This window comes from Meriones unguiculatus, chromosome 3 (genome assembly GCF_030254825.1).
Source record: "Meriones unguiculatus strain TT.TT164.6M chromosome 3, Bangor_MerUng_6.1, whole genome shotgun sequence".
NCBI classification, from domain to species: Eukaryota; Metazoa; Chordata; class Mammalia; order Rodentia; family Muridae; genus Meriones; species Meriones unguiculatus.
This window is the reverse complement of record NC_083351.1, coordinates 90,072,746-90,216,924: the sequence shown is the minus strand read 5'-3', so window position 1 is coordinate 90,216,924 and position 144,179 is coordinate 90,072,746. Positions and strand designations below refer to the sequence as shown.

At 40.8% G+C, this 144,179-nt stretch overlaps 1 protein-coding gene and 1 long non-coding RNA gene across 6 annotated transcripts; one reads left to right on the top strand and one right to left on the bottom strand.

Annotated features, from left to right (window-relative positions):
• Positions 1–24,409: 24,409 nt before the first annotated feature.
• On the bottom strand, positions 24,410–139,315 carry Ercc6l2 (ERCC excision repair 6 like 2). Of its 4 annotated transcripts, none has more exons than XM_060380336.1 (19): positions 139,043–139,311; positions 135,492–135,916; positions 130,401–130,520; positions 122,440–122,633; positions 114,657–114,818; positions 113,982–114,189; positions 111,456–111,596; positions 109,836–109,949; positions 108,446–108,565; positions 104,230–104,301; positions 103,357–103,502; positions 97,019–97,114; positions 88,387–88,486; positions 85,306–85,458; positions 83,929–84,009; positions 81,517–82,636; positions 76,940–77,094; positions 55,272–55,441; positions 24,419–24,831 (listed from the first exon to the last, which is right to left on the bottom strand). In XM_060380336.1, exons 1-19 carry the CDS (start codon positions 139,083–139,085, stop codon positions 24,828–24,830), a joined length of 3,624 nt encoding a protein of 1,207 aa, XP_060236319.1. In that variant the 5' UTR covers positions 139,086–139,311; the 3' UTR covers positions 24,419–24,827. The 4 variants fall into 4 exon arrangements, with proteins under 4 accessions (XP_060236320.1, XP_060236319.1, XP_021504774.1 ...); XM_021649099.2 differs by lacking the exon at positions 24,419–24,831 and adding an exon at positions 49,798–51,540 and having other exon boundaries at positions 139,043–139,306; XM_060380335.1 differs by lacking the exon at positions 24,419–24,831 and adding an exon at positions 52,157–52,368.
• LOC132653104 (uncharacterized) lies at positions 31,603–39,845 on the top strand. Of its 2 annotated transcripts, XR_009590810.1 has the most exons (4): positions 31,603–31,702; positions 32,329–32,864; positions 37,124–37,248; positions 39,657–39,845. It is a non-coding gene; the product is annotated as an uncharacterized LOC132653104 (long non-coding RNA). The 2 variants fall into 2 exon arrangements; XR_009590809.1 differs by having other exon boundaries at positions 31,619–32,864.
• Positions 139,316–144,179: the final 4,864 nt, after the last annotated feature.

The window sequence follows — 144,179 nt, the reverse complement described above, 5'->3', positions numbered from 1 at the left end:
CCCCCCCCCACCTTTTTTATGTGTTCCACTGTGGATGCCATAATGGTGGGGTTAGGAAAAGGGGAGAGAAGCTGCTCAGTGTGAAGAGGTAACAGGATGGGAAATGAAATGGAGACTGGATCTGGAAATGGGGAAGTGGGGGGAGAGGAAGCCATGGGATATGGGGAGGAAGAACTCCCACAGCAGAATAGTAGTAGTAGGGTAGTAGGGTTCATTCCTGGGGCCTATGAACTCCCAAACTGTGGGGTTTTGGCCAGCTCTATAGTCCCAGTATGTGCTTCTTCCTGTGTAGCCACCATTGCACTCATGGCCATTACTGTATTCACAGTGTTCACAGATGTGCAAGGCAGCAGATGGTGGCTGCTACCTCACGCCCAACTGCTTACCCAGTACCTCCCATACTACGAAAACTAGCCAGCATGCAGGAAGCTTTCCGGCCGGCACCGATCTGATTTCTCCATGTCCTGTAACCAATGTTTGTGGTCTATAGCACACTATCAGCAACAGGCTCTTACCATCAAGTTCTGGTGAACAAGGAAGAGCAGTGTCAACAGTTAGCATTGTTCTAGGGGTCTCCAGGATACCCTGACCAACAACTCAATGTGGAGGTGTCCTGTGCCTGCCATTGGGATTTGTGTTTGGCAACCTATGGCTCCTTCGAGAGGCCTTATTCCCTGTGTAGGTAACTCCAATTAAACTCACATATATATGAAGCTCATAAAATAGTAGATTTTCATGTGGCTCTTCAAACATCCTTACTGCTCGCTCTTTGCCACCTCATTCATGGAGGCAAGGTCTCTCAGCAAATCTGGACTCACTGACCAGCTTGAAGCTGCACGCCCAGCTAGCATTTGCATGGGCTCTTACACGTCCAAACTTGGTTGTCATGCTTGCACAGTAAACGCTTGAACCACTGAGCCCAGTCTCCAGCCCCCACCCTACTACATGCTGCGTGAAGAGCTGAAAAGATCCAAACACGAAGCACTAAGAGGCGGAAGCTAGCTAATCTGATGGGACTGAATACACCTTACATCTATGTACTGAAACTCCATGCCGCACTCCATAAATACGCATGCTCATTACAATGCATTACAATAAAAATACAATAAAAAAGAAAAAGAAAACCTGTCACCCAATGCTTGTGGGAGCCTGTGATACAGGGATCCATGTATTTGTCAAACTGGAGGAACAGAAATTTCGGCCTCCGAAGGTTCCAAGGCACGACCTTGCTATTGTTCCTAGGGAAGCTATTCTAATACTTCTCAGTATGTCAGCGCTGAGTGCTTTCTTCTAATCCCACGTGTAAAATCTATCTGAAAAGGCCGCCTAGAAACCCAAAGAGCCCAGTGACAAAAGGACTCAGCGACAAGGGGACATTTACACAGTCTCTTGAATAGCGGGGTTCCAGGGGGCCACAGCAGTGAATGCAACAATTCATGTGCAACCAGTCCTGAAATGCTCCTTGCAGGAGGTGAGTTTTGAGTCACACTTTAAAGGCAGGGAGAGCTGTTCACTGAAGCCGGGCCAGGAAACTGGCAGTGGGGAGTGACAGAGAAAATGATCTACTCAAAAACACAAATCTTAAAGCAAGATGGATCCAAATTGTTCCTTCTGCCTTGGAGAAATAAATTATCTCTGAGATGGATGAGGGGCCGGGACGAGGGCAAGAGATCAGGTAGGGAGAAGTGGGTGCAGAGTTGCTCAAGGGAGCAGCCTCTTTTCTGGGCCATGTTCAGAAGTATGGTTGGTGGGCAAAGTTAGTTCCTTGGCAGCCTTGAGGAGCCAGGGCCATAGTCACCGGAGGCTGACAGGTGGCAGAAATTTGGAGTCTTTTAGATGAGCAGAGACAATGGCTGGATTGCTGAGGGAGAGGGCAGGGCGATTGGCAGAGACAATGAAAATGTGTGTAAGACACATTGGAAGCAGTGCTAAGGGATCCTTCCAGACTAAGGTGACAGGGAAAACAGTGTGATTCCAGCAAGATAGCCCAGGGAGTGAAGAAAGCGCCTGCTGCCAAGCCTGATGATCTGAGTTCTATTCCCTGAACCCACGTGGTAGAAAGAGTACTGACCCCTTTAAGTTGCCCATTGACTTCCACATGTGTGCCTCGGCTCACGCACACACACACAAAGTTGGCCTGCGGTATTCAGTTATATACTAACAAAAATAAAACTATTTCCATCCCCAGCTCATTGGCTAGAACAAATCAAATAACTGTGCCCACCTTGAGATGTGCCAAGGGAGGAGACTAGCTACTTAGTGAACATACCAGTGTGCGTCACAGCCAGGAGCGCTGCGCACACAGCCCCGTGGGGTCTTGTGTGGAGCCCTGGTATTTGCCGGCTGCAGACCCTACATGATGCTGTGTGTAGTCACAAGCTTCATGCTTCTATAACACTTCCTGACCATCTCTTTTTACTTCTATTTCTTAAGACACACTCAAAATCTGAGCTTAATACTTGTGATGATCAGTTTAATGGTCAACTTGGCACAACCTAGAACTGTCTGAGAAGAGAGTCTCAGTGAGGGGTTATCTATGTTGGCCATTGGATTAGCTGTGGAAGATTGTCTTGATAAGGTTGTCTGATGTGGGAAGACTCAGTCAGCTGTGACAGGCACTGTTCCCTAGGCAGGGGTACCAAAGTGTAAGTGAAGAACTTGGTGCAGATTACTGAGTGAGCATGAGCGCTTTAATTGCTCTCTGCTCTTGACTGTGGATGTGATATGACTAGCTGATTAAGGTTTCTGCCTCCATTTGCCCACAGTTAAGGAACTGTAAGCAGAAATATTTCTCCTCTTAAGTTGCCTTTTGTCTGGGTATTTTATCATGCAACAGAAATAAAACTAGAACAACACTGGATTTTGTTTAGCGTAAAGTGGATTGCCATCTGACTTGAGTGTTAACATCTGTGTAAAAAGTACAAATAACTGAAGAGAACTTGGGCTGCATTCTGAGGAGTCACCTGTGTGGAATGAAGAGCCTAGTTACAGCGGATCACTCCCTGCAAGGCAGAGATGTCGAACTGAAGACCCGCCAAGGGCCTTCCCTGAACAGAAGCACATTTGCTTTGCACTCTGCTTGGGCAGGCCCATAGCCAAGGACATAACAGATACCAGGGAGAGGATGACTGCAGAAGGCTCCCTTTGTTGGCAAATAGTGTCCCTGGGCAGTACAGGGCTCTCCTGATATTTGATGGTAGGTCATTTGGGGCATTGAATATCTTTTTTCTTTCTGATTATGTGTTCCAAGATCACTGAAGATAGCATGTCCTTTGTAGGTTGAAAAATAAGATTGAAACCATGTTATGCACTGTAAGAGGGGTTGGGGAGCTGAGTCATTCAGCAGAGTGCTTGCTGTACAAGTGTTGGATCTGAGTTGAAATCCCTTGAGCCCACTGAAAGCCACACTAGTATAGATCTATAATTCCAGGGCTTCTAAGGAGAAGTGGGAAGTAGAGCTAGGGAGTTCCTGGCAGCCTTTTGGCCAGCTAGCCTTGTGAATGTGATGACAAACAGCAAGAGACCATGCCTCAAAACACAGTGGAAGGCAATGATAGACACTCAAGGCTCTTTCTCTGACTATGGCATGTATATGGTGGCACGTATTCTCACATGGAAATACCCACACACATATATAAAGATTTTAAAAACAAGAACAAGGTGGATGGCTTCCAAAGACAATAACCAAGGTTGACTTCCAGCCTTCATGCACGCCCCCTCCCCCCCATATGTCCTACATGAATTGTGGTAGTTTGAATGAAAATGGCCCCATAGGCTCCTATATTTGGATGCCTGGTCCTTAGTCAGTAGAACTATTTGGGAAGGATTAGGAGGTGTGGGCTGGTTGGAGTAGGTGTGCTGCTGGGGGTAGGCTTTGAGATTTGAAAAGTCCACAGTGAGGGGCTGGAGAGATGGCTCAGAGTAAGGTATTCTTCCAAAGATCCTGAGTTCAAGTCTAAGCAACAACATGGTGGCTCATAACCATCTATAATGAGACCTGGTACCCTCTTCTTGCCTGCAAGCATAAATGCAGGCAGAATAGTGAATAAATAAAAAATAAATCTCAAAAAAGAAAAGAAACAAAAGTCCACAGTGTTGGTCTTTCTCTTGGCCTACAACCTGTGGATCGGATGTGAGTTCTCAGCTGCTTCTTCAAAGCCGTGCCTGCCTGTGTCCTGCCACACTTCCTGCTATGATGATGATCATCGACTAACCCTCTAAAACTGAGCCAGCCCCCAATCAAATGCTTTCTTCTCTAAGTTGTCTTGCTCAGGGTGTTTTATGACAGTATTAAAACAGGAACTAATGCGTGCACAGATACTCACATCAAGCCCTCCTTACTAGGCATGGTGGCAGGCATTTGAGACAGTGTGCTGGACAAGGAAGATGCTGAGATGTGCTACTTGCTCCCCATGATGAAAGCTACCAGGATGCTCCTGCCGGATGCCTTTCCTCTCTCTCCCCTTTGGGGATCACCTGAGCTGCTGTATCCTCTCTAGACAGCATCCCACCTCCAGCGGTACTTCAGTGAGGGATATAGAGACAGCTCATAAACATGGATATGGGATCATTACAGAGAGGTCCCATTTTAAGATGGCCCCAGAACACTGAAGCTCCTGATTTGCTTGCTTGCTTGAGTGGTTCCAGGATCAAACTTGGGGCCTTGCACACGTCAGATACCTTTGATAAGGAGGCCAAATAGGAATTTCTGAGGTTTGGAGAAAGGTGCTGCTTAATCAGGATTTTAAATCAAGCTCAGTGTGCTTGAACAACTGAAATCCACACACAGCTTCCCTGCTGGGGAAGGCCAGCTGCTCAGAAAGAGGGAGCGAACAAGGTATCAACCACCAGCAGCCAGCCTCGGCCCTGCAGACTGACTCTGTAATTCAAACTGCTGTTAAAATCCATGGCCAGACATTCCAATGCTAAGAGGGATCAGGCAAAGCCACTCGTGTGAACTCCGCCCCCCTTGAACTTTCCCGGCCACATAAACGTGTTCTCTCATCACCTCTCCACACGGGTGCTCAGACAGGCAGCAGAGTGCGCCACAGTCCACCCTGAGACACACGTACATGCACGCTGATCGCAAGCTGTCTAACACAGCTGGAGGAGCCCGCATTTCCACACTCAGCCTGTGGCTCCAAACAATTTGCTATATGTCTCGTATCAGAGAGAAACTGTATTCAGCTGCCAGTACAGAGACCCAGTAAAAATTACTCAAACAAGATAAAGATTTGTTTATCTCCTGAATAAGGGAAACCAGATGTAAGAACAGAAAGATAGAAGGAGCTTGGATCCAAACAATTACAAATCGACTATAAAAATCCTGGAGTCTTCACATCTGGCAAGGAGGAGGCACGAGAAAGGGAAGGGGTGGGAGATGCCTAGAGTGTTTTTAACCTTTTAAGGATCTTTCCCATAAACCTTAGCAACAACTAAGGCTCAGATTTCCCTGGCCCTAACTTGGTTAAATGTCTCCTCTCCACTCTGGTCCTATAGGCATACCATGATTTGTAGTGAAATTAATGATCAGCTTTTGTATTTTTGTGACTGAATAATTTTATGGTTTGGATAAAAACATCCCCAAAGGCTTATGTGTTAAAGGCCTGGTCACCCATTGGTGGCTCTCAGAGAGGAGCACTCCCTGAGAATGCTCCTGAATTAAGTAAGGCACTGATGAGCTTGTAGCTGACACTGGGCTCTTAGGAACTGGAGTCAAGGAGGAGGCGGGACAGTGAGGTAATGCCTTTGAAGGGTATATATTGTCCACATTGAAAAGATTTATTTGTATTATTTCAAGTTTTCTGTATGTGTGTTTGTGTGTGTTTGTGTGTTTTCTGTATGTGTGTTTGTGTGTTTGTGTGTGGTATGTGCACATATACGAATGTAGATACCCTTGTAGGCCAGAAGCCTAGGATCCCCTGTAGCTGGAGATACAAGATTGTGAGCTGTGCATGTGGATACTGGTAACTTGGTCATCTGCAAGAGCATGTCCTCAACAGCTGAGCCATCTCTCCAGCTTCTTCCCCGCCTTTTTCCTTCTATCACCCTGCTTCCTGGCCACCATGAGATGGGCAGCTTTCTTCTGCCACAATCATCTTGTCCTGATGTTTCTGCCTTGCCTCAGACCTCAAAGCAATAGAACAAGCCAGCCACACCCCTAAATCTCTGAAACCACAAGCCAAAATAAACCCTTTGTCCTTAGGTGATTCTTTCCAGATAAATTGCTCTCTTCTTAGAAAGTTGTTGGGTTTTCTTAGAGTTCTGACCAGTCTTTGCTTTTGCATTGTCTATAATTACTGTAGGCAGCTCCCTCCTTTCACTCCCATCCTCCCTTGCAGCAGGCATCCTTCTTCTTTTCTTCACTGGGACCTTTCTTCTAGTAGCTTCAGTCTGAGCTACACAGCTATCAGCCTTAGGCTTGGCCTACGGAGTTGGAGGTGTTGTTTTCTCTAGGGTCACTGCATTCTGCCCTTCTTTATTGGAATTTCATTTTACTGAAACTTTCCTACCTGATTATTCTGGATGATCAAGCAAAGTTAGATGCTGCTCTAGGCACCAGAGATGCTGAACTAATAAGGCATAAGCACTTCCTGAGGTGTTTCACAGAGTGATGGGACAGACGTGGAGAAAGATTTCTACAGTCCTCAGTGAGCTTCCATTCTGTAGGGCAGTGACTGAGCTTTTGAAGTGTGGGGCATTCATAAGAGCAGTGAAATCTATAGGGCCAAAAAAGAATGTCTTCCTGGAATGCTAACATCAACTTGAAATAAGACTGCTTTGGTGAAGGTGGGGAATTCCAGGCAGATTCAACGGTATAAACAAACTTACTGGGGTGGGGAAGAGGGACTCAGCAACCCTGAAGCACACAGGCAGATCACGGTGACTGGAGTTAACTTTGCCTGGGCAATGAGAGAGGCAGGGCTGCTGGGAACCATTCCCTTGATTGGTTCTCTTCTCTGTGGGCAAAGAGAACACCTGAAGGGCCAGCGTGTGGGCTCCTTACTGGCTTGGGGCGGCATGGGCTCAGAAGTAACCAGTTCCAATAAAGATGTCTTGGCCTCTAAACAGTTCCTACCATAAGGTCAGTAAAAGATCACTAGGCAGAGGAACACGGAGGTATTCCTCCCTAGAAATCCCTTCAACTCTTGGGGGCTCTTTCTTTTTCTTTCTATGTTCACTCCTTGACCTCCTTTTCTGGTTCTTGTTTGTTTGTTTGTTTTGTTGTTGTTGTTTTTCTAGACAGGTTTTCTCTGTGTAGCCTTGGCTGTCCTGGAACTCACTCTGTAGACCAGGCTGACCTTGAACTCAGAGATCTGGCTGCCTCTGCCTCCCAAGTGCTAAGATTAAAGGCGTGCACAACCAGGCCTGGCTCCTTTGCTTATTCTTCATGGGTTTGAGGCAATGATCATCTTGTACCTAGCTCCCCAAGAAATGAGAAAGGCTCATCACTGTAAAACAAAACAAAACAAAACAAAACAAAAAAAACACAAATCATTATGGTCTAAGGATAAAGGATGTTTTCTGCCCAGATAACTGTTATATAAGCTGAGGAGCATGTCTCATTGACAAGTTTGTGGCCTGAGCTATTCTATTTATGTGGATCCCATGCTTAATCCATCCCCCTCCCCAAGTTTTGTGCAGGAAATAGTGCCTCTTTCATTCTGGTTATAGAGGTTCAGTCCCAACCCAGAGAAGAGACTGGAATGTGGACAGGTGTCCACCCCACAACAACACAGGACTTGAGTTTTCTCATGACAGAAGGAACTTCATGAGAATGTGAAAAGAAACAATTGGTTGAGGTAAGGTAGATTGCAAACCCCTTGATATTCCCATGAGCTGCAAAATGTTAGCATGTAAAACAATTTAAGCCAGACATTGTAGCACACCTGTAATACCAGTCCTTGAGAGGTGTGGGCAGCGGTTCCAGGTTGTCCTTGGCTACACAGGAAGTTGTAGACCAACTTGGACTGTTTGAGATGATGTCTTAAGAAAGTGAAAAAGGAAACTATGTGAAAACAATCTCTCTAGCACTTCAAATCTCCCTCTCCTTAAAATGCTAAAGTATTTCTCACTTAAATGCAGTTTGTGCCCCTTTAAAGTAGCTAAGGGCAAGCACCTCCTTCCTTCCAGCTCCTCAGTTATTAGTTTATTTTATATTTGAGACATTTCTGCATGTGACACAGGGGACCAGGGCAGACATCACCTCACCTCATAGACTCTTTCTGGCTCCACATCACAGGGCTCCTGGGTATTTTTACATTATTATTGGTTGAAACATATTTAAAATATCTTTCCTCTATAAATACATGTGTGAATAGCTTCCTCGTCTCCCTACAATACCCGCTTTATAGGTAGGAAGTAGTCATTGGGCAAATATTTTATGGAGAAGCTCATTACCTCAAAAAGAAAAATGTTTCACCCTTAATACTAGGACCCAGATAAAACACCTCATGCTGCTCTCTTCTCGGGTTAGTTTTGCCCTTGTCAATCTAGGTCCATACCTGATATTATTATAACAGCCTATCAGGGAGAACGAATCAGAGGGGAAATAGCCAATTAAACTGGTTAGACAAACTACAGGAAGGTATGTGAGGCGCGGGAAGGAAAAACTGAGATAACCACAGTCACATCTGGAATCAGCATCTAAATCTAATTCATAACTTTTTATTAGGAAAAGTTGAAAGTTTGGGACTCATCGTTGTTTTTCCAACTACTACTGAGCAGGTATCTGGTTCAGTGCTGGACCCACAGGGACAAGAGGACTGGCGGAAGGAGGAGGGCTAGGATAAGAGCCCCTCTGTGTGAACTCCCTTGGCTGTACATAGTGATCAGCACCCAGGAACCAGCACCTTAACTATTCTTGCTCATTTCAGATGGAATTTCCACCACCACAGTCATGTCATCTTCAAGAAGGGAACTTCCACGGTAACAAAAGTTACAGCGTAGAAAGGGGAAAGAAGACTGAGATCCCCTCTCACCTTGGCCATTGCTAGGGTAGCTAAGGGGATTGGTTGGGTGGTGAATAAAACAAGATTTGAAAAACGCCCGGCCCTGGCTGCCAGGTTCATTCTACCTTGCTATAGTTTAGTATAGTCCCTCTAAAGACCTGTTGCTTTTCATGGAGCTGGGGGGATGGCTCAGCCATTACGATCACTTACTGTTCTTGCAGAGGATCTATGTTTGGCTCCTAGCCCAGACATGGTGGTCCATAACCATCTGTAACTCTAGTTCCAGAGTATCTGACACCCTGCTCTAGCTTCGGTGGGCACTGGACATATTTATTCAGTGCACACACACATGCAAACACTCCTCATACATGTAGCATAATAGCAAATACATCTTTAAAGGGAAAGGGCTGGGCACAGTGGCACACACCTTTAATCCCAACACTCAGGGGCAGAGGCAGAGGTAGGTAATCTCTGTGAGTTTGAGATTAGCCTTGTTTACATAAACAAAAACCAACCAACCAAACAAACAAAAAAAGGGGGGAAAGATATGCTGCTTCTGGATAGGAGTGTCAGCTTCTCTAGCTTCCTGTGGCTGGTTTCTTCTCAATCTAGTTATTCTAAAGTCATTTAAAGATGTGTGTGTGTGTGTGTTATGCATTCATAATTCATATGAACTTATATGAATGCAACTATGTAGAGTCTGGGTCTACATATACATTTACATACTTACTCCTATATATGTATTATGTACACACATGCATATACATATATGAATATGTTCACATTTCTTTTTATGTTTATTTTTTATACCAGGAAAACACCATGTTGATCAAGGAGTTAAAACAAAGTGCTGAGGGCTTTACTTGAACACGAAGTGTTTTGTGATGACTGTGGGGTCCGGGTCGGGGAAGCCTCACCACAACAGTCAAGTCACCAAGGCGAGGAAGGCCCACTCTTTGGAAATAATGTTATACACCTCTAGCCACCAGGCCCAAATCTCCATGTGGCAGACAGGATCCCCTTTGGGAGGAGACACCTACCCCAGAATCAGACTGCTATACTGGAGCCTGAACATTTAAACCCTGCACCCTTGGGTGATGAGATGATGCTGGGGTGTCCTCCAGGCCGAAATCTTAGTGGCACGTTGGAATCTCCTGAGGAGCTTCCAGAACATTCCCATGGAGTCCCAGCTGAGAGACTCATCTGATGGCATGAGCGGCCACAGCCCTGCCCTGGGACCGTGCTCAGCCCAGGTGCCATAGGACATTGTCCCTGCTCTTGGTATTTGAAGTGAAAACTATGAAGACAACCTGTCTTCTCATCTCCCCTTTTCCAAAGGTGGAGATCGGCAGAGAGGAGCAGGGCAGGAATGCACCCTGTACTTAGATCCTGTGCCTGGAGCCCACAGCCTCCGTGGCTGTGTGGACGATGTCATTGCCCATCTGGTCCTGAGCACTGGCCTGGTCATAATCCGGTACGATAAAGCTCTAAGGAATGATGAGAGTGCAGCTGAACTTTCTGGGGTCCCTTGCCACAGTGTGGGGGCTAGGATCATTTGTGGATACAAAAACCCAAGGACAAGAGGACTCTGTTTCAGCAGATTGATTTATAAGAAAAATATCAAAAGCAAAAGGCACACATGGGAATATTGTTATTGGAAAGGGCATTTGGGGAAAGAATTTTTATAAATGGAAAGAGCTTCGAGTTCAAGCCATATTTAAAAACAGCAGCATGGGTGGCAGGAAGGAGGGTAACAGCTGTGTTCAGATATTTCCCTGAAGTGATGAATACACAGTCCCATTTAGCTGTCTTCCAAGGGACCAAAGGAGTTCTGTGTGGTTCCTATTTCTTTTGGAAGTTCTGGAATAGCCCCACTGAGGTCTTAGTGAGCCAGCAAGCATGATCAAACATGGTAGCCATTGTCCATCTTCAAAGTCTGCCTGGGGTGATTCAAGGACTAGTCCTCTTAGAAATGGAGACAAAGTATAAATGAACTAGAGAATTTTGCTGGGATGCTAGTAAACACAGATGTAAGCCTATGGCATTGGGCTTCGGGCAGAGCTCGGGGGTAGAGCATCTGTTTAGCAAGGCCAAGGCCTTGGCTTTGAGCCCTAGCACTGCGCCCATGTGTACACACATTGGCAAATCTGGGGTCCTGGACCCAGGAGTCTCATAGCAGACTTTTCTCTCTGTTTTGTTTGTTTGTTTGTTTGTTTTGACCCACAGCCTAATAAAATGGATGAATCTGGGGTGTGCTTGGGAGATATTTATTGAGGAAGTGGAAGGATTTAGGAGTTGGAAGAAAGGAAGGATGGGTGGATGTGATTTAAATACGTTTCATTTATGTATGAGATACAATACATAAATGTATTTATGTATGAACAAAGAATAAATGCAAAGTCAGATAGAAATGTATTTTCCATAATTTAAAAACTGAAGGAAGCCAGGGAGATGGCTCAGCAGATAAAGGAACTATCATGTCTGACAGACAGAGTTTGGTTCTGAGGACTGTAGATGCCCACTCCTGCATCTGTAACCCCAGCACTCCTACAGATGTGGTAGCAGGAGGAGCAGCTGGAAGCTCAGTCAAGCTTAGTCAAGCTAGCAGAAACAAGAGACACCCTGTCTCAAAACAAGGAGGAAGGAGAGGGTCTGCCTCTGTAGAGTTGTCCTCTGATCTCCCTATAATGGCGCTTGAATCACCATGGTCACCGGAAGGCCTTTAAAGGGGATACTGGGTCCCCTCAACCTTTGCTTCCTGACACCATGATGTGAGCAGTCTTCTCTGCACACACTCCCCTCAAAATGAACCTTCTCTCCACAGCTGCAGAGCAATATGGCCAAGTAACCATGGTCCGAAGCCTCTGAAACTGAGGCAAAATAAACCTTCTGTCCATGAGTTGTTTGCCTTAGGCATTTTCTCACAGCAATGGGAAGCTAAAGCTAGCAGAGAACACAATGGAGGTTGATATGAGCATCAGTTTGATTTGCTTTAGAATCACCATGGAAACAAGTGAATGGCATGCTTATGAGGTAGTTTGTAAACTGGATCAAACCCACTCTAATGTAGGCAGTATCATTCCACAGGGTTGGCTCCTGGACTCTACAAAAAGGAAAAAGCAGCCTGACGCCTGTATTCACCTCTCTCTTTTCCTGCCTGGGGATGAAATGTGACCAGTTGTCTCCTGCTTCTGTCATCATGCTTACTCCATCATGATGAAGTGTAAGCTGAAGCTGTGAGCCAGAACAAACCCTTTCTCCCTTAAGGTGCCTGTGTCACAACAGTAAGACAGCATAAGGATGCAGGGCTCTGAAGGCAAGCTCCTTGGGATAGGACACAAGCCATTGCTCTGGCAGATTCAGACAAGTGCGGCATGTCCCTGGCTCCCAGTGCCCTGTCTGTTCCTCAGCCCGAGCATGCATGGGGCTTTGATGCTTCTTACAAATCAACACAGCAACTGCAATGAGCTACCACTTGCACATTGGTGGTGCCCAGACTGACTTTCCTTAGGGCAGGTCCCCTCTTCAGTTGGCTCAGAGGACAAAGGTAGTATTTGTGAGTGATCATACATAGAGACCCATGAGGCAAGGGGCCAAGGTGGCCTCTTCCCAACTCTCCCTGGGCCCTGAGGCTGTCACTTTAACACCATTGCAGGAATAGACATCTGCAGACAACCACGAATCCTTTCCTGCTCTGTCCCAGATGAAACGCTGGCCCTGGCTCAGCACTGAACTGCAGCCCACGAGAGACCCTGAGCTAGATCATCTAGGTCACAACCTCAGACCCCAGGACTAAGGATGGAGGGTTGCCTAAGACGCTAAGACCTGTAGCAATCTGGTAGGCAATGGATAGATAACTATCTATTCTCAGTACGACCTTGAGAAAGTCATTAAATCAATTTATGCCCTAGTTTCCTCATCCATGGTAATTAGGCTAACAATACTTTACCTACTTTACAGGTCTGGGTGAGCACGAAACAAGTCAACTAGAATATGCTTAAAGCCATCCCAGCCAGAGGTGACTTGTCACACATACATGCTGGCTAATAGTTTCAGAGAACCAGCAGGTTCAGTGCTCTTTCCAGGACACAGCAGTTATGACTGATCCTCTGCAGCTCCTTTCATTTGAATGTTTGGTGAGTCTTACTTGCAGTTAGCAGTTTTCTCAAAGCAGAGAGAACTTTACTTGGGAGCATGGCCTGGAACCTTCACCAACAGTTGGTCATCTTCTGTCACATTCTCTGTGGCTCTTCTACATGGGGATCTTTCAGTACCATAGAAAGCCAGCTAGAAGTTTGTCTAGGCTGGTATGTGGGAACCCGGGGGCAGAGCATGGCTCCATTCACATTTCTTATAGTGCATTCCTGTAGGGGCCAGCAGAGCCTCAAAGAACTCTGCCGTGAAGCAGCTGAGAGAATGCTTCCTGGTTCTGAAGGCCAGAGGGAGAAGCTTCCTGCCTCTGTTCTTCCACTGTTCTGCAACAAGCTCCCAACCTCGCCTTCATGCATTTGATCAACTTCTGTCCTTGCCTGGTCTCTTTTATGCACCCCTTTTGCGTAAGTACCTCACCTGCAGATACATCTTTTTCCAGGGCACAGCAGGGGTGTCTATGCAGGCTCCTTTTTCTTCACAGTCCCTGATGTGTGCGGCCATTTTTTTCTCATCCAGCAAGCCCTTTGGTTTGGTGGCAGGGGAATAAGGCAGGAAAAGAAAGGTATGAAGAATAACATATGGAAGAAAGCAATGGTAGAGAAAAGACAGACAATAGCCGACCAAGAGCAGGAAAAAACAAAACAAAACAACAACAACAAAACCTTGAGACCTGACAGTGAGCAAAACTGAGCCATAAAGGGTTGAGACTCTAGTGAACCAGAGCTTCTGGCTTCTAAACCTCTGGGCTGCGGCCTACATTCTAGGGAGTGCCTTTCCCTTCCTTATCAAACTGTCTGCTTCTGCCACTGTCCATGCATCCTTCATCCAACATTTTATTCCAGGACACAAGGACCTGGAAATTCCAGCATGTGCCTTTCAGACTGTGATCTATACCTCTGACGGTCTCACATTCACTTTTATCTCCTCTTCCCACCTCCCCTTGATCTGCTGGATGTTTCCCATTGTCCCCAAATCAGCCCCCTAATGAACTTACATCACCTCCCTGTGCAAAGATACCAAGGAAAGCTTTGCTGGCTGGCTGATTTACGCTCAAGGACGGGTGTCATTCCAGCTGAGCAACTAGGTCAGTGAGAGTGCTTGCCTAGCAAGTGGGGTGTGGGTTCCATACCCCATACACATACACACACAATATATATATATATATATATATATATACACACACACACACACACACACACACACATATATATATATATATATATATATATATATATATATATATATAAAGTTGACCCTCATCCATGCTGAGAACAAGAGGAAAATGCTCTAAGTTAGCCGGGATCAAGTTCTGATCCCAGGGAACAAGCACAGGGTTAAGATTCCCAATAGACACTGCTGATTACAGAACCATCTTGTTGGTGTCCAGTCAGCCATGCAAGACTATGCTCCTTCTCCAGTGAGAAAGAGGCAAACCCTCTCTCACACTCAAGACAGATTTGGACACAGTAAGCAATCAATTCTAATTATAGCTTCTTTCAAACCACTGGAAGAGTTGGGGGAGCATAGCTCCACATTTCTGCCGCAGCTGTGCAGCCTTTGTGGGAGGCTCTCCTGCCAGGGTGCTCTACGGCTTATTGCTGCTGCTCTGGAGGCTTCACAGTATGCAAGTTCTGTTTCAGCACAGGAAAGAATATTATTTTCACTAACATTGTAACTGTGGGCAAAAATCTTCATGGATCTAAATCTCCCTCCAGAGAAGGAGACTCACCATGGAAGGAAGGAAGAGATTTGCTCACAGTATTGTAATACCAGGAGCATGGGAGCTTGCTTTTATTCACTGTCTTCCTCTCCCCATATACCACTCCCTTCCCATTCTCCCTCTCCCTTCTGCCTTGAGAGACATAGCAGTTGTGTGGGTGGGTGGTCAGACAAGTGGGTGGATAGACAGACGGAAGTGGGAGTTTCCTTCTTGGGATTCTTGTAATTGGTATGTGGTTTACATTCCATTCATCTGGAAGATTGTGATATTAATCGGAAACAGCTTGAGCTCAGCTTGCCCACAGTGTCCCAGGGATGCTGAACTCAGGCAAAGGTCTCTGTTTCCTTTCCTGCAGGTCAACTCCCTCTTCAAGTGTCTGTCACCTTAAGTAATCAGCATAATGTGGTTCTCGTCTAGACAGAAAGCACCATTACACAGTTATAAACAACAACAACAAAAAACCCAAGTGGTACAAAGAAATGTTCAATGGGGCTGGAAAGATGTCTCAAAAGTTAGGACCATTGGCTGCTCTTCTGGAGGATGTGGATTTGATTCTCAGCTCCTGCACGGTGGTTCACAACTGTAACTTCAGTTCAAAGAGATCCAATGCCTTCTTCTAGCTTCCACTGGCATCAGGCATGTGTGTGGTGCACAGACACATGTGTAGACAAAATACCCATACATACACAGTTAAATTAAAGCTAAAAATAAATGTACAATAAAATTACTGGTGGTTCTCCTTCCCCCCAGAAAAATATTAATAGTTGTATACTCCTTAAAAAAAAAGTGTACTCTTCAACCAGTGAGGATTATGTACATTTTGTATACATAAAAGGAATTTTTCTATAACCACAGCTTGAGGCCCTTCTGATTTTATTTACTACATATTAAAAATCTAGTTCACTCTACTGCATTGCATTGTATGTTAAGTCCGCATATGCTGTCACTTTTCTACTGATGGCTACAGTTCAAGCTCTATAACAAATACCACAAACTGGGAAGCTTTGAAAACAGAAGTTCAGTTTTTACATTTCTGTAGGCTGAGATGTACTCGAACAAGGTCCTGGCAGACTGAGAATCCAGCAAGGACCCACTTCCTGGTTGTCTGCCTTGCTAACCCCTTGCTTGGCTCTTCCTGCCAAGGCTCTGATCCCTTCATGGCGTAATCATCTTCCCCAAATCTGTCCTCTTAAAACTATCACAAAACAAACAAACAAACAAACAAAAAAACAATAGGGAGTGAACTCGGATTAGGAACCAATCAGTCAATGCTGAAGTGTTTGGGAACTTTGCCCTCCTAGTACGATGTAACTGCTGCCATCTTGAAATCAGAGCGATGACCCTCATGACTCCTCCCTCCTGGAAAGGATGGCTGGCACATGGGCTCCTCATGTCCCCCCTGCTCAGGATACATAAATAGCTAACAAATGCTGATGGAGGAAGGGACTCTTCCTTGGGAGAATAGCTGCCTGTAAGTTACCCATAGTGCTGGAGGGAGCTCCTCACTTACGCTCTTGTAGGTTACCCCAATTAAATTCATTGGTTCACCAAGCTGAACTTGGATGGGATTACTTGTTTGGTATATTTTTGCCTGCTCTATCTGGAGTAAATAGACATAGACTTCCCAGGAAAAGTCACGCAACACTTGCTACCTGGACATGAATATGACAGCATCGAAGAAGACTGGGAAGAACAACTGTTACATGTAGCCAGACATGCAGCTGAGGCCGAAGGGCTGAGGGTGGCCTGCCTATGGACCGGTCCTGTTGCGGACTCCTCCTCATATAGTTATGGTGGTGTGCCTTGCTGTGGCCACAGTTTCGAGGCAACCATTACTGTTAGATAGTAAGACCCGTAACCAAGGCTGAGAGGTCTGAATGTAGAATATGTGGGGGAATCCCAGATGGTTGTCTCCTATAAGGTATGAGGTGACACTCCTCCTTGATAAATGGGGTCCTCTGTGTGAGAGGAGTGAATGCTACTACGTGTAAAGCAAAACCAATCAAGAGTTAGAGAAGACACTGTGATCTCTGGAAGCAGAACATGTTGGATAGGATTGTAAGGCCACAGCAGGGTTGTGGCCTTTGTTATGGGCAGTATGATGTACAGCTGAGGCTAAGCTGCCATCCAAAAGAAACCTGCCCAGGGAAGGGGAGGAAGTCCAGTGACGAAGACATACAGTTGACATCCTCTGCAATAGCCTCTGGTTTGGCAAGAAAGACATAGAGGGCATGGACAGCAAGGAGAGAGATAGTGATGCACAAGGAAGTAAGAATACTGCTAAAGTGAACAGAGATAGGGAGAATCCAAGGTTCAGCGTGCAGACAGGACCTCAGTCACAGTCCAGGAAACCGATAATTAGGGGATACTTTACCACTGAACTGCTTGAATTGGAAACAGCTTTTGCACAAAAATTGAAAGAGAATCTTAGAACCTGGCCTGGAGGTACAGATAGAATCAGCCAAGTACCATGAGAGCAGAGAAACCCAGTTATCTAATTCCTTATCCTTTGAGACAAGGGTGGTGAGTCCTGAAGCACTGTGAGGGAAATTAGCCCCCAATGGGCTGGCTCATACAGGCCATTTGGGATACTTTGTTTTCTCTAGCTGAGGTTCCCAAAATATTAGGAATTGGAAGACATTATTAAGGGAGCAGGGCATAAAAGAGACAGCATTTGGTTCCCAGTTCCTGGGACAAGATAGTACCATGATCACAGGACAGTTATAGAAGAAGTTAACTCAGCAGAGACATCAGGACACAAAGTCACCTACGGTGGTATGGGAGTTTAGTGGCTTTGCTAATCCTCATGGTAGGCCATAGTCTTTTTGAGGTAGAAATGGTTATGGAGGGTCTGAATAATAGTCCAGCAAGTTTGGCAAGGGATAGTGGCACATACCTTTAATCCCAGTACTCAAGAAGCAGGCAGATCTCTGTGACTTTAAGGCTAGCCTGGTCTACACAAGTCCCAGGACAACCAGTGCTCTGTAGAGATCCTATCTCAAAAACCCAAAAAAGTAGCTGGGTGTGATGGTGCATGCTTTTAATCCTGGAGAGGCAGAGGCAGGTGGATCTTGTGAGTTTGAGGCTAGCCTGGTCTTCAAAGAGAGTTCCAGGATAGCCAGTGCTACACAGAGAGACCCTATCTTGAAAAAACAAACAAACAAAAAATCAGTGGGTAAATTGAGTTTGTAAAGTGCTAAAGCAACCAAGAGGGAAAAGGAAAAGTTAAAAGCAGGAGTCTGAAGATGGAGCTTCCTTGGTACAGTGCTTGCCTAGAATGAATGACACAATAACAATAACAACCCTTGGGGGTGGAGGCAGGATAATAGAAAGTTCAAGGTCATCCTTGGCTACACAGACAGTTCCAGGCTGGTCTGTATGAGACAGTCTCAAAAATGGAAGGAAGGAAGGAAGGAAGGAAGGAAGGAAGGAAGGAAGGAAGGAAGGAAGCAAGGAAGCAAGGAAGCAAGGAAGGAAGGAAAATGAGCAGACAAGGGGTGTGCCCAGGTCACTGGAAAGAAAATGAAGACTGATGTTAAGTCAGAGTGCCTAGGAGAGAAATGACAAGGAACCAAACTGTCTTGCGAGATGTCAGTGTTATTGAGTCTCAAGGAGTCTTTAAAACCCAAGCAACAATTCCACAAAGGAATAAAAGAACAAACAGATGAGAATAACCCCGAAGAAAATGCTGAAGATTGTCCCAGGGGTTGGCAATTACCCCTCAGGAGTGTGCTGTGTACATTTCTCTTCTACAACAAAATGTAGTGTGTGTGAGTAGGGAGAGGGGTTGACTAACCTGGATAGGCAGTAGCCTCAGCCTTTGCCTGAAGGCTTTCAGAAAAGGGGAGCTGGATGATGAGCTGGGCCAGCATGGCAGACAAAACCAAAAGTACTACTCCCTCTTGTCTCAGGCTAGAGGAAGCAATAGAAGCCAGCCCACTGGGTCATGGTGCTGGGGAGACTCATAGAAGGCTTTGGCACTGCACTTGGTATGACTGTGTAGTTATAAAGTACTAAATATGATACTACCTCTTGCCCATAGTAATATACCCAATATTGCGTCTTTGAGGAAACAGTCTATATTTGCGATAGAATCTTTTCATGCTGTATTGAACCTTGACAATGTTTGTGTACTTGTGCTTATACCCTTAGCGGCACAATATCAAAACCACATGGCACAGCAGTGCCCATCCGTTGTACAAAGATCTTGCTATGTAGGTGGCATGCTACCTCTGATTCTTTTACAGATTCAGAAAGGCATCTGAGAGATGTACACATGCATCTAAAGAAGCAAGGAGGGAAAGCCGGTCCACTCAGGCCGCATAGGCCAGGCATAACTAGAAAACTCTTGGGTGTTTTTTGTTGGATCAAGAGTAGATGGTCCCCAACAAGGTGACTGAGAAAACTCCTATAACATCTTGGTACCTCTAAATGTAAGAATATCCATCAAAAGTTCAGAAGGCATCCTATATGGGTGGGGTAACAGCACATCTAGAAACCATACTGTTATTGAATATTATCCCAGTGCCAGGAGTAGGTTACCTTCCTATGAGTTGCTGGACTAGGAGCAGAAGGGTGGATGAGACCATATACATGATGCAGGCTATCGATATTGCAGTTGATTGCAGGCCAGAATGATTCCCGAGAGACTACACAGCATGAAGAAGCTGAAAAGTCCCCTCCTTCTGGCTAGCATTCATAGAGTTGGAAGGGCATTTGTAGACTGCGGGTAGATCCTGAATATTCATATTATCTGCATCTAGGCACTATAGGTCTGCTGACATGTTAGTGGCACATCTATTTTTTTTCTGTTGGATTTCAGGATCACTCCGCAGGAAGGAATCCATGTCTGTACTACAGCCCAGAAAAAAAACCCGTGTCTGGAGAAGTCATAGGCCCTAGTGAAGAAGCTACAGTGTGCCTGTAAAAATGCCTTCTAAACATTTATGTTCTTCCCCCTGGCCTGTCGTTACTGGTCAGGGAAGCACTTCTCTGTGAGAAGACGCTGTCCCAGAGCTTCATAACTAGTTATACTGTTGAAAACAACTGACTGTTGCTAAACCATGCTGCTGGTCTAATGCTTCCAGCCACAAATGAAAAAAAACAACAAAACAAGACATCACACCTTCACTCCAAAGCTCAGGAAACATCATGGAAAAGAGAGTGGAAACAATATAAAAGTCGCAGAAGTAGTGTGTTGTGGAACTGCCCATCAAGCATGGCATGGCTCCTGCCATCTTGAAATCTGAGCAGTTTTGATTACTTGTATGAGGCACTCAGACAAAACTGGGCCAGTCAGCATTCTCTTGTGGAAGGAAATAGCTCACTAGGTCCACAACCATTCCTCAAGGATACAAAAGCAGTTCGCAGAGGCAGGGAGCAAGGAAGATTACTTCAGGGTGTAGCTGCCGATAAGCTGTCCATACTCCTATAATAACCTTTCAGTCATGTGTCTACAGTAACCCTAATTAAAGTCACTGATTCATCAATCTGAGTGTGACTGGAATCACTTATTTGGACTGTTATTGCTCTCTCCATCTGAGCTAAATAGACATAGGCTCCCCAGGAAAGGCCATCATGCGTGGTCTTTTTATGGCTCATTAGTTCTTTGCTGAGACCAGTTTGACGGCAATTTCAGGATCAGAGAATTCTCCTAACTGGAATCTGGCCACCAGTGCTTAGAAGGGGAAATTGGCTTTGTGTGTTGGTCTGTCAGCCAGTGGCTGAGTCCATGGCCTCTGAGAAATGGCCCAACTAGCTTTGAAGCCTTTGAGGCAACAGGGTCTAAAAGACAAAAACAAATGATGCCAGCTGCAAGTCAGGATGACAAAGGTACTACCAAAGAGATTGGTGCGATGGGCTTCTTGGGGCTGAAGATGCGGGGTCCAGGCCTGGCTCTGTGAAAGGAGAGGTCTCCACTGCTGTGGTTGCTGGTACTTCACACAGTAGCAGCCTGTGCTCCAAACCTTAGTGCTCTGCACAGCTGAGCAAGCCGGCCTGCGCGCTTGCTGCAGTCCCTTCTCCAGCAAATCTGAGCTGGAAATTGCTCCTTTAGTTCTCTTTTGCTTTCTCCTCACTTGCCCTTTTCCAACTTTTCCTTACCTTCAGAATAAATAAAATGAAGTTTAAAAAAATTTCTTTTCCTCACCTTAAGGCATCAAAATTAGGATGTTTTGGAGAAACAAGTTGTTTAAGGGATTCTAAGGTCACAGACTCAAGAAGCCCACCGTCTCGTTGCCTCTTTGGGAAGCCCACAGTCTCTATACACAGCAGGGCAGCCACAAGACCCACTCTCCAGACATGCTAAACGACAAGTAGGTCTTCCTACCGCCTGCAAGCTGGTGAGTCCTGGAATGAAGCTGAGCACAAGCCCCTGCACCCTTCAGCCAGGTACACCTTAGGCATCACAGCCAATGGTGCTCTAAAGAATGAGACCTGAGACCTGCCTGTGGGTGGGGCCCAAGAGAGTAATGGCGGTCAGAGGATCGCACAGACCCACCTCCATAGCCACAGACATTTCCACATCTAATCCAACCAACTGTGGATGAAAAGTGGAGGAAATCTGCATCTGTGTACCGCATGTGCACTGATGTGTTTTCTGTCTACTCCCTGAACTATTTAGTTCAGCAGGTAATGTACACACATATACATTGTATGTAGATTACAGTTAGTCTAGAGAGGATGAACACAAGGTGCTTCATGTAAATACTGCGCTATTTTACATGAGTTTGAACACCCCTCTAGCACTCCAAATTTGGTCTCCTGAAAGGGGTGGAGCATCTCCCAAGGGCACTGGGAAACGGTTTTGATTCCAGGACAGGTGGGGGAGGCTGAATGATTGGAAGTTGTCAAGTGCCTTCCTCTGCCCCTTCCCACACTGCCCAGCATCCCTCCCATCAGTGGGAGCTCCCCTCACCTTCTGCTCCCAGCCAGCCCTAGGGCTGTCAGCAAAGTTAGAGACCCTGCAGACTGCTCTAGAAAACCGGGGACGGCCTCGGTCCATCACTAATCCCAGAGCAGCCCTTCAGGTCAGATCCACACTTACACTGTATAAACAGGAAACTGGAACTTTGTGCCAGGAAATGTATCTCAGAGCCCAGAGCAGCTGGGTGAGCTTGAGCCAGAGGAGGAAGCTTGGGTGGCAGCCTATGGTTGGCAAGAGGTGGCTCTGGCTGAGGAATGGGCAGGCATTGCACTAGAAAGGCCCTTTGGGCCTTGTCCTCTGTGAATGGAGCCATTTATTGGTGTATCCGTAATGGTGGGGCCGACTGAGCTCCTTGGCAGAGCCCTTGGCAGGCCTTCCCCAGTGGAATGTCCAGAGAGAAAACGTCCCCTGTCCTCCCCTGTGGCCTGCACAGCCTCCAGCCTGCTCTGCGCCAGGCTGTGCCCGGGGGTGGGGGGGGGGTGGGGGGGGGTGGGGAGGGGGATCGGGCCCGCCCAGGGGTCTTGTTTGCTCTGGCAGACAGGGAGCCCATTCAGCCCCTCGGGTGGCACCGGGGGTGTCTGGCCTGGGAGGCCTGGCTGAGCGGCAGGCTCAGTGGCCCGCGGGGTTTCCAGAAGCTTCCCCAGGCTCCGGTGGGGGCAGGGCGCTGACTTTCTTCTGGTCGCTGAGAATTACCGACTTTACAGGTCCGTCTTGCTCCATAAACCAGAAAGCCACTTCCAGCTGGGGGGAAGGAGTCTGGTGGGCGGGTGCCTGGTGCCATCCTGTCCAGGCTGGGAGGGGTCCCCAGCGCCGCGGAGGAGCTGTGGTTTGTCACAGCCCCTGGCCAGGCGGATTTTTCTGTCCGGGAGTGGGAAACGCAGGCTGCAGCCACAGGGATAATATTTGCTGTACCTGGCCCACAGCTTCCCGGTTCATGCGCCTTCGCTGCCACCCAGTTTCCTTTTCTCATTGGGGTCTGCTTAGACGTTTACTTTTCAAGAAGGGAAGCACTGAGTTAGGCTCAAGCCACATCGGATCATGCGAAGACTGAGTGACTCAGGTCTGGGCAGGGAAGCCTGGAGGTCCCGGCTGGCCCCTCCAAGGGACAGCAGAGCCACCTGAAGGAACACTTGGCAGCTCTAGGCCCCTCAGCCAGCTTCCTGGCTGCCTGCCACTGCTCCTGCATAGCTGAAGGTTATGATGTTTAAATATTAAAAATGCTTAGTTAAATACACTGGCTTGTTTTCTTTTGCCGATAGTACCAGTCTGCCCACAGAGCCCTTTCAAACCTCTTCAGTGTTTAGAAAACGGATAAGGGACTCATTCAGTGACGCTCAAGTTTACCAGAGCCAGGAATGAAGCCCGGGATTTCATGAAGGGAGGACCGGCCTGGGACCACACACAAAGGCAGCCCTGCTTTCTCCTCCCTGCTCTCTCTCTCTCTCTCTTCCCTCTCTCTCCTCTCCTCTTCTCTTCTTCCCTCTCTCTCCCTCCCCCTTCCTTTTTCTCTTCCCCCTCCCTCCCTCTATGCCCTCACTCTGACAAACTGGCCATGACTGGCAACCAGAAAAATCCATAATAGAAGTCAGAGGGGGGCTTCCAGGGCTTAGGGGGCCCTTTGGTATCCAGGAGATGAATAAAAAATGGATTACCAATGTGTGTGCCCCTATAACTAAAGAGCACGCACACACAAAAAGCTGGGGCCACCCCAAAACATCTTTTATGAGACACGGGAGCCAAACAGAATTATTGAAATCACCTTCATGTGGGGTGACAGAAAAAAAAAAAACAAACAAACACATGCACACTCTTTCCAAGAATAGGGTTGGCTTGGGCCCCGCCCACCAACAGCCCACTCCCACATTGCCCTGGGACATTAATTATCTCTCCAGCACAGTTGGAGGAGTCCTGTGGCCTGGCTGGATATAGTATTTGCCTTTATCAAATAAGGAATTGCTGGGCATAGGAGACCGGGCTGTGGGAGGAGGGGATTAGGTGTGAACTTCTTTTAGGAAATGCCTGCAAGACTATTTACTTTTTCCTCACTAGTGTCCATCCTTGACTGCATACTTCAAACAGGAGTAAGCTGGATCCAACCGGAGCCCTGTGGGAACTTGGAAAGATGCTGAGCTTCTTTTATTTCAGTGTGAGCTCCAGTGTGTGCAGGAAGAATGAAGCAGTTAAATTCAAGAAGTATTTATGGCGCTGCTGAGATAAATGAAGCAGGACTTGGCATGGGAGGCCAGCTCTGGGCAGCAGCGCCTGGAGCCCAGCCATTGCCGAGCAGCCCCGGCCGCCTTTGAGCTGTGGCAGGGCAGCTTCTGATTAAAGAAGTCGACTCTCGCACATTTTTGTTGTGTGAATCAGCTTTTCACCGCTGTAGCAAATACTTAGGATGATCAACTTATAAATGAGAAAGGTTTCTTTTGACTCACAGTTTTGAGGACTCTGGACACTGATGAACTTGGCTCAGTTCTTTGGGCCTGTGGGAGGCAAGTGTGCATCATGGTCGAAATGTTTGACATATTCCATTCATGTCACAGCCCCAGAGAGCAAAAGAAAGGAAGGAGAAGGGACAGAGGTCCCATCATTGCCTTCAGTAGGCATTCTCTCAGGGACCCAAAAACCTTCCCCAGGTCCCATTTTCCGATGCTGTCACCCTGAGATCTTGGCGTCAGGGGAAGAGACATTCAAGATCCGAATTACAGTGCTCTGCAAATCTGAAACTTAAGTGGGCATTAGCAGCATATACAGTGTTATGGTTTGGAACATTTTTGTTTGTTTTAATTTTTGTGTTTTGAGATAGGGTTTCTGCAGGCTTAGTTTTTTCACCTATTTTATTTAGGGTTCTTAGACACCTTTACTTCACTTCCAACTTGGGAGATTAGTAGGAAAAAGGGCTGTAGACCTCTTTTATCTACTTCTTGCTGATAAGGGTCAGTGTGTCTTTAGGGGATTACCAAACTCAGTTGTCAGGATACCAGCAGTCCAGTCCAAAGGCCAACACCAAGCAGCAACATGAAGTCAGGGGGAGATGCAGATTCAGTTGGATTGCCACGAGAAGTTCTCTGGAACGTTTCTAGCTGCAAAGTCAAGTGTCAAAGCACAAAGATCAGCACAGCAATGTCGATCCAAAAAGTGATGTCTCACTGTGCATGGGCCTCTATATATCTCCTGTCCTCAGAGTCCATCCACGGATGTTCTTAGCTGGCCAAAGTCATGCCCCTCACATGAGAGAGCTCACAGCAAAGCTTCACGTGCCCTCACAAGCCAGCCTCCAGTAAAATGTCACATGACAAAACTGAGTCTTCAAGGAAACCAGAAATTTCCACCTCAGTTTCTTTGTGTTAGCTTTTGGTGTCCTGGAACTTGCTCTGTAGACTAGGCTGGCCTCAAATGCACAGAGATCTGCCTCTTCCTCTAGAGAGTACTGAGACTAAAGTTGTATGCCAGCACCTCCTGGCTGGTTGGTACAACGGATACCGCGTTGGACTTCTAGTGATGAAAAAGTGGTTTGGAACTTAAACTACTCCCTCCTGCCCCGCCACAGAGCCATACGATAAATACTCCGTCAGGAGTCAGTGGTGCACTGAGAGGTGTTGGAGGCAGCTTTCGGGGCAGGACTTGGTAGGAGGACATTGGGGGTTAAGAGGCTAGTGCCTTCTCTTTCTTCTTGATTTTCTAGCTGCCAGGAAGTGGGCCGACCTCTCCCACTGTGTGCTGCTACCATGATGCACTATGCTGCTACAAAGCCTCAGGGCCCAGGAAATACAGACTAAGATCTCTGAAACCATGGAATGGCCACTGGAAGCTCATCTCATTGAGTAGTTGGACTTTTCTCAGCAAGCAGTTGTCACAGCAACCGGAAGCTGAGAAGCAATGCTGGGCAAATCTTGCATGGCAGCCTGTGGCCCTTCTTTGCCCTTGGTCATCGACTATCCCTGCTTATAGAGCTGGGACTGACATCACTTTCAAGGCTTCTAATTGCCTTAACTAAGGCTGTCACTAGGAGATCTACCTAGAGAGATGAAATACTGTGGACTTGCTTTATTCATTCATCTATTTTGAAATGAAAAATAATTTTCCTGAGAATAAATAGGAAATTTGGAGCTCAGACAACCAAGAGCCCACATGATTGATGTCTCAACAAAAAGCATACTCAACCAGGGCAGAATTGAGAGAATGAGTTTTCTATCGTGAGCTTCTTTGGGGTTTTCTGGGAGCCACCTTTTTGTCTGTGGCCATGCTACTGAGACTAGAACCTCAATTTCCTTCAATATGAATCACAGGAGAAAGCAAAGGCTAGCTCAGGGACCCTACTGTGTGGCCACTGCTTACCAGGATGCTTCTCCTTCCATCCTTGCCTCCTCTCATGACGGAGTCACCTCCCACAGTAAATGTGCCCACCCCTAACCCAATACCTTTTTTGGATTCCTCTGCCTCTCTCCTTGGCATTTCTCTTTCCCTTGTGAAATAGGTGTTTGCCCTCCTGCTTCCCTCTTCAGCAGGTGCCACTCCATCTCAGCCCCACCTGCTTCTGCTGCACACACTTCAGGGTACCAGATGAGCCAAGCCTATTATATCCTTGTGCCTCTGAGGTATGGTATCCTCATCAGTGAATTAGAGAGGAGGGCTGGATTGGTCTCTAAAAGTCTGTGATGCCTCCATGGGCTTGTGGCTTCTGGAATCTGCAGCACATGTGGCTGTTCCTTGGGTACAAGGAGCAGCTCCTTTGGTGGCTTGTTTTGACATGGCAGCTTTGGAAAGCTTTGTGTGAAAGCTCCCCTAGAACTGTTTTTCTTAGCCCTCTAATTCTCTAAGGTGTTTGTTTAAGCCCAGTACCCTGAAACCAGAGCAAGGGGGATTCTCTCCCCACAGCTCAGTCTGCCTGCTCATAACTGTTCTATCGATGACGCTGTATTTTGAACATCTACCAGTATACATTGCGGTAAGCAAGGCAGAGCCATTGAAGAAGTACAGTATATTTTGCATGTTGCCATGTGCAGGTCAGTGTAATCCTCAGTAGACTTATGAGCTAACTCTAGACATACGCTACACAATCACGTCTTATCAGGAGCAGACAGCATACATACCAGTGTTTCCCCAAGATTCCTGTCACCTTGGACCTTTGTAGACATGACATTTGTGTGTGTGTGTGTGTGTGTGTGTGCTCGTGCGCGCACACTCACGAGTGCACATGCAGGGAAGCCATGGCTTAGTGTCAGGTGTCTTTATCAGTCACATTCAACCTTATTTTTTTGAGACCTTATTTTTTTCCGAACTTAGCACTTTCTGACTCAACTATGGAGCCCTAGGAGTCCACCTGTCTTTGCCTCTCCAGTGCTGAAATCCCCAGCATACACCACGCTGACTGGCTCCTGACATGGGTGCCAGGAATTTAAATTCAGGCTTCCACAGTGAGCATCTTACCAGCTATGCCATCCCCTCAGTTTTAACAAGGCCATGGAGAGTGTATTACTCTCATGCTTATGGTGCTGCTGGCATGAACAAGTCTCCTTCATTCCCACGTGACAGCCTGGCACACACGAGAGCAGTGCCGAGTGACCACCTCATGCAGTCATTGTTGCCTATGTGACATCATTGAGAGTGTACTTTTTCTGCTTATATAAACATTACAACAAAATCATCAGCTCCCCCCATCCTGAGCCTCGTACATACTAGGCAAGGGCTCCATCATCAAGATACATTTTCCTTCCCCTTCCTCTCATTTTATGACAGGGTCTTTTATGTCATCTCCAGGCTGGCCCTGAATTTTGGACTTTCTGCGCCAGCTTCTTGGGTGCTGAATTACAGGTGTAAGCAGTCCTCTCTCTCCCTCTCTCTCTCTCTCTCCCCATCCCAGTCTCCCTTTCCCCTGCCTCTGGTGTGTGTGTCAAGAAGCCAAGTTTAGTGATTCTCTTGAAGCATTTAGTTTTGTGTAAGTACACTCTAGAAAGTTTACTTGTTAATAAAACTACCCAGCGGCCTGACTCTCAAATGCATCCCACTGTTAAGTGAATCACAAATTTTGTTCAGGAACTACACCTACTCCAGGAGAGAGAACAGAGTCATGTGTGGATTAAACTCTTGCCTGAGGTCACTGGGAGACTCACAAGCCTGTCCCCACACAGCCTGGTTCTAGAGTAGCACTCATCACCACCATGTGGATGGCACATACAGCCCTTGCCCAATCCAATAATTCATTTAATGACTTGATTATTTTACACAAAATTAATTCGAAATACCATAAACTGTGTATGATGTAGGTTGGGCTTTTTGTTTGTTTGGTTTTGGTTTTGTCTGTTAGTTGAGAAACTACTTTTTGCTCGTTTTAGTTTCAGACTTGAAAAAAATTCATAACTCTAGCAGTTTCAAACAGGGACTCCTTTCCTCATGGAACACTTGGGCACACTTTCTTGCCTGCCACCACCCTCTCCTCTGGGTGATAGTCTACAGGCAGCCTGTTTGGATCTCTTTAAGTTGGGAGTTAAAGGGCTCACTTGTAATCCTTGCCCTGGGGAGACTGGGTCATCTTTGGCTACACAGAGAGCTTGAGGCCAGCCTGGGCTACAAGAGACCCTGTATCAAAACTCTAAAATCAAGCAAGCAAGCAAACAAAAAAGGACATGAGTTTCTTAGCATCATTCACTAGAAGCTTGGACAGTTAACAGCACTACTGTTTACTACTCCAGAAGACATTTCAAACCAGGCAACCCCATCACTCAGGGACAAAGGCAGGTCCCAAAGCCAGCCTGGTTACCTGGCCACATGCTGTCAAGCCAACATTCCAGTCTGGTTGGAATAGAGGTGGGGGTGTGAACTTGACATTCAGCCTAGCTCGCTCTTACTTCCTTTGCAAGGAAGATAGGCCAGGAGAGAAAGAAAAAGGTTCTTTATTCTTCCACAGAAATCAGTTATCACTGTATGTAGGGTAGTTAGTGTCTCATGGCTCCTCTGTGGATTCAGAGTATCAAAGATACCCAGACTTCTGCAAAATTTTCTTTATTCTCCAACTGGAATTCAAGTCAGAGTACTGATTCTTTCCACAGAGCTGAGTCATGGCCTCATTAATAATATAAGCCTTGGAGACACTTTTACCTAGGGCCTGACCCTTAAAGGCATTCATAGTTCAACTTCAAGATTTGATTTCCTGTGTCTAATAAACACCCCCCCCACACACACAACTCTTGCCCCATTTCACCCAGCCCAAAAAGAGGTCATATTTAAGTGGAATTTTAAAATGCCAAAACCATGCAAAAGAATGCAGCCTTGGGTGTAGCACCCATATGGGCAAGTGTGAGGTCTCCCCAGCCCCCAGAGCTAGTCCTGTGCAAAACAAGGTCAGCCCGAAAGCTGACACTACCTTAGCCAGGAGAGGCCCATGGCGCCATTAACAGCTCTTGCCAGCGGTTACCTCAGACAATGTAAATACAAAACTGGTGCTTGTGTTTATTTAAAGTTATTGGCATCAGGCTCACCCCTGGTAGACAAAGATTATCTTGTTTACAGCAGTATCCAGATGATGGACAAGACTCTGTTTAATATAAATGGAACTATGCAGAGGGGGGACCCGTTAGCATAAACAACTTCCCTCAAGCAAAACAAATCCTGCCAAGACTCAAGCTGGAATTCATTTATTATCCAGCTTCAAGTTGATTTGCCTCAACATTAAACACTGAGGGGCAGAGGGCTGAAGCTGAGGTCTGAGGGCACGCCGGACCTGTCCTTGAATGTCTCATGTGCTTTGCAGAAGTGCTTGCTTCTGGCTTAGTGTCACAGTGTGCATATCTCAGCAAACGCTGTCACCTAGGTCAGTTCTTGGGAGATGAGGCTACAACCTTGCAAACGTATACATGTGAGAGACGAAAATGGAAAAGGGTGACCAGAGAGGCACTACCCTTTCAAAATTGTGTGACCCAATGAGTTTTATGATGTAGAGATGATCCAAAGACTTCAGGGTGAGTGTCCAGTTCTCCAGCAGGCTTGACACAAGGTCCTGAGCTCTGCCCCATCCTGCTTCAGGCATGACTGGAGGTAGGTGTTCAGGCCCCTGTGAGCACTGTGTCCATCTAGAAACCACATAGCCTCCTGGGATAGACTCATCTAAATATAGACTAAGTCTCTCTGGCCAGCCAGGCCCAGAGAGTAGTGGTTCCAGAAGATACACAGCAGTTGAGACTTTAGCAGAAACAGTTAAAAAAGAGAAATACCCAGAAAGGGGAAGATGGTGAGAGAATAGTTTGCCTGGCTGAAGTCAGAGTTAGGAGGTACCTGAGACATAAGGGGGGTTGGGCAAGCAGGACAGGAAGATGATAGGGACCCTGTCTCAGAGGAGAGAGCAGATGTTACTGAGAAGTCCCTGTGCTTTGGCCCAGCACAGGTTGTGGCCGGAACAGTAGAAGCTGGCAAGGGTGCTTGCTTCTGTGAATACACATAATGTTTTAAAGGCATTTGCTACAGTGCCTTACAGCATGCATGGGTACCCCACAACAGCTGTCTCACACTGGGGAGGCCAAGAATCCAGCTGTTCAGTCTATGAGCCTGGCTGTCTTGGGACTCACAGTCTGGTATGGGAGGGAGGCCTAGAGCATTCTTAGAGAGCTTCTGGTCTTTAGTGTATCTTTAAGTCCCAAAGAGGTAGGTTCCAATACCACTGAAGGAATGCCTCAGCATCAGGATACATGGACTTGGCCAGTGAGAGTGAGGGCAAGCAGGCAAAATCCAAAGATTTCTTCTCCCACATATAAAAGGTTATATGGGCAGCTACCAGAAAGTTTGGCTTAGATTTAGGTTGGGGTTTCTTGCTTCACACTAATCTGATTAAGAAAATCTCTCCCACCATTTAGGGAGGCAGAGGCAGGTGGAACTCTCTGAGTTTGAGGCCAGCCTGGTGTATACAGTGAGTCCAGGACAGCCAGAGCTACATAGAGAAACTCTGTCTCAAAAAACAAAAAGCAAAGCAAAACAAAACAACAAAAAAGGAGTGCCTAGCATCTAGTTGAATACATATGAAATCTGACAACCAAAATTAGCCATTATGGGTCCTCCCCTGTCATCTTGACACACAATCACATCTCCTTATGTAATTCTTAATTTCCAAATGACAACAATAACCAGGTCACAATTTTGCCTAATATACTATAACTTTCCCACATACAAATGAAAATGCATTCTGTATTTTAGAATGCGACAACACTTAGTCTTTCAGTGCCATATGCCTTAAATGTGACACCGACCACTGATGTTATCTCAGTGCTACATCACATGATGAAGAAAGAGTGAAGGACACTCTGTGCTTAATGTACATCTCTATATGCACAAACACGTCCTTAACCAAATATGACAGAAGCACTCATGTCAATTGTCCTCCCCATTTCTGTACCTGATCCGTGGCCTTAGTATTGATAACCACCTTCTGCTGCTGTGCACTCTGTATTTCCTTTACCTTCAGCAAGCACCTCAGCAGGTCTTGGTTTTTTTCCTCGAGGAGTGACCCATACCTTCATTCCTGAAGGCTCTGTGACCTTTGTCACCTTGTCTGGATTGGGTTGTTGTAATTTCTCATTGATTTTAATCACAGGATGTAGGAACACCAAGAGACACCCTAACGGATCTCCAGATATAATCAGAGGTAATATAATATTACCTCCGATATAGAGAAGCAGCCCAATGTCCCCTGGTAGTCTCAATCTGAGTTTCCAGCTCAAGGGAATGTTGTCTCCAGGCGGAAGTGCTCCTACCCCTGAGACCAAGTCTTCTAGGCAAGCAGAATTTGAGATCATGGAAACAGGAAGCAAAAATTCCCCTGAGGTGTCACTAGGGGCAGCAGTGAGTCGAACCATTCCTGTCCCACCCCTTAACTCCGGGATAACTGCAGGATAGAAGAGGAACAGAACCATATACTGGATACTGATTCAAAGCACGCGGCACCTTCTGCAGTACCCTGCTCTCACGGTAATGCTACTTAATTAGGTTTATACACGAGTATTAATGACTCAAAGGCGGCTGCATCACTGAAAAGCTCACTCAGTCTGAGAGACAGTTTATGAAAGCTGAGGTGGGCTTTTGGAGCTCTCAGCATGACTGCACAGGCAATCTCTCTGGCAGTCCTCACTGCTTATATAAGCTTGGGGAGGGGCTGCTGTCCCAGACCTTCCTGCCGCTCACGCTCACGTAGCATCCTCCCTGAGTCTTAAGCAGCCTTCCTTCAGGAATGCTTCAATTTGGAGGGAACTGGTACACAACAAAGAGATAACTGTAACTGGAGCTTTTATCAGAGTTTTTAGGACAAACGACTCAGCTAAACTGGGACCTTGTCGCCTGCCTTGACTCTGCAAGCAGCGCCTGGCTCATTAATCTCTCACCACCGCAATGAGCCTCAGCACTTTAACCAGCCTCCCACTTCTGCCTTCTCACATTCTCACAGCCATCTTTAACTGCCTGAACTCTGCCGTGGCCTCAGCCCTCTGTAGCCTTCTGTAAGCTAGATATTCATCTAGAGATGTGACACGCGTTGTGTAATGTGTGGTCTCGGAGCTAACGTCACCATCAGAATGGACGAGCTTTCTCTTTCCTTGCAGGCTCTCGGCCACTTGGAACTGTCCCGCGAACTGAAGCGGTGAGATAGCGCAGCTTGTGAACGCTGTGTTATTCAGCACAGCGTGCTATTTGGGGCACAGCTCCTAAGCACCTGTTTCAGTGTCTTCAAACCCACTTTTTTTTTTTAAACCATGCTCAAGGCAGAGGTGACCCCAGTGTCAGTCAACAGCTTGATGAATGGATAAAATGAGGAGTACTACTCAGTCCTCAGAAGAGAAAATTTCCAAGACATGCAACAAAACAGAAGAAAATGGGGGATGTTATGTCAGGTGGAACAAGCCAAAAAGATAACCTGAAAAACATTCTCTAATTCTCGTTCTACCAGACAACTAGAATCATGCCATTCTCACACACAGAAAGCAGAATGGTGGCTCCTGTGGGCTGGAGAGAAAGGGGCAAAAGAGTCCCTTAGCTGCTTTTGCCAAAGTACCGAGTCCTCAGTCCTCACAGTGTAAGTAGAAGCGAGCTGGAAGCCTCGGACCTCTGCTGTCATTTTCTATCTGCAGACTGGCCAAAGGTACAGAGAAATATCGCTGTCCTTAACATTTCCTCTTGGGTCAGGGAGAATCCTAGGAAGTGCAAAGCCTCATGGCATAGCGTCCTCCCCTCTGAGGATGGCTATCCACGAGGGGGCGGCTACACCCTCAGCAAGCAGCAGATGACAACCTACCAGGGCATTGGTTGGAGCACTTTGCAGGATGGGCCTGTAGCAGCAATGGGTTGATAAGTGGGACTGTGGCTGGCAGTGCGGCAGGAGACACAGCCTAGAGCTGCAGCCAGCTTTGATTCATCACACATGCTGGCACAGTATCGCCAGGATCACTTAACTCCCCTCATCCCCCTGCTCCACAGAAGGAATCCAGGTAGGGCCCACAGCAGAGTATAGAAGATGGAGTTTATTACAGAACATAGTGGAATACCATTAGTGAGAGAGTGTGAGCATACAGTGGCCAAGAGGGCCTAGAGTGTTGACCTGGAGTTAGGTAGGCAGTCTATGCTATTTCTGAAGTCGCCGGAACTAACAACTCTCCGTCAGGGACATTCCTGCCCCGGTGGTTGACAGGCCTGTCGGTCCTGACTCTTGTGGTTGGAGGCAACACTATGCCCATGTGATTTACTAGAAAGCCTCTGCCTAGATATTTAGGACCTTCTTGGAACTTGAGAATGCCATGTCTCTACCCAGAGATACTGAGGTAAGATAGAATTACAAGGATAATTTGGGGGACATGAAAAGTGAGAGGAGCCCCCCACCCTAAAATTCAGCTGAAGTCTCTCACCAGAAAAGAAGCAAGAGCTACAGCACAGTAGACAGATGCTTACAATCTTTCTGCCCTACTTGCTATAAACCTATGGTTCTTCTAGAAATCTCATCAGAAATGTTCCACATACAGAAAAGACAGGTAGGGAAGCCCCTGTGTGGCCCCAGTGGTTCCCAGTTTCAATTTATCAGACTATAACCACATCTAAGGCAGCTTTAGAGCTGCCTCACCTATCTCACCCACCAAGAGAAAGAGAAAAGTAGAAAAAGTTCCTTATCAGCTCATATATGAGAAAAACTATATGACAAAAGTTACCAAAAGGATGCATATAGCTAATGCTGAGACAGACTCTGCACTATCCTTTGAGGGGTCACTGCTTACATTTGAATATGTCTTACTTCCAGGACTTTCTGAGAAGCCTGTCTCCATGCATCAGACCTTCTTCCGCTGGGTGTCTCTCTCTCCTAACCCATGTACTTGAAGCCTAGATTGAAATGTCTCTAGTCAAACTTCCAAGTCTGGTTCTAACTGGCTAGGTCTGAAATTATTTTCTGCACCAAAGCTATAGATATGTGTTTGGCCTGAGTCTAGACCCCTAAGAGATGAAGGGCATGCCTCAGATATCTGAGTGTGGCAGTGTGGTGCTGTGTATCTGTACACATCCTGCTGACAGTGCAGAGCGGGCTCCCTTCTCCGACCCATGTCCTGCAGTACCAGTTCCTGGTTCCACTGGGTATGAGGAAGTTTGTTCCTGGGTATCCTCAATGCAGCTTGGCGTGTTCGCTGGTGTCCTCCTTATTCAGCTCACGTATGGAGTCTCATATTGGTGAGACTTTGTCGGTACAGCTTCTGGTGTTCCTAGGAGATACAACCTCACAGCAAACATCAAGGTCCTCTGGCCTTGACAGTTGCCCTCTCTTCTAAACTATTCTCTGGGCCCTAGATGTGGGGACATTTTGTAGATATATCCATTGGGGCTGAGCTCTACAACTTTGCATTTTAATTTATTGTAATTTTCTGTAGTGGTGTCTATTTGTTGCAAAGATAAGTTTGCTTGTTCAAGCGTGAAGACTCCATTTATCAGGCTAGACCCTGGAGAAGAACATGGGAAGTCTGGTATGGAATAGGATGGTAGAGGCAGTGCAAAGAGTCCTGTGCACGGATGAAGTTAGGGCAGGTCTTGGAGGGGCCCACATGCCTCTTGGGACATCTCAACCACGCTTCTGCAAGTAAGACTACTACGCTCATTGGGTCACTGAGGCAAAACCCTTTCTTTGGTCTATTGATGCCCTATTTGCCCAGCAATAAATTGGTGCTTGTTCTTTTTTCTTTTTAAAATATTTATTATTATATTATTATTATTTGTGTGATGGTGCCTGAGAAGACCAGAAGAGGGTGTTGGATCCCCTTGAGTTGGAATTACAGGCAGTCATGGTGTGCGTCAGGGAGCACAGCTCGGGCCTCTGAAAGAGCAGTAGGTGTTCTTAATCTCTAGCCACAGGTCATATTTCTTACATAGCTTTTAGAATTTGTTTTTTTCATTAAGATGTAATAGCACTTACACAACCATGTTTGCTGTTGCTCTATTCATAATAGCCAGAAACTGGAAACAACCTAGATGTCCCTCAACAGAAAAATGTATAAAGAAAATGTGGTCCATTTACATAATGAAACATTACTCAGTCATCAAAAATGTAAAATCAGCTGGGCAGTGGTGGCAAATGCCTTTAATCCTAGCACTTATGAGGCAAAGGGAAGTGGAATTCTATAAGTTCAAGTCCAGCCTGATCTAAAAAAGGTGAGTTCTAGGACAGCCATGGCTACACAGCAAAACCCTATCTCAAAACAAACAAACAAACAGAAAAACCAACCCAAAAAATAAAATAAAAACAAAAAGTTGTGAAAATCACAGGCAAATTAATGGAATTAGAAAAACATCATCCTGAGTAAGGTAAACCCAGACCCAGAAAGACAAATATAGTATATCTTATTTTAACTGTGGAAACTAGCTCTTAAACCTTTGATAAGTAGGCTATAGTCCATATAAACATAGAGGTTAGGTGTAGAGTAAGGGACTGGGGAAGGGGCACATAGATCTTATTAGCAAAAGAAAATAGAATAGATAGTTATGGATGGATGGAAAAGGGACTAGAGTGGGAGGATTTGGGGGGAGGAGGAAAGAAGAGGGGGACAAGGGAAGGAATATGAGGAGACACAGCTAAAATTAAGGGTCATTTATGTAGTACTATAGAATCCTAATACAGTTGAAGCTTCCCAAAACATATATATACATATGTGTGTGTGTCTGTGTGTGTGCGCACATGTGTGATTGCCAAATAATGGGAGACATAGAGGCCTAACTGGACATCTCTTGTCACCTTCCAGTACTGGGACTGGGCTGTATCTAATTGTGTTGTTGGTCAAAAGGTTCCATGAGAACCCCCAAACAACCCAGGCTGTTCCCAAGACTATTGGTTGCTTTCCACAAACTGACAGCAAGACCCCACTGCTGAAAGCAAAACCTACAGAACCCACTGAATGTAGAGAAACTGAACTGGTGCCTACATAGAGCCTTCACCCCTATGTGCTAGCATTTCTGTTAAAGGAAAGTACTCTGCAGGCATCCAAAGGAGAAAGATAAACACCAGCCCAACCACAAACCTTGTGATCTGTGGTGCCAGGTGTGGTGCCGTCTGCAAGATATGCTAGTGCAATGCTGGCACAAAGCTTGTGTGAGCAACAGACAAATATCTGATTTGGCTTAAGGCCTACTCCACAAGAATGAACCCATACCTGATACTGTTTAGGTGCCTAAGAACCTGAGACTAGGGAGCCCGGGGACCTATGGTAAAACCAAAGACTATTATTCTTAAACAAAACAAAAAAGCAGAAGTAAAATGACTCCTAGTGACATTCTGCTGTACACACCAAGATACTTTGTTATTTGTGGCTACTCTGAAGGATGTTGTTTCCCTATTTTTTTTCTCAGTCTGTATTTGGTATATAGAAGGACTACTGATTTTTTTTTTAGTTAATTTTGTATCCAGCCACTTTGCGGAAGGTGTTTATCAGCTGTAGGAGTTCCCTGGTAGGATTTTTGGGGTCACGTATGTATACTATTATATCATCTGCGAATAGTGAAACTTTGACTTCTTTTCCGATTTGTATCCCCTTGATGTCCTTTAGTTGTCTTATTGCTCTAGCTAGGACTTCAAGAACCATGTTGAAGAGATACAGAGAGAGTGGACAGCCTTGCCCTGTCTCTGACTTCAGTGGAATTGATTTAAGTTTCTCTCAATTTAGTTTGATGTTGGCTATAGGCTTGCTGTCTTTACTATATATTGTCTTTACTTTATTTATTTATTTATTTATTTATTTATTTATTGTCTTTACTATGTTTAGGTATGTGCCCTGTATCCTTGATCTCTCCAAGACTTTAAACATGAACAGGTGTTGGATTTTATCAAACTCTTTTTCAGCATTCAAGGAGATGATTTTGTGTTTTTTTTTCTTTCAGTTTGTTTATATGGTGGATTACATTGATAGATTTCCATATATTGAACCACCCCTGCATGCCTGAGATGAAGTCAACTTGGTCACAGTGGATGGTATCTTTGATGTGTTCTTGGATTCCATTTGCAAGTATTTTATTATTTTTTGTGTCAATGTTCATAAGAAATTGGTCTGAAACTCTCTTTCTTTGTTGGGTCTTTATGAGGTTTAGGTATCAAGGTGACTGTGGTCTCATAGAAGGATTCAATGCAATTCCCATCAAAATACCAACACAATTCTTTATAGACCTTGAAAGAAAAATTCTCATATGGAAAAACAAAAAACAAAAAACAAACAAACAAACAAAACAGAAATAGCTAAAACAATCCTGTATAAGAAAAGTTCCTCTGGAAGTATCTCCATCTCTGATCTCAAATTGTACTATAGGGCAACAGTAATAAAAACTGCATGGTAATGGCATAGAAACGAACTGGTGAATCAATGGAATTGACTCAAAGACCCAGAAATAGGCCCACACACCTACAGACACCCAATTTGTGACAAAGATGCCAAAACAATACAATGAAAAAAAAGATAATATCTTCAACAAATGGTGCTGGTCTAACTGGATGTCTACATGTAGAAAAATGCAAATAGATCCATATCTATCACCCTGCACAAAATTAAAGTCCAAGTGGATCAAAGACCTCAACATAAAACCAGACACACTAAATGTGTTGGAAGAAAAAGTGGGGAACAGCCTTGAACTCATTGGCACAGGCGACAACTTTCTGAACAAAACACTAACAGCTTAGGCTCTAAGATCAACAATTAATAAATGGAACCTCATGAAACTGAAAAGCTTCTGTAAAGCAAAGGACACTGTCAAAAGAACAAAATCACAGCCTACAGACTGGGAAAAGATCTTCACCAACCCTACATCCAACAGAGGGCTAATATCTAAAATATACAAAGAACTCAAGAAATTAGACATCAACAAACCAAACAACACGATTAAACAATGGGGTACAGAGCTAAACAGAGCATTCTCAACAGAGGAATATCAAATGACAGAGAAACACTTAAAGAAATGCTCAAAATCTTTAGTCATCAAGGAAATGCGAATCAAAAAGACTCTGAGATCCCATCTTACACTAATCAGAATAGCTAAGCTATATTGTGTGAGAGAACAGTCTATTTCCAATAAAAGAGGAAAAAGGCATGGTGGCTAATCTCCCTTGCCAACTTTGCTAGGTTTAATCATGCACTAGATCACCCCTCTGAAATGCCTGTAAGGTTGTTTGCAGAAAGTTAGCTGGGAAGGGAATGTAGCAGCACCATGTCACAGGTTAGAGCTCCAGACTGAATAAGAGGTCAAAATAGGGGACATAAGATGGGCATTAGCATTCACTTTTCTCTGCTTCTCACCATGCTTCAATGTGATCAGCTGCGCCATGCTCTTGCCTCCAGAATTTCCCACCAAAGGCCCTGGTGGGGTACATTCCTTCATAAACCATGAGCCAGCGTGAACCCTTGTCCTTGAGCAGACTGTATTTATATATTCAGGAATATATAACAATTAAAGAAAAAGTGGCCATGACTTTGAGGGAGAGCAAAGGGGGCACAAAGGAGGGGATGGAGGGAGGAAAGGGGAGAGGCTTATTGTATGGCAGTTTCCTCTAAGGTTAAAGCCCTCCCTCTTGGAGGGAAAAACTCTCAAGACATGGGATGCAAAGGGAAAATGAAGTAACAGGAGACTTTAGGCCAAGGCTCTCACATGGTGATGAAACAGCAGGATGTTTAGCAGGAGAACAGACACTCCCTCCTGCATGGATGCTCCATTAAGTAAAACCTCAAAAGAGCTTCAGGAAGTCCCTGAAACTGACCAGATTCTCTAGATCCCTGCCTCCCAAGAGTGTACACTGAGTCACTCTAAGATAAGCCCAGCCAGGCGGGAGAAGCAGAAGTCAGCCATATGCCCTGGGCCATTGGGAAAGGGTACTCTCCAACCTGTTGAGCTGTGTGGAGTATTCTTCTGGTCTCCAGCTTGCTGAGGTGTCACTCACGCTGGGCTCTGGTGATAGAGCTGTCTTTGAGTCCTTTTGCTCCTTACTCCTATTCCTGTGAGTAACCTCAATAAAACTCGTTGATAGTGCAATCATGACTTTGTTAGGCTCAGTTTCTGGGGTGAGTAGAGGTGTGTGTTGTGGCTCTCTAGGAAACAAGTTTGTTATACAGCATGGGGAAATGATATATTTATATTTTAATTTCAAAAATAAAACATAAGAAAACACCAAAGGGCCCTAATATGAAGAGGCTCCTGCTTGGCACATAGTCAGCAACTGACCTCAAACCATCTGTGGTGTAGGGCAAAGCAGGGTGTGCTGGGCGCAAAGAGCTAGATTTAATTTCTATTGCAAAAGAAAAAGAAAACTCCCTTTCCTTTCGAGGATTTCGTACACGTGCACAGTAAGGCATGACCACACCTGCCCTCTGCTTCCTACCTCCCACCATCCCTTCCCAGAATCACGTCTTTTTTTTTTTTTAACACCCACTAGGTTCAGTTCAATGCGTGATGCTCACGTGGTGTATGGGTGTGGGGACATCCACTGGAGCGTGGGAACCAACCGGCTGCCGCATCCTCAGAAAGGAATCATTCTCCCTCCAGCCGCTATTAAAACGTCTTTAATAAAATCTCCAACTGAGCTTCACTGTGCCAGTGAGTCTTAAAATTCTTTTCAGCATGAAAGCTGCAAATCCTGGTTTGTCTGAGTTGAGGTCCCTAAAAGCTTAGGCTGCTGGGGCTGGCAATGTGGAGCTGTGCCCACCCCTCAGTGTCGACATCGACTTCTGGCACACAGCAACCCAGACGGCAGCTACCCAGACCACATACAAGCCTGTAGCAATGCCCTGTAGTCTCTCAGAACGCTCATCTCTTCCAGAAATGACAACGGATTCCCCTGGCTTCCCAGTATCTACTTTCAGTTAGGATTCAGAATCAAATCCCTGTGGCAGCAGTCAGCATTATTTAAAGACATTTTTACCGGAAATCTGTCAGCACCTGTCTGCATCTAACCTGGACCAGAATGTGTTAATTTAAGAAATCCTAAAAATAAAACAAACAAACAAACAAACAAACAAACAAATAAAAAAGAAAAAAAATCTTGGAGTTCCCTGGCCAGACAGTAAACTGAAGGTTCAGTGAGAGATCAGTCTCAAAAAATATGGTGGAGCCCTTCATGGAAGATACTTGACACTGATCCCTACCTCTCCACACATATACACACATGCACATTTGTGCTTGCTTGTACATGTCAATGCACAATGAAGATGCTTGAGAAGCAGAAAGGCTCACTGTTGACATCCTTCGGCCAGCTGGGAGCCTGGAGAACTGAAGCTCTGACCCACATAAAGGAGTGGAACTGTTCCCAAGCTGCTAAGGGACTGGCAGAGCTGGAGGGACCCAGAGTTAGGGGAAGACAAGGTATGTTAGAGATGTACTGGTGTTCTGGCCACAGGCTCCCTCAGGCTTTGCCAGCCACAGGCTCCTGGGAGATGCCTGCTGGTTTTAAGTTTCTGCAAGGACTGGTCCTTCTGTGTTTAGCTAGCTCTGGAGTATGACATTAGTGACAGACAAAAGGACTCCCAGGGGACAACTCTCAACGCAGATGGGTTGTGTTTGTACAAACACACAAACAAACCTACCAGGGAGATCAATTGTGGGAGATAAACTCCTCGAATTCCAGGCAAAGATAAACAAGCTCTGATACAGCCAGGTCTTCCCAGAGCTCACAGATGTCTGAAGAGGGCTGTCACAGAAGCTGTAAGGAGAGAGGAGGCTGCAGACAGGAGCCAGGGCCAAGGCACCAGCAGCAGCTTCTACGTTATCACTCCATCCTCAGGCCCTATATGGGCCATTCCCACTGCCCCAAGTGGTCTGCAGGTCTGGGGGTCCTGGCCTTTCCTGACAGAGCTAGCTTTGTGGAGTGCTGGCCACCAGGCTCTGCAGTGTGTCTGTGTGTGTATGTGGTGGTGGGGAGCATGCTAGGGATGTAACTCAGTTGGTAGTGAACCTGCCTAACATGGACAAATTCCATGGTTTTATCCTCAAATAAACCTGGCATAGGGGCACAGGCCTGTAATCCCAGCACTCAGCACTCGGAAGTGAAGGCAGAAGGATTGAAAGTTCAAGGTCATGGCAAGGATCATAGTGAGTTCCAGCCCATCCTGAGATACACGAGACCCTTTAGAGAAGGAAAGAAGAACAGGGGAGAAGAGAATAGGGGGAGAGAGAGATGGAGACCTGACTCAAGGCAACCGGCCTTCCTTTCCTGGAATGAGCCCCACAGAAGGGCTCCGATAGCAAGCCTGTCTGGTGCCACTGAGAAATGGCAGTAGGCAGTAGGTCTCCAGTGAAGATGGAAACAAAAGGTTCAGAGATTGTCACAGTGACTACTTATTTACAAATTGTGAACACACAAGCAAGCTGGGCCAGGCTGTGGGGTCTGGCTTCAAGCCTGCCCATTTCTTAGATCCTTGAGTTTGGGTGCCTCAGCTTTATAGCATTTGGAAGACTGCTTGATTGGGGCAGGCTGATGTTGATGCTGGGAAATTATTTCCTCCTGGATTCAAGCCCTTATTTGCTTATTGGGAAAGAGACAGCATTTATCCTGGCTGAGCATCCACAGCAGATAAAACACTGTGCTTCCTCTTGAAGCTGCCAGGCCCTCAGTACAGACCTGGGGTGCCTTGGTGTGTGAAGAGCAAGCCTGTGCCTCAGTCTAGTGCACGACCATGTAATTCTATTCGAACATGCTGCATCTGTCCCTTAGCTTGTGAATGATCTCTGTGGACTCTGGGAGCTCAGGGGCAGAGTCATATGGAAAAGAACCAGAGCCAGCCAGGAGGCCCAAGGGGAGCAAAAAGTAGGAGTGAAAACCTTTACTGTGTGGAGTTGGGGAGAGAGCTCAGCAGTAAGAGCATTTCCTATGCAAGCATGGGGACCTGAGTTTGAATCCTCGCACCCGTGTAAAAACCCAGGTGTAGCCTTGTGCCTGTGACTCCAGGGCCTTGGCTGCCAGACAGGATCCAGTAGGCTCACCGGGACTTGCCAGCTGCCAGACCAGTTCCAGGGTCAGTGAAAGACTGTCTCAAGGAACCAGAATGATAGAGCAAGGACACTGGGTGACCTCTTTTGGCCTCTGTTGTACATATACAGGTGAACACATACCACACATGCATGCATGCACACAACACCTACACAAACTAGATCTTTAAAAACCAGAACTATGATCTCATGGGAAGGAATGGATACCACAGCTCAGCAGGCTTCCAACTGAGTAGCTTAGTGCTGTGGAGAGCTCTGGGCTGTGCTGTGGCCCCTGCTTGTTCAGAACCTGCTGGATAGGGCAGTGTGGGCATCACACACAGTGATGACTTGTGCTTCAAGTGGATGGTCTGCCTCAGATGCTCTTAAGCAACTTGTTGGCTTTCTGCGGGAACTAGCTGACACCAAAGAGGGCAGTTCCTACAAGGCCTCCAACTCACAGCATTGTAAAATGTGTAAAGCAAACAAACATGATTGATGGTGAATTCTGATGGGCAGAAATGGTGGTTCAGGTGTTTCCAAAGTGGAGACGAAAGTACTTGAACTAAGCTAAGACAACTGGAGAGTGGGTGTGGGGTGGGGGTGATGCTGGGTGGGCATGGGGTGTGGCCCATTTCTCTTGATCCTGAAATAAGACTCTTGCTTTGGGTAGTTTTTCAAGTGGGCTCTGCAGTGGAAATAATTGCTTCTGATGACCTCTCCAGACTCTTCACTTGAAAAATACATCTACTGAAGAAAAGTTCTTGTCTTAGAGTAGAAGGTTCCTAAATGTTCACAAACTGAGCACACTCAGGAAACACAGACCTGGAAAAGGGGCTGATGGCCTCAGTCATGAGAGGCCACTGACAAGCTCTCCATTTTCAAGGGCAGAGGCTGGTTTTTCTTATCTCAGTGTCAAACATCTGAGCTCTGGGAGCAGAATGGAGCTGCATGGCAGCTGAGAGGACTGCGTCTCCATTGATGCCGTCAAGATGCTGCTGAGGTGGAGAGAAGTTTCAGTCACCTTTGTCTTGCATGCCTGTGCACTCTTTATTTTTAAAGTATTGTCTAGAGTGTCCACTATTCTAAAGAAAGAACTACAGTCACCTCATCCCCACAATCTATAAAAGTGTCTCTGGCCCCCTCTGTAATAGCTCAGTAAATTTCCACTGCAGACACATTACATATCCACAACATAAACAAGCCAATGAACAACCATAAAAAACTCAAGCAAGCTGGCAGTGCTGTCTAAGCCTCAGCAGGCCACAGTGCTGTTGCTGTTCTGCTGTGTGCAGGGACACGTTCTCCTGGTTTACAGAAGATGAAGCACGCCTTTATCTATTTAGCAATTTTCTGCTTGCCAGCAGAAGCTGCAGTCGAGATTAAAGGTGGGATCTTCCCACTCAAAAAGATTGGGATTAAAAGTGGGTCTTCCCTCTTCAAATGATTTAATTAGAAAAAGACCCTCACAGGTGTAATTCCAGAAGTGGTCAAGTTGATGTCCCAGAATAGGCACCACAGCTGGGTGTGGTGGCATGCACGTGCCTTTCATCCTGGTACTCAGGGAAGGTAGAGGCAGGCCGATCGATGTGAGTTTGAGGCCAACCAGGTCTACAAAGCGAGTCCAGGAGAGCCAGCCAAGGCTACCCAGAACCCTGTCTCAAAAAAACCAACCCCCCCCCCAAAAAGAGCTATCACAGGTGGTTAGGAGATGGGAAAAGAACAGGTGCAGACACAGGCACAGAAAAGCTCGGGTCGGGCCGGTCTGTGTGCTCTGCTGGAGCTGCACCAACTCCACAATAACCCAAAACCTCTTCAACATCCACACTCGGAGCAGAGGAGTTCTCTGCCTATCCCAAGCCTGACTGCACGGGGAAGGCTTTGCCTTTCCCGTCGCTGGCACAGTGGGTCCTCGGGTGGCTGTACCACGCCAACGCACAGACCGCCCAGGGCTTCATCTGTTCTTCACCTGTTCACCCAACGGTCCCCACGCTGGTGTGCAGTGAGCACGGCACTGCTGAGGGCATATGGCACATGTGTTCCTAGTGTGTGTCCTCGGTGTGTGGCGTGTGGATCTGGTGTATCGTATGTGCACCTGGTGTGTGGTTTGCATGCGCGGTGTGGCATGTACACTTGGTGTTTGATATAGACACCTGCTGTGTGGCATGTGTGCCTGGTGTTTATAGCTGGGGTATGGCCTGTGGACCTGGTGTGTGGTGTCTGTGCCTGGTGGAAGGGGTATCCATCTGATGTGTGGTGTGCATGGCAGCTATGGTGAAGGCACAGAGTATGTGTGCACCTGGAGTACGGTGTGTGCTGTGTGTGCGAACAGCAAAGAGAGCACAGCTGCAGGGTGTCGGGAGTTAGAGCGGCTGAAGAGCAGCTACCCGATTGCTGCTGGTGGTGATGCTGTGTGGACACATACTATACACTAGACACACACGTACTATATGCCCTCGGCATTGATAAATTGTATATTTAATAAGAATCAAATCATGCTAATAAAATCCCAACTGGCAAAGTTTGTCCTGAGGCATTTTCTGCAGTGGCAGCAAGGGTCAGGTGAGATAGGGCTGCTCTTGGTTTAAAAAGCTGACCGTCAAATCTGGGTAATCAGCGTGTCTCTCACCCACCTCAACCATGCTGTGACAATGGGGATTAGCCCAGAGGATGCTATGCTAAGTGAGTTAAACTCCCTCCTGAGGTGCAACTTGAAAAGCTGACCTCAAGATGAGAGAATGGTGGTTATAAGGGGAGCACAGAGGCAGTGCGTAACAAAATAAAATCAGGCACGGGCAGGGCTGGAGAGATGGCTCAGCAGTCTAGAGAAGGAGCTGCTTTTGCAAGAGGACCGGGGTTCAAGTCCTAACACCCACATGGCAGTTCATAATCATCAGCAACTTCGGCTCCAGGGGTTCCAATGCCTTCCCTGGTCTCTGCAGGGACTAGGCACACGTGTGGTGCATGCAGCAAACATTCGTACATGAAAAAATAAATAACTCTTTAAGGAAGATTAGAGATGTTGGAGAGAGGTCAGAAGGGTTACTACATAGTAACTGCGAGTGCATCTTTGCTTCAGGTACAAGAACATGGAACTCATCAGTGCCCAATGAGTCCTGCTCCCTGCACTGTCAAAGTTAGTTCTTGTGATCAACTGAACAGTAGGGTGACAGCTGGGGATGTAGGTTTGTTGGTAAAGTACTTACATAGCTTGCACGAAGCCCTGGGTTCCATACCCAGCACTGTCTAAACAGTTCAAGGCCACCCTCAGCTACACAAAGTTAGAGGCCAAGTCTGTGCGTCACCAGCCCACATCTAAACCACATAGCTACAGATGTTTTAGCATAGAGAAATGAAGTCAGCCTCAGAGAGTGCTGCTGACCTCAGGATGGGTAGTCTCTATTCTATCAAGGTCCTCCTCAAGCAGAGCTACACCTGTGATTAACTTGTGATATCTGCAACAAATTACTTCTTTTATAAATGATTGCTCTGTATTATAAGAAGCTCCAGGAAGAGTTGGGAATGGGGTGGTAGTTGTGATCTAAATACATTGCATTTATGTGTGAATTACCAAAGAACAGATTTAAAATTTTAAAGGAAAAAAAAATAATGAGTTCTCTAGGAAGCCTAACAAAAAGAAGAAAGATCTGCACTGTACAGTGAGTGACAGCAGAGGAACTATGGACAGGCAGGGTTCAGATTGAAAGACACTTAAGTCATGAAAGCTCACGGACTGACCGGCTTCCTGAGAAGAGTCACTGCTGAGGAAAATGGATACACCCAAATAAAAATTACCATGCTCAGATTTGGTGACCTGCTGTTGCTAACTGAGTAAGGAGTTAAGGACAGGGAAGAGTGTTGACTCTTATGAAGACAACCACTCTAGACACGCTGAGTATGGGGCATCCTGAGCTCAGCCAAGGACTAAAGTCAAGCTGCTAAGTGGGCCTAAGAATCAAACCATTTGCCATAGGCACATGCTGATACAAAGTATCAATGCACAGGAAGATCCATAGACCTATTAGATCACAGACCTTGTAGCATCTCTCTTTCCCCAGCACACAGCCCTGTAAGGCTCTCTCACCTATAGAGTTGTAAGCAGGCACCCTGCAACCTTGTAGCTTGCAAAGCTAGAGTTCTCTCCTTTCCCATCAAGATTACAGGCCTGCCACTCTGCCCACTATTGCCCAGATCCAAGGCAGCCTTGAGTTACAGCTAGTTCCTCCCAGTGCCTTTCTAGTCCCCATGGGGGACTAGCTGTTGGGTAAGTAGAAAAGGATGGAAGGGCCAGGGATGGGGTGGTGCTCAGCGCTCCGTTCTGACATAGCAATATATATATATATATATACACATATATATAGTATGTATCTGAGGTTTAACACAGAAAGCACTGAAAACACATTTGATAGGAAGCAGGCTTATAATCACGTGGCCCATTCCTGAGAGAGCCTGCATGGTGGCACCGTCCTCTGCAACCTATACTAGCAGGAAGACCAAGAGTCAAGGTCATTCTCACATAGTGTGTTTGAGGCCAGCCTGAGATATATGAGATCCTCTCAGTGGTGAGGAATGACAGGGTGATAGTTCTTGCCCCTTGAAGGGAACCAAGTCTTTGTCCTATTATGGATCTATACAGGGAAAGGAATTAAAAATTATAAAGCTGCTAATAAGCACATATACCAGAAGATACAAGCTCAAGCACTAAGTATTACATGTAACAGGTAGGTGCACAGAAGTAAAAACACACATTCAGCTAGCAAATCAAGGTCTCCTGCTCTCTGCTATCCCAACATCTCCACTTCAGGCCACAGGAGAGGGGTTGGGGTCAGGGAGGGTATAGAGTTTTTTTGTTCACTCCTAGGCAGAAAACTAGGGCCAGGCACTCTCATTTTGGGGGTGAGAGGTGGGCTAGAAAAGGCCCACTGTTGCTTCCAGATTTCCCAGTCATAAATTAAAGACAGGAATCCCACTCTCCCCAGTAATGGGGCCCAGGACATGCCAGAGATGGGCAGGCAGGGATGCAAGAACACAGGGGGCACTGAAGGTCCCGAAGGGCCTGACAGGCAGAAGAGTCCCTCTGTCTTGGGAGAGCTCCTGGACACTGCTTATCAAGAACAATGTTATGGCCTTGGAAGGGAGGAGCGGCACCCCAGGACTCAGAAGCTAAATGCCTCTGTGCTAGCCTGAGACTCAGAGTTTTAGTCCATCAAAGGCATAAACACCTGTGAGGTATGCCAAAGCAAATCCAACCTGACCTCACCTGCCTGGTCCACTCAGTGACTAGAACCCGGCAATTGTCTGCTCCCAAGCTTTCTGCTGTGGGTCTTTCCACTCAGGATTGTGGTGCTTCTGGGAGAAGCAGAGTTGGAGCAGCTATTGCCAACGCAGGGCTGTGTGGCTTCCATGCCTAAGTTTCTTCCTCAATAAAACAGATAGCACCTGCCCAGGAGAGGTCCTGGGCAGATTAAATGTGAAAACCACTTGAAATGTTAAACGACACAGTAAATGCTCAATAAATGCAAACTGATGTAGTTATTCCCCAGGCCAATCCCTTTACCCGGGCCCCCCAACAGAGGAAACGAGAGGTTTACAGCCAAGGTCCTGTGTTTCAACAGGCTTTGGGGCTGCTGTGTGGAAAATGGATTAGAGAGGGAGGAGGCTGAAGCCTGGGAACCCGAGGCGAAATCCGCAGGCATCCAGATGGGAGGTGGAAGGACGGAAACTCGAGGCTCTTGGCAGTGGGATTCAGGAAATATTTCAGAGACATTCTCTCCAGGACGTGATAACAGGTTGGGAATGGAAGCTTGGCAGAAGGCGCTGGCCTAGAGGGAAGCCTTAAGGTGGGAGGGCAGGGAAGGCAGCCGCAGGGCCTGTCCTAGGGGGTCTGTGGCTCAGGACTGGCAATTCAGCCAGCAGGGATAGGGCGTGCACCGGCGTGGGGAGTGCTTCTGGACGTGGGGGGTCGCTTCCCAGGGCAGCTGGCAGGGGAATCTAAGTGGAGTTCGCCAAGGTGCTAAGTCCGATTTCCTCCCGGGCTGGCCTGCCGCGTTTGCGGGGCGTGCCTGGCGTCCCTGGCGTCCCCAGGGCGCTCGCTAACACTGCGCCCGGAACTTGCTAGGAGTTCCACCCTATCAGCTTCCCACTTCCTTCCTCGCACTGCAGCTCTGTCTAGGTGCTTGCAGGGAGGGGGGCGCCTCCGCCCGCAGCTTCCCAAGACAGCGGTTTGGGGATCAGCTGGGAAAGATTTAGACAGCAAAAGCCAGTGCCTCCGGCCTCCTGGGGGCGGGACCTCTCGGCCTGCGGTCTACTTGACTAGCCCACTGCTCCAAGCTGTGCCCCGCGGGGGTCCCCACCTAATGACTGTCCATATCCCTACCCGGACCTTCGACCGACCACCCGCTCCAGGCGATCATGCTCACCCCCTTGCTAGGATACTATAGGGACGCCACAGAATCGCAGACGCGCAACATCCCCGCTTTTGGGCGAAAAGTCCTTCAAACTCCCTGCACTCCCAAAGCTGGGCCACCCACGGCTTCACCCTGTAAGGGATGAGGGATGCTGCGCTGCAGGTGGCCGATAACGCGCCCCCACTGGCGTGAGCTCCGGACTTTTCCAATGCTGCCGCCAGAGCTTTATTCCATTAGCCTTTCTTCTCTTTTAGAGGATATTCTCTGCCCTGCCATAGGGAGCTAGAGCGGCGCTAGGCCCCAGCTCAGGCTTCGTGGACCCTTCTCGGGAATTGCCAGGCACCGGAGTATACAGAAGTTCTCATTTGGGGCTCCCAGGGTCTGCAGTTTGCCCGCAGCGTGGGGCCAAACTCAATTGGCTGTGGTCCGTCCTGCTGCAGGTGGAAAAGGAAAAGCCCAGGAACTCAGTTGCGCCTTGCCCAGCCTCAGAAGCCGTCTTCGGAGTGGCACACCTATCCCTGGACGCTTCTGACTTACCCAGCAACCTAGGTGTGCCCCAAATAGCCAGGCGGTTAACTGGCAGCAGCTCTTAGTTTGAGTAATCCAAAGCCTGCTCTCCTACTAAAAGGCCTCCACCCTGATCCCCTAGGACTGCAGTGGGGCTAGAAGCCAGCAGAGATTGAGAAGACTTTGGGAGCCCCTCTCTTTTTTTTTTTCCGGTCACTGAGAGTACTGCAGTCATTGGGGGCTGGTTTCTGCTCCTGCAAACACAGTCTCCCCACAGCCAAATACCAAGGACCTCAGCCCTGGAAACACAGATTCAGGTTAACTAAAACATTGTTACAACATGGTATCAGGTTCATGAGGTTCTTACTGAAAGAGAACAAAGAAACTAATAAGATAACTTTCAAGTACTCCAGTGTGTGGGGAACCTGGAGAGCCTGCTATTCTCTGGATGGATAGTTCCTACATCAGTACTGCAAGCTTAGCTGAATGTGGGCAGGGACCAGCCTGACACCTCAATGTGCCAGTCTCAATCCTGGGGGCTATACAGGCAGGACCTACTTGGCTTCACCTGTAGCTGTCACCTATACACTCAAGCACCTGTCACAGACTTTGGCAGCTGGAAAATGCTACGAAGTAAATAAATCTAACTGAGCACATGCCAGAGTATGTATACCACACATACTAAGTTCAATAAAGAGGTTTCAATTAAAATCAAATGTTTATCCATTTCCTTCTACTTAAGAAATACAAAGTTAAAATACAAATCTTAATTTACTAAACCATAGTAATGTGAAAAGTTAAGGCATTGGTATACTGGCCAAAGACAAAAATCCCATCACTTTAGCATCACAGCTCACTAACTTATACAGGACTCTGAGTGGTTATAAAATTTCCATTTTAACATAATGCCATATATTGAGTCCTAATTACAACTTTTATCTAAGATAATTTAATAGTTATAGAACATTATTCCAAGGAAGAAGGAATACAATAACTTCACAATGCCAGTGAGAAGAGTGCAGTGGCTGCCACTTGATTTGGGGATTGTGGAGTTTAAAAGTGGAAGGCTCTGTGCCGATCTGGCTCAGTTCTGTTATCTTTCATATGAGGAAGAGGCACATACAGGGAAAGTCACTCACGTAAGGCCACAGAATCACACAGGGCTTCACTGACTAATAGGAGTTTATAATATGATACAATTACATTTGTTCCCTAGATCAAATCAGGGCAGGAAATAGAACTCAGCTGGCCAGAGTGCTTGCTGGTGTATATGAAGTCCTGGGTTTGATACCCAGCACTACATAAACTGGATGTTAATCATTAAACCAGATATTAAGGAGAGACAACCCATGATAACATTTTGGGCTGTAAAAACAACACTAAAGTAACAATTTAGTAATAAATAAGTCTGCAAACAGCTGTTTACCATGCTTATATACAATACCATCTAGAACAATAAATGGCCAGCAGCTTACAATAAACTAATTTAATGGCACACCCATGTCCTACTCTCCCTCTGTACTCATTATGCTTTTATCACTAACGTTTGAGGTAAATGTTTTCCACAAAAACTTCTCATTTGCTTTCCAAAGCGAAGCATCCAGTTCATCTTTCCTTGTGGAGGCTGTGGTGCGGGGTGCATGCGAACACAGCGTCTCTATCACTGTCAAGTCAGTGAGTTTGCTGAGACTGTCATCATTCTGCTCGTTCAAGATGTCCCAGAAATCTTTTGGCCTCTGCTTTGCTTTTGCCACAGGTTGTGAAAGAACATTTTTTGGCAGCCGTGTGAGACCTTCCCCACGGCTTTTAAAGAGGTCATTAAGAATAGAGGTGTCACCCAGTAAGCCTTCTACAGAGGTATTGTCTGACATTGGATTTTCTGCCCTGCTTCTTGAACTGCATGGGCTTGTGAGGTTGTGCTGCTGTCCTGGGGTATCTCCTAGCTCTGTCTTCAGGGTGTCAGACTTGCTGTGTGGATGGAAGAGTGTCGTGGTGTTCTTGGATGTGTGGTCATTCCTCTCACGGTCAGTCTCCTGGGTAAAGCTGACAGGGGATCTCTTAATTTTTGTATCACTATAAAATGTCTTTTCTTTATGGGAACTATGATTGTGACATCTGCTTGATTTTCCTTCACATAATTTTGGGTTGTAGACTTGAGACATTTTGTTGGTGGGATCATTACATGACAAAGTATTATCATTTGAGGGCCTTTCTCTTAAAAGAGATTCTTTAGAGTTCTTCCTGACCTTCTCTTCTTCCTTGTGGACAGATATGACCATCTCTGAAGCAGAGTCCACTAACAACTCCTTTCCCTCCGGGTGCTGAAGACTGTAGAAGTCTCGGAGCATGCTCTGTCGCTCTGCAGATGTGGCGCCAGTTACTTGTTTAGCAAACTCCTTTACAGTCAGCTTGTAGTAAGAGGCCATTTCTTCAAACTGCTTTCTAAAGATAGGGCAGATAAAACTAGCAGTTATTTTCTTTTTATTACATTTACATTTATTTTTAAAGACCTCATCAGGAAGCTGTTGAGATAACTCAGCAAGTACAATTAAAGACCTGCATTCAATCCCTGTAACCTATTTAAGGGAGAAGACAGAACCAACTCCAGAAAGTTGTCCTCTGGCCTCTACACAAGCTCTGTGGCACGTGTGCCCGCACTCACACAGCAATGCAGTTCAGAACTTTTAATGTGCTCATTAACAGTGGCTGGAAACATAAAGGCAAAGCAAGGTACCTCGTCTGTCTGGTGGCGTCAATTTAACTGCATCCTTGGAGAACATGCCTCTTCCCTAAAGGACCTAGAAATGGTCTTTTAGCTCATTAAATCATCAGCTTTTTAGGTAACTCCGATTTACACTATTATGTATTTCCTGGGAATTATGGGAGCCTGGCAGGCTACTCCTCCAGTCAGCCAATTTATGACTGACAGGAGAATCATCATTTATACAATTTGTATTTGAGAATCTATGTTGTATGTAAGTCCTATAGAATAATATTGTTAAAGAATGGCTTTGAGAAATAGAAAATTAAAAAAAATCAAAGAGAAGTTGCTCTTTACCTCACAGTACAGAATTTTACATGGCTTTTTGTTGAGCTTTAAAGAAAGCTGTAACCGTAGTTCTTTCTCCTGGCTGATTTAACTTTAGTGCAGACAGCTCATCTCAGAAGCCAGATACTATTTTCTGAGCCTGGGGTGCTTAGCTGCCAATCTAGTCCTCAAAAGGCAGGAGGATGGAAAGTTTGAGGTAACATGGGCTATGTAGGGTGACCCTGTTTTAAAACCAAAGAAAGCAAATAAACAAAAAGAGTAAGATGTTATTTGAAGAAGTAAATTGTCATCCTAAAATAAGACCAACAAACACTTCTATATGTACACACACAGAAATATGGAGCCCTGGTAAAGTGGAGGCAGAAAAGTACTTAGGCTCCTTGAGCTACAGACTGCTCCTTTCCACAGGGAAGGATTTGAAATCTGCATTGTGCCTACTCCCTAGACACACTGAAGTCCAATGTGACAATATCAGCAAAAGGACCTACAGGTTTAAGATAAGGTCATGGGTAAGGTATGGGTCCCACAGGATTAAGGTCTTCATAAGGACAGAATAGGGAACTAGCACAATGGTGTTTTAAACGGTCCCAGTTTTGAGCCAGGCATGGTAGAACGTTCTTGTGCTCCCAACTGTCTGGATGGGAAGGCGGGAGGGTTGAGTTCTTGATCATCCTCAGCTATATGGTATGTCTAAGCCCAGTCTGGGCATCAACAGACTCTGTCTTATCCCCCTCGCCGCTAAAAATAAGATATAGTGTATTTCTTTGCTGATGCTGTGCTTGGGCTTTAATCTCAATGCCAGCACATTTATCTTCAGATAAAACCAGAGCCAGTTCTGCAGTGCATGTTAAAGGCTCCACAGGTTTAGAATTGTATTTCACTTGACACAACAGAGTCCTCTTATATCCTACGTGGCACTGTACAAACTATACAACAGCAAAGAAGACCCCCATCCCCTGCTTCACAAAGTTCAATCTAGCTACGGGAGTCAAAGCAAAATAATCAAGGTACAGTCTTGTGATGAAGGAGTGACTTCAGCTCCATTGGCAGTCACAGTGGGTGACACTTCTGGTGGGCAAGCGGGGCGAGAAGAAGTTTCCTGCTGTCACCTCTACCTGTCAGGTAAGCATGAGCCAAGAACCGTTCAAGGCCAGTTCTCAGGAGACTCAGAGCACAGCAGAACAAGTGAAAATGCACAAGTGGCCAGCAATCATGGGTCTGCACTGGCAGGTTTTACGGCTGAATTTTCTCCTACATATTAACATTCTTAGGGAATGGTTTTAAAGGTATATGAATAGGAGCATTAACATCACCGCTTTTTATGGTTTTTTGTTTATTTGTTTCTGCCTCACAGGACAGGTAGCAGTCTCCTGTGGCCATAGTGGCAGCCTAAGGTGAGTGCCTACATGCTTCTATGGCTGAGACAAATTTCATAGCTTTTGGAGCTCACTAGTGTCTTGTCATACGTCCCAAACTCAGAGATTCCACACCTGATCAACAGTCACACTTAGCTACAACAGTGTATGTCATTCTACAAGTAAAAACGCACTTGTCCTAGAAACTTGTCTGTCCTGGAAACTGCCAATGTTCTTATTGGAACGCAAGCATGCTCTTAACTAGTTCCATTTTCTTATCAGCTGAAGTAATAGGATGTTATCATTCTATTACTTATCTCCAAATCCATTTTTAGGACGCAATAAATGTACTTATTTATAAAGATTTATTGACCACTAAGGTTTTAGGTGATATCTTTTATTCATCCAAGACTTAGTGATGTCTCAGCAGATGCTAAAGTAACTTTATCTCTGATGTGCTAAGACAATGCATGATCTCACCTGTATCCCTAGGGTAGGTCACACCTGGGAGGAGTGTTGCTTAAACAGTATTTAACCCAAGGAGTCTTTGAGTGAATTATGCCCGTGGCTGCCCTTTACAGAATGATTATTTTTTGCCTTCCAACTCATTTTCCTAATTCAGGGACTTCAATAGAATGTTCTTTAAGAATTCAAGAAAATGCAAAAGTGTTATGCAAGGTGTTATCAGAAAATAAGCTAACCACTTTTGTGAGAAAAATATTAGTAGAGTAGCTTTAGGAAAAGGGAAAATAAAAACCAAGTTAGGAATCCATTAGCATGTCTATCAGAAGTTATGATGCTAAAATTCCAAAGCACTTTTCCTCTTGGGAAGGGGCTGGACCACATTTGATATCACCATGTCACTGCCTTTGCTTTCTGAGGGTTAGAGGTGCTGAAAGCCCCAAGAAATCCATCGCTTGGTGGCTACAAGGTATAGCCTTGACTCTGACTGAGTATGGTGGTGACAGGCAGGGGTGGGGTGTGTAAGCAGGTCCTGGAATTGTAATATTACTCTACCTTTTTACCTGGCATGAGAAAGTTCCTCTCTGGGATAGGTAGAGAAAACAATGAAAGAGAAGCAAGAAGAAATCACTGCTATACTTCTTTCCTTTAGAACATACACTACTGTATGTAAAGGACCAAGACCCAAGTTTCTTTGAGGATGGGAAAATATAGTGAGTCTTCTGGAAGAATAACTGGCCACAATGAAAAAGCAAAGCCTGTTAAATCACTGTCGCAAGCCTGCCAGCCAAGATGAAGACCTGGCCTTATGCCAGGTCTACGGGTGACTTTGGTGCTTCTCCTTTGCCAGGCAGCTCAGAAAACAACTCTCAGCAGGAGCGTATATCATCTCCACTGTCCACAGAGTGAGAAGAGCCAGGCTGACTGTGCTCCCTCACCATCTCTTGGCAACATGAATAGCTATGTGTGGCGAAACCACCGAAATCCTGGCTTCCTCATTTCTTCACCTGATCCCTGGAGACTGCCTCATTCCCATGTTTGTCCCATACTCCTACATCTCCATAATTCCAGAGCTCAGGAATTAGGGCAGGAGATTCCTAATACCAGCCTGGACTATATATAGCAAACTCTAGGCCAGTCTGAGCTACTTAGTGAGAGCCTGTCTCAAAAGCATTTGTTTTTATTTTTATAAGTTCAGATTTTCTGAAATTTGGATACAAGGAATGGTTATAATTATATATTTTATTATGAAGCCATATTTCTACTGAGAATTGGCCTGAAGTCTAGTGCTGCCACATACAACATACCTGCGGATTCCTTTTGGTGTTTCTCCAATGACGAAGGTTGTGTGGTTTATATGGAAGACACCTTTCTTTTTCTGGCTTACAGGGTGGGACACATACAGAGGAGAGGAAATCAGTGGCTGATCTTTCTCTGCAGGTGTCACTGTGTCTATAGTCACCTTATTTTCGTATGTCTAGAAAAAAAGGAAGGAAAACTAAGTTTAAAAAACAGTTTTGGACTGATATGACAAAGAATGCCATTAGAGTAAAGCAGATCCCATTATTCAACTGAAGCAACTGCTGGGGATGATGAAGACAGAATATAGAAAAATGCTGCATTGTCCACTGTCATGCTGTGGATGTACTGACAGAGATGACACAAAGGTACCCTGAAGATAACACCAATGGTTAAATGAATGAGGCCAGAACTGTTCTGTCTAGGCCAGGTGTGGCTGCCCACACTGGTAATCTCAGCTATTTGGAGGTAGAGGTAGGCAGATTAGGCATTTATTTTGAAGAACATAGGGGCTACCAGGCCAACCTGAGCAACATGGGATCCAATCTCAACAAATAAAACAGGACTAAAGAGACAGTTCAGTAGGAAGAGATGCCTGCATCAAGCCTGGTAACTAGATCCCACAAGGAAGCAGGAAAAACCACCACCAGAGAGCCGTGCACTCACCTACACATGCATGTTATAGCACATGCACATGCCCTGTATTTAAAAATCAAACCCAAAAGTTCACCTTATTTTTAAAGTTTGTGTTTTTCTAAAAATTATGAAGTAATTTTTATCTAATTTTATACAAGCATATAAACTACAAACATGAACTGTTATGTAACAAAAAGGAAAACTAGTTTTCCTACTTGTCAACCACTGTTAGGCTAACGCATATTCAGTATTTAAAAAAAAAATCGTCTACAGTTTTTAAGTTACAAATAAAACCAAACTTATTTATAATAACTTTTTGGGCTGTCTGTTTGTGAATTGATCTAACAAGAAAAAACGTTATATGCTTCTAATCTCAGCGACAAGTATGGCCAGGTGGAAAGTTCTATTCCATTCCAAAATAAAAATAATAGATAGCAATTTACAACAGCGACAAAACATATTTAAGTTTAAAAGTAAGAAAATAAAAAACTAAAGAATAACATAGCAATGACTGTGAAGCCAGCAGGACACAGCCTGCAGAGCCTGAAGCTGGGGGTGGTGGTGGTGGTGGTGGTGGTGGTGGTGGAAATGATTCAGTTCCCTAAAATAAAGGACAAAGAAACAGGCTAGGAAGACAGCTTCATTGGTAAAATGTTTACCGCACAAGCACGAATATCTGTTTGGGGGCTGGCTATATGGCCTGGTGGGGAGAGGTGCTTGCTGCAAACCCAAATGACCTAAATTTGACTGCCAGAACCCACATGTGGATGAAGAGAAGCAACTTTTGAAAATAACCCTCATATCACCGTGGCACTAGTACATGTGCACATACACTAGTAAATAAAAAAGTATTTTTTTCTCTACTACTAATAAAAGATCCAGATTTGATCCTCAGAACTCACCAAAGCTGCATACAGTGGTGCACATTTGTGATCCAGACACTGGGAAATAGGCAGGAAGATCCTAGGGCTCACTGTCTCAAGAACAATAAATATATACCCACCCCTGTATGAGAAATATACATGAAGCAGCAGTAGCAGCAATGCTGGAGATATTGCGCAATAGTAAAATACTTGCCCAAAACATGCAAAGCCTTAGGTTCCATGCATAGCACACCCTCCCCACAAGGATAGCTGATTTAAAAATCAAAGCTAGACAAGCCTACAATGGTATACAGAACAGAAGTATGGGCTAGCATCTCACTCTAGATAGAAAGAACCAATAGAGACAAGACAGAATGGACAGCTGGGTCCCCAGCTGGAGAATCTGATTTCGTATATCCTGGGTGGTATGAAAAATTATACTGAAAATCACATAAAAAATCTGGATGAGAACCACTGAAAACCAGAGTCCAGTGAGGTACAAATACCAAAACAGTACAGAAAAGCTTCCATATCCAAAGAAGGCTTGTGATTTGGTAAGGAAAAGCATTCAGACAGTCCTAACATTCAAACCCTGTCACTGTGAGGCCACAGGTGCAGCTAATATGAGAGCTCTATGGCAGGATCCCAGGGATTAGACACTCTGAGGGCCACTTTTAATTCCTCTATCTGGAAACAAACAAACAAACAAACAAAAACAAAAATAAATCACTGTATAAGCACAGGGCCAACTACAAACTTTAAGACATAATTTTAAAACAAAATAGAAACAATATATGGGTTAGGCAGCAAACAGACCTGCGATGATAGTTATAAATTAGGAGGATACAGTAACCCCGAGTGTAGTGTAGGTATAGAAGGGAGAAGTGATGGAAAACATACTTTGAAATGCAAGGAAAGAGCAGAGACAATGGGAGATAGTGCAACCATATGGCAAAAAATTACACAGGAAAAATAATGATCTTTATACTAAGTCCAAAAGAGATGTTATGTTTTTATTTTCATCACAAGCACGGTGAGGGCACACGTCACTGTAAAGAGAGTAAGCAGAGAGAGCAACTTTGCCAACTAAGAACGCTCCTTCCTCTTGCACTGATGTCTGAAGCCATGGAGAGATGGTGCTGGGCAATGGCTCTTTTCAATTATTTATGTGATTGCTCTTTTTGACATTACAAGTCTCATATTTTATACACATCTGAAGAATCGGTTTTAGAAATCCTTCAGGAATTCAGCTTTTGCAACCACAGATGCTGGACATATGGGTCATTAGATTTTTTGACATATTCCACAATTTAAAACAAGAGTCCTAAAATGAGAAAAATCATTTTTCTCCTCACATGAATTCTACATCCTATCTTTTGTTATTTTTAAAAAGACATGATTTCAGACTGCTACTTTAATAGATAATTTTACTGTTTTATTGAAATTAGGTTGTAAGACATAACTTTGTATTTAGCTCAACTGTACAAAGATTTCAGGAATATATGTGCTGTCACATTTATGCTGAATTATATGTATGGAATGGAGGTAGCGAATTACACTCTGATTGCTGTATAACAAGTTACCACGGCATTATTGGCTTGAAACAACATAACTTCTGACCTTACATTTCTGTAGGTGTGTCTGACATGGGTCTCACTGGACTAAAATCAAAGTGCTGGCAGAGTTATGTTCCTTCTCTGAGGCTCTAGGGGACAATTCATTTCCATACTTTCCTAACTCCCAGATTCGGACTGCAGTCCTTGTCCTGAGCCCTGTGAGTACAGACAGGAAAGGTTTTGCTTGTGAGAATGAACATGACTATACTAACCCCAGCCACTCAACAGCAAAGGATTCTCGTCAGCTGGTTAGTAACCTTAATGGTAGCCATCCAGTTAATTCCACAACATCAGCCTGACTCAACCTGAATTACATCTACAATCTTAATTCTCTCTGTTGTCAGGTAAGGTAACATCAACAAGATCCAGAGATTAGTCACGACAAGAATCTTAGGGACTACGAGACTTTTCTTACTAAGGGTCCTTTGCCAAAGTCCACCCACCCCAAGAAGGTTCTGGGACCAGAGAAGGTGCTTGTGAACCTTCTGAGGCTGTATTTGCAAGGTGTGTATATGAGTATCCACACATCTCACAGACAAAAGAGCCTAGACTTTATTTTTATCATTGTCTTAAACTATATGAGAACAGAAAGAACTACAAAGTGATGGTTTACATGGCAGCTCCATTTATGTAGTTTTAAAAAATCCTTATTCTGTTTGAAACATGTCTACATCAATTTATAAATAGTTCAGTGCTCTTGCTACATAAGCGTTTTCACTGTTTTATCATAAAGTAGTATAGCCAACTCTTCGCAGCAGCTTAGATGGGCAGTTAATGCCACAGTGAAGCTGGAGCTGTGCTGATACAATTCCAGGTCATGTGAGCTCAAACTATGGAATGAGAAAATACTAAGAAATAAGTCCCTAGAACAAAGTGGATTAGGAATTTAAAAAGTAACACTGTCTCATTTAACATTAGGACAGAGGGGGAAAGCTGCTTATAAAATCAAGAAAGCAAGCTAAAAGCACTTTCTTCCTCCAGGAGAGGAGGACAAACAACTGGATCACTGTTTAGAACCGGATGGGAAACTGTGCAACTACAAGGTGAGGGAAGAAAAGAAAACCGTTTCTGCAGAGCCAGGATTATTCCCCATTCTACTGATTGGTGAATTAGTTGAGACATTATTTTAGTATATGGACCAGGCTGGCCTTGAACTCACTATGTAAATCTCACACTGGTCACTGTTCTTAAGCTCACAATTGTCTTGCCTCTGTCTCCTGTGTGCTAGAATTACAGACATGAAGCTGGCATCGCAAATGCTTTCTCCATAAATTTGTTACAGTTTGTAAATGAAATGCTCTTCAGGCGCATGTGTGTGAACATTTGGTCCCCGGCTGGTGGCACTGTTTAAGGAGGCTGTGGAAGCTTTGGAATGTAGGCTCTGCTGACAGACATAGACCATTAGGGGTTAGCCTTAAGGGTTACTGCCTGGCCCTGCTTTTCATCTCCCTCTTCCTGACTTGCCAAGACATTTGGGAGTCTTTGCCACTTGCTTTTGCTGCCACGAACTCTAACATACCTTCCCCACCATGACAAACTGAAGCTCTGAGCCAAAATAAGTCTTCTGTTAGGTTGCTTCTGTCATGTATTTTGTCACAGTGACAATAAAAGTAACTAAGGCAGCTGCTTAAAAATACCAAGACTAGGTGACTGAAGAGATGGCTCAGCAGTTAAGAGCACTTGCTACTCTTGCAGAGGACCCAGGTTTGATTACCAGCACCCACAAGGTGGCTTAAAAGCATCTGGAACTTCAATTCTAGGAGTTTAATACCATCTTCTGCCTCTGTGTGCACCAGGCATGTAGGCAAAGCACTCATAATCAAGATTAGTCTTGAGGCTGGGCATGGTGGTGCACATCTGTAGTCCCAGACCCTCAGTACCAGAGGTCGGAGGGTTGTGAATTTGAGGCCAGCCTCAGCTATAACAATAAAACCTTGCCTCAAAAGAAAATCAAACCATCTCATTGAAGTCCTTTTTCAAGGCGAAGGTACTGATATACTAATGGGTCAGAAGCTACCATTACACATAAATTCTGAATTTTAAGTATGGTTGTAGTAAAAATAAGAAAGTCTTTAAGAAAGAACCTTCTGTACTGTTCACTGAGTAGGCGCATTTCTGCTAAACTCTTACTTTAGAAAACATCACACTTCCCAAAGCCTATCACTCAGTAACTGCTATGTTATTGGCTATTGAGGACCAATAAACTACGTAGCACTGTTAGGTATCTCCACTATAGTATCTGTATAAAAAAAGAAATTAAATCTAACTTCTAGAATCTTTGCTAAAAAATATAACTTACTACACAAATATAAGAAATTCAGTAAGCATTCCTTGGTAATATAAACACAAAATTAAACAAATCCATCTGATGATAAGATGTACTAAATAAAAACCAGGTGGTTACTCACAAAGGTGAACTTATCAGAAGACACCAAAGTAATAATTCTAATTAATAAGCGCTAAGTAACATCTCTTCCTTCTTTGGATGTGTGGAGCCTACATGAAATTGTTAGCTGAAAATGGAAAAACAAGGGCCCACTCCTATCCCTTTATACTTTTAGATTAAGACAAAAAGGTAGAAAGTACACTAAGCTAGTTATGTGGAACCTAGTCTTATATCACTAAAATTTCAAAAACAGTGTGTTGTCTTTACAAAAATATGTTATTAAAATTAAATTTCAGTATATAAAACACTTCTACAAAGGACAATGGCTCTGGCATAGGTTGGCCAAAACAGTCTCCCCATCTACCAATGATTAAACACTAAATTTGGAAATTGCTTACTTTAAAAACTCCATAAATAATTGCTTTGCATTAACTTTGATAAAGCTATTGAGTCACTGTTGATTTTTTTTTATTTCCCTATAAAATGTGGCTCAAAATATTTAAAGCCGGATAATGCTTCTGATTTGTGCTTACAGAACCATGTGAGGATAATACCCAGGAGGGCACTTGTGTAGGAAGAATGCTAGGGACATGCTCACTGTGCACCCTCCCATCTCCCTCACTTTACCTAAGAGCTTGTCCACCTGACTCTTATGCACTATGTATAGTCTGCAAATCTGAAACTCACGGTAATACAAAGCAACCCTTTTCATGTAGGAAAATAAAATAGAATGAGAAAAGTATACAACTTGAGAGAATAAATGAATCCACACTGGGTCTTATCGCCTATAATTCTGAACCACTTGCTACAGTTTTAGGTGTACACTGGTTATAGCATGAAAGTTGCTTACTTTCCTATAACAGTATGTTACAGTCAAATGGCCTTGGATAAACTGGATCTTATTTTTAAAAGTTATTTTTTATATTTATTTATCTGTTTTGTACTCACACGGCAAAGCATGTGTGGGGAGGTCAAAGGACAACTTTCAGAGTCAGTTCTTTTCTTCTATCACAGGGTCCTAGGGCTGCTGGCCTTTACCTACCTGCCAGGCCATCTCCCTAGCCCTCATTCTTATTTCTTTAGTGAAGTACATTCTCTGTAATTCAAGGTAATAGGCCTAAGCCTTACTCTCATTTAAGCAACAATTTTTTATTCCAGACTCAAAAAAAAAAAGTTACAGCTTTTTCAACATGAAAGGGTTAAGAAAAGGAAACTGTAGACAGCAATATTTAATGTCAGTATACGTTAAAGGGAGGGTTCCTTCTACCTCACAGCTGTATGATTACATTTGCGTTTTTCTGTTTATTTGGCCACATGTAGAATGTATATACTAGGAAAGAGCACTGTATACTTCAAAAAATGTTTTTGTTAAAGCCAAAGACTTCCTTTTATTAACATTAATTAAAGTAAAAAATAGTTTTGGAGGCAAACTGCTAAAGAACCATAGAGGGCACTTACATAATAATAATAATAAGGGAATGAGACTATGACAGGGAAAGACCCTTGTAGCCACATCCTGTAACAAATGGATTAAGAGATTAATATCCAGGAGAGTAAGAAACTTTTTTTTTTTTTTAATTTAAACACAGGGTTTTTCAGTGCAGTTGCAGGAGACCTTAGAAATAATGATGTAGCTCAAGCTGGCCTTGAACTTGGGTACTTCTGCTTCGGCCTTTAGAATGTTGTGGTTATACAAGCTTGCCACAATACCTACCATGAGGCCAACTTTTGAAGACAATCATAAAAAGACTTGTGGTGGTTTTTGAATGAAAATGGCCCCACAGGCCCACAGGGAATAAGACTGTTGGGAGGTGTGGCCTTATTGGAAGGAGTGTCACTGGGGATGGGTTTCAGAAGCTCATGCTGGCCCAGGGTCCTTCTCTTCCTGCTGCCTGCTGATCCAGATGTATAACTCTCAGCTCCTTTTCTAGGACCATCTCTGCCTGTGTGTAGCCATGCTACCTACTATGACAATAATGGACCAAACCTCTGAACTGTAAGCCAGACCCAATTAAATGTTTTCCTTTATAAGAGTTGCAGTGGTCATAGTGTCTCTTCACAGCAATAGAACCCTAACTAAGATAAGCCTCTAGCTCCTATTTTACAGAAAAGGTATTATGGATAATCTCTCTTGGGGCTAATTCTGGAGCCTTTTCCATAACCGGCACACAGCACCTCTCTGACTCACCTCACCCTGGACATTGCAGAGGAAGACTCATTACAGTGGTGCACTGGCAGGCTACCAGGAACTAGTAGAATCTTTGACTGGGCAGATGTGGAATGGATCTGGCTCCTTTCAGAGCACACAAGAAAAGTGGATATACCAGCCATGCTGATGCCAGGTGGTTAGGTTTGATCAATAATGGGAACTAGAACTAAAGGGAGATTTTCAAAGGCAGTGGAAGGTCATGAAGACGGAAGGGTCAATTCAGAATGCTGGTTCTAAGATAAACGGAGTACCTGCTATTCCAGGAAAGTCTGGAGCCTACAGCTTGTTCCCAAGGCTAGCACAGAGCTCTAAACACACTCTAAGGTTACCATCATGTGTGGCTGTACCCTTCCATCATCCTGATCACACCAAGCATGCCATGAAGACTACTAATCAAGTGTTCTTTCAGTTTCTGTCTTTATCAAGCCTTAAACAGTGAAGTCTGAGGCAGCAATGTTTGTTTACACATCTGTTCAAACAAAAGACTTAAAAAGAGATCGCTCTGGTTAAGTGCCAAACTGTAAGCACATACAAAGGCATAAATCTGCTTATCTTTGCAATGCATGGAACTGGGAGCATTGTCAAAACAGACAGTACAGTGTAAAAAAAAAATCCAAACAAATGGCAGCTGGATCTACAGTGACAAAACTGTTTAAGGACCTTTGTACGATGGTGAAAACACTCAAATTAATTATGCAAAGTTATCATAATCTCTGTATTCAACAAAAAACCCAAGGCTAAAAGCTACTCCTAAACATTAAGCCATTGCTTGGGAGAAAAACCAACTGGTTACAGGACCCACCCCAAAGTCACATTATCTGCATATGTTTAAAAATGACAGGCAGGCCTGAGAACACAAACAGATTAAAAACACAAACATGTGGGAGAAAGAGGAGACTGAAGTTGGCAACTCTAGCTCTTTCCTCCCAGAAGGTGTAACAGCTGCAGTCTAAAGCAACTTTATTTTGTAATGGTTTTGTTGATTTTATGACAGAATCTCTTACTTTGTGTTCTAGGCAGTATAGGATGGTATCGAACTTACAATTCTGCTTCAGATTCTGGAGTGCTGGCACTATATAAATCTGCACTTCCATGTCCAGTCTATAGTAAGACGTTTCATAGAATATGACTAGTAGACGGCTCAGCAGACAGAGGTGCTTGCTACCAAACCCAATGACTTAAGTTCAATCCCCAGATCCCACAGGGTGGAAGTAGAACACTGATTCCTACAAGCTCCACACATATGTAACTAACATGGTGGGGAGGGGCCATGCATGGTGAAACACACACAAACTAAACAAATGTAAAAAACTTGAAGACATTTCACAGAACTGTGGGAGACAGAGGATGGAGTCACATTCTCACTACCTGCACAGCACAAGGCCATCTTCCTTCCTCCGTTCTCCACATGCTTCCTTATTGAATTGGCTTCCCCTGTCACACTATGACCTCAATGATGAATAACCAGTATGCCTGCTGCTCAAACCTGACTAATCCTTCTGCATTATCTGACAGGGCGACCATTTGTAATTTGAGCAGCTGAGGTGAGGGAGTTTTACTGTGAAAATGGTGGTAGGAACTGCTTTCTGTAATATTTTCATGTGGGATTATTAGTAACAAGCATTTGCTGAAGGCTCACTCTCTGTTGCCATTGCTAACTGGTGGTATTCATGTCTTAGAGTATACGTTAGAGTCCTATTCTTAATTCTTAAAACACACATAAACCACAGATACATGTGAGGTTAAATTACAATAAGTTCTCATGACATCATCAATGATGACTGGCACTGAAAAGTGTGAATTGGAAGATCAGCCAACAGATTAGGTGTGGTTTTGGGGGTAGGGCTCCACACCAACCTGGGAGCATTTCTATGTTTAAAAAAACTGCTTTCACACTACAGTCTACACAAAAGGCTTCTATTTTCAGTGTGTAGAGATTTCTGTACTAGCAGCAGTGATCAAGCACTTGGTATCCTGTGATTTAATTTTGGCACCTTATCTCCAAGACCAGCATTTCCCTGACTCCTGAGCCAATTGCAGGCCTCAATGTAGCACAGCTGTGCCTGTTAGAGCAGCTCACAGAACCTAGGAAAACACTTGCCTCTGCTCCCTAGTTTACTCAGGATATTCCACATACTGAAGCAATAAGCAGAGGCAAAGTTGTACGGGCATGGTATGGAGCTCCCTTGCCTACTTTGGGTGTGCCACACTATAGTAACTTCTACACACTCAGCTATTCAGAAGATCAAAACCCATCCTCTTTGGTTTTTATGGATATTTTACTGCACAGGCATAATTGCTGGCAGGCTGAATAGAGAAAACTAACAAGGCCTATCTGCCCCAGTGTTCTTCATAGCCTTTCCCTCTAGAGATGGGACAGGACTTCTGGAATGAGGATCTTAAGTGAGGAAATTTCTAAGGTTGGCTCTAAGGCAAAAAGTATTGATAGAAGAAGGTTTTCTAGAAACTACTTTGGAGAGGGCATCATGAGCCAAACAGTGACCAAAACCAAACTGTGTGTGTCAGAGCTTCTCATCCATATATAAGACTCTGGTCTGGATACCCTAGAGGTATCTTTGAGTAAGGTGATTCCCAGAAAAATTATAAACTTGTTCATAGAAAAGATGAATCAAACCACCTAAAGTCTTCAGAACACAGGCTGGGGCAGAGTTCAATGGCAGCATGCATGCCTAGCAAGTACAAAGTTCCTGAGCTCATCCTCACACTGAAAACCAAACCAAAACAAACACCCCAAGACCAAACCAGTATCTGAAGCCATTGGACCTTGACAAAACTAAACATTTAGTTTTTCTGAAAAATCATTTATTTAATTATTAACTATATGTAAGATATCATTTTAGGTTATCAAAGGTGAGTCAAGATATACATCCTACTTAGGAAAATCTAAGCTCCAGGCTTATTTGTTCTTAAAGGCACCTAAAGAATGCCAAGAGCAGGAAAAACTGTGTTCTCCAAGGACTGATCCCCATCATGGGTTATCTAAAACCAAGCAGTAAGCCCTGAAAACGTACACATATGATTAACATTACACAGACTGAGCAGGCTGTAGTTATATCTGTGTGTGTGTGTGTGTGTAAAACAGTAACAACTAAAGAGAAAGAGACCATGATTTTGAGAGGGAGCAAGGAAGGAAGAGTGTATGGGAGAGATTGGAGGGAGGAAAAAGAAGGAGAGAATGATATATTTTAATTATTAAAAAGAAGAGGTAAGTCTCAACACAATTATTAATTATTAATAGTAACTATAATATTACTCTGTAATAACTATTTAGCAAGAACTAGCCACATAAAGTTCTTCTGCTGAGTGAAGAAGAAAAAGTCTAAGAGGAAGGGTGATTTATTTCCAGTGGAGGGAGAGACTAGTGGAAACCTAGGAAAGAGATGACACGTTTGTGGTGGTACAGAGAAATTTGGGAAATATAAATGCAAAGCTGAATTTTATTCTAGGTAAAGGAAAAGTATTAAATCAGGGTTCTCCAAAGAAAAAAGAGTAACACACAAACACACAAGGATTTATTACACTGGCTTTTATGAACAGAGGCTGAATAATCTTACAATGGCCATCCCTAGGTGAGGAACCAGACAACTCAGTAGTTGCTTAGTCTAATAAGGTAGAAACCTTGGAATAAGAGGAACCAGTAAGGCAGCACTAATCAGGGCCTGAAGGTCTGAAAACCCCTTGGAGAGTTGCTGACATGAGCTGGCATTCAAAGATTAAAGACTTGCCAAAGTCTGATGGCCACTGGCAACATCAGCAGTAGTGTACCCACTCAGGAAGGATCTAGTCAGGAAGTGAGGGAGCTTTCTTACCTGGCCAGAGTTCAGATCATGTTGAGGGCAGATCTTCCCCCTTAGGTTACCAATCTTCATATTCCTTATCCAGAAATACCATCAAAGACATACACAGAGGCTGACTACCAATTTTCTTGGCATCTCTCAATCCAGTCATGATGATAGCTAACACTAACCATCACAATATTCAGAAAATGTAAAAATCATGCCTTTGCCAGAATATCTTTGAGATATTCTGGCAAAGTTGGTAGAGTTGCTATTCCTCATAGTCTTGTATGTGTGTGTTCAGAAGTCAGAGGACAACCTTGCATGTGGATTATTACTTTTACCTTTAAGCACGGTTTCTGTGTTGTTAGCTAATGTGCATGCCCAGGATAACTGGCTGTGAGGGTCCACGGACTCTCTCATCTCCACTCACCATCTCCCTATGGAGCACGGGGATTAGACATTTGCTACCTCAGTGGGCTTTATGTGAGTCTGTGTATTCAAACTTAGTTTCATGCTTATGCATCAATCAGTACTTTCTCCACTGAGCTACATCTCCAACCCTCAGTGTACTTCTTGAGTCCAGACAGAGTTTAACTCCTTGAAATATATATTTTAAAAAGGATTAATATGTTACATATTAGAAAATCAAATCTGAAATCTTCAAGTAGAGATTAAAGGACAAGAAAGGAAAACACAAGAAGACAAACACTGAGAAAGGCCACAAGGATAGAAGCTGACAGCCATTTCTAAGGCCTGAAGGAGACCCTTTGCTTCTCATTTTAAAAATAAGTAAAATGAAAGGCATGGATATACTTTCCTAAAATTCTTCAAATTGAAACAGTGTGTATTTCCCAATTTTATGTTTATATAGTAACTCAGAATTCCATGTACAGAGGCAGTGTTCTCAGATGACAAGACAGTGTGTGTTTCTAGTAAGTGGCCATGTCCGATTGATAAAATGGCTTTTATAGATGGGTAAAATATAATTTGCAAAGCACTGTGGTTGTTTACTCTCCCTTAGTTCACTGGGGAGACTCAGTAAGAGTTCAATGAGGCTTTTTACCTCTGAACTTCTATCCTGTTACTAGAGGCATTATCTAAAGAAATGGCATTTTGTAAATTATTAAAATCTTACAACTGTCTAAATCAAGAAGTTGTTCAAAGCCAATTTCTCTATTAAATCAGATTACCAGCTAGGAAAACAGTTAAAATTATACCACTTCCTAATAAGAAAAATTGCTATTGTTAATATAAGCCAATGTGTTGGTATAATGTTCTTTTGGAATGTATACAATTTACCCTTGTTCATTCAAATGCTGATTTCTCTACCCCACTATCTGGTTTCAATCTGAACACTGCATCGTGATGCTTAGAAGCATCACCTGTCTCAAGTTTGTATAAACATACCACCATTTGTCTTCTGTGATTGTCAATTAAACAACCAGCTAGTGCTGTGCAATGGAGAGAATAGCATGGGACATCTTGGTCCGGAGAGAAGGAAAAAGAAGGAAGGAGGAGTAGAGCAGAGGAGGAGAGACAAATCGGATCCCAGATATGACTAAAAGCAAGTATAATGGCTGAAATCTGAATGGTAGGAAACTATGCAGGCTTGGAGGTTTAGGATGGAGTAACTATTGCCCAGGATTGCTCTAGGTTAATTAAATAAATCCTAGTTTCTGTGGTGATTTGGGTATACAGCTGGTTTAGGAATAACTGCTGCTTAACTAAAAGGTAAATCAATAGTAAATATTAATCACCCACAACACAACCGTTAGGTAAGTTTGTAGCTTCTTAAAAATTAACTGTATGAATATTTTCCTTATCACTTTTCATGGGAAACCAGCCATATTCCAGGGCAGATTCTTAACTAAATTAGAGGACTCACCAGTTAGCTTATAAATACCCTAAAAGCTCAGACCTACAGCAGAGTTAACCCCTCACTCAACGTTTAAGCAGTTATCATAATTGCAATAATAAAAGTCTATGTTCTGTTTTGAGTAATTTTAGCAGCTTGTTTTGCAAGGAGGTGAATGTGTTTTGGATATTCTGAGGAAGGACGCCACAGCTTTTCCTGAACCCTAGCTATAAGAGGGAATAGGCCTATGTGTACAAGTAGCATTGGCTTGTCCTTCTCTTCACTCAAATGATACACTGTTTTTGTGGAACAGAATGTTACCTACAATCAAACTTCCTCCTAGGGATAAAACACAAAAGTTCCTTTCATGCCAACAGTGCCATAACCTCATGCATGTAGATAGCAATCTTAGAAACCTTAATCCTACTTGTTACTTGAAAAAAAAAATCCAAACTATCTGATAAAACTGCATAAAGTCAATAGTAAGGTAGAAAAGAAAAATTTATAGACTTAAGAAAAATCCTACAAAGAGTTAATTCTGTTAACATGTTGGAACGATAAACTTTACCTACTGGACTACCTCATAAACTTTATACCAATGACAACTCAGTACCCTGAAAAACACAATAACAGGAGCTCCTTCTCCCCTAGGTCTACTCGTCCTAAACACCCCATCCCTCCCTGCACAGTCTGTATAAACTCACTGCAGTCAAACCCACCGCAGCGCACAGAAATCCCTGCTGAAGTAATCTACAAACTGTTAGTCTAACACCTATACACCACAAGTTCCTGCTACACAACATTCTGAGTTTACTATATGCTCAACAACACTTAAATCTTCATTGGTTATAAAAAGACACGCCCACTGCAGCCCGACAACTTGCTTAGTTCTCTCATTTACAGCACACTGCGATAATATAAAGAAGGCTTTACTATTAATCCAGGTTTTACTACAAAGCGACCCATTATTTTCCTGTCAAACACTGGCAGGAGTGCCAAGCGTCTGTCATTCAATTCCGGGGATTAAGTCTTCTTTTTATAGTCTGATACTTGTACCAATTTATAAAATACAGATATAGTTTCACAGTCTATATTTTGGCTTGGGTTCAGGCTCAGAGGTTGACTAGGACAGCTGGCAGGAAACTCAGGAGAGAACACATCCTCCCCCTTCAGCCCCGTATCTCAGTTGCCATAGTGATTAATCCTTAACTGAATGCTGTCTTTGTACATTCTTTTCAGAAAACTTAAGTAAACTTAAGTTGAAGACATGCAGTTGCCTGAGAAGGGAGGCACTGCATTACCACAGGTGCAGGTAAATTGTGTGACACACTCAACTCAGGCTCACACATCACCATCACCACAGGTGCAGTGGAGTCTGTGACACACTCACACAGGTGCAGTGGAGTTGACACACACAGGTGCAGTGGAGTTGACACACTCACACAGATGCAGTGGAGTCTGTGACACATGCATACAGGTGCAGTGGAGTCTGTGACACACTCACACAGGTGCAGTGGAGTTGACACACACAGGTGCAGTGGAGTTGACACACTCACACAGGTGCAGTGGAGTCTGTGACACACTCACACAGGTGCAGTGGAGTCTGTGACACATGCATATAGGTGCAGTGGAGTCTGTGACACACTCACACAGGTGCAGTGGAGTTGACACACTCACACAGGTGCAGTGGAGTTGACACATTCACACAGGTGCAGTGGAGTCTGTGACACACTCACACAGGTGCAGTGGAGTCTGTGACACACTCACACAGGTGCAGTGGAGTCTGTGACACACTCACACAGGTGCAGTGGAGTTGACACACTCACACAGGTGCAGTGGAGTCTGTGACACACTCACACAGGTGCAGTGGAGTTGACACACTCACACAGGTGCAGTGGAGTCTGTGACACACTCACACAGGTGCAGTGGAGTCTGTGACACACACAGGTGCAGTGGAGTCTGTGACACATGCATATAGGTGCAGTGGAGTCTGTGACACACTCACACAGGTGCAGTGGAGTTGACACACACAGGTGCAGTGGAGTTGACACACTCACACAGGTGCAGTGGAGTCTGTGACACACTCACACAGGTGCAGTGGAGTTGACACACTCACACAGGTGCAGTGGAGTCTGTGACACACTCACACAGGTGCAGTGGAGTTGACACACTCACACAGGTGCAGTGGAGTCTGTGACACACTCACACAGGTGCAGTGGAGTTGACACACACAGGTGCAGTGGAGTTGACACACTCACACAGGTGCAGTGGAGTCAGTGACACACTCACACAGGTGCAGTGGAGTTGACACATTCACACAGGTGCAGTGGAGTCTGTGACACACTCACACAGGTACAGTGAAGGTTGGTAACACACTGCACATAAAACCACACACTGACTCTAATAAAGGCATTGTCACTCCTGTAGACATTTAAAACCTTTCTTTCTGGTCTGAACTGAAACACAAGTTTTCTTTCCAGATATCCCTATCTTTTACAAAAAGCTCTTTCCAGAACTTTTCACCCCCAAACAAAAGAATTTACCTTCTTCTCAGCACCTCATGGAACCTTCTCCAAAACAGACCATTGAGTTGGTCACAAAGTTAGCCTCAACAGATACAAGAAGATTGAAATAATCCCTTGTATCCTACCTGACCACCATTGACTAAAGCTGAACCTCAACAACAACAGAAATGGCAAAAAGGCTACACACACATGGAAACTGAACAACTTGCTACTCAATGACAGCTGGGTCAGGGAAGAAATAAAGAAAGAAATTAAAGTCTTCCTAGAATTCAATGAAAATGAAGGCACAACATGCCCAAACTTATGGGACGCAATAAAAGCAGCGCTAAAAGGAAAGTTCAGAGCACTAAGTGCCTTCAAGAAGAAAATAGAAACATCTCATACAAGTAACTTAATGGCTCACCTGAAAGCCCTAGAAATAAAGAAGCATACATACCCAAGAGGAGTAGACAGCTGGAAATAATCAAACTAAGGGCTGAAATCAATCAATTAGAAACAAATAAAACAATTCAAAGAATCAATAAAACCAAGAGCTGGTTCTTTGAGAAAATCAACAAGATAGACAAACCCTTAGCCAAACTAACTAAAAGGCAGAGAGACACTATCCAAATCAACAAAATCAGAAATGAAAAGGGGGACATAATGACAGACACTGAGGAAATCCAAACAACCATTAGGACTTACTTCAAAAGCCTATATGCCACAAAATTTGACAATCTAAATGAAATGGACAATTTCTGGATCAATTCCACTTACCAAAGCTGAATCATGACCAGGTAAATGAATTAAACAGTCCTATATCCCTTAAGGAAATAGAAGCCGTCATCAAAAGTCTTCCATCCTAAAAAAGCCCAGGGCCAGATGGCTTCAGCATAGAATTCTACCAGAAGAGCTTCAAAGAAGAGCTAACATCAATACTCTTCGCACTATTCCATAAAATAGAAACAGAAGAAACATTACCAAACTCATTCAATGAAGCCACAGTCACCTTGATACCTAAACCTCACACAGAAAGAGAATTTCAGGCCAATCTCCCTTATGAACATTGATGCAAAAAAAATTCAACAAAATACTTGCAAACCGAATCCAAGAACACATCAAAGATATCATCCACTATGACCAAGTAGGATTCCTTCCAAAGATGGTTTTAAAATATCAAAGAGTAAATTTCATTTTTGGTATGGTTTAATAGTATTTCATAATGAATATGTACGTACCACATTTTCATTATTCATTTATCTGCTGAAGGACATTTAGGTTGTTTCCATCTTAAAACAGCAATGAATATTGCTGAGAAGTCATATCCCTTGGGTACATGCCAAGGAGTGATATAGATGGCAGATTTATTTTTAGCTTTTTGATTGATTCTCCATACTGAGTTCCATGACAAGGAAGCTACAGCCATGAAACCTCAACGATATGGCTGCTTAAACAAGCCCCCAAATAATGACAGCATCAGTATGAATATTTCCTTCCACTGAAATGAAATTTCACGGGTCCCCTAGACAAAGAACTACTGGGAACTAATGACTGCTGAGAGGAAGAATTCTTTCTCAGTGATGTGACCCCTGCATTGGTTATCAAATACAAAGTGGTCAGCTCTGGAATCATCTATACACCAATAGAAAAAACAAACTCATCAGGTTGTATGTATAATATTTATGCATATACACACACCCTCAAACAAATATATATGCAACAACAAATAAAAAGAGGTGATCAACTTGAAAGGGAGTAGGGTGAGCATGGCCGGAGATAGAGGAAAGTGATACAATTGTATTTTAATTTAAAACATGTTATTATTTCATATATTTTGTATTGTCAAATAACAGTTATAATTATAAATTTATTTAGTTTAGGCCTCTATAAATAAAATAATTATAAATTATAAGAATGAAAAAGAAACATGAAAAGGTTATTCCTAAAGACATGAGTAGATTTTTAAAGTAGATTCAGTTTTTGTTATTTGGTTATCAATTATTAGCTTAAAAATACCGAGGAACTCAGAGACCAGGGGAGTTATCTAGCACAGTGGTGTCCACTTCTCATATAATCCATTTTGCATAAGCATTTCTTTGTGAGTTAGTGAAAGGCTGTAAGTGAACCTCAATTACAATATTCCCCACACAGCAAAACAGTGTGACCACTGCTGCTCATCTATTAATTTCTTATAAATATATGTTTGCTTTGTTCTGCATCTGGCTGCAGACATACTTATAATCATTTGAAATATGTAGTTTTTTAATAGGACATTGATGATAGACATGATGTACTCAGAATTCTCAGTAATCAAGAAGATTCTGGATTTGAGCCCTAGATAAAAGATCCTAGGCTTGTGGGAGGTTTTTTCTTTTTTCCTTTAAGACTTCATGAGCAAGAGGTTTTCAGGTCTTTCTTTCCTTCTTTTTTCTTCTTCTTTTCCCCTCCTCTCCCCTTCCCTCCCCTCTCCTCCCCTCTTCTTCTTTTTGAAACAGGGCCTTTCTACACAGCTCTGGCTGCCCATGGTTACTTACTAGGTAGACTGGGCTGGACTTAAACTCAGAGTTTCTACCTTCCCCCTGTCTCCTGAGCTTTACAATTGAAGCAGTGCACCTATGTGTCTGGCTTCAGGTATTTCCTAAGACTGTGATTGCAATCTTTTGTTCTTCCTTCATTTCTTTCTTCTTGTTTACTCTTTCCCCAATAACTATTCAACTTCTTTTTTAAAACTTTAAATTTACTGTTGGCACCCACTTTCACACCAAGTAATATTGTGTAAACTTTGCTTGCCAACATTCTCTGACTGGTTAAATTAAGTTGCTGACAGTCTATAGTTGGGCAGAAGAGAGGTAGGTGGAGCTTCAGTTCCTGAGCTTGGAGTCAGATGGAGACCATGAGGAAGAGAGGAGAAGCAGGAGAGAAAGCTAGAGAGAAGGAAGTCGTCACCTGGCCAGGACGGCTGGCCTGACAGAAGCAGCCCAGGCAAGAACAATTATGGCAAGTAACTTGGGGTGTATAGCTTGGAAATAGCAAAATAGCTTAGAGTTAATATCTGCCCAGTTATGGTGCCTTAAAGTTTTTATAAACCCAAAAGGTGTCTGTCTTGATTATTTGGGAAGTAGCTAGGGTAGAGAAGCCCTCTAATAATTCCACCACATCACAGTAGAAAGATAAGAAATCTACAATAAAGGTTGCCAAATTATCTGACCATTCATACTAAAACTTGTTTGCCTGGTGGTGGCTATACAGGCCTTTAATCCCAGAACTTGGAGGCGGGGGCAGGTGCATCTCTAATTTCAAGCCTGCTCTACAGAGGGAGGTCTAGGACCTCCAGGGCTACACATAGAAATCCTGTCTTGAAAAACCAAAATAATTATGACAACAAAAATTTGTTTGAGAAATAGCATGGCTAAAAGACATACAGGCAATCACAGACAGACACTCACAACACCCCTGGCTACCATGAGGAAAGGTCATCGATTTAGAAAATACTAATCAACACCTACAAAATAAATTCCTGGAAAACCCAGTATATTTTTGCCCTCTTCAGATGGCTATCAACCTTTAGAGCAGTGGTTCTCCTTACTAAAACTGCAACCCTTTAGTATAGATCTACATGCTGTAGGGACCCCAACCATATGTTGTCACTCCATCAAAACAGTAATTTTGTTACTGAGCACTGTCTCCTTTCCTAAGATCACTGAAAATACATGTTTTCTGATAGTTGCAACCCACTGGTTGAGAAACACTGCTTTGGAAGAGATGTTAGCTGAGAGATGGCATATTCCCAAACAAATCAGAGTATCAAACAGCCTCCTTGTGTCATGAAAGAATTCCCTCATGTGTTCTGTTTTGCATGCTTGAAAAGTGTGTCTTTTAAAAATCCATTACTACATTTACCCTAAGGCTACTATAGAATGATAGACTCTTTCCTAGATCATTTACTGTCCTCCCTGCCCCCATTAAAAAAAAAAAAAACCTAGCTAAAGCCAGGCATGGGGAGGCAGAGGCAGGCAGATCTCTGTGAGTTCGAGGTCTACAAAGCAAGTCCAGGACAGCTAGGGCTACAGAAAAACCTTGGCTGAAAAAACAAAATCAACCAAACAGAAATCCCAGGTGAGGAGGTGGGGAGGTGCATCAGCAAAGTCCCTGGTTACGAGCAGAAAGACTTGCATTTATATCAGCAGATCCCACATATGTGTCAGGCCCTGTGACATGAGTCTGCAATCCCAGTGCTTGGGGGAAAAGGGAGGAGAAATAAACATTGGCAGCTGGTCTAGCAGGATCCAGGCTCAGAGACCCTGTCTCAAAAAATAAGAGGGAGAGAGACCAAAGACGGCACTTCACATAGACCTCTGTGCACACATGTACACCACACACATCTCAGATGACAAGTTTCCATCAAATTACACATTAGGAGAAGCTTTGGGTCTCCTAGAACTAGTATGCTCTTGTTTCTATAGTCTTCCCTCTGCCCCATTCCCAGCAGGGTGTTACAGCCTTTGGGGTAGAACAAGTTTTGCATGCAAATTCCCTCCATTCCACTTGGCTCAACACAGTCCTATGTACCGGTTCAGTGTCTGGCCACTGTGACCATCCAAACTGTAGCTGGAACATTACTGGTTATTTCCTTTGTTCTACCCACTGGAAAGTGCACAACTGTCATGTCAATAAGTAAAATTATCTATCCGTAGGCTACCTTCCTCCAGTCTTCAACTGTTTAATTCACATTTCCTTGGTCATGTGTTTTACTTTACATCTTGGTTTTATTGTTAAGACAATCTGAATGTAAATGAAGATATTTGGAAAGTTCAGAGGGATTTCCCCCTGCTTCATTCTTAAAAGCAACACAACATTTTATCGCTGTTATAAGCAAAATGTACTTTTAGTTCCTACCCATAAAATAAATAATAAACATTAAGCTGAATACATTTTAAAAACATTTATGAAAATGACCATGTGTAAACAAAAGATTATGTTTATATAAGGCTTTATTTCTGTAGAACAACAACCTAAACAGGAAAAATATGAACAATTTATTAACTTAACATTATGAAAATCCTTCAAAAAGGCCTATGAGGCTAGACTTTTCTGCCTGTACTTTCTAGATAAAAAAACAAATCAAACCAAACAAACAAAAACTGAAGAAACCTAGTGATACACTTTTCTTCTTTGCAGAAGTAGTTTGAGGCCATGCCTTAATCTGTATAAATCATTCAGGCTATCCTTAATTTGGGGACATAGGCACACTTTTTAAAAAGTAAAACTATTAATCAACTCAGTAGTATCAGGAATTTTAATTTAGATTTGTCATTTAATTTGTCTTAGTTACTTATCTATTGCTGTGATAAAATACCACAACTGATAAAAAATGTTTACTTGGGGCTTAGAGTTTTGGAGGGTTTAAGTCTGTGACCATCTGACAGGGAGCCTGGTAGACAGGTATGTGCTGGAGTAGCAGCAAAGGACTCATGTCCTGATCCATAAACAAGAGGCAAAGAGAGCACTCTGGGGATAGCTGAATCTTTTGAAACCTTAAAGCCTGCCCATAGTGACATGCCTGCTAATCCTTCCTGAACAGTTCCACCAACTGGGGACCGAACATTCAAACATACGAGCCTATGGGGACCATTCTCATTCAAACTACCACAAATCTAAAACATCTTCTGTGATTACACTATTATAATGCTATATGGCTCAACACTCAGTTGTCTCATAACACATTTAACAGCTACTTTCGAGGGTGTAAAGAGGACCCTATTGAGAAACTTTAGTGAGAAGTGAGATTAAGAAGTCAATTTTCTTACCTTAGAACTGCAAACAGCTACATTAGCAGGGAGCTGGGAAAACTGCTTCAACTCAAACACATCACGCGTTGCCCATCGGCTCATATGATTTTCTGCTCTGCTTGATCCAATCACATTCTGATTAGAGTGGATATACACCACTTCTTGAACACCATCTAGGAGACAACAATGTTTATCACGTGACTCATCACCATGAAGTAATACTGTTCTAATTATCAATGGCATAGTAAGAACAGACTATACCTTTGTTATTTTCTCTATTTTTTGAGACAGTCTTGCTATGTAGCCCAGGCTAGCTTCCAACCTGTGATTCTTTTGCCTTAGACTCCTACTTATGTTTACTTGCCTGCTTGCCTGCCTTCCTTCCTTCCCCTGCTCCTTTCTTTTTGAGACAGTGCCTTACTTTGTAGCCCTGGCTGACCTGGAACTCACTATGTAGACCACATTGGTCTCAAACTCACAGAAATCTACCTGTTCTTGACTCCCCAGTGCTGGGGTTAAAGGTGTGCACCACCATACCTGGTTATGTTTGCTTTACTTTAAAATTATCACCTCTGTTTTCTTAAAACAAAAGCTCACTCTATAGGCCAGGATACCCTAGAATTCATGGCAATTCTCCCATCTCAGCTTCCTGGGTATTGTTGAAATTACAGGAATAAGCCACTATCCTTAACTGCTTGCTTTGTTTTTAATCTTTAAAAAATTTTATGTTACTATCAGTGTTTTAAAACTAAATTGAAAACAAATATGTTGGTCCAGGCTAACTTGGAAATGACTTTCTACTTTTATCAACATGAAACCTGTTGAGCTTAAATAACAATTTTTAAATTTAAAACTGAAATAGAGATTTTGTCTGTGAGAATCACAGTTAATGGTCCTCTATAGATTTTTCTTCGTTAATTTCAAAATGCTGTTTGCACATTTAAGGAGGAGCCCCAGGCTTATCTGCTTCTTTAAAAAAAGTACTTGATGGCACTGATGGAAGGGAGCATGGGGTTTATGACCAGGGAGCTGTGTTTGGTTGGCCGTGCTGTTTTATTGTTTTTATTTTGTCTTTTTGTACACATGCCCAAAGAATGTCAAGATGAGAGCTTTTTAGGAAATGAAAAAAAAAAAAAAAAAAAGAACTCATAGCTTTTATCTGAAAGAGGTTTTAAAAGCAGCTCTATTTCTTTACTGCTTTGCTTCTAGGCTCTAATAATTCATTTTGAAATTGTGGTCATAAAAGAGGAGGCTAGTACTGAGGCCTGTAAAATTTCCCTCAAACAGCCCTGGCAATGAACCTCAACTGTGACCTCAACACTCTGCTGCTTAACTCTGAACTCCCCAGCAATCACAAAGCACAAAACACAAAACTGCAATATCACGTAATTAAAAGTAACAGGAAAATATCTACATGCTATATAAAATTCTACTAATTCCAACTGCTGACACTTGCAGTTAAAAAACTAAAACAATTATTTTTAAAAGCATTTTAACAATTCCTTAGGCCTCCAATTTCACTGATAATCCTGTACTGAGTTAATACTGGTACAAAAAAATATAAATTGTAGGAAAATTTTAAATGAGTCTCAGCTATAAAAGACAGCCTAATGTGTAAGTAAATAAAATTTAAAAGTTAAGGTGCCTACAGCACCTTATTTCATCTTTTTTCACGTGATTTATGGGGAGTAAGTGAGACACTTGCAAGGCCAGGCTAACTCTTAATCACTAAGCAGAGTCTGAACAGAGGTTGTTCATTCTCCTGGAATCCTCAGGTAAAAATCAAACAGCAACTAGACAACAAAAGTAGATACCTATGGACCACATGAGAACAAAATTACATGATGAGACACCCCATAATTCCTTTATTGCAATCAAGTGGAGGCAGTCTGCCAACAGCAACTGTGGGTTGTGATCCCTGGTTGGTGTGTGTGTCGGGGGAGGGGTGTCAAATGACTCTTTCACAGGGGTTGCCTAAGACCATCAAAAATATAGATATTTACATTACAATTCATAGTAGTAGCAAAATTACAATTACAAAGTAGCAATGAAAATAATTACATGGTTAGGAGTCTCCACAACATGAAGAACTGTAATGAAGAGCCCTGCACTAGGAAGACTGAGAACCACTGCTGTTAGTATCAGCATCTGTGTTATGGAAGAAGAAAGCAACAGTGTGTGGCATATGACAGACTAAGGACAGGCGACCCCTGGAAAGCCAACAGGCATTTACTGGAAGGCACGGACAGCCTCACAGGGCCAGCAGCTTCTGGGAAGGTGTTCTACTCACCAGGGTTGAGGGGACCAGGGGTCTTCTGTAAGAAGGCCTCAGGGGATTGGGCAAGCTAACTATATAAATTCCCACACTGGCCCACTTACAGGTGTTCCTGCCCAACCACAGCCCAGCCATAAGAAGCAACATGAGTAATCAGCGTGAGCAGAATAGTAGGATTCAGCATATACAGAGTGATATATATATATATATATATATATATATATATATATATATATATAATTATCTGGGTCAAATCAGAAATCAGAAAAACTGTGAGGAAAAAAAGGAACAAGCAGAAGAATAATATCCCTGCCAGAAATGAAGGGCCCAAAGAACAGACAAAAAACACAACTGATGTCAAAATAAGGTCTGACACTTTAAAAACATGAAATAGGTCACAATTAGCAATAACAATCTGGTGAAACCACTGGATGGCAATGGAAAGGAAGGAACTTTCTTGTGTATTGAAAGGGGGATGAAAATGAAACTAATATTGGAAACATTCAACAAAGTGTGAATCAAAGATTTTAAGGCACACAAATTGGCTTTCAGGATACAACATGTTATCAGAATAACCTTAGAAGAAAAAAAAAAAAACCCTCATGTCCTTTTCATGTCTTCAAAATTTTACTAGAAAACAAGGTCTGGATTGTAATGAAAGTTTTGGTTTCTCAAAAACTCAGTTATGTTATATAAATATGTCTTTGTTTTAATCCCAAGTGTGGGATTTTGGCTGGGCTATAGTTTGTTCACACCTGTTAATTGTTGGCCATGGCTGTTGCCAGATGGGAACAGCTTGCCTCATGCCTCATGTGACATGAGGAAGGATATGTTCTGGGACTCTGAGGATATAAACTTGAGAGCCCAGAGAAAGAGGGTGTGGCGTGTGGTGTTGGCATGTGACACACAGCAGTTTGGAGAGACCAGAGAGTCGGACAATATGGCGGTTTAGAGCAGACAGATGGAGAGAAAGGCTTTAGGGTGCAGAAGCGTGGAGGAGACTGCTGGCTGTGTTTGCTGTTGACGGAGATTGGCATAGCCCCCAAAGACCCATCCACCCTAAACAGCTGGGAGAAGTAAAGGGGTCTGCACCCCCTTTCCCTTTTCTCTCCTACATAGGTTTAGGAGGTTGGAAAGGAGGTAGAGGCCTAAACACCCCAAATAGAATTTTAAAAACAAACTGCTACACCAGATGATCCGAATGATTTAGGGACACTGATACAAGGACTGAAAGAGACATTTCTATTCACCATGAGAGAGTGAAACCAAGGGGGAGGAATATATAGACATGTCAGTGTCTCTTGACACTTCAGACACAGTGTATCCATTGTAAAAACTGCAAGAAATAAAATAGTATGTTTAAAAAAATCTAACTAGAATTTGTAGTGATGCTATTGTAATAACAGTGCTAAGCAAGGACTCTGCTTCTGGGGCACACCTCCACCTTTACTGTGGCAGCATGCCAACTCATCCTTTCACTATTGTGGAATATAGGGCAAAACAAATAAGCAGTTATGAAATATTACAACTAAATCAATCTCTGTATTTGACCAGAATCATCAAGATGAAAGAAACAGTATTTAAATATAATGGAGATGAGAAAGAACTTTCTAATTAAGCACCAATACAAATATGAAAGCATAAATATAGTTCTTAAGGTATATTCATCATCACATACAACTATGTATATGTGCACATATGCATGTATAAACATGTAATATACATGTAAGATAATTACAAGTGTATGTATATACATAAAATATACATGCATACATACAAATAATATGACTACTAAAAAGTCCCGACAATACTACTCATTCGCAGGTAACACAGACGTCAATCATGTCTGACCGCCGAGAATAATGAGCAAACTGCAGACTGAGAGAAACTATTTAATTATATTGTAATGAAAAGATGGAGGCAGATTCTTATAGATTACAAAGACTACATAAAATGAACTAAGTGGACAAGACTAAACTATACTATCATAGAACATATATCCATGTGACAAAACCTTAAAAATATATGTAAGGAATTACTACACAAGTCAGAATAGTTGGTCATATGGTGCAGAAAGGATGTGAGAAGGGTGGGCCACATGGAGGAGCATTATAGGACAGACAGCAAAACTCTATTCTCCTGTAGGTGGCCTTCCCTTTATCCTGCCACTTTATTATTTCTTCACTACCCTTCATTATTTCTGCCTCAATGCAGCATTTTGATTTTATAGCTATTTTATAGCTAACGAAATAATCTCCTAGAATATGTGACTGTGAAATACAGTAATTTAGAGAGATGTTTTCAGAATGTCTGTAGTTACCTAATATTTTATCCATTGAGTTGCTCGTTTGCTCTTGACTGACAACTCCTTCATTTAAAAAGCTTGCTGGTATAAAAGTGCTGTTTTTCTTATTCCGGTCAGGCAGCTTAGGGAACAGACTGATTTTATCTTTTACAGTTTCTGCTCTGTGACTTGATTTAGAGAAACTTAAGTGGCTGACAGATATATTGTCATCTGAGGATGAAAATTCATCAATAACCTGAGAGCTACAATCTCCATCTGTTACACACACTTGTTTTGCTTCCTTTGTTCTTACAGAATTATAAAGTTCCCGTTTGTTTTCCTTTTTCCTCTTAAATTTCACGGAAGTAGTAGTTCTTTGCTTTCTTATTCCTGACTTTGGAAACATGTCAATGTCATCAGATTCATCACTAATATCATCTGTACCTTTTCTTTTCCTAATAGATTTCAACTTTATGTTTTCAAGACTCAAGGATTTTGGAACTGGTCCATTTCCTTTGCCACTGTTCTGTCTACCATCACCACGATTTATTTTCACAGGGTTGTCTGTTTCAGAATCTTCACATCCACCTGGCAGCAGCTTAAAACGTACACGGTTATTAGGGGCTCTCTGAGCTGGATACTGTGTGGGAAAGATGATATCACTGTCTTCTGACTCTGTGTCACCCTGTCCTGTGCAATGATGTCCAGCTGTACTGTGACACTTTCTCTCATCATCAGATTCAGAAGAAATGTTCTGTTCTAAAGTCTTCTTACTTTTATCAAAAACACATTTTTCATTTGGATTTTGGATGTTATCTGATTTCTGATGTTCTGACGTACAAACAGAGTCCTGAATCTTCTGACAAGCAGCCTGTCTGGCTTCCTCTAAAAGACATGTGGGCTGCTCATTAGAACTTTTATCCCTGGAGGCAGTGTTTCCATCTCCATCCTGGACTGACTTAGAATTTGCCTCAAACCATTTAGAGAATCCACACTGTAGCAACGTGAGCTGTGCTGAGGAGCCTGGTGTTTTACTGGAGTCGGAGACTTTGTGTTTAGCAGTCTTCCCCAGAGAATGGCTCACTGACTCGTCATCACTGCAGTCACTGTAGAGCTCACAAACATCTATGGTCTCTTGATAGTCAAGGTCTTTAGGCTACATGAAAAGCAGACAGAAACATTAGCAAATATGAGGGCAGGGTTGTGTGCAGTGGTGCATGTCTGCAGTAAGAACAGGACTTGAAAAACAGACAAGAGGATGAGGGGTTCAAGACCATCCTCACTTCACCTGGATTTCAAGGCCAGTCATGACTATATGAGACATTGTCTCAAGAACAAAATTTGTTACAATATCAATTCAATTTTTCACAATAACCCAAGTTATAACCTTCAGGTTTCGATAACCTTCAGTTCTCTAAAACTGGGTTTAATTTGTTAAGATGTTGGAGAAGTAATCTGGTACTTCTGCCAATATTTGACATTTGCGTTTATCTAAAAACTAGCAAGGTGGTTCAGAGGAAGAGGCACCTTTCACCAAGCCTAACAATCTGAGTTGGTGTGCACACAAAATAGGTAAATAAAATAAGTTCCCTGAGTTCAAGGTCACTCAGTTCACATAAACTTAAGTTCAAAAACAAATAAACATGTATGGTCCTTGGTTGGAATATAACCTAGAACCCCTGCACAGATGTAGCCCATGGCAGCTCAGTCTCCAAGTGGGTTCCCTAGTAATGGGAACAGGCACTGTCTCCGATATGAACTCAGTGGCTGGCTCTTTGAACACTTCCCCCTGAGGGGGGGAGCAGCCTTGCCAGGCCACAGAGGAAGACAAAGCAGCCAGTCCTGATGAGACCTGATAGGCTAGGGTCAGATGGAAGGGAGGAGGACCTCCTCTATCAGTTGACTTGGGGAGGGGCATGAGAGAAGAGGGAGGGAGGGAACTAGAGCTGGGATACAAAGTAAATAAATTGTAATAAATAAAAATAATAAATAACTAAAAACAACCCAGCAAGAATAGCAACATAAAAATTTTCTACATATTTCTTGTATCTTAGACCTAAAATGGTCTCTGGCAATAGCATAGGTTTCATGGATATGTGGGTGAGATCCTAAGATCACAAACAAACCAATACAATACTTGCTTTTATTTACATAATGATTTTGATAGATTTAGACTTAGATACACATTGATGGTCACTCTCTATTTAACTTGTCCTTCAGTTAAAGAAAAATAAGGCTGGTATGGTCACTTATACTGGGTGTTTAATTTGGGGTCGATTGTTCTTGAATTGTTTTATGAATACGGATCACCTTAAATAATTAATTTTATTCACTGTCCCATGACTTTGTGTCTGGAAGTTTTGGAAAGTTTCCCTTTTTACATACTGAAAAATGAGAGAAAAAAGTAAAAGAAAAGACTGTCACAGTCTGTGTCTTTTGGTTACTCACTGTTTCTAGTGCCTGTGCTGACGGTTCCCCTTTCAACCATGTTGTGGCTGTCATGATGCCGGCTTCTACTTTGCCTTCTCTCTATAATGTCCACAAGGAAAATATGTTAATAAAAACAGCTATAAAAACAGGGTGAAATCGGAAAAACAACAGCAAAGGCAGGCTAAGTGTAGGTGGCTTTGCATTCTTAATGACACTTTCTCACTTACTAAGTAAGAAACTCATACAGTTTCACAGAATAGAAAACTAATGCCTGTGTTTGATGTCACTAAAAGCACTGTTAGGAGGCATTAAAGTATCATGCATTTGCCCAAGAATCCTGCTTACAGCGGCTGTTCTTACATAATTACAGCATGCTCCAACACTGCAGTGTCCGAGCATCATGATGCCAAGTGTTAAGGCTGTGATGCTCCAGCTTTGTCACTAATGCATTTGCTATTCATATCCACTACAGAACACTGCTGGGGTCAGCAGTTACCACAGAGTATTCCAGAGCCAGAAACACAGTGGTGCTCACATACTGACAGCAGTACATGTCCACTGTGTGATTGTCCTCCACCTCCAACAAAACTGCAATTGCTCAAAGACAGGCAGTAATTTTTCTTGAACTTTATTTATGATGCTTACTAAATGAAGCACAATTAAGAGTTTTACTACAAAGTTCCAGAAGCCAAGGGAAATAAGCTGGAGTTCTGCTTGGCTCCTTCCTCATCTGTGTAGGAAGGAGATAGAAAAGGACGATATTCTAGGGCTTTATGATCTCCATACTAATATCAGTTGGGAAACAGGTCAATATTCTCAGTGCTCTGGTTAATTAATGAACTTAAGGAATTTTTAAAGCCATGTAAGTGTCTCATTTGAAGAATAAGAAACATCTGTACATTGACCATGAGCACAGCTGAGAGTCTGAAATATTGGTGTGGAATTTTTATTGGGAACAGAAAACAAAAATCTCTCAGAGACATGAGAGTACATCTCCGGGAGTATTTTGTAACTTCTAATCAAAACATATTTTACAGTTTTGTTTATTCAGGAAAAATCTTAATATTTTAGTTCTCAATTTCAACAGCTGTTTTCAAATTAATGAACTCCTCTCAGCTCTGTTTGTATGAAAGTGGCCATGAAGGCCATACTATCTCATAAACAGATTGGACTCATAATGCATGCACATTATCTATAAGCATCCATGAGAAAGTTTTGGCTTTGGAATACAATTCATTTCCCATTTCTTTAAAAGTAGAAATTCTAAGCATGTATTTTTGATAAGGAATACAAAAAAATTTCTCTGAAAAGGAAAACCAATTGTATTTCAAAATTCCCGAGTAGTAAAACTGTACTTAAAAACATTATTGAAGAGGTCACAGAACAGCTTCGCACCTCCAGGATGTCTCTTGTAAGACATGACCCTTGGGACCTCAGTTTGAAGAGGTTGTGAACACCAAAGAGCTCTCCTCGATGTTCTCTTGATCCCTGGACTGCTTCAAAGTACCGCTTGGCATTTTCACTTCCAACCACCACACAGTGAAGTTGCTATAACAGAACAATACAAGATATTTTTCAAGTGTTTGCTCTAACAGTATGTCAGAATTTCCTGGCACTCCCTGCATACACACAACTTTAGCTGGGGCTGGTTGGTTGGCCTGAGGGAGGAGATTTTTGTTTTAATTTCACTGCAGATGTTGCCATTATGGTGAAAAAATAATAATCTGGCCACCACACTGGAGCACGCATCTTACATTTCCTATTTTATCTGTTTTTTAATTACTGAGTCAAGATTACTTATAAATGTTTAATAATGAAAGCTGACATCTTAATACACTTTTCTTTTAAAAATTATTACATTCAAAACTAATACTGGCAGAATTACTATACCACTTATGTTATAATCTACAGCAACTATACAATAAACATGTGGATGCCAACTTAACTATAGATTTGATTATGTTGACAACTGCTGTGAAAATTCTAGAAATGCCATCTTCAAGAGTTTTAAGAGTATCAACAATGGAGCCATTAAAGATAAATACCATTTTAACATCACCATAAGGAATGCACTCTCGATTTGCTATTTCATAACGTAATGTAAATGTGTAAAATGTAAACATGATCTTTGAGGAAACCCAATGATAAGCTGGGAGTTTCAAATGGCCCGGAAAAAGGAGTAATAACTAAAGGAAGGAGAGGCAAATATGAAAAATGTTACCAAACAGGGAATTTGGGCAAGTTTAAAGTTCTTTGAGCTGATCTTCCAATTCTTCTATAAATTGTTCTAAGTAAATTATATGTATGTGTATACTTACATACATCCATACATATGAGACAAATTTCAAAATGCTCAACTCAATTGCACATGGTGCTCCAAATGTGGAGGAGCACAGGTGCTGTATAAATGTCATTTTAAACCTCAGAGTATCTGAATCACTGTGAGCACAGCACACTTAAATCCAAGCCCCTTTTTTTTTAACCTAACATGGCTTAATATGTACTTCTGGGCGATGAGAGTGACTTTCTTGTGCATACCAGCAAAAAGTTTGAGCTATCTTACTTGTTTACTTTTAGTATTTCTATTTGTTGCTCTCACTTGGGGACAAATAGCTCTTGGTTGACCTCTGCACAGGTGAAAGGAGTATATGCTAAGGCACCTTACTAAAACTGATACTCCAAAGAGTCTCCATGAGTCCTTTTTTGTGGTAGTGGTTGACAATGCAATGAGAATTTTTAAGTTGTGTGTGATTTTCTGATGGTCTCCCTCTGGCTGAGTTTCTTTCTTTTCTGTCTTTAAAGATTTCCTCAAACAATATCTGGGCCCTTGAGAACTTTTCTATGTTCTAACATATTTGTAATTGTTTCTTTATTCTTTTCTCCAAAGAATGTGAGGCTCAATGTATGTGTGCTTGATATGTTTCCTTGTTTCAAATTCCAGACTATCTTTAAACCATGTGTTATTATCCTTTTCCTTATATGATCATTACCCTATCTTTGTATGTGTCATACAAAGTTCTAAACACTTAAATTACACCTTTTCCTTAAATTTTTATGTTATATATTATTATACAGTACATAACAAGCCTTTATAGGTAAGAGTAAAATGCATGTAATAATAGGTTGAAAAGCACAACTAAGGAAACACTGATGACCAGTCTTAAGACAGCACTGAAAACAACAGGTTCTGAGAAATAGCCTCATTTTTTTTTAACAAGTGGTTAACTTAGAAGAGAAATTCTGTCAAGTAGTTGTGTTATATAAAAGAGCAGAAACCAAACTGTTTCCTTTAGAGCTAAATGATTTAAGAAAATACCCAAACTTCTGTGCACAATTCTATTTTTAGAGTGAAGAAATTAGCATGAGTTTTAAGATTGGATCATTTTTAGGTTAATTATCACCACATGTGACAGATGTTTGTTCTTAAATAGATGCCAGTCAAAAATACAGGGAGCAATTCAAATTTAATACTTGTAATTAAACTTGAACCTCAGTCCAGAGCTTCTCAAATGAGCAGTCCTAAATGAATACATGTTTATTTATAGGTCTAAGAAGAACATAAATTAATATCCTACACATTATTAAAGAGCCAATGAGATTTCAGATGAACCCTCCGAGCACCAAGCAGCAGCTAATGCTCAAGTGGTACAATCTCATTTCCTGGACATCTCTGTGGTTGGCTTCCCTATGGAGCTCCGTGTCTCCAAGGCAGCGCTCTGCAGCCAGCTTCCCTACCGTGTATCTCCTAACTCTAAGGCAGTGCTCCTCAATCTTTTCAAGCATAAGCACACACAGCAGATGTAACACAGTGAAAAGACAAGGAGGTTCCTTAAGACTATAAGGTGGCTCAGGCATTCTTGTTGCCAAGAGTTGTGAGATCAATGCCTCGGTGCACTTGGAACTCACCTATGGCACACATACCACACCTTTGCTCACCATCTGGGGTGGTGTGCCTCATTATTTAAATTGTGATCTATAAACTAGCCAAGCACTGAGAGCTAGTTAAAAATGCAGTTTTGGGCTGTACCTCAGACCTAATCAGAACCTGTATATTAATAAAATCCCTAGGAGATTTAAATGCACATTAAGATTTAAGAAATACTGCTTCAAGAAGCTTTTAGGAAGCTGGGTGTTGTGGCCCATGCCTGTGATCCCAGAACTCAGGGAGGCAGAGGCAGGCGGATCTCTGTGAGCTCAAGGCCAGCCTCGTCTACAAAGCAAGTTCAGAATAGCCAAGGCTACACAGAGAAACCCTGTTTTGAAAACAAACAAACAAACAAACAAAAGAAGCTTTCAGGAGTAAAATCCAATGAACTTAACAATAACTCTATGTCACAGAAGTGTATTTAAGAGACTATTTTATAATCTTAGTAAATTCCATACAAGAAAATTTAAAACTCGTGTATACAAAACCATTCCTAATTTCTGAAAACAGACAACTGTTAAGTTCTTACATAGACTGGGGCATAGTCTCACCTGCTTGTAGACCTGTCGTAAGTACATGATCTCCTCCACAGTCCCCAAGGATATCAGCCTAAGCACTTTGACATCTCTGCACTGCCCAATTCTATATGCTCTGAAAAGTAAGAACAACAAGTCAACTAAAACAATGGCGTCTAAGAGGCAGCCTTTGTATGTAAAAGTGGATGATTACAATATTTTTTAAACTTCATGTTTAGGAATGCCATGTTATTTAGTAATAATGCAAATGTATCTAGTCATATAAAAGACTAATTACTGAGAATTTTATAGAATGGGTATATTAAACTTTCTGTTACTAATATCATCTTCCATTTCTAAATTTAGTTTTTCTTTTAGGGGACTCCTTATGAATCATTCTTAAATGTTAATTTCCATTTAGATTCCTCCTGCGTGAGGATAAAAGTCTACAATGGGCAGGATGAATAAACTACAAAAGCTGCAAAAAAAACCAAACCAAAATAAACGAAAACCTGTGGGAGGGGAAAATACATTGTCTTGAGTGTGGTAATGGTTTCACAGGTGTACACAATCATCAAAACTTATCACCTACATACATTAAATATGTCAAGTTTAGTGTATATAATAAAATGGTCTAAAAATAAAAACAGTTAAAAAAAGCGCCCCCCCCAAAAAAAAACCTCTAAAATAAAAATAAAGCTTGTTTAAAATCAATTAACTGAAAAGTCTAGCATGCAGGTTTAAAAGCTGACATCCATCTACTGGTGTGAGTGAATGCCTCAGCTGCCTAATACCCCAGGGCTGTGCTGTACACCGTGACACTAGCATGTCATGTGTGCTGACTCACCGCAGCACTTCCCTATGGGCCTGTGCCCTACCCTATGCTCTTACACAGGCTTTACTGGACACTCTGAATAAAGACTCGTCCCTGAACACCTGTGGACTTCCTGAAGCAAATCAGGCAAGAGCTTACTACTTACAATACTTGAAAAATGGTACAATTTTCAGAAAATTTATTTTGAACTTGAGAGATCACCATAAAAACTATTCAAATTTGGTGCTCTCTCAGAGAGATTTTTGAGTCCTGTAAACTTTGTTTCTGCAGAAGGGACTAAAGGGCCTATTTTAAAAAAACCAGAAAAAGATCCAAGAAAATATCTTTGTGTGTGTAGCTCACTGTTTTGTGTTAGAATGCTTATCTTTAATCTCCACTGGTAAAACTTGAGAACATGTTATTTTGTACCTATGCTTCATCAGGTTCTTGGTCCATCAAACAGGGATGGACCAAATGATGAGTCTTGCACATGACAGTTCTTCTACTGTGTGGAGATAAACATAAAGAAACTACTTTACAAGACACAGGTAAATGTCTTCATTTCCCTGTTCTTCTCGAAGCTCAGCAGAAGGAGATGATGTGGAGGGGACTGCATTATGCCTTGAGGAGGTCGTAGAAATACAGATGAAGAAGTAACATTAGGAGCTAGGGGTGTAAGTCAGTCAGCAAAGTACTTGCCATGTGAACATGAGGACCTGAGTTGGATCCCCACCCCTACATAAAAGCCAGGCACGGTGGCAAGTACACATGATCCTAGCGCTGAGTAGGTGGAGAGTAGGATCCCTGGGGCTGGCTGGACAGCAAGCCTAGCCTCCTTGGCAACATCCAGGCCAATGACAGATCCTATCTCAGTAAACAGGGTGTCATTCCTGAGGAACAAGTATTCATACCACACACACACACACACACACACACACACACACACACACACACGCACATATAAACACATACTCAAGTATAAAGTCACAGCTAATGTTCCAAGACCAAACAAAGAAACAATTGAGGATTTCTGTTTTTCTCTGGATTCTATTTGACTGCATGGAATCCTAAAACTATCATTCTGTGAACCTGAGGAAGTAACTAAGGCCACTCTGCCTCACCTTCCTACAAAGTGAGACAGTAAGATGCCAGTGCCTCTTCTGTACAGGTATTAAGTTAAATGAGAGAATTCATGGAGGCCATGGAGTACGTAGCTCATAGCAAACATAAGTGCAATTGTTGTTCTTTTGTCCTTATAATTATATCTGCACAAACTTCTATGGAAAAGGTTCAATACAGAAGAAAATATTATTATTAGTTAGTAAGCTTTTCTGCCTGAAAAAAAAAAAAAGATAGGTCACCCCTGTGGAGCTTTGGCTGGACCTTGCTTTGTAAACCAGAGTGGCCTCTACCACCAGAGTGCTGAGACTAAAGGTATGTGTTATCACACCACATACCTTTCTGTCTCTTATACTCATCCTTTTCAAAAATTTTATTATATTCCTTTCAATTAATGATTTAAATTTTGTCCTACTAATAGTAATTTTCCTATAATTCCCTCGTCTTTGCTTTTTATTTTTGTTTGTTGGCTTGTTTTCTAAGTTATACCATCCTTTTCATATACTTTTTAGTCTTTTCTAAGAAGTTAATTTAAAAATCAGGGCTGGAGAGATGGTTCAGTGATTAAAAGCACTTGATTCCAAGTACCCACTGAACTGGCTTACAACCATCTGTAACTACAGTTCTAGGGAATCCGAAGTCCCCGTCCAGCCTCAGTGGACACTGCGTGCACATAGTTCACATACATATAACATATATATACATACATACAAGTAAACAATACACAAAATACAAATACATTCTCAAAAATAAATTAAAAATATAAATTATGTGAGAATGTAGTGATTCATAGTGATTTCACTAGTACTTATTTCTTTAAAAACCACGTCTCCTCCTTTGATTTTTTCCTAGAGCTATCTGTCTTCACTCTCATTCTGTCAGTCTGCCTCAGAGTGTCTTGGACCTTGGTGTTTGGTATGCTTTGTAACTGCTGTAACTTGCCGGTACACTGACTTTCAGCTCACTCCACAATGTCCCTCTTTTATCCTTATAACAGGTTTTGACTTAAAAATCTACTTTGTCTTCTATTAACATAATACTTCTGCTTGCTTTTGGTTATTTTCATGGACTATCTTTTCCATCCCTTCACTTCCAACTTACACACAACCTTACACCCACACTGAGACTTTTTGTAGAAATCATGTGGTCAGATACTCCTTTGGGGGGTACTCCTTTTTAACCTGTTCTGAGATCTTTTGATCTGGGAGTTTAATCCACATATGTTCAAATAAGAAACAAAGGAGGTCTTGCTTTTGTTGGTTTGTTTATTTGTTTGGTAAGGTAAGGGCTTTCCCTTGTTGTTCTGGAACTCAGGCTGGCCTCAAACTCACAAAAAGCCCTGCCTGCCTCAGCCTCCTCAGTGCTGAGATCAAAGACCTGTGCCACCATGCTCAGATGTCTTTGTTTTTAGTTGTTTTTGTCACACTTCCTCCATTATTGGTATTTTTGTGTTTTTAGTTGATTTTTTTAGTGACACGTTATAATTCCTTTCCTCTCTGTTGTTTCTATATATATAAAATAAATACACATGTACATATCTGTTACAAATTACATCTTTATATATCAGAAACACACAGATAGACTCATAAACATGTTATATATTCTCCTTTTGATTTCTGTTGAAAAAAAAGTTATAATTCTATTGATATTTGTATTTCCTGTACTGGTGAATTCTATTTCATAAGACTTTGAGGTACTGTTTGCTGTCTTTTCATTTCAATTTAATTTCTCCTTCAAAATTCTTGTAGGGAACACTAGTGGTAAAAGACTTGTTCAGCATTAGTTTGCATGAGAATAGCCTAAGTTCTCCTTTATATGTGAGTCATTATCTTGATCAATAGTAAATCTAAACTTACGTATTTTTTCATTGTTTCTCAGCTAAGTTGCTATATATACTGTTTATATAGTAATTATATAGTATATAACAGTAGATATAGTAATTACTACTGTGTATGGTCTGTATTTTATATATGTGTAAATATACACTACATACATAACGACTTTCTACGAGCACACTGCTCTCTGATCTGACAGGTTTGTGTTGAGGTAACTGGGTAAGAATATAATATATATGTAACGACTTTCTACGAGCACACTGCTCTCTGATCTGACAGGTCTGTGTTGAGGTAACTGGGTAAGAATATAATATATATGTAACGACTTTCTACGAGCACACTGCTCTCTGATCTGACAGGTCTGTGTTGAGGTAACTGCTGCTAAGCCTTTTGGAGATCAGTTTCACATGATGTGCAGTTTAATCCTGCCACTTTCAGAACTTTTCCTCCTGCTTTACTTTTTTTTATTTATTTTTAATCTGCAGACAGCCTGAAAGGTGTGGGTCTCTTTAAAATTACCTCAACATGAAATTTTTTTCGTTCTTGTATTTTCCTTCAAACTTAGGAAGATTTTCAAGATTTCTGCCTTTTTCCTTTGCTGAAAATTCCACAATGTACAAAGTGGTCTATCTGGTGAGAAGAAAGAATAAAAAAAAGAACAATAATAAAGGAAAATGTCTCTTTGGTGAAATTGTTGATATTCTTATTTTCTCAGCCAGTATTTTTTTAATATTCTTTAGTTCTTTCATTGTGTCTTCTTTCAGCTTTTAGAAATTTTAAGATGGTCATTTTAAAGTCTGTCTTGTATGTTTGCTGTCTGGACAGTGTCTGGAGATTGGGTGGCTGTTTTTCTGGACAGAGCATATTTTCCTACTATAATTCAGAACAACATATAATACTCCCAATACTTCCAAGCACTTGCATAGTATTTACAAATGATCGTAGGGGCTGGAATGTAACTTAGTGGTAGAGTACTTGCTGAGCATGTGCAAAGTCCTATAATGCCAAGAACTGGGAAAATAAAATAAAATGATCATACATTTAATAGAAATCACAATGCATGTCTCTAGATGAAAGAAAGAAAAAGTCTTTTGTTGAAAATGTGTCATTTGAAAAAAAAAAAAAAACATTTTCCCTATCTTTGCAGACTAATGTGGAAGATGTGTCCATGTGTCTGTGTCCAAGTATGTGTTTAAAATGTCCCCTGTATATATGACTACTTTTAAATGTCTTAGTTTCCAACCACTTTAGAGCAGCAGTAGCTGCTTCTTTTCCCTCCTTTTCCTTCTTCTTCTGGTTCTACAGGGTCCACCACTGTCTTTCACAGCTTCTGCCAGCCTTCTACCAATCCTTCAGGAAGCCCAGAAAGGTTGGAAGGTAACAAAGGAGTTGTGGACTCTCCGTTCTAGCCTCATGGGGGACTAAGATCTCGCCTATCTTTGTTGCAATGCACTATCTGTTGAGGAGGGAAGAGGTGGGAGATTAGTAAGGAGGAGTGAAAACAAAATTTCCAATGTAATCTTTGTTGGGGATTATTCTGAGCAGTATCCAGGGGTTTCACTAATGCAACACAGAGGAACAAGCACTTGTACCATCTGTGTTCACAAACTCCTAGTATCGATCTTTGCAGTATGAGTTATTTTATATTTCATTTAATATATTTCATATAATATATATGAAATATAAATATATATTCATATAATATATTTCAACATTTTGATATGGATAAATTACATTGGCTATATGTTTCTTGTTATTTTCTAGGGCTTTATCACAGAACATATCTTTTTGACTCCAATTAAAATACGTGGTCATTTTTTTAAACTTGCTGTGTTTGAAGATACTGAGTAGTTTTCTACTAAGTTACAGCATTAAATCATCTGTACCTTCTTATAGAGAGGATCACAAGTTCCCAACAGGCATCTGACTGCCCCTTGCTCTGTCTCTTTCTAACTTTTCCCTTTGCTTCTTTTCTCCTCTGTTCTCTTCCCTCTTCTATGTCTCTTCTGTTCTTTTCTCTGGACTGTTCTCTTCTGTCCTCCTTCCTCTTCTATGCTCTCATTTCTTCTCTGCTCTCTCTTCTCCTCACTTCTTATCATAAGATCTTGACTTGGAATATGGAGTGACTGTTGCACCATATTGATGCATCAGACCTTCTTTGCTTTGGTCAATGTTTTTGTTAATTCTACTAAGAATTTGCTTAATAAGCGGGGAGGTGGTGACCCATGCCTTTAGACCCTGTGCTTGGAAGGCAGAAGCAGGTGTAGCTCTGAATTTGAGGCCAGCCTGGTTTACAGAGTGAGTTCCAAGACAGCCAAGGCTACACAGGGAAATCCTGCCTTGAAAAACAAAAACAAAAACAAAACGAACGAAAAAAGAATCTGCTTAACTAATGCTGATATTGCCATTCACCGGGTAAGTTTGATTACCATCTTCCTGGTAGTATCTTATATCATTTTTAAATCATGTGTATATGTGTATGTTTCTGTGTATGAATCTGTGTATGACTCTGTAGAGAAGTGCCTGGCCCTCAGAGGCCAGACACACTGGATTTTCCTGGAGCTGGTGGTTGTGAGCTGCTCATGGGTGCTAGGGTAAGAACGTGGGTTTCCTGCAATCACAGCACATACTTTTAACCACTAAGCCATTTCTCTGGACCCTCATATTTCACAACTTTTATTTTTAGCCTTCCAAGTCCTTCTATTTTTACACATTTCATAGTAAATATATGTCTGAATCTAAGTTTTCCATTTTTTACCATCATATTTTTTTTATTTTTAGAGAGAAATGCACACAACACACACATGTACATATACTCACAGAGATATACACGCACACATGAAATAAAATAATGAAACCACAAAGCAGTGGTTCTCAACCTTCCTAATGCTATGACCCTTTAAAATAGTTCCTTATACTGTGGTGACCCTCACCATAAAATTATTTTTGTTGCTACCTCATGACAATAATTTTTCTACTATGAATGAATCATACTGTAAATATGGGTTTTTCTAATAGTCGTAGGCAAACTCTGCGAAAGAGCCACAGGTTGAACACCGCTGCTGTGTAGTCTCAGTCTATCTGCAGAAGCAGATGTGTGGAGGGGGAGGACTGGTCGCGAGTGTTTTCAAAGGGTTCCAAGTGATCACTATGCCCTATTTTTATAGTTTTTGCTCCTTAACTTTTTCTAGCATTTAAAAATATCATTGTTAAAAATTTTGAGAACTTATCAGGATATTATTTCCTAAAAGGAAAAAAAAATTCCAATTATAGTTCGTTCCTCCTGCACAATCCTGATGCTTTGCTAGAATTACATAAAGTTCCAGTTCTTAACTACTGATATTTTTATACCATCCTTCATCATTTGGAAGAAATTTTCCTTTATAATTAATTATGTGAAACCCCTCACCACCCTGTCAATACCTTTAGTCCTGACTATACACAATAGAACCTTCTTTGACCATCACTGATCTATTCTTTGGCTTCAGTACTGCACTCAGGCTACCATAGTTCACTCCTGAGTTCTCAGGCATCAGGTTGCTTTTATTCTTGCCTTACACAACTAATGTGTCAGTCACTGATCACAATAACAAGTCAAAAGCAGTTTTTTCTCATAAGGTCATAACTGTAGCCACAAATGAAAAGTCTGACCTGCAGAAATGAATCTGATTCGCATTTATTGCTAACTTGATATTTATTTTGTATGTGGGGGGAGGCGTTTCTCTGAATCCTCTTATTTCTCACTCTCAGGTATTTTAGTTCTCTTTAGCTTTACAATTAGAAATATAACAAAGATATACATTTCATCTCCCTCTTGGCCATGATTTGCACTGAGTATTTGATGGCTCTTCAAAATTAAGAAGGTTCTTAAGATATTATGTTAATTTACTCTCCTGTCCTTTAGTCTTCTATTTTTATTTCTGAAACAAACAGATAATGTGGTTTTTTTGGGGGGGGAGTCTTACTTTCCTTTCTCTGTATTTATATTTTACATCTATTTGATTTCACTTTGTTTTAAAAAATGCATACTTTTATCATGTCACACTTTTTATTTTATTACTTGGATATCCTAATGAACTTTATTTCAGCAAAAACTTTAATTTCTGAGAATATTTTTGCTCACTATATATATTTTTCTTTATTTTATTATGTCATTTTTGTCTTATCTATACTTTAGTCCCTTCAATGCCTACTCTTCCTCATGGCTCTTGCCTTTCATGATGCTACTTTTATGAAAATATCTCATAATTCTTACTTTTTTCTTTTGTAATTAAAATAAAAATGCATGTGGAATGCACTAGAAAGACAGTCTGGATTCCTACGCAGAGAAAAAGGTTCATTCACTTACCTCCCTTACTGTGTTATGGAGACTTGGGATAACTTGATTGGCTTCACTTTGTGATCTGATTCAATATACCAGGAAATTTTCTAATCTTAGTTTCCTACTTAACTCATGAACTGGTTCTTTAAGGAACTGATTCTAGACAAACCTTGTGTAAGTATGAGGTGCAGAGCGGAATCTGCATCATCTCACATTACTTTATTACTTTCCCAGAGTAACTATCCCACACCCTACAAGTTGTTAAGGCATGCTGGCAGTTTCTATTCTGTTCTGCAGACTCTGACTGTGGCTTTTCTTTGGTGACTCTTGGGAGTCTCTCAAAATGTCTGAATTACTAGTAATAAACTGTCCTTTTATTTGGTATTATGGTCTTATGTCACATTAGTAGAATCTGGAGATAGAAAACAAATAAGCCTTTGAAGTTTAGGGTAATTTTCAATACAAATTTTCACCAGGTACCCACCTTTTCTAACTAGCCCCATGAACAATCGATACAGCTCAAGAGTGGTTTTAGATTACAAGAATTCATAGGTCATTTACATTTTGTCATTATCATACCTGTCAATGGCTTGAAGATCATTGGCTGGATTCCAAGTTGGATCAAATAATATAACAACATTGGCACCAACAAAATTGAGACCTAGTCCACCAGCCCTGGGGGAGGGGGAGAAATCATACATGAAAACAGCATAAACTGTTGAGAGGGATAGTAGTACATACTGTAACCTCAGCACTCAGGAGGCAGAAGCAGGAGTCAAGGTTTCAGGCCAGTTTAGGTTACATGGTAAGACCCTGCTCAAACAAATCACCCACCATCCAGGATAGAACAAACCACTTGCTCATCCTGAGCCACGCCTGTTTTCTGCAGTCAATATAATACTATGTTGCCATCTTTTATATAAAAGTAGGTGATTCTAACTAAAATTAGCTTGTATATCTATGACATATTTTTTTTCTACCATTCGAGGAAAGTCCTAAACAAACTGACCATTTGAATCCATAGAGATGAGTTGATATGCTAATTTTTATATATTCAAATACCATTTCTATAAAATTTTCAAATACAATTAAAAATAATTTTAGTTCTTCTGCAACAAATAGAAGTTACAGAAATATTTGTCCAATAAAGCTAATCCATTGGTCCCAGTAGGATCTTGGTTCATAAATTTAGAATTCAATGCAGGACTGATGTGCACGCATCAGAGTCACATGAGTAGATCTTGTGTAACAGTGGTTATGTCCTTTCCATGTTGTGATGTGTTCCTAGGTAATTTACAATAGTAATAAAACTGTATACATTTTAAAAGGAATAATATTATATACATACACACATATGTACATATATACATAAAAGGAATACTATTTAGCTCTAAATAAAAGTGAGGTTTAGAAATTTACATGAAAATGGACTTATACTATTAAGGAAGATTACACAATCTCAGAAAGGAAAAAATCCCATGTGTTCCTTCTCTTATACATGAAATATAGCCAATAACATATGTAATCAAATGTACATGTGGACATAACATGAAGGAAAGAGAACAAGAAAGGCTGAAGATGAGGGGATGAGAAAGGATGAGTGAGAGATGATATAAAAGAGAATTATTCTAGTTCTAATCCTGTCATGGATATTTGGGTTTTAATGGTGGATAAGTGCATAATATATGTTCAATAATGAAGTGTAAAATTAAATGTGAAGCTCCACAGCTTCTGTTCTGAATGCCTATTCTAACTGCACAACAGTTTGCTAAGTTTTACAGACTTTGGGTCTGGTTAATTTTGATGTGTGATATTAAATAAAAAGGAACAGCAAAAGTGTAGCCTAAAGAAAAAAGGTTTTCTTTGTTTTCCTCCACTGTTTTCCTAAGCTTGTCTATTAAGCCTCTGCTCACCAGTTTCCCGCTGTGTCAGCAACATCCTCCTCCACTCAGACCTTTTGCACACTGATACTAATCATCCAAAGACAAAAAATTGGTAACAATGTTCTTCCTCATAACATGTATCATATGGAAAGAAATTCATATTGACTATGTGTCCTCTACACAGGAGTCATGCTAGATATTTGCATACTTTTAATCCTAGATTTAATGCTAGATAAATGCATTCGGGTTTTCCCCCCTGACATGGGATCTTAGCTGTCCTGAAACTCACTTTGTTGACCAGGCTGGCCTTAAATTCACATTGATCTGCATGCCTCTGCCTCCCAATTGCTGGGATTAAGGGTGTGAATCACTAGGCCTGATTTCCTCAAGATTAGATTAAGAACTAAACTTTTTTAGGTAGGTTTCCTTAAGTAGGCTGAGTCTGTATTCAAACTACAGCATCCTGTTAAATTTCAGTGCTCAAAAAGGACAGTTCTCTCTTTTTAGAATTATTTTCCAGAGCTGACAGAAAAAAAATTTTTTTTCAGAGAGACTTGAAACCTAAGGGGTAAAGGTGGGATAGGGAAAGAGTTGTAGAAAATAATACAACAATAAAATCCCATTATGGAAAAGTTAAATAAACATGGGAGAGATTCAGATGACCCAGCAAGTAGAAGTTACAGGAACATCTGTCTAATAAGCCTTTTTAACTGCTCCAGGTAGGCTCTTGATTGAGAAACCAGACATGGATTCACCTTAGATACTCTCAGTGAGCTCAAACAAGACCCCTGCTACTTAGGGGAGCAATCTTCTAAGAGACTGAAAGTACAAATGACACCTGTCTGGTTAAAACAGAGACAAAGCCTTTTAGAAAAAAAAAAAAGAAAATCTTCAATCTAGATCTCTGATGAGGAGATGATTCTCTGATGTAATACAAGTTAAACTCTACTTGTAAGTGTATCACTTTGCTATTACATGACTAATAACAAGGATTTATTCTTTAAGCAATGTAATGTGATTGTTTATTTTAGGCTAAGGACTAGTATTTGAGACAGACTTCTCATCACGGCCATGTAGGCTGTTCATGTCTAAGAATGTCTTCCTCATTCTATTCTTATGTCAAGTAAATACATCAATTTTAATTATATTTAATATTAAGCAAAAATATCTTTAAAAAATTGCATATGTAGTAAGCATTACAAAAGGTCAAATTAAGTATACACTTAACAGTGCTTCCAAGAAAACTAATGGGTAGAAAGGGCAATATTATAAGAATGCCAACATCCCTTAAAGCCACTTATAATCTCAACAGTTTTAATTTGAAAATCAAACAAACAAACAAACAAACCAAAAAACCTAATCCCAGATGGAAGGGATGAAGCAAATACAGTACTAACTAAAATTCTCAAAAAAAAAAAAAAAAATCCAAGAAAAATAGTAGATGAATTCTTTAAACAATTTCAAGAGCATTTATGGAAATCTAAGAGTTAAAGTGCTAATATTCTAAAAAAAAATGATAATTCAGAGGAAAATGAGATTAGAAAGCAAAAAGTTTTATATTAAAATTATGGTTGAGTCAAATAAAATAATCTACAAGATTGGAAAATAAGATTCTCAACGGCCACAAAACAAGGAATACAAAATGTGAAATATCTGATTTAAAGAATTACTACGTGAAGTGTTACTGCAGAACCGGAACAAGAAAAGAACGAGCTCAAAGACAGCTAGCAATGCATGCATCGTCTAGAACAGTGGTTCTCAACCCTGCATATCAGACATTTACAGTACAATTCATAACAGCAAAATTACAGTTATAAAAATCCCAATGAAATAACTTTAGGGTTGAGGCTCAACACAAATCACAACATTAGGAAGACAGCAACCAAAGCAAGTAGAAGAAAAGGGGAATCATTCCCTATTTAAAAACAAAACAAAACAAAACAAAAAAACAAGAGAGAATTGTCTGGGTCATATCCCAAAGCAACCACAAAGAAAGTGGGAGAAAAGAAATAATAAAATAATAAATAATAAAATAAATAACAGAAAAGCATTTCCTCAAAATGGAGAGGACACGCTTTCAGGCTGTGATACAACAAATAACCAACACCTAAGATAAGTCTCAAACGTTGCTGTTGAATTTCAGCATATTACAGAGGAAGAAAAACTCTTCTGAGTCCCCAAAGGGGACCAAGAATCAGAGTAGTATTTAATGACACTAAATACGAAACAACAGAGCTATTAGACCTTCGAAGGCCCTAAAGGAAATTATTTTGAATCTAGATTTCTAGAGTTGGCCAAAGTACAAATTCAAAAGAGAGAAGGCAAATAATGTAAATATATGAAATTTTCTGTATTCAATGGTATAGAAAGTTACTTTCCTTATATCGTGGCTGACAAAGTTACTTGAGAAAACTTTCCAAGACAACAATGGAGTAAACTAAGAATGAAGATGACATGGGATAGTTAAAGGAGCCAATTCAATAAAGTAGGAAAGAAGGCTTAAAATGACAGTGTTGCCAGGCCTAGAAAATAATTACCTTAGTTAGAAATGATGAAGCCAAAAGCTGCTAGCAAAGAATCTTGAGAATACAGATGACTCAACAGAAGAGAAAATGCAAAGGAGAGAAATTGATAGAGAAAAAAATGGGACAAAAGGGTCATGACTAAAATACAGCTGTGCAGACATAAAAGAATGGACCAAGTACTAAAACAGAGCACTGTTTGGGTGAGGTTTGACTATATCCCTTGAACTGGGTGAAAGGCAACAAACAGAGGATTTAGCTTGATTCTACTTAATCCAACATTAAACAATGTTCAAAAAATCACAATGCAAGAGTTTGATCTCCAAATTTTAGAGCTAACCTTATGGGTACTAATCTAGTGAGAACTGCAGAACTTGAATGATGGGTATGGTTCTTACCATAATGGCTTATACCAAGAATGACTTCTTGAATACAGACACACAGAACACTTTTCTTTGCCTTGCTCAAGACAAAGAGCTGGAGAGATGGCTCAGAGGTTAAGAGCATTTGTTGCTCTTCTAAGAGGTCCTGAGTTCAATTCCCAGCAATCACATGGTGGCTCACAACCATCTGAATAATGAACCTGGTGCCCTCTTCTGGCGTGAAGGTGTACATGCAGACAGGCAAACAGAACACTGTATACATAATAAATAAATAAATAAATAAATAAATAAATAAATCTTAAAAAAAATAAAAAGTAGTAAACAAAAGGCAACTACACAAGTGGAGAACAACTGTTCTCCAAATATTTCCACCAGAAAAACAAAATGAATCCAAAATGAAAAACTATAAAATGTGTAAAGAAACCATGTGCCAGAAGCGTGAGCCTGAGGAAACAACCTGATGAGAGAACCACCCCCAAGTACAAGACTGAGTACAGTAAAATGCCACTAATAAAAAAGATTTTAGGGGCTGGGTATGGTGGTGCATGTCTTTAATCCCAGCTTGTGGGAGGCAGAAGCAGGTTCAAGACCAACTGGGTCCATGTCAGGGCATCCAAGGCCTCAGAGTGAGACCCAGTCTTTTAAAAAAGGACCAGCAAGAGGGGGGGCTTGTGGGGGGGATACAAAATGAATAAAGTGTAATTAATAAAAGTTAAATAAAAAATTAAAAAAAAAAAAGGACCAGCAAGATAGCTCAGCAGGGAAAGGCACTTGCCACATGAGCCTCAGAACCTGAGTTTGCTACCCTCATCTAGCCATTCTCAACCTGCAGGTCGTGACCCCTTTGAAGGATCAAATGATCATTTGACAGGTGTCACCTACAATCATTGAAAAACACAAATATTTACATTGTAATTCATAACAGTATCAAAATTACAATTAAGAAGTAGCAACAAAAAATAATTTTATGGTTAGGAGTCACCACAACATGAAGAACTGTATTAAAGCATTGGAAGGCTGAGGACCACTGCCCTAATCTCACATAAAAGGAAAGGAATGACTCTAAAAAGGTGTTCTTTTACCTCCACATATGTACCATGGCATAAGCCTTCCCTAACAATAATACATACATACATACCTTCAAAAATTTTAAAAACATGATTAAAATCACTAGAGAATTAAAAGAGTAGAAATTATAGAAAAAACATGCAATTAAAATGGTAAGGTTTGTAAAGATATAACAGGATTTCTAACAATGAAAGTTTTTCTTTCGACATTAGGAAAGCAATGTATTGGGTACATAGTACTTTTTCACAGACACAGTGAGACCAGAGCTGTTAGTTGTTTACAGAAAGCTGGACCTGCGGTGGCCGTGATGGTCTTTGTAGGGCTGGGGCCTCAGTTTAATGTTTGCATGTATCTGAAGTTAAGAATGCTTACGTCACAGAATTTCACTGAAGGATATATACTTCAGTAGAACTCCCACGCCACAGTCACACCACAGTCACGCCACGGCAGCGTCATCCTCAGCTCAGCACTCAGTCTGTGTTCCACGTTTGCGTTTCACAGTTTATTTCTAAAGTTCTCTGGTTCTCTTTTTGAAAACAGTGAGAACACATCTATAAAACCCTCATATACAATGCCAAAAATAAAGTATTTATTATGCCCTAAATATCTTCTTTAGCTGTTTCTACTGAACGAACTCTTCCAAAGGGGTGCATTTTCTTTAAACTGTTCTAATAAAATATCCATTACATAGGTGCTAGCACAAATTTATTCCTTATAAAATCTCAGGAGCACCTCCAGTTGGACAAGGCAGAGAAGGCAGTAGTGAGAGCTCTGAATAAGAAATTCACCTGTTCTGAAGGTAAGGCATTGACACTATCCTAGAATTCCTAGGAGTCAACAAAGATAAGGTTTCATTCTTATCTTTTACAAGGGAATTTCAGAATGATAAATAAAAGATTGGGTAAAATTCAAGATACTGCATTCCAGTTATGACTGACAGTGTTAGCTGCTTCTTAAAATCAAATAAAACAAAGCAGCTTATAAGCCTGTTTATTGAAAATCCCTAAGTAGTTTAAAAAACAAACAGGGAGAAATCAGGCTACCAAGTTTTGTTTTCTTACATGGTGGAGACGAGACAAATGTTCACATCCTGTGTACTGTTGAACTCTTTCACAATCCTGAGTCTCTCCTCTGATCTTGTGCTTCCATCCAGTCTCCGGTAGTCAAGGCCAGAAGCCATGCAGAACTGCTGCAGCACATCAAGCAGCTGCAGGGAAGGCAGACCAAACACAACACTTTAGTCACAACCTTGCCAATCACTGAGGCTACGCTTAGTGAGCACTGATGATGGGCTCACAATTTCTTCTAATTAATAAGCAATAGATACAGGGGTCCTGGGTGTAACTGTGGGAGAGTGAGTCCCTAATGTATGCTAGGCCCAGGTTCTATTTCTAGTGCCAAAAATAAACTTTCCCTCACTTTTAACACCTGCATTTCTTCCCATTATTCTGAAACAGGCAAAAAAGAAAGAGAGAGAGAAAGAGAGAAAAAAAAGAAAGAAAAAGAGAGAAAGAGAGAAAGAAAGAAAGAAAGAAAGAAAGAAAGAAAGAAACCAAAATCATTGGTGAAATAATTTAAACAATTTTTATGTCATTTTCTAAATAGGGAGAATTTTCTGTACCAAGTTTTACTGAACTATGAAAGAAACAATGTTATTTGATGATATTTTAGATACTTATTTTTATTTTCTAAAATATCCCAAATATCTCAAAAGAACATCGGCAGAAAACACAACTTTACCTTTTTGTTTCATACGATGATGGCATCCCTATCTAATTTCCACAGATGACTGATGCGCTGGGAAGGTCTGCCTTGCTTCTCTCACCACGCTATGTCATGTGGATGAGAGAACGGGACAATAACCTGCTACTTCCTTGTGCTTACTGCCTTCGGACCCAGGCTGATGAAGTGAGGACATTCTGGATGGAACTCACCTTGGTGGAAAAGGAGAAGAGAAGAACCTTATCCCTGTGTTTCCTAAAATGACTCAAAAGCTGCTGCAGGACCTGGGAAGGAACACAGGGCATCACTGCATCAGTGCCAACTATAAGCACACTTTGCACACACAGACAGCGCTGGAGAGTTCCTGAGAAAGGGCTCTCCACAAGAGTAACCTCAGTCATCTCTGTTCCTTCCTGCTATATATTCCAAATTAACAAGCACAGTATTTACCACATCAAATGCTATTTATCATCCTGTTGTCAGTAGGAGGTAAAGCTCCCAAAGCCTGTTTCATCTCATCTGGTTTTACTAAAAAGAAGTATTTTAGATGATGGATTAATTTAATTTCCAGAATACAATTTTATACCGACAGTATGTTAAGACGGAATTAGCAAAACATAACCTTTAGCAAGTAAATGGCTTTCTGGACAGACAAGATGCAACGCTGTCAGTTGCTTCTAGGTAGGCTCTGAAAGACATGATGTTTATCTCTTGGATACATACCTCTTCTCACTTTCCCCCCTTTGTTTAGTTACAGTTAGCCCTGACTTCCAGATTTGATTTTGAACTCAAAGTGCTCATAATCTGCCCTCATGCTCAGTCCTTTAGAGGGAAAGCAAGAGTCCAAAAACTGTGCACAGCAGAACCTACTGTTTCTAAGGAGACATTCCCATACCTGGGAAGGGAGAACACCATGAAAAGGTATTCAGAACAAAATCCACAGAACGAAAGAGGAATTTTCTGTACTAAGTTTTACTGAACTATGAAAGAAACGATGTTATTTATTTGATAGACATCAAACAAAAAAGTATACTGAGTCTAACAATCTCTTAAGAGTTGATCTAGTAAGGACTTTTGAAATGTGAGCCTTATCCTCAATCCTTGAACAAGCATGCTACAGAGGCTACGTTTCTAAGTCTACTCAGTGAGTAGAAACATTACAGCCTGAGAAAGTTTTTGTTGTTGTTTTTGTTTCTTCGAGACAGGATTTCTCTGTGTAGCCTTGGCTATCCTGGATTCACTCTGTAGACCAGGCTGGATCAAACTCACAGAGAGCTGCCTGCCTCTGCCTCCCTGAGTGCTGGGATTACAGGTGTGCGCCACTGTACCTGGCTGGAAAATAGGTTAATATATGGACAACATATAAACTTTTATTTGCATTTAGTTTATTTTTAAATGAAATAACTAGTTTTATGGAGTACATGCATTTTAATTTTATATACACTAATACTTTTAATTAAAAGATAGTCACTTTTTTAGGTTTTTGGAAATGAATATAAGTGTAAAAAGCTCTCACATACTGCCCCTCATCTCTCTTTTTGCAATACTGGGAATTAATCCATAGCCTTGTGCATGTCAGGCCAACACTACCTCTGAGATATATATCCCCGTATTACCTCCTATTAATGTCTACATAAAGCTAATGATATTAAAATATGATTATCATTATTAATCATGAGGTATCTGTGCAACTGATCAAGTATACTAACCCATTATTAAGAGAAGTCCCTCTTGCATTAGAGTTCTTTCACTTACAGTTCTGAATCCTGATGAATGTATCATGACATGTTTTCACATTACAACATCATATAAGATAGTGTTACTGTTTAAAAGTCCCTAGTGCTTCACCTACATACCTGTCTTCCCCAGAAGCCCTGTATTTTTGCTATCTCTGTAGTTTTTCCTCTTCTAGAGGCTCACACAGATGGAGTTACACAAATATATAGTCTTTCCCAGCCCGCCTTTTTAAATTTAGCAATGTACATTTGAGAGTCCTCCAAGAGCTCAATTCTTTTTTATTTTTACTTTTTGAGAGGAGGTCTCACTGTGTAGCTCTGGCTGGCCTAGAACTTGCTATGTAGACCATGCTGTCTTTGAACTTAACAAGATCCATCTACCTCTGCCTTTGCCTCTGCCTCTGCCTCCAGAGTGAAGGGATTAAAAGCATGCACTACTATGTCTCACCGAATTTTTATTGTTAAAAAACTATTCCATTTTATGACCATACCACAGTTTATCCATTCACCTTTTCAAGGACGTCTTGACAGCTTCCAAGCTTTGAAAATTATGAATAAATTTATGTGGGGCTCCTTTGTGGGCATAAGTTTACACTTAGTAAAATTCACTAAGTTTATCTCTTAGATAAATAACAAAGAATGTGACTAGTGAATAAACGGTAAGAATGTTTCATTTTCCTATTTTAAATATCAAACACATTTTAAATGATACGGATTTGACATTATGAAGTGAAAGCTTTGCCACAAGCCACCAAACTTTTCTTCAGAGTGACCACTCACTGCAGTATCACCTGGATGAAAGAGGCTCAGTCATGTGCTGCCAGCGGCCAGGACTGTGCTACCTTAAGAGGCATACAGTGGCGCCCTCACTTGATTTTGCAGTTAGTAACAGTGGACAGCATCTTCCCTTGCACTATTTGCCATCTGCATTTCTTTCTGTAGTAAGTTATCTGTTCAGATCTTTTGCCCTTTTTAAGCTAAATTATCCATTTTTTACTTCCAAGTTTTAAGAGTTCTCTGTATATTTTGGATACCAATCCTTCATTGTTTTGCAAAAATATTCTGGTCTGAGGATTGTCTTTTCATTCATTTCACCCTTGGAAGATGGCAAGAATTTGCTCAACAGAAATCTACTCATATCATTGGTCATGGCTTCAGACCTGTTCTAATATGGGGTATTTAAAAGTGAAAGCAAAAATAGAAATAAAATATTTTTTTTCTCTCACTGCAGGTGTTCATTAGAGAAAAAAACTCTTTACATGTCTGAATTCACAAAGGATACACACCTCAATGACCTGAAGATCTTAACCCCATAGGCAATACTTCTATGATAAGCCTATCGGCTGAACATCATTAAACCAGTACATACTACAGGTAATGACACTAATTAAATGATGTGAAAAACAAATAGTCCTTCAGTACAAATCTCCAGCTATTACTGTCAAGATCTGTTTGGCAATCAGTCAGAAGTTGGAAAACAACTGCTCTCCATACAAACCAAGACGCCTTCCCTGCTTCCAACAACCAAAATTAAAATCAAAATGAAATATAATCATTATCTTAACAATACATCATAATCTTTAAAAATAAAACTAAATGAATCTGGATTTTATATCTTAAAATTTTTAAAATAAATGAAATAGATAAACAGATTATTATATTTTAATTACTTGGAATAAATCATAATAGTCTCATGAATACAAACTAATTTACTTTTACAAATATTTTTTAAGATTTATTTATTCATGTAGTTTATGTACATGAGTGCTCTGTCTTCATGCACACCAGAAGAAGAAAGCAGATCCCATTACAGATGGTTATAAGCCACCATGTAGTTTCTGGGAAGTGAACTCAGGACCTCTGGAAGAGCAGGCAAGTGTTCTTATCCACTGAGCCATCTCTCCAATCCATTACAAATAATTTTTAATACAATCTTCTTTACTTCTTCCACCTATTTTGTTTCACTGAATTTCTAGGTTTCAAGCAACTGAACAACATTAAACTTATCTATTATTAACTGTTAAAAGCATTTCTAGGTTAAACACTAACTGACTACTTTGAATTACTTCCTTTTTATTCCCTTTGCCAAAAGAAATAAACATCTTACTTTTTTCTTAATTATTGTATAAGGCTAGGAATTGTCCTATACACATCTGTGAACCCATAAATGAGGGCTCTTGATAGTTATGGAAGGTTAAACAAACTTGTCTTCTTGCACAAGGCCAGAGGCTGTCAGCAACTAACTCTACTATGACAGGTAATGTCCAGAGACCTAGGTCAGGGCTACAGAACTTGGGCTGTCCAGACCCCTCCTTTAGTAATGCAGTACCATGAATAACATGGCCACAGGTCACTTTCCCTGTATAGAAGTGTCCCCTTACAATTTTCCTATTTAAGTCAGCAAACAAAGATTGGAGGCAGAAGATTCAGTCTGTATATATGTGATAAGAGCATACATTTTAAGTGTTCTCAAGGCCAACAGAGTAGTAAGGAAAAATCTGAAGTATATTTGATGCAAGTGCCATCCGATCCATGGTATGCACTCATCTGTATGCAGAGGGCATAGTCTCCATCTTTTCTCAGTGTTTGGGTGCCTGTCTTGATTAGCTGGTGTGCTTGCAGTACCACTGCATGAATCAAATCTTCTGTAAGGCATTTCTGTCCATATGCAAACTAAACGAAGAGCACATACCTTCATTTTCCCACTATATTTAGGGTCAGAAAGTGTTTCAAAGGCTGCATCTTTGCTTTTCTGCACAAAATCTGGGAATCTGGAAAACACCTGATCACATATCCTCTTGATAAGTGTTTCCTTGAGAGAAGGAAGAAAAAATTTCAATACATATTTAAACCTGCAAAAAATAAAATTTTATAAAATACAGTAAAAATTATATTTATGAGGAACAGAAATATAATATGCCTTCTCTAAGTGAGATTAACAATTCAGAAAATCCTAAACCTATATGTTAAACATGATTGGTTTTGATCAATTCCTGACAGTATGGATATGTGACTAAATCACTACTTTTTCAAGATTTCCAAAGCAAGGAAACAAACATTTCCCAAAGAATAAATAATACTACCAAAGACTACGGTACCCAAATTCTGAATAGACTTCAAAGTCAGTTTAAATTTACCACCTAAAGCACAATAAAACATTCCTAAATGAAAGCACAACCTTCTTACTGATGTGCTCTAGAGCAACATACAACTGCAGTTACCAGCAAATGCTTCTATTTAAGACTCAACTTGGAGAGGAGTGAATTTTTGACAGTTTGGGAAACAGATTAGTTAAATATAGCAGAATGGAACTGATCTATCAGCTATCTAAGTAATTATACCAAAAAATATATAAAAACAATACATACACTATTAGATACATAAAACTACTATTGCTTTAAGCTCAAGCTTTTTCAGCTTGATTAAAATTTTAAGTGCACGTTTCTTAATACATAAGTTTTACTTAAAAATGTATCAGCATTGATGCTGAAATTTGTACTTAGTACCTTGCATCTTTACAACTACTAAATTTTAAAATAAGCCAATGAGATTCCTCTTCAATGTCACCTAAAACACACTAAAGAGTAGTTAGCTAAGATAAAAGAGACTTCCTGGTAAGAAACTCTGTCTGCTGAGACTGACTGATCAGAGCTGAAATACTATGAGACTGGAACGTTACAGGTTCAGAACTTAATTATCTTATCTTGGGTGGAATTTCAGTCCCACAGCCCCAACAGCCATTCCATGCCCACCTCTGTGTCAGAATTAACATCCTGTGACTACAGAACACTAGTTTCTACCAACCCAAAAGCTAAGAATGTCACCAGATAGCATCCTGGACCTACAGAAAAGCTTCCCCTCTTATATCCATCTATCTGATGTATCCACCAATATTTTAAAACCTGCCTTGGTTTCTGACTTTCTTCAGTAAACTATAAAATATATAAAACTACTTCCATGTTAAAATGTGGACTTTGGGGTTCTCTTACTCTCTTTAAGGTAAAAGCTATGATTTTTGGGTCAAGAACACTGTACAATTATATATCAACACTATCAGCGAGAAATGCAAAGTCATGGCCGACCTGCTGTTTGGAAGTGCTGGCCGTCTGCAGCAGTGCAGCATGGTTAGCTGCTTTCTGAAGCACAGTCAAGTAACTAAGACACAAGCTTCGCACTGTGTCACCCTGTGAATTGGTCTGTAACAGCAAGAAGAGAAAACACAGATAGGAGAAGCATTAATAACATGGCTATATAGCTAATTATAAAATGCATCACTTAGTACTTACTGTCTAACTATCTAAAACAGTAAAGGCCAGGTACCCAGAAGAATACTCATGAATCACTGACCTTGAATCACTCTTGGTGATGTAGTGACGTTTATTTAATAATAGGGGAGTCTCTATTCTGGAACAATGACAGAAAGTCGACCATTGAGAGGGTACTGGTAGCAACATTATGATATGGTCACAGAAAGAACACCTTTTTCTCTACTTATGCTAATACTAGCCTGGCAGAAATGAAGATACTGTGAAGAAACACTTGTCTCTCAATCTGACTACCAGACTATTGAAACAATGGAGCACAAGAAAATGGGAATTTCCTCAGGAATATCATGCTGAGGAGGAAACAGCACCAGTCAGAGAGGGAATCTGACGCCTAGAAAGATATTTCACACAGCTCTAACAACATGTCAAATCGCCACAAAGACTGAAGGCCAGACCCTGGTGAGTGACGCACCTTGACCATGTCCATTCAGATGGGCACCTCCTGGCCCTCTATTAACCGTTTATCTCACCTCTGGACCCTAAAAATGAACTTGAGGAATTTGCTGGATTTTTGTCCCTCTTCCCAATGTAGCTGTGCAGAATATATCTCTTTTTTCTTGTTTTCCACTTCTAATTTTGTTCTTTTAACTGGATTACTGACTAGTGGCCAAATCTGACTTGGGGAACAGCTTGTGGCCCACATATCTGATAGCAAAGCTACAAAGTTTTCTAAAAAACTAGAAAAGTAAAAAATAAAATAAAATAAAAAATTGGAAATGACCGAAAAAAAAAGAGCAAGCAATATAGAAAAATAAGTGACTTTTTGTCTCTATAAAAGATTTTTGTTCTAATAAGCCAAGTCTGTATTACACTGACACTGTGCCTAGGAGTCATGTCTTACCAGCAAGCAGTGATTCATTCTTATGATGAGAGGATGAGAAATTTAAAACAGAAAAAATGGAATTTTAAGGTAAAAATAGGCTACTTCCAATAAGAAGTGAGAAGATGCCAAACTGAAGCTTAGTTTCTAAACTACAAATTGCATTTTACATGCAGTTATTTAATATCCTAAAGCATTTCTGGTAACTTGTGTTTACGTGTGTGTGTGTGTGTGTGTGTGTGTGTGTGTACAGGCATGTGTGCACCATGGCATGCATGTAGATGGCGGAGGATGACTAAGATCAGTTCCTGCCATCCACCCTGTTCTGAAGCCGGTTCTCTTCTTGACTCACAAGCTCCTAGACCCTGTTACTGCACACGGCCAGTGTGGGTTCTGGGGACCAGAACCCAGCTGTCAGGCTTGTATCACGAGGAGCCATCTCCCCAGTTCCTTGATAACTTCTTAAAAATATGACTTCTACAGTTAAAGAAACAAAGAATCACTGCTTGTAGTTTCACTGACAAGAGCAAAACAGTAAGAGAAATAGAACTGCTTGCCTTGTAACAGCAGCTTCTCCTTTTCCGGCCACTGCCACAGGTACAAGGCTGAGAGGATGTAAGGATCAAAGCTACATCTTCTGCTTCTAACACTGTTTGATAAACAGCTTTCTGGAAGTCTGTCAAAGAGCAATATACCATCTGTAGACAAAGGAGAGGACAATTGTTAGGATTTCTATAGCGGTGAGATCAATCACCACAATGTCCACTAGATTAGATGAGGGTAACAGCGCAATCACCTATACTACCCACCTCTACTTGTATCGTTATGACAATTACTCCCCATTCTCTTTCATTCTCACTCCTTGCCTCATTTTATATTGTAAAGTATAACAGACCATCATCTCACTTTTAAATAAACCTAATAATTTGTTCTTGTTTCCACTTAAAAGAAAAAAATAACATGAAAACAAATAATGTGACTTCCTTAAACATTCTCAGTATAGGGTCTCTTTAAAGTCTGTATCAGTCCATCATGCAAACAAATCACAATAAGATAAAACAAAAGATTTTAGAACATTGGTATAAATAACAAATACTACTGAAATACTAAAAAACTGACAAAACAAAACCCTAAAAGCTTCATGTTACTTTGGTTGTTTGTTTTGAGTATCTAAAATTCCTAAAATTAATAAAGACAAGAATTAAATAAATATAGGCAAAAGCAAATATAATTTGCTATTGTACGTTCAATTTCAAGGACAAAACAAAATATTACAACAAAACAGTGCCATCAAGTTATATAAGGAACACAATTTCCTTCCTACTTCTGGCAGCACTAGAAATTAATAACATTTTCCTATATGTATGTACCCATAACAGGCCACAAAGAATGTGAACAATAAAAAACAGTCATCAATTTTTAAATGTCTATAAAACTACAGTGGGACAGTATTACAAAAAATAAATGCATTCAATGAATACTGGAATGTCTTAACACTAGAATTTAAAAACTATGCCTACAGAATACAACTACTCCTTGATGCTCAGTCTTGAATATAAAAGGATGTAAGAGAAGAACACAGAAGATGGCAGTCAGTAACTACAAGGTAGAGGATAGTTATATTAGTATTCAACACTAACAGTTAACTAAGTGTTTCTCACATGTCAGGCATTTCAGAGCAACCACGTGAAGCCCACCCACTACCATTAGTTTCATTTAACAAACAGCAGTGGTCTCTGTAAGCTGCTCAACTGAGAAAATCCTTTAACTGGGAGAGCTGGAGACCATGTTCTAAATCTTTAGGCACTGTTCTCTCCTGATGCATTTTGTTTGTATTATTCCTACTAGACAGACTATGTGCACACATGCACATAACCCTGCATGCAATATTTTAAAAAGCAGAGGTTTACAAAGTACTCCAAAATAATGGTATTTGCTTTAGATAAATATCAAAAGTCCCATAATATCAATTTTCTCAACTTCCACGCCTTTATTTTCAAATTTATCTTTACAAGGTATCCTAAGAGTGCATTTGATATCATCACCTCTAGATAAGACCGCATGAATTAGATTGAGCTCATAATAATTTACAGAATCTTTATTATACTGCTAAAACTAAGAATTACAAAGTTAAACAATCAGTGAGATGTTAAAAAAAATCTTAGACAACTCCAATTTTCTTAAAACAATGTTACTTCCTTACTACAAGCAATATCTACAGAAAGCCTAAAAGAAAGAGCTTCCAGTTACTCCAGTCCTGTAAGAATGAAGATGCCCAAGCACACGGAGCAGTAGTGTGTGTGTGTGTGTGTGTGTGTATATGTGTGCACTTGCAAAAGTCATTACAAAGGGAAGCTCTCCCTAGTTCCTTAAGAAAGAAACTAATCAAACCTTTTATAAGACATGAGTATTTGATCTATTTTGTTTGTTTGTTGAGTAAGGATTTCACTGTATAGACCTCACTGACCTGAAACTCACTATGCAGACCAGGCTGGCCTGAAATCGAGATCCAACTGTAAGCAACTACACCTGGCTTAAGACATGCATTGAACACATGGTGCCATGTCTTGGATCTCAAAAGGCCGACATAGGCGCATAGCCAAAACCAAGCTCACTGGCCTTTGGTACCCCTGGGAAGTGGTGGAGCCTTTTTAACAAGGAATTTGGGTCACTGGGGCTGTGTCCCTGAAGGGGACATTGGATTCTTGGCCCTTTCTTGTGTCTTTTTACTTCCTAACACTGTGAGGTAAGAGCTTGCTCCACCATGTTCTTTCTCAGGCCATAGGCACAAAGGACCACAGACTAAAACTTGTAAAACCAAAGTAAACCTTTCCTTTTTGTTCAGTGATTTATCTCCAGACTATGCCATGGAAATAGAAAGCTAACTAACACATGTACTAATTATAGGCTCATTAGCTCGAAGGTCAGTAAAATTAGGAAAGAAATAAAACTGAGCTCAATTCATGTTTTCTGAAATCCCACATGGAACAAATTAATTCCACAAAAGGAATCCTAAAAAGAAATGCTTCTAGGAAAAAAAAATGTGATGAGGAATTAATAATACACAAACATGCAGTTCTCACCCTGTCTTCTTTTTTAGGCAGCTGGTCCTTGATAAGAGTCTTGGTGCGCCTGAGAAAACAGCCAGACATCTTTTTTGCAAGCCTGTGCATAGCTTTTCGGCCAGTAGCAAGTTCTCTCTTAGTTGCTGTGTGTCTCTGGCCATGTTCCACTGGGTCAGAAAATTGCTTCTTGAACTGGATCCTGCTACCTAAAAGTCCTGGCACAGCCCTTCAGAAAGGAAGAAAAGAAAAAAAAAAGAAAAGAAAAGTTTGAGAGGGGAGGGGAGGGAAGGGGAGGGGAGAAAAAAAGAAAAAAGAAGAAAAAAAGAAAAGAGAAGAGATGAGACGAGAAGAGAAAAAAATTATCTAAAAAGAAATGCATTCAATTCTTTTGCTTGTAAGGGCTTACTTATTAATGACAACAAAATCAAGACCCAGGAAAACAGCATTCCTTTATGACTGTTTATAACTGAAGAAGATGAACTGGTAGTTCAGCATTTATTTACTCTGGGGATTGATAGGAACATGCTAAGACTTTTAACAGGACTTCTGACACTGAAACATGCTTGGAAATGGACATTTCTGTAAATACTTAAGTAACAAGTTTTCTGGGGAAAGGGCCGAGATTTAAAGAACTAGCAATCAGAAAACAAGGCAGCATTCACCTATCCAGAAAACATGTACCATTTCACTCACCAGTCCATAACACACCACAGCTCCTTCATGTTGTTCTGAAGGATGGTACCAGTGAGGCCAATGCGGACCTTACACTTTACAGCCTTCATGACTTCCGTAACTCGTGCTTTTGGATTCTTGATCCTATGAGCTTCATCTACAATAATAGCTGACCATTCCAAACTATGGGGAAAAAAGGGAATGGGTGAGTGGGAAAAAAAGGCAGAAATTTTCCTTACTTTAGTTTAAAACATTTAAACATCATTTTTCCCCCCCTAACACCTTCATTCTTTAGTGATTCTACTGAGTTCTCATCTGGCTAAGTGACTCCAGGTCAGATACATAAAGAAAAAGTGGAAAATGAAAAAAAATATGTGATGTTGTAAGCCCCAATATAATGTATATGATAATATAAAAAGCTTTAGAGGTCATGTTTGATAATGCTGGAATAAAACTATTTAAACATTATTAAATGACAATTCCTCCTTTAAATAACAAACCAGAAAGACACATAAAAGAAACAAACTTTGTGTTAAATCTGAATGAAAAGCATCGATATAAGCAACAGTATTTTGTGAAAGTTGTAAAGAACAGTTTACTAAGAAGGTGAGTGCTGTGACCCCAGTAGCGATGAGCATCTGTGATGGTCATGCTACTAAAAAGAACAGGTGCTATGCATCAATGGAAGATGGCTGCTTTCAGGAACATGGCAGAAATGCTTAGGAGCCAAAGCCAGGATAAATGTCCAAAAGAACAGGAGCCAGTCTAATTAGAATATTGGAGCATCAAGAATAATAATTACAATTGGGTATAAAATATTGAATAAATAAAAACCTAGGACTTAAAGGGAAAAAATCAGATACCATATGTAAAAATGAACTTAAGATATATTATAAATCTAAATATGAAAAAAACTATAAAGTTTATAAAACAGACTAATCTTCCTGATTCTAGATCAGACACAAATTTCTCAAAAGTTTTTGTGATAAATTGGATATTGTCAAAGTTACAACCTTTTGCCCTTCTGAAGACACCATGTTGTTGGAAATAAATGGTAGCAGGCTAAATATCATTTATTATTAGCTCTATTATTATTATGGCAGTATTATCTAACCTGCTATTATTATCAGTAAGACACAAACACCTGTTAGAGTCTATCATTGCCTTATTAACACAAATTCCACCTATGCTATCTCAATAACCCATCCACCTCCCAGCCCTCATCCAATGCCATCTGCCTTAACAATCCTTAACTGGGCTATCTTCCATCTATAGTCTTATAAACACTTGCTTATCCTTCATCTGGATCACTCCCTTCATCTATACCACTTTCAGACTCCTTCCTCCCAGCCCAGGTGGTTCCTTTTTCTTTCAATAGCCCATCATGGCTTCCTCCTCTTTACTCTCTTCCCTCTGTCTGTCTCCTTCCTGTGATTCTCCTCTCCCCAAAGCCCTGGAACCTATGCCACCCTACCTCCTTCCACCCTGCCCAGGTACAGGCCTTTTTTGAAACTAATCAGAAATGTCTTAGGCATGTGTTGGTATAATGTTCTTTTGAAATGTATACACCTTACCCTTGTTCATTCAAATGCTGATTTCTCTCCCCCACTCTCTGGTTTCAATCGGACTTTGTATTGTGATACTTATTCTAAGCATCACCTGTCTCAACTTTGTGTAAACATGACAAAATAAAGCAACTAGCCACAATGTTGAGCAACAGAAAGGAAGTAGGAAGAGAGGGAGGAGCCAGAGGACAGGAAGGTGGGAGGCAGAGGAGGGGGAGAGAAGGGAAGAGGAGAGCTGGGAGAACAGAGGCAGGAGAGAGATCTTGGAATGACATGGAAAGATGGACTGGACCTAATATATCATTAAAAGCAAGTATAATGTGGGACATCTAAATGTTAGGAAAATGTGAAGGCTTGGAGGTTTAGGATGGAACAACCTTGAGGGCCAGTAATTAGCATCAAAATACAAATATCAGACCAACCCCCAAACCCATTTTCATTAAGAAAATGAAAGGCAGACTGAGAGAAAACATCTGCAAATTATAATCAGATAAAACACCTGTATATGGACTATACACCACAACTCAATAGCCTAGTCAAAAGATGGGCAAATAACTTGAACTATCTGAAAACACACTAATTTCAAATCAAATATATTACATATAATAATATAACTCAAAACAAAACTGCTACCATTTTAGACTTACTCATTAGTTCAATACAATCAGGCATTCATTTACTTTGCTTTAAGTTAAAACTGTATCTAATTACTAATCAATGAGACTCTTCTTTATAGAATACCACTAATAAGATAAAAAAATTATGCTGTAAGACTCAATAACATAAGTGATTCAAGTAAGGATAGTTTTAATATGCCAACTCATCTATATAAATAGAAATAAGAATCAAAATACAGTAGTCAAATGTCACTGTATAGATTTATCATAAATGGAAAACCCTATTTTGAAAGTATTATTGTACAGATGCTTCCCTACTTATCCTGCAGGTAAATTTAGTGTCATTAACAATGAACAACATGGCATACCCCAAAGTAACAACTATGAAGTTCACAGCAATATTCATAAAGCATCCTTGTCAACAATGTTACCTGAATCTAACAAAGCTTTTACGCTAGGCTCAGTTAACTGAAATACAAATAATAATGGGGATCATTGTAGAAAAGACTTAATAACCAAAGTCACCACCCAAACCTTTACTGAATCCTGCTGTATAGATATCAGCTATGGATAATTTTTAAAAGTTTAATTGCCTTTTTGTTTTCACCTCGTCTTTTAATCTTTTTATTACTTTCCTTTGTGAATATATGTATGTATGTACCTGCATGGGTACACATGCATGCACACTCATGTAAACTTCAGATATCATTCCTTAGATGCTGTCTACCTTGTTTTTAGAGACAGGCTTTCTCCTGGGAGTTGCAGGGATCCACCTGTCTCCACACCTGCAAGTGTGTGCCACCATGCTCAGTAGGAAATCAAATGCAAGTTCTCATGTTTCATAGCAAGCACTTTACCAAGTCACCTACCCATATTACAGGATAATGACGTATAAAGAACAAACAGTAACTTAGAACAATATTAAAATATTTACAGCTCACGCTGTCATTCTATGTGAAACTTACTGAAGTGATTCACTAGTGTACTTAGACAAGTATGTATACATGTGTATATGAACACACACAAACAAGCATACATAGATATACACAAAAAGATCTGTTGGCTCTAACTATTAGTAGATAGATACTCATACACATTTGTCCAACTTTTTCCTTTTTTTTTTTTTTTTTTACAGATTTCTTATTTAAAGGCACAAAAAGAGAGAACACTCAAGAATATAAGAAATGGAAAGATGGACAAGATGACTCAGAAAAGCAGAGAAAAACAATCTGTAGGTCAGCAGCAGAGCAAGCCAAGGAGCACTGTAATGCATTATGTGTAGCTTTTAGAAGAACTAGAAGCTCGAGATACTGGATGACTCAGGAAACTGGAGTCCCACAAACACGTAACAGTTTGCTCAAGAAGTGGTTGGATCTCATAAATAACATCCACTCTAACATATAGACATGAAAGTTATTCTCATGCAAGGAAATAAAAGGCAAAGTATGGCAAAATCTTAATTTCTCCTAAGAAATTGACAAGATACAGAAAATTCATTAAAAATTATAGCATAAATATGTTGTTCGAGATGTGGATATAAAAGTCAGGTATGGTGATACTTGTAATCCCAGCATTCAGAAAGTGAAGGCAGGAGAATCAAGAATTCAAGGCTGGCCTGAGATACCCAGAAAAGTCTGGCTAGCCTGGGTTAGATGAAATTATCTCAAAACCAAACCAAAATGAACCAAGGAGGAGAGCAGTGAGGATGAGGAGAGGAAGGAAGGGTGAAGGAGAGGCAGAGAGACAGACTGACTGACTGGGTCGGTAAAGCTGAAGGTATAGGTTAGGAGAGAGTTCATAAAGAGATGCAGTTTTCCCTACAAGCCTTATCTGGCTTTTAGACACATAAATTTATCAGGATTTCATAAAATAAAATCGTAACAGTAATTAAATATTGTTCAACCATAGTATACCATGCATATATCTACTCTGAAGATTGCTTATTATAAACGTATAGCACCACACTCACAAAATAGTACTCACTCAGATTAAACACAAAACATTTAAAATATATAAAAATGAAGACATTGAACTGATATATGTAACAGCAAAAAAAGGGAAGGTCCTCATTTCTCTACTTTATTTATAAATATATTGTTTACAATTACACAATTCTTGGAACTCTTAATACTTACATCACAGAAAATGTTTCTTTAGCAAATATATATTAAAATGCAATAAGCACTGAAGTATAGAAGTCAAATATAAAATCTTTCTCAAGAAACACACTCTAAACAGATAGGCAAACATTAATTAAAATGTGGCTTGTTATGGTAAGTGAATTCATTACATGTATAACATCTGTGGAGGTAACATGCTGGTTTAGCGCCTGAGATCTATAGTTAAAATGGTGATCAATACTAAAACCTCATGCCCAGTACTGACATAACTATGTAAGCCTGAACAAATTACTTAATAACCTCTCCGTAACCAAGATGATTGTCTTCTGCCAGAGTCCATAAAATAGGAAAATACAAACTTAGCATGGGATAAAAATCACACACAAAGCCTAGTAAAATCCAACTTTACCAACACTGTATTAAATACAAAGTGTCTAAATACCTCATTCACAAAGGCAGAGATTGTCAGAATGAACATTAAAAAAAAATCAAAGTTCAACTATGTTCTACTTGTAAAGTCACTGAAAATATAAAGAAAATGTTGCAACAAAAGGATGAAAAACTACAATATACAGTAGGCATAAGAATATTGTTGGCAGTTACATTTGTATTAGATAAAACATGACAAGAAATAAAATAAGAAGCACTTTAAAAAATTAATCCTTCAGAAAAAAAAATTAAAATTTGAAAATGCATGTGAACCTAAAACAGAACTGAAAAATGTATAACTTAAAGATACAGAACTAAGGTGATATAAATCAATCTATGATTTCAAATATCATCTCAAATTATAAACCAACCCCAAAGAAAATCAGCAAAGACAGGGAACACTTAAAACTACACACATCTGGGGCATGAGAGATGGTTCAGCGGTTAAAAGTACTGGTTGCTTTTCAATTGAATTCAGAGGACCTGGGTTCAATTCACAGCACCCACATGGCAGCCCACGACTGTTGCAGCATTGTCTGGTGCTTTGTATTTAATTAACTTCTTGACACCCTCCCCACCCCCGCCCCAGACCTTTACTGTTCTACAAGCAAACCCTCACATATACCAAGTGATGCTATGTAACCTTGTCTCCAAATTATCCATGATTGGCCAATAAATGCCTATATCTGAGAAGGACAGAAGAGAGGTAGGCAGAGCTAAGGTTAGAGGGCTTAGGAGAGCAGGAGAAGAAGAGGAGAGCGCAGACGGAGGACAGGAGGAAGAGAAAAAAGAGAGTAACCATGGGTTAAGCAGGAACTAGAAGCATGTGGCTGGGAGGAGCTTGCTCTGAGGACTGCCAAATGGAGAAAAGCAGCTCAGATGAAAAACATATGCAAGTATTTATAGGATTTTGGATGGAAGTAGCCCAGATAGTAATGATTAGAGCAAATGGCATGGGATGTGGGGCTAGGAGATACCAATATAGTTTAGGGGGTTAGTTTATGCCCAGTTCCAATGTATAGGTATATTAAATATCTAACAGGTGTCTGTGTATCTTTTATTTCTCTAATAGCTCGTTAAATAATAACCGCCACAATAATATGAATTAATCCTGGATATTAGTAATGTCTACATCACACAACTGTCTGTAACTCCAGTTCCAGGGAATCCGACCCTCACACAGACATACATGCAGGCAAAACACAAATCAGTGCACACACAAACACACATAAAAATCATTAAAAAAAAAAACTACTCAAATCAACTTGGTCTTCTTGACATTTATAGAACACTATATCTAGCAACCATAAAATCATGCATTAGAAAAATAAAATTCCTATCACAATATCATGCACGATATGCTCACTAAAATGAGTAAAAACAAAAATACTGACAATGCTAATATTGGTGAGATTATGATGCTACTGAACCCTTACACAATCCAGCTAAAGTAAAATGACATCATCACTATGCAAAACAGGTTTGCAATTTCTTCCATTACACCTGCACTTACTCAAAACCCACAAATTCAATGCTCATTTATATACTCAAAAATATGTCAAAAGAGCTTTCATAAATATATTTCTTAAAATTTTACTTGTAATAATATCAAACTAGGAAACAAAATCAAGTAACTTCTTTAAATGAATTTAACAAAAAGAGGAATGTACTTATAAGATGGACTACAATTCAACATTTTAAAAATAATTACCGATGTACTAAATAATTCAGATGAAACTCAAAAACATGTTGAGCAAAGATGAGGAACCTTTCAGCCTAATTGCATTAATAGAATTCTTTGGAACAGCTTGAAACAGTCTGTTGTGAGAGAGACATCAAGATGAGTGTTCATGGTGAGAACTGAAGAAAGAGGGACTGTAAAGAAGAGGACAGTTTGGGATAGCACAAATGCTTTCCTCCCTTAGTTGGATGGGGGTTGAGCTTAAGCATTCACTTTTCAAACAGTTATCAGCAAACTGTGGCTATTGGGCAAAACCCAGATTGCAGATAATTTTCCATGGTCAACAAATTAAGAATAGTTTTAAATAAGTAAATAGATAGATAGATAGATAGATAGATAGATAGATAGATAGATAGATAGATAGACAGATAGATATTTGGTAAGGGGGTTCCTTTGCTTTGTTTTGTTTTCTATATAACCCTGGCTGTCCTGGAACTTACTTTGTAGACAAGCTAGCTTCAAACTCGGAGACCCACCTGCCTCTGCCTCCCAAGTGCTGGGATTAAAGGCATGTACCACCACACCTGGCTATTAGTTTCATATTTTTAATGAGTTGAAAAATAAAAAAGAATATTCCGCCGAAACTACATATGGCCTCAAAATATTTACTAACTGGATCTTTATAGGAAAAAAAAAATCTAACACTGCCAGGTCAATATGCACTGAACTATATAAGGTGCCCCTGAGTATCTGGGGATTGGTTCAAGGACCAACATATAAACAAGTTCAAGTTTCTTACATAAAATGACACAGTATATGTATATACCCTACACATATCTTCCCATGTTCTTCAAATAATCTCTCGGTAATGTGTAATGCCCTCCACAATGTAAATGCTACTATGAAAATCTTTAACCATGATAACATTTTAAGGCTGGGACCTATACACATGAACTGGGAATTTGGGCACAAACTAGGTCAGAACAAACTTAATTGATTTTTCTCCACCAACGTGGGTCAACATACCAACGATGGTTTTTCTCTATAGCTTGCTGGAAATCTGTCAGGGGTATGCTACCGATCTAAGGTGCAGATCAAACTGTTCTAAGTGGCTTTCAACACTGTTGGAGGCATCAGCTACACAAAGCGCTTCACATGGGACCTGGAACAAATCTTACCATTCTTTAAAATGTACTGTTGAAAGAGGAGTCCTACTTTGAGTTTAAGAAATGGACTATAAAGTAGTAGGAAACCTTTCCAGATAAGAGTCAGAAATTACAAGCTATGCCAAAAGAGCTTGAGTTTTGAATCAAGATATAAAGGATGCATATGACTGATAACAGCAGCATGCTATCATGACATATCATGACAGCATCACTCTCATGATTTTACCTGTTAAGCTCCTCCAGACACAGGCGCAGTGTTTCATAGGTTGTCAGAGCAATTTCACATTTCCTCTGCTTTAAACGAATCAGTTCATTGTCTTTTTTGCTACCATGTAAAACAACGACTCTGAAATATCCCCAGGTATCCAATTCATCCTTCCAGTTGTAGAGGACAGAGAGAGGAGCAACTATTAAGAACATCTAAAAAACAGGAAGAAAAGTATCTATGTTTTTAATAAGAACTCTAACATGAAATGAACAGTATCACTAGTTCCACTCTTTGATTTTGATGCTCTAAAGAAGTAATTAGCACAACTAACTGGTTTGCTAAATGTGGACAAAAAAGATTCTTAAGAGTATTTTTTGCATAATTAGCTTGTTGTTAGAACAAAAAGATAAGCCACTGAAAGGGATTTCATTTCTATTCCTAAAAGAGAGAGAACAGTAAAATTAGGATCACAATAATAAATTAAAGAGCTAATATGCAAAGCAAGTGGGCAGCATCTTTCTCCGAACACAATGTTCTTCTCTCTTTGCTACTATTTCTCTCATATTCTCTAAGTTGAAGGCATGAAAAACTCACTGAAAGACTGAAGCAAGCAAATCCTCTACGTAGGTTACCATCAGTAACTTTGCCTGTATTTAGCTCCATATACCCACCTTCCCATCTGTGACTACAGATTAACTGTTTATGTGCTCCAAAGACAACAACGTTTGCTGATATTCGCTGGCTCTCATCTCTCTTGCCAAGCTAAAAATCAACATGGTAAACTGGTCTCAGTCTTCCCCACATGCCAGTTTTATTTTTATAATGGACCACTTTTATCCACAAGCGTATTTCCCAGGGTTTAAAAAAATCAAAACAAAATAAAAATCAAACAAACAACAACAAACCCAGAACACATTTTTTTCCACTGCACATCTATGGTCTCTTATTTTTCTTTTAAGACTTTTAAAAAATAATTTAATTTTACTTCACATGCATTGGTATGAGGGCATCAGATTCCCTGGAACTGAAGCTATAGACAGTTGCAAGCTGCCATGTGGGTACTGGGGATTGAACCCGGGTTCTTGGAAAAGCAGCCAGTGCTCTTAACCACTGAGCTCCATCTAGTCTCTTACTTTACAGCAACATTCTCAAGACTTATCAGTACTTATTACCTCTATTTCCTGCTCTCTACTGAATTTATAGTTCTCTGTTTGGAAATAAGCTACAGTCTGGATATGAAATGCTCCCCAAAGGCATGTGTGGCAAAAGCTTGGTTCCCAGGGAGATGGTGGGACTTAAAGAAACAGAACCTTGTGGAAGGAAATGGAACTATTGGACATGACCTTGGAGAGCATCTCTTCTATCTTTCTCACTCTGCCTTCCATGAGGTGAGCATATTCCCTTGCCATGTATCCCTATCATGATTTACTGCCTTGCCATAGGCAAGAAGACAACTGACCAGGACCCCAAACCTCTAAAGCTAAGAGCCAAAATAAACTTCTTCTTTTGAATTACTTATGTCAGGTAATTTGTCACAGTGACAGAAAGCTGATTAATTCAGCTTTCAACTAATGTGTCCTGTTAAGATTACTAACGTATGTACTTTTCACAGTGGTGCTTTGAGGTTTCACTTTTCTTTTTTAACCCTATCACTCTCATCAACTACTTTAAAATTTTTATGTTTTTATTTTTCCCTATGACAACACTCCTAGGTTTCTACATGTTAAGAGGGTTATTGGTAAACTTTTCTAAATGTTTATATTTGTCCCACACCCAAGAGATGAACCAAAAAAACATACTATAAAATATAAGGTTATTATACTGTGTAATGACCTGTAAGAAACAAAATATGTGAGCGTGGCTGTAAAGAGGAAGGAGAAAACAAAATTCAGCTGGAGCTAACTCCTTACCTCACTCGCCAAGCACAGGAGCACCTTCTCATTCTTGCTTCACTTCAAATACCCTTTGTTATTGTAGCCACCTTCATTTAATTTTTCTCTTACTTTCAAGTACAAAGTCAAGGCTCAAAATACTATGTCCAATCATGTTGTCTCTCTGTCAATTTTGCATATTACAAGATGAAAATCTTGGGTACAAATTCCATCTGGGTACTCAGTAGTTTTCTACAATTCCAGCAGTTCTACTGTTAAAACTGCAGTGCTAAGAATTTAACCTACACTTGGAACTACAAAAGTTGATGAAATGTATACATAAAGATTTTCACTATGATGCAGATTACTGTGAGTGACCCTCTTTAGCCTGCTGGCCTCCTTGTTTTCCGTCCTAGTGTTTATATTTTGTTTAGCCTTAATTGTCAATTGACACAGTGTAGAGTCATCTGAGAAGCTTCAACTGAGAAATCGTCTAGACTGAATTGGTCTATGGGAATGTCTGAGGAGAGCTGTCTTTATATTAATTGATGTGGAAGGTCCTAGCCTACTATGGGCTGAGCCATCATTATGCAAGCTATCCTGGGTTGTATAAGCAAGCCGGCTAAGCATGAACCTGAAAGTGCATGAGAGAATGAGGCAGCAAGCAGTGTTCCTCCACAGTTCCTGCCTCCAGGTTCCCACTGTGAGTTCCTGGCCTTAACAGACTATGATCTGGAAGTGTAAGGCAAACAAGCCCTTTGCTTCCCAAGTTGCATCTGGCCATAGTGTTTTATTACAACAATAGAAAGGAAACAGAAACTTTCCAACTGTTTCAGCTACATGAGAGCTGAAGGTGGTAAATGGTAAGTAGAATAACTGAAAAGTACTTTTGTTCAATACCACTGAAGTCTTTCTTACACTGGTATTGTAGCTGCTAGGGAATTTTTCCTTTCGTTTTTCAATGTTAATTTCCTGTGTGTGGTACATGTGTGTAGGACAGGAGCTGACTTCGAATGTCGTTCTCTCTCCCCACCTCTCTCACTGAACCCAGAGCTTGCTGTTTTGGCTAGGCTGGCTGGCAAGCTGGGATCTGCCTGTCTTGTTCCAAGCACTGGCATTACAGATGTGAACTGTTTTTTTACATGGGTTCTTGAGATACGATCTCAGGTTACCACCACAGCAAGACTTTACCCACTGAACTATCTCCCTACCCCCTTCTTTTTATTATAAATTTTTCTCAGACTCTCCAACGTCTGATCTTACAAGATACTTTAATTAATGTACTATGAATTATTTCATAAAGCGCAAAGTACAGGATAAACTTAGCCTAAATCTACTGAATCATTCCAAGAATCAGCACTTGAAATGCATGGTTTGTTTCTTTTCCTTTGGGAATTCATTGGCACTTATTTTTCATACATTCCTCAAAGACTTATTCATACATGTAAAGTTTTAGATTGTATATAAAATGATATCTCTCCCACACATACGTACATCTCTAGTTCAAACCACTACTCCTTAATTTGTAACACTTAATTCATTGAATGTTTCCTTTTCAAAGAGATTAAAATCAGTCTTTCGGGGTTCTATTTTAATTCTGGCATTAGTTTTATTTTTATTTTACTTATTCTCTTTTTCACAAAACATCTTTTAGAAATGTAAGCTATTTCAAATGGACTCTTCGCAAACATATGTGTACTGACCCCAACAAAACAAAGAACAAACATGAAAAACAATCTTTAGCAGTCCTGTGATGCCTGGAAAGGAACTCCCAGCAGAGTAGAACAGTTCAGCAAGGAGGCAATGAGTACAACACCCTCCTCCCCTACAGAGCTGAGAAGGCCATCCTGCCCCTATGAAGAAGAAACCATCAAAGAAACAGCCATAACAACAATAACAGAACCCAACAGAATCACTGAAGCAGTTGGAAGGATCAGGTCAGTAAAACCAATGCCCAGGTATTTTAAGAAAAATCAGTGGTGCCAGTCTTCGGTCAAAGAAGATAAAAATTACTCTGGTATCAGTACTTAGCTTCCCCCATTAAAAAAAAAAAGTACTGTGTATATTTTTAAATTTATTTATTTACTAATTTTATGTTTGTGTATGTATGTGCACCACATGCATGCAGGAGCCTGTGGAGACCAAAGGCATCAGATCCCCTAGGGCTGTTGTAAAAATGGTTGTGAGCTGTAGATGATATGAATCCAACCCTGGTCCTCTGCAAGAGCAGTAAATGCTCCTAACTGCTGAGCCATCTCTCTAGCCCCTGCGCACACTTTTCAAAAGTGAACTTATCTGGAAGAATTCTACAGTAAGTATTAGGTCTTTGGGGGTAAGGGAAGGTTCACAGGTGGAATCTTAGGTACTTCAACAAAAAGAAATTTCCCTTCACTGGGAAAAAAAATCAGTTCAGCTTGAACTATCATCTAAAACATGCAATAACAGAAGATATTAAAATATTTGGGTCAAGTTATAAGATAAAAATTTTGAACTAAGAAATCAGTAAGTAATCTGTCAACTCAGTAAAAAAAAAAAATTCTAGGCAATGGTGGTACACCCCTTTAATCCTAGCACTTGGGAGGCTGAGGCAGGCAGATCTCTGTGAGTTCAAGGCCAGCCTGGTCTACAGAGCAAGTTCCAGGAAACCCTGTCTCAGAAAACAAACAAACAATATACAAACAAAATTTATGAAAACAAATACAATATAAATGAACAAACTTGGTCATAACAGAAAAGTTAATACAGATTTCTCTAAACTCAATTGCTCAAATAAACAAGAAAATCCTATCAGAAGCAAGAGACATAGCTGCCACCTGTCCAGCCTGAGTTCTTTTTAGAGATTGTCACTCAAGAGAAGTCAGGATTCTTGACTATACTGAAAAAAAGTTTCAGGATGAGAAAGTTTGAAGCAGAGTTGGAGCTTATTAAGATTTTAGCTTAGATTCAAGCATGGATTTAACATAGAGAAAAAAAAACTTAGGAAAAGGACAGTTCATTTCACATATGGACATGAGCTGCTCAAGACAGCTGAGTTTAAGTTTAGCATTAGCCATACAAATAACTTTGGTGGACATGAAGTTTCTCTGTTAAATAATTTCTAACACCCTCCTCCCAATACCGATTTTCAGTGAATGAGATAATAGGGTATTTCCTGAGATACACTAGACAGGTTTACAGGTGATAAATGTTGAGAGAATCCTTATTATATTGGGCCACAAGGTAGTGAATACATAGGTTCTTCCTGTAAACAAAGTTTATATAGTTTAGTGAGCATCTCAAAAAACCACAGGTTTACAGCTATGGAAAGAGTAAGGCCAAAACTCAAAGGTCATATGTCTTTAGGACTTATGCAAAGTTTATTACCTCAGTATTCTTATTTGAAACGTCTCTATCATTTATATACAGGCAATCCTCTCAGTAAATCTGCTAATTGTGCTGGACTTCCTTACACTCAGCAGGCAAGAGGATCCCTTTCTAACTTGCCTTGACTATAGGATTAAGACTTTTAATAAGGCCATCAAGCTTAGTTAAACAGAAAATACAGACATATGTGGCCACAGTAACAGAGACTACAAGAAACAAGCAAACAAACTTGTGTAGTCTCCTGTTTGGAGACTACATTAATGGTACTTTACATAGAAAACATTACAGTTATAATACCCTATAAGAACACACACAAAGCTGAATCCTTCTGTCACTCTGTACCAAGTACTTATATTCATCTGGAAATTTAAAGATTTCTCTTTAAATAGTATTTAGTTTAGTAAAAAGAACAAAATTGGAGCTGAAGACAATTTAGAAAATAATAATGGAAGTACTACTAATCAAAACTGGAATAGACTAAAAGTAGTACTCAAAGGAACATTTGCACATTAATGAAAATAATCAGAATATAAGACAACACAAATTAATGAATTTCAGCTAAAGAAGATCTAATAAAAGTAATATATACTATGGCAAAGTATTTAAGTACATATACACATACACATTAAAAAAGGAAGGGAAGAATAAATGAAATCACCAGTGTCAGCTGAGGTAGCAACTGTATCATACCACAGTGAATACATTTCTTTCTTCCCATTCTTATTCTTACTCAAACACTTTTAAAATGTTTAACTGTATTTACATTTTAAAACACACTACTTTTCTCCCCCTTTTCTCTTCCCAGTCTAACTGTTGTAAGTGGCATTTAATGGGATATGTAAATTCTGTAGAGCCATTCAGCACCACAGAACTGAACCCAGAGCTAAAAGTAAGACTTAAATCTTTGCAATATTTAAATATACTAAGGATTACCATTCTAATATCCAACTGACTCTAACACTCACTATGCATGAATGCTGTTAAAATAGTAAGATAACTTAAAGTAGTAACAAAAATACCATAAACCTGTACTTCTCAAATTTTTACATAAAAATGACCCTTCTGAGACCAGTGAAGTAAACTTGTACTTCTCAGCAATCCTGTGAATTATATAAAAGAAAATCGATCTTAGAACTTGAGGAATATAGTTCACCCCATTAATAAAATAATAAATATTTTCATCAAATCACTCCATTTATTCCCATTCAACTTCAAAGATCCTGAGGACAACATAAAAGCACATGAGAAGACTGGGGCAAGAACACAGTTGGTAAAGTACTTATTATGCAAGCTCAAGGGCCTGAGTTCAATCCTTGCATCCATGTTTTTAAAAAGCTGGGTGGCAAAGAACCTGTAATGCCAGCACTGAGCAGGTAAAAACAAGAGGATTCCTCGGGCTTGCTGGCCAGCCAGTCCAGCTAGATCAGCAAGCTCCAGCTTCAGCTGGGGACCCTGACTCGAAAACTATGGTGAAGAGAGAAGACACCAGACATCAACATCTGACCCTTCTTATCATAGACACACTTGTGCATGTACTTCTGCATAAACATGTACACATACAAGCATTTACACATAAAAAGAACAAAATCCTAACACCCTATAATGACTTCATTGGTTTTTACAAATCTCTTATTTTATCTACAACCAGTCCACCTAGAACATGTCTAAACTTGTCTGACCTCAGCAGAGTCAGGCCCAATTTTTTTCCATTTAGATGGAAAAAGTCTCCTGTTTTCATAAAAACAAACTGTATTTATTTATAAGAACATTTATGAGTACCATTCATTGTCATAAGCATAGAAGCAGAGACAAGTACAAACCTGGTGTTTTTAACTTTCTTGTATGAACATCCTAAATATCAATGGTGTTAGTATTTTGGAACACAACCTGCTCCTGGGTTACCCAGCAACTTATGATGTCATCATGTGTTGCCTGCTAGGTGGCCACACCTGGAAGGCGTGGTTACCTTGCCCCTTAAAGAGCCAATCTCTCTCTCTCTCTCTCTCTCTTACTCTCCTCTTGCTTTCTCTCTCTCTCTCTCTTTCGGTGCCCCCCCATTCGCTTTCTTTCTCTCTCCCCACCATGTCCTGTTTCCCCCACTCCCTCCATACCCACTTAATAAACCTCTGGCATAGAAGATCTGTTGACCCCAGCCTCATATTTCTTTAAATAATAACTAACAAATGGCACACCTTTGCTACCCATATCTGTATTGCCTCTTTTTGTTTTTACATAAATTAAAAACAAATTAAAAAGAACTATGTTAACTTTACATACATATCCATACAAATTTAAGAAATAAATCACGGAAATACAGTCAAGTAATAGATTGAAATGCCCAAACAAGTATAAGCTGAAATTGATCTTACCCTTCTTGAGAAATAACTTGAACTAGACATGAAATTGGCACCCTTCAAAAATAGTCTTATAAAAGAAATACTTTTCTGTCTAAAATCTTTTATTAAAATGTAAAATACACAGGCTGGAGAGATGGCTCAGCGGTAAGAGCACTAAGTGCTGTTCCAGAGGTCCTGAGTTCAATTCCCAACAACCACATGGTGGCTCACAACCATCTGTAATGGAATCTGATTCCCTCTTCTGGTGTGCATGAAAACAAAGTATATGTTAATACACATACAATAAATAAATAAATCTTTCAAAAATGTAAAATACACTGGTTTGTGTTTAAATGCTTCTGTATTTGCAATCTCAACTTTATGAGCAGAACACTTCTAGAGAGTTTACCTTTTTGGCTGTAGAAGAGAGTTCCTTTTTCATACTTTTTAGTAAAAACTCTGGCATATTATTTTCAATATCTTCACGAGTTCCCTTTTTATGCAAAACTGCTGCCAGAAATGAAATAACCTGGAAGAAAAAAAGACTTTTTTGATCATTATGGATAACTTTATTATACATGTGACAACCTAACACACTACAGACAAAAACATTGGTACTTTCTTTAACAAGCAACACATAAACTCTACAGTGCCATCTAATCTCAGAACAACTCTGCCCAATAAAGATGAATTCCTTCTTTATTCCATCATCTGAGATATTACCTTAGTATTTGTTTCTATCCATGGAAACTATCTTTTAAGTCTCTAGAATAAACTATACATTTTTCTTTTCTGGTAGAAAATAAATTCCTTCAAGGAAGAAGTATTTGCTTCACAAATTTGTGCCTTTGTTTATCTAATGGATGACAGAATGTTAATTTAAGATCAGCTAGTACAACTCATTAAAACATACTATTTTAAATAGCAGCTATTCTCCAAAATTTAAATGAGAAGGATAAAAAAAATAAGAAATCACACAATCAACAGCAAGGAACATTTAATCAATTAAATACTTGCTGATTCAAATGTTAGCTCTGGTTGTCTAGCAACTATGTGAACTTCAGCAAGGTAATTAAACTCCCTAAATAGTTATCTGTAAAAATAACAAAAATATCAGCAGGATTATTTTAAAGATTTGGTATGAAAGTGAAAAAACTCATTATTTTAAAACATAAATTATAATAGAAATATTGAAATCTAAAGAAAAATTATAAGAGAATTAGAAAAACAATAAAGGATATGTATTTGGGGCCAAAGAACAGGGCTGACAAAAGGTTTCATTCTAGCCCAGTATAGCAGAAAACTCACTTGGTAATTCAATCAAAGTAGCCTCAAACTTGTAGTAATCCTGCTTCAAATTTCCCAAGTGCTAAAATTACAGGTGGGACTATAATTTGCTTATCAGTGTACACCTTATGAGAAAAGTATTTTTCACTACATAGATAGCTATGATTTAAATCCCAAATTATAGAAAAGGAATTAGAATCAGATTTATTTGAAAAAAAGTTGATCATTAAAAAAACCTTTAAACCATAGACTCAGTAGTTATGAATATCAGTTATTTGCCACCATAAAAATTTTTAAAAATTAATGAAAACTCACAAGTAAGTACTTCATAGAATAAAACTGAAACACAAAATTATTTAAAAGAGGCTAGAGAAAACAAGACCAGGTTACCACAAAACAGCAATGATTAAGTACAAAGTAATTAAAAACACTAAAGACACATACAATAGAATATTTTCAAAGTAATAAGGAGAACAACATAATCTAGATGTTTATACTCAGGAACAATATTAAAAAATGTAAAGTGAAGATATTTTTAGACAACTACAGCCAGCCAATTCATCACAAAAGAGCCATGCTCTTTTAATGCATAAAATATAAAAATATTAATATGATATAAAAACATTTTAAGTGAAAAAACATAAGCACAAGTAAATGATTCTATGCAAAAGAGTAGTAGCACAAGCAAAAAGTAAGAGCAAGACACATGGCAAACAGGCAGACAAAACAAAGGTATACTGACACTATTAAAAAAAAATCTACAAATGGGGCTGGAGAGATAGCACACAGGTTAAGAAAACTAGCTGTTCTTCCAAAGGTCCTGAGTTCAATTCCCAGCAACCACATGGTGGTTCACAACCATCTATAGTGAGATCTGGTACACAGACACACATGCAGGCAGAATGCTGTATAAATAATAAGTAAATAAATAAATCTTAAAAAAACGACAGCTTTTGTTAGCATCAAATGACAAGAATTTAGGCTATAAATATTTTATCTAAGTCAGGATTAGGGCAGTTACAGCTCCTAAGGTCAAAAGATGGCACAAAAAAGGAAAAGGCATATAAGTAAAAATTAAATAGTAAAATAATAGCCAAATAGCTTTAGAAAGCACACTGTAGATAAAAGAGACTAAATACTCTAAATAAAAAGCAAAGACTGGACCAGCAAGATGACTCAATAGGTGAAAAGCTTGCCACCAAGACAGACTTCCTAAGTTAGATGTGATGCCCACAGGGTGGAAAAGAGCTCCAGAAAGTTGCCTAACCTTCATGTGGACTTGTACATGTGTACACAGAAACAGCACACACACACACACACACACACACACACACAAAGCCAGAGATGAATGGGATTAGTGGAAGCAAAGGAGGCATATAAACAACTCAAACCTAGAGCAACTTAATTTTTTTTTAATTTTACCTAAAGGTATTCAGTGCATGCCCACAATTTATAAGTATTTAAGTAAGTTAGACTTAAAGTTATTTATGTTTGCAATTAAAAAATATATAACTAAGTTTAAATATAACTGACTTCTGACTAGTTCTTAGAATATAATATGAATCATAGATAATTTATAATTAAAAGTTCAAGTAACTATATTATTGTGAATATAAGTATCTTTTTGTTTTGGTCCAGGTGTGGGATGTGGGACTGATTCAGATGGTCTACAGCAGCAGACTATTGGCTTCATGCAGGCTCTAAAAGGAGCTCTTTGCCAATTGCAGACAGTTTAAGTCTGAGGACTCTGGAGAGAGAATAAATGCTGGAGGCCAAAGAGTGTGGAGAAAAGAAAGAACAAGACTACTCCTGCTTCCCCCTTGCTGCTCCTGATACAGCTGTGAAATAAGAAGATAGAGATATCCTTGAAACAAGGATTGGACTGGCTCCAAGGAACCCGATGATCCTGACCAGCAGGAAGCAGCTAAGAAAGAACGGCAGCCCTTCTCCCACTAAACCTTCTCTCTCCTACCTAGTGTTGGGGTGTTGGAAGGGACTGGGGTGGAGTAGGGAGAAAAAGATATAAGAAACGGAAATAAAAGAGTTTTTAAAAACTAACACCAACAATGTATTATTTGGAAAGAGACATGAGGAAACTTTCCCAGGTCAAAAAAAAAAAAAAAAAAAAAAAAAGAAAGAAAAACAACACTCTAGGGGCTAGAGAAATGGCTCAGTGGTTAAAAGCACTGACTGCTCTTCCAGAGGATCTAGGTTCAATTCCCAGAACCTATATGGCAGTTCACAATCTGTAACTCCAGTTCTAGGCAAAACATCAAGGCACATAAAATAAAAATATATTATTTTTAAAAACACTACAGAGCCACAGCATTTAAAAACAAACAAACAAACAAGAACTCTTTACCTTAATTAGCATATTGGTTATACAGATAGATACACATGTAAAAACCTATTTAGCTCTATACTTAAGAAGTGTGAAAATGTTAGTGTATAAAACTGTTTCAAAAGACAAGCCCACCCCCACACTCATGTACACTAACATGTGTAAACATGTGTATATGTACATTACATGTTTTCCTTTAAATTTTGACAACTTGTCTTCAAAACTACAAAAAAAAAAAAAAAAAAAAAAAAAAGATTAACAGATGAGACTGTAGCCGGGCTTGTCAGCACAGGCCTTTCATCCCAGCACTTGTGAGGCAGATGCAGGAAGATCTCTGTGAGTTTGAGATCTACAAATCAAGTCTAGGACAGCCAGGGCTACACAGAGAAACCCTGTGGAAAACACACACACACACAGAGAAGGTTTTTGAAACTAATTTCAATGCAAATAATGAGAATGTGCTTTACTGTGAAATATTTACAAAGGCGCTTATAGAAAAAAAGTAAAAATAAAAACTTAAGTCTGTCACATCTAGAACCAGCATTTCAAAAATAAAATACCAGTCTAGGAAACCTTTGTTTTCACTGACATTCCTTTCTAAAGTCTACAAGCAAACATTTTTATAGGCCATCTTTCCTTACATGCAATCACCTCTTGATAAAGAATAAACATGAGGCTGGGAAGCAGCACATCAAACATTCACCCAAAGGCTTAGCCTCTCCCCTAACCCCCCAAAAAGTATTTCTCATTTAAAAAAAAAAAAAAACAACTTTTTTTTCTACTCACAGGACATAAAAAGAAACAGAGTGCTTCAGAATCATACTTTAAATGATGTTTGTTTTGCTTGCTTCAAACAAGTGCTAGTACAAAATCAGACTTGAGAGCACAGCAACAAATGGGATGTCTTCATCACACCCCACCCCTCAAGGCTCACAGATAGATGCAGAAGAGGAAATGGAAAGATTGTAAGGGTCAGAGGTTATGGACAACTCCAAGGAAATAGTGTTTTCTAGATATAACAGGGCTAATGTACACATGAACTCAGAAACTGTGCCAGCATGAACGAAACCTGCACAAGTTCAAACCAGGCAACATCCCAGAATGGAGACTAGGAAGTGGGCACAAAGTCCCACACCTAAACAAGAAACTCTTTACAATTGATAGCTGGTCAAAGAGGGAAAATCTATTTCCTTCAACGGAGTGACATGGATATACCAACCACACTCCAGGGCAGGCATTATGTGCAGGAGTCGTTGACTAACACAAAATGGATTCCATGGGTTTTCTGTTTTTCTTTTGAGTGTGTGTATTATTGCTGGTTGGTTGGTTCCTTGGTTTCTTCTTTCTTTCTTTCTTTTTTGAAAGAAAAAGAAGATTACATTGGAAAAGGGGGAAGATTTGAGAGGAGTCGGCAGAGAGGAAAGAATATTATGAAAATATATATATATTTTTTAAATTTTAAATTAAGTGCTGTTTGAATGGAGATCTAGCTCACTTCTTGTTACAAAACTCTAGTCCTAAAATATGAATTACACACCAAACCCAAACCACAAGTTGTCTTTAAAATGCAAAGGCTATTTTGTTTCTGTTTTAAAGGGCTTGGGGCTCTGGAAGTTAATTAACTTTTTACATCATATACAGTATTTTCTCTAAGAATAAAAATTAAAAAATATTATTCTCCAAATACTAATGAAGTACTGAGGATAAAATAATGAGACACTGAGTCATTTTCCTCAATTCTAAAACTTTATCATGTAGCTGGAGACAAACAAAAACCTATAGTAACAGGCAGTATTACAAATAGAGATCTGCATAGTGTCTTCACTCATACACATGAACTGATTTTTACAATAAGGTAAGTAACATAAATACCTGTACTGTTTTTCCAAGTCCCATGTCATCACCAAGAATACACCCTCTTCCCTGGATGTAGTGTCTGTAGAGAAACTGAGCTCCCTCTCTTTGGTAGTCTCGCAAGTACCTATTAATAGTATAAGGAATGGAGTCTCCATCGTCAGATAATTCAAAAGCATTAGTCAAGGATGGAATTTTTCGATCTGGGAAATAAGGTTTTTCTAAATCTTCATCATCAAATATAAAACTTCTGGAGCAATCTTTAGTTGGTTTTACTTCTTGAAGTCTTGGAAGAGGTATTTTCTTTTCTTGAAAATCTGAATACAGGACAACTGCAAATGGTTTCCCATTTTCATCCACAGTGATAGACTTTATACTTGCTTCACAAAGCTTTTTATTATCCAAAGAAGGAGCAAGACATCTTTCTCCTGGACACCATCTGTCTACAATAAGGAAGAAAATTAAACTTTCAAAAAGAAGTCACACCTCATTTACCTACAGAGAAAAGCAATTTTAACATATTTTTGAAATAACTGAAATAAGTTATATTTATTTTTATAGATTTTTTTTCTAAAATATATTATCTTTTTTTTCTATAATTACTAGAATAATCTATTTTCTATAGCTCTTATCCTGGCTATATGTCATTAAAAATATAATTGCCAGGTTTAAGACTATATTGCCAAGATATTACCTTTGATGACTTCAATTAATGGATATGAGCCATGAACATTTGTTTTCATTATTTGCCTGGCTGCTGTTAGATCTGACATACAACCATAGCTGAGATCCACTGATTTAAATATTCTTGGTGAGTCATGAACATTATACATTCTCCTTTTATGATACAGTAAAAGAAATAAAGAGTAAGCTAGAATCTTCAGGACAGCAACTCTTTGTGGGATGTGCTTTTTATATTACTCCCTCCTTCTCTGGACATAGGTATACAACTAGCCAAAGGGAGCTTTTATTTAAATACAATGATGTCACAACTGTCATGGCTTATTCCTTTTGGGTTTTGAGTTCTAGGAGCCAGAGACATGACTCTGAAGTTAAGAATATTTGAAGTTCTTGCAGAAGACCGGGGTTCAATTCCCAATATTCACACAGTGACTCACAACTACCCATATTCAAGTTCTAGCCACCACCCTCTTCTGATTTCCTGGGGCACAAACATACATGTCATACCTAAAACACTCACACTCATAAAATGAAATAAGTCTTTAAAAAAAGGGAGAGATGAAGTCAAAGATCCTTTAAGAGCCTCTCATTTACTAAAGATTGATCTTCTCTACACATGAACTTACTATGTATTAACTGTTCAGCCTTCTGTTTTATTTTCTATCCTGACGATATAGCACCATGAATGGGGGTAAAATATGTAAATATGCTGTTAAGCACTTTAAAGGGTACTAAGTAGATGACACTAAGTAAAAATAAGTTCTTCAAATGGAATTCCTCATTGCAAGGATCCAAGAAATATATGGCTATATCTGTAAGAATATTGGAAATTATTTCTCTTACACATTCAGCAATGATACAAGAACATTCATGATTTCCTGGGATCTTCCTGAGAAGCTCCAGTTAGAGCTTCATAACATTTATGTAACCATAATGACAGGTATTTGCCACCTTGAGCAAGAATGGCTCACTGTGACAGTCTATCCACTGTTCCTCAAAAAGCATTATTCCCACTAATTTTGCTAAGGTGGTTTTACAATATTTATCCTAAGTATGCATGGAAAAACATGTTCTCCCACTCTATTCTTGTAAATCCAAACTGAGAACTGTTATACTATTATGAAATTAACACCCTACTCTACAGGTAAAAGAATATGCAGGTCAGAGTGCCTTCTTTCTGGGACAGTGCTAACTGAGCCCAAGCTAATGATACACTACATTAATTCTTAACCTATTATTTATGTTTTAAATGATGCATCTCCCTACCTACAAAATAATCCTCTCATTTCAAAGTCCTAAGTCCTCAATTTCACACTAAACATACATGTTTAAACATCAATTATTAAAAAAAAAAACCCAAAACTTGGAAAATTTAAAACAAGTTATCTTTCCAAAAATGAATTATGACTTACAAAAAAAAACCATCAATTATTCATCATACACTGTACCACACAACTGGTATAAAATAAAGAACAACGTCACAATGGTAGTTAGTAATTGCCCTGCGTCTTATTAACTGGGATCATTTACAGACAACTTTTCAAGGTAAAAACCATTAGCCCCTATATCTCTTTTTATATTATTCCTACATGCAATACACCACAGTCTGGTTTCAGGTTTTACTTCAAAAACAGCTGGGTGTGGTGGTACAAATCTTTAATCCAAGCACACAGGAAACAGAGGCAGGAGGAACTCTGAGTTCTCTGAGTTAAGGGCTAGTCTTGTCTAGTCCCAGAACAGCCAAGGCTACACTGAGAAACCCTGTCTCAAAAAAACAAACCAACACACAAAACAAAATGAATGAAAAAAATAGCGTTTTTCTCTATGCCAACATCTCTAGAAAGCAAGAGCTGAATTCTAAAAGTTTTTTTCTATAGTCACCTACTAGCTATCTGCTATTATTTAAAGACTATACATTCTCTTACTCTTTACAGCAAAAGCAGCCGCAGACAATAACTGAATGAGCATGGCTGTATTCTAATAAAATTTTATTTTAAAAAAGCAGCATCAGATTAGATTTTGCCTATGTGTAGTAAGTAGTTTGATGACTTTTCCCTTAATACATGCCACCATCACTTTATTCTGAATTACTCATAACCAAACTCTAGCTCTAGTCTAGCTTATTTAGTAGATATCCCATTATTCTTTCAGTATTTTATGACCACAATAGCATTTGCACTGTGTTTAAATATGTTTACTTGTTTTTTGTCTGTTTTTTCCACTGGACAGAATTTCCTCTTCAAGACTATCCCCCCAGGGGGTATTTTCAGTCAATGAATAAATACAGAAATGAAGGATGCCTAAGACATCTATGAACAGAATGTACTATTCCGTATCCTTTTTCTCTCTCTATTTTCTCTTGTACACATCCCACGTACACCATCAATTCATGAGTATTCAGTTCTACTGTTTTCTAACATCATGTCCAATGGTTTGACGTACTGAAGAAACTGCGCATCAATAGTTGAAATATATGTATGTTAATTAGTCTAAGTATCTGATTTTTTTTATCTACACAAATAGGTCTCTCTCATCTACTTAACAAATTCGTACTACTGTCTAATAACTGGCATATACAAAGACAAAATAAAAATACCTAACATTTATCGAACACTATGGGTCAAAATGTAGTCACTTATATCTAACAGTCACGAAACTTAAAGATCCCCACTTTACAGATAGGGAATCTGTTCCCACTGCTCAGCAAGTAACTGTGAGGCACAGCACTAAATCCTCAAGTTTGAGTTCCTAAAAATGCCAAAGACAACGACTTCCCGCGGTGAGAGGGCTCTAAAGCCTCCGCTGCCATTTTCGGAACCACGAGGAAGCCGCTTCCGGAAGTGGCCTGGGGCGTGCGTTTGCCTGAGACGCGAGCTCGGAGCTCATACCTTTGCGGGAGTCCCCGCGGGGCTGCGGGGCAGAGGCGTCCATCAGGCCAGGAGGAGGCGCCCGGCAGCCCCGCTGCGCTCAGCGCCCAGCGATCGGCGGCGTGGCGAGCGCCGAGCCACAGGCCCGGCGCCTTGTGGGGCCTCGCGGGGGCCGGGCAGGGGCGGCGTCACCCTGGGGAAACGCCAGCGCCGGACAGGCCGCCGCCGGGGTCTATAAATCCCGCGAGAACAGGCACTGCGACCCTCTCCCTCGCTCAGCTTCCTCCAGACATCGCGAGAAGATGAGTTAGCCTTTAGGCAGACAGGAGCAGACGTTCCAAATACCGCGAGAATTGGGTATCGCTCAGTACCGTCGAAGCTTTTTGGTGAGGGAATTGACGACTTGAGAGGAGTGACATCTCTCTAGGATGGGAGAGGACGCTGTGAGCCCTGCGAAGACTGCTGGCCTTGTCGCCTAGGAACTTCAGGAGGCCAGCTTCAAGAGGGCGTTTTCTTGGGTTTACCTAGTTTGTCGTAACTCGTGGAGAGCAACCAGCAGCCCTTGCACAGATAAGGTCAACGTAGAGTTCGGTTAACCCTCCTCGGAGTGTTTCCTTCATCACCCTCAGAAACGAGCCGTGAGTACTCCCCACCCTGAGGAAGGAGCCCACACGCAGCCTGCTACCGTCTCCAGCACAGCGTTCTGAGCACCAGCTAAATGGATGCTGCTTGCCTGATATCTCCCAGGAAAGTTGATAAAGCCAAATGTGTTCTTGCACGTGGAACAGAGTTCGTGTACTGCGCAGCATAGTTCATTTCACCGGAGTAAGCGTATTGCCTATTGCTGTTGTAACCAGTTTCCACAAACCTTCTTTTCTTTGTTTACAACGCTATTCATGTGTTGAGGCAGCACTACTCTATCTTGTGGTTTTGTAGGCCACAATTCTCTTAAAGCTAAAATTCAAATGTCGCCGCGCTTTAACTTGACCTCTTCAAAGTCAAGGATGGTGCATTTCAGAGCCTTCCACAGTGGTTTTTAAGAGCTCACCAGAATAAACTCATTTTCAGGTCTGCACTCTTTAACTGCATCAGAAAATGCACTTTGACATGTAAAGTAACATTATGGGTTTCAGGATTTAGAGGCACAGATTTCTTCGTTCCTGCCTACTGTAGGACCCTTTTTTGGAGACACTATGCCTATTCGAATAACAAAAAGATCTCCATTCTTTGCAGATTCTAAAAATTAGTAGATTATTTTCATAGGAGTGCTAAATCAAGACTGCCATTTGTTTGCATAACAGAAGAAGAGAGTGTTTAAGAGAAACAGTTAGGAATATAGATTAAGCTAATAACAGCAAACTGAATTAAGGGAAGTAGTTTCACAAAATAAGAGAGTTAAATAAAAGGGGGTTGGGGGGAAGGTGAGACGCGTTTCTCTGTAGTCCTGGCTGTCCTGGAACTCATTCTGTACACCAGGCTGACATTGAACACACAGAGCTCTTCCTGTCTCTGCCTTCTGAATGCTAGGATCAAAAGGATGGGCCACAACAGTCTGGCAGTAAAATTCTTAAAACATACCTGGTCACAATAAAAATAATGCTATGAAGATGAAATGCACCCACTTGAAATTTACATACTACATAGGTTAATATTTTGGCTGGTAGTTTATTGTACCGTATTAGTTCTGATTTTTTTTAAATGGATTCTAACTTTAGACACCGTGTATTATAGAACATTTCAGATACAATCATTAAAAACATAGCTAATTGTTAATTACAACCATTAATTCTAACATACATCCTTATATTGCACATCTTAAAAATATTCCTTGGATTGTTAAAGTGTACCTGTTTTAAACTGTTTACACATTCTCTCTGAAATCAAAATGATAAATAGGAAATGTAATCAAGCTTGATTTTATTTTTTATACTACAAGAGAAGTTTGGCTCCCCTCCCCCCATTGATATCATTAGTTGTATAGTCTCTTGTTTTTCTAGAGGTCTATTGATTTAAGATGTATATCCTTACAGAGCTGATCTGTAACTACAAGAGATTTGATAAATCCAAAATGAGTTTGGATTTAAATGAAAGAAATCATCTTGTTGAAGGAATACCCTTGTAGCTAACAAGAAGACTCCTCACCTATAAGTGTCTATTATGTATCTGCATTGCCATGTTTGTCCTGTATAATGAAGTGGGAACACTCATAACAAACTGTCTTAACTACATTCTCATGAAGTTAACCAACCTCTAGCATCCTTCCTACCCTTAGGGTAGCTTTTGGGTTTGCCAGTTGCCTGTCATCCTCTTGTGTAGATGCTGATGTTGTAAACCTCCCAACACTAGAACGAATTATTTCAGGCTGGAATTGTGAGAAATTTAGGAATTTCTGAAGTCAGTAGAAGTGTTGGATTGACTGTATTGCATGCAAAACCGCTGGCAATGGGTAACAAAAAATTAAGCCAATTTAGACTATAAAAATAGGATTGGATTATTGCCCATGACTTTAATAAGCCTGAAAATTCTTCAGCTAAACAAGAACTGGTGTTGGGAAGATGGCCTGGTCATTAAAGTGACCTGAATTCAGATTGCCAGTATCCAAATATAAAGCCTAGTTATGGGTGTGCACCTATAACCCTAGCACTGGTTTTGCTAGCCAGTCATTCAATGAGCTCCAGTTTCAGAGACTCAAAGGATAAGGTAGGCAATGATCAGGAAGACATGTATTATCAACCTCTGTCCTCCAGAGGTTGGCATATGCACACATGTTGCATGCATATGTCTACACATATGAACACAGATGCACACAGAATCACCAGTAAGTATTGGATAAAATATTTTTGCAAAGGCACTCAAGATGTACAACTACCTCTCAAAAATACTCACAGGACATACTCACAGGACATCTAAGTAAGAAACTGAAAGCTAGCTTATTGAGGTAGTACTTACCCTACTGTTATGCTGAAAGCATAACCATCTCAGTTACATAATCATGAATTTTAACAGTCATGGCTACAGAATACAGCCTTCGTCCACACAGGGCTTTGGGAGTAAAAATCTCCATTTAAAATAAGGTTGTGCCTGTTTGAGCATCCTTTTTTAAGCATGCTGTTGATTTTCTATGATGCTTTCCTGTCCCTACAGACAGATTTAGGATTTGCATTTGTACAATTTATATGATCTAGGAAATCCCAAAACAACTACCAAGTTAGTTGTATCCAAGTAGCTGGAAAAATGGTAAGTAATTCCTTTCAAGGGAGAACTGTGTTAAAGATTCCTCAGACCTCAGAGATAAAGCCCTACCAACCAGTTTACAATTCCAAAACTGAAATAAATATATAAAAGTAAGCTATCATGAACAAGATCCAGTATAGAAAATGTGCAACAGAAATAGAACCCTGGTAATTTTCATTATTAGAATAATAGGTATTTTTGACTGTAGCTAAGATATTTATTGATGTTTTTAAATACTAGACAAAGTATGAGAGTAAATAAAAGGCACTGTGAAGAAGTACCAAATAACCAGGCATGGTGGCATCTAATTTTAATCTGCACACAGTAGGCAAAGGTAGATGGATCTCTTTGAGTTTGAGGCCAGCCTGGTCTATACAGAATGTTCCAGGCCAGCTGGAGCTACACAGTAAGGCTTTGTCTCAAAAGTAGCAGATAGTTTTTTTGTGTTTTTTTTTTTGTTTTGTTTTGTTTTTTTAATGTATTTTTTGTCGGTTTGGTTTGGTTATTTTTTGTTTGGTTAGTTTTTGTGTTTTTGTTTTTGTTTTTTAACACGGGGTTTCACTGTATAGCTTTCACTGTCCTGGACTCACTTTGTAGAACAGACTGGGCTCAAACTCACAGAGATCTGCCTGCCTCTGCCTCCCTGAGCACTGGGATTACAGGCATGCACCACCATGCCTGGCACCAGATAGATTTTTAAAGAGATTGTAGAAATGAAATTTTTAGCCATTGAAATCTGAAACTCGGTGAGATCAAGAGCATATGAAACACATCTGAACAGAAAATATGAACTGAAATTTCTGAAGAAATGATTCCAAATACAGCACAGAAGATAAAGAAGCTTAAAAAAAAACAGAAAAGAATTCAGATGAAAGGTGAAAGTCTAATTGAAGACCTACAGAGTAAAGACCTCTGTAGTACAGAGCCTGGGAGGAGACAATGTTCAAGGAAATAGTCTCTGACATCTTTAGATGAAGGAAATATGAAGAATGGTGTACATAAATAAAATATATCACTAGACACAGAAGTAAAATTACAGAATAAAGTAGCAGAGACTCTTGAGAGTCCTTAAAAAGGTCTGATTACCTCTCAATAGAATGACGCCAAGAAGAGCAGACATCTCCACCATAACACTGAAGCCTGGAGGTAGTGGGAAAGCGACCTCAAAGAGCCAAGAGAAGATAACTGCCAACCTAGATTTTAATTAAGTCAAATAATATTTTCAGGCAACACCAATGGGCTTTCACTAGAGAATCTTTTAAAGGATTTTGAACTTAATGGATTAAACTGTAAGAAGGAATGAGTAGCCTAAAAATTGTAAACAATCACTGGCCTTATAAAGCAATCATCACAGTAATAGAAACAATTTGAACATATAAAAATATATAACAATAATGTAAAATATAACTACAGCTTGGGTGTTGCATACCCTTCGAAGTCTCATGTAGGAAAGCCCATCCTGGCACTATTGGGAGGTGATGGAAACCTGCAAAGCCTGCTGGGAGGATTCAGGTCACCAGGAGGAGATACTGAGATCCCAGTCTCTTCTTTCTCTCTTTGCTTTGTGAATACCATGAGGTAAGGAGCTTGTTGTAACATACTCCACTGTCATGACATTTCAGGCCCAGAAACAATGGGGCCAAGGTTTCATCAGCTGAAACCTCCAAAACTCAGCCAAACATTTCTTCCTTTTAAGTTACCTCAGATGGTGCTTATAGTAACAGAAAGCTGTACAGCCAGCAAAAGCATTTCAAGTGTTAAAAGAGGTTATCACTGGAAAAGAGAACAGATTGGTAGACTTCTGATGAAGTATGCATATTAAATGTCAGAGTTAATGTAATAGAATATTAAAAGATTATAAAAGTTCTCAATAGGAAAAGATAAAACTCAGTCACCCCAATATAAGGCAGGCATTATAGTGTAA

Excerpts from the sequence above, each read along its gene's own strand:
- Ercc6l2 (XM_021649099.2), bottom strand. The coding sequence starts at position 139,085 with ATGGACGCCTCTGCCCCGCAGCCCCGCGGGGACTCCCGCAAAG. Across the intron at positions 108,566-109,835 it reads CCAGCACTTCCAAACAGCAG|GAAACACTTATCAAGAGGAT; the intron begins GTCGGCCATGAC and ends CCTTCTCTCAAG. Across the intron at positions 77,095-81,516 it reads CTCAATGGATAAAATATTAG|ATGGTGTTCAAGAAGTGGTG; the intron begins GTAACTACAGAC and ends GTTGTCTCCTAG.